Source organism: Lepidochelys olivacea, assembly GCF_965140295.1.
Source record: "Lepidochelys olivacea isolate rLepOli2 genome assembly, chromosome: 14".
In the NCBI taxonomy this organism is placed as follows: domain Eukaryota; kingdom Metazoa; phylum Chordata; order Testudines; family Cheloniidae; genus Lepidochelys; species Lepidochelys olivacea.
Genome location: NC_140424.1, coordinates 37,796,260 through 37,937,434, shown reverse-complemented (window position 1 = coordinate 37,937,434; position 141,175 = coordinate 37,796,260). Strand labels below are relative to the sequence as shown.

General features: G+C 49.4%; 4 protein-coding genes and 1 pseudogene across 6 annotated transcripts in view; 3 read left to right on the top strand and 2 right to left on the bottom strand.

The window, feature by feature from the left end:
- Positions 1-1,422, bottom strand: part of LOC311530805 (uncharacterized protein) — a 7,010-nt gene extending 5,588 nt beyond the window's left edge. Inside the window, exon 1 of one of the 2 annotated variants that reach the window (XM_084647736.1) lies at positions 1,291-1,422. In XM_084647736.1, the coding sequence (XP_084503862.1) occupies positions 1,291-1,300 (10 nt within the window). In that variant the 5' untranslated portion in view covers positions 1,301-1,422. The remainder of the gene's footprint in view (positions 1-1,290) is intronic. The other variant, XM_084647737.1, reaches the window with a different exon arrangement.
- A 4,298-nt stretch (positions 1,423-5,720) lies between these two features.
- LOC311530882 (E3 ubiquitin-protein ligase TRIM39-like) lies at positions 5,721-14,906 on the bottom strand. The gene is made up of 6 exons (XM_084647886.1): positions 14,423-14,906; positions 14,130-14,225; positions 10,945-11,175; positions 9,335-9,357; positions 8,512-8,624; positions 5,721-6,997 (listed from the first exon to the last, which is right to left on the bottom strand). The coding sequence occupies exons 1-6, from the start codon at positions 14,837-14,839 to the stop codon at positions 6,480-6,482; spliced, it is 1,398 nt and encodes a 465-aa protein (XP_084504012.1). The 5' UTR covers positions 14,840-14,906; the 3' UTR covers positions 5,721-6,479.
- Positions 14,907-26,795: 11,889 nt separating this feature from the next.
- LOC311530876 (zinc finger protein RFP-like) lies at positions 26,796-38,525 on the top strand (annotated as a pseudogene). The gene is made up of 7 exons (XR_014714576.1): positions 26,796-27,219; positions 31,060-31,155; positions 32,107-32,337; positions 34,241-34,263; positions 35,871-35,986; positions 36,543-36,575; positions 37,275-38,525. The product of XR_014714576.1 is annotated as a zinc finger protein RFP-like (transcript).
- Positions 38,526-41,423: 2,898 nt separating this feature from the next.
- On the top strand, positions 41,424-81,054 carry LOC311530978 (zinc finger protein RFP-like). The gene is made up of 15 exons (XM_084648050.1): positions 41,424-41,917; positions 43,734-43,829; positions 46,557-46,784; positions 50,284-50,306; positions 54,264-54,373; positions 55,820-55,894; positions 58,832-59,246; positions 71,784-72,282; positions 73,990-74,085; positions 76,078-76,308; positions 77,434-77,456; positions 78,120-78,235; positions 78,852-79,032; positions 79,985-80,168; positions 80,535-81,054. Exons 1-15 carry the CDS (start codon positions 41,510-41,512, stop codon positions 80,694-80,696), a joined length of 2,847 nt encoding a protein of 948 aa, XP_084504176.1. The 5' UTR covers positions 41,424-41,509; the 3' UTR covers positions 80,697-81,054.
- An 867-nt stretch (positions 81,055-81,921) lies between these two features.
- On the top strand, positions 81,922-135,005 carry LOC311530977 (uncharacterized protein). Its single transcript, XM_084648049.1, has 23 exons — positions 81,922-82,937; positions 83,919-84,014; positions 85,743-85,973; positions 87,130-87,152; positions 88,574-88,689; positions 89,288-89,317; positions 93,540-93,625; positions 96,283-96,386; positions 96,818-97,271; positions 98,438-98,533; positions 101,543-101,773; positions 103,796-103,818; positions 105,563-105,678; positions 110,337-110,411; positions 111,192-112,067; positions 115,187-115,560; positions 123,156-123,584; positions 126,715-126,810; positions 127,675-127,905; positions 128,279-128,301; positions 129,504-129,631; positions 131,473-131,505; positions 133,390-135,005. Exons 1-23 carry the CDS (start codon positions 82,521-82,523, stop codon positions 133,902-133,904), a joined length of 4,803 nt encoding a protein of 1,600 aa, XP_084504175.1. The 5' UTR covers positions 81,922-82,520; the 3' UTR covers positions 133,905-135,005.
- The last annotated feature ends 6,170 nt before the right edge of the window (positions 135,006-141,175 follow it).

The window sequence follows — 141,175 nt, the reverse complement described above, 5'->3', positions numbered from 1 at the left end:
AAAGAAGTAGGTAAATTCATGGGGGATAGGTCCATCAAATGCCTATTAGTCAGGATGAGCAGGGATGGTATCCCTAGCCTCTGTTTGCCAGAAGCTGGGAATGGGTGATAGGAATGGATCACTTGATGATTACCTGTTCTGTTCATTCCCTCTGAAGCACCTGGCATTGGCCACTGTCAGAAGGCAGGATACTGAGTTGGATGGAGCTTTGGTCTGTTCCAGTATGGCCCTTCTTATATTCTTATGTTCTAAAATGAGTTTCACTCCTATCCCCAAGCATAGTTCTGCCCCTGAGAAGGTGCCAGAGAGTCTACGGAGTCCACTAGAGACTTTTGCTCCTGCGTGGAATTTTAAGTGGAAGATGATCAGACACTACGGTGATGGGAGGCTGTAGAAAACTGATAGCTAAATTTGAAACAGGAAAGCAGCTCTCACAATGCCAGCTGAGGAGTGTGAGCTGTGGGGGAAGGTCTACTTTCTGGGCTCTTCCGCTCCCTCCCTTTCCCAGTTCTGGGTTTGGACTCGGAGTCTGTGGAACCAGATCCTGCTCCACTAACGTCAAAGGAGCTACAGGGCCAAGATTTTCCAAAGCAGCTGCTGAATTCTGGATGTTTAACCCAACACACCATAAAGAAGCCCTGATTTTTCGGAGGATAAGTTCTCAGCACTTTTTAAAAATCCGGCCCCGTTAAGATGGACACTGAAAATCATTAAGTCACTTTGCAAAATCTTGGCTCAGCTAAGAAGCTGGGCGACTGTTCCAGTGACGCCAACATCTGTTTTTTATCTCCAGTCTCATGATGTTTAGTGTTTTCCTCAAAGCCCCAGCACCCAGAGTCAGATGATTACGGAAGAATCTCAGCTTTAATTTTTTTCTTTTAAAAAAATACATTTCTAGCCCCCAAGGTTAAAGAGAAAAGCTTGAAAACTTGGTTCTAGAGTCTCAGAACCCAGAAGGCAAATAATAAACTGTAATAAAATAATAATTATTAATAATAAATAACAAAATTAATAATAATAATAATTCTGTGTTTATTATTTAAAGCCTCATTATTTGAAAGCAGTCTCGTGATTTTGGGGGGCTGACTGATTTTTGAATGATTTCAGCTGGCAAATACAGGGGTCCTGCGGTCCAGCACCAAACAGGGCATCTTGCTCTCTAAGCAGCTTCTTAGGGGTCAGGCTTCAAAATGCTCAGCTGCTGTATTGACCTACATCAAGGTTCCTTGGCTGCCTTCCCTGAGCTGTCTACTCATTGCACCTACCATCAATCCCCTTCCCAGCACTTACCTGGATTCATACTGGAGAGGGCCCTGTGCCCAAGCACCAAGGGGTAATTGGGGAGCAGCCCCAGCCAACCAGAGATGCTTCTCTGATGCACCGGGGTAGCAGAACCTGCATCTCAGTTGCCTTTTGTGTTTCCATCACAGATGCACTGTGGGAAATGTAGTCTCCACTGCAAGGCATAAAGAACACGCACTCTTTACTGCAGAGCAAACTCTGACGGGCAGTCTGTGTTGCAGAGAACTATGGGAAGTGTAGTCTCCTTTGCCATGCAACAGCGTTTTACATCGCAAGGCATTGTGGGAGGTGTAGTCTCTGGGCCTGATCAGAAATGCAGTGTTGGGGGTGGAGCATTATGGGGAAAGCAGTATGCCTGGCAGAGTGTTATGGGAAGTGTAGTTTGCATGGCAGGGCAGTATGGGAAATGAACTTCTGGGAGGCATGAGGACTGCTTGATTGTGATGTGCTGGAGAGGAGGATGTGGAGGGGCAGGAAGGCACCCCAGCTTTAAGAAAGAAAGCGAGCCCTGCAGGATAACAAAGGGAGGAATTCTTTGCCTGCAGTGAATTCACCATTAGTTAATTCATTTTAAACACCCAGTCCACGTGCCTGGACAAAATGTGTTAAGAGCAGGATGTGAACCCAACCTCCACCTACAGACCAGAATACCCAGCTCAAGAAAGGCATACAGAGCCTTAAGCATGGTTCCTTTGATCACTTAGCTAGCCTGATGCCAAGGAGAGGATCTCTATCTCTGGATTTCACTGAGCCTTGAGGAAATGTCACATTCCCAGCTAGGGCTGTGATGGAGGCTTCTTGTTTTCATGGTAGGCTCATTGCAGGCTGAAGAAGTCTCTGAAGATGAAGGTTGTGATGTGGAGCAACTGCACTGCTGGGCTGGTCTCCTTGTATTTAAATGTGGACCACAAATACATCCAATCCGCCCATCTCTCTCTCTCTCTTTCTGTCCTTGTTTGTCTTTTTCACTGTCTGACTTTTTCTCTCTTTGTGCATCTGTCTCTGTTTCCTTTATGTTGTAGACACGTTGGGGATATCAGAGAGATGAGGTGGGTGAGATAAGACCTTTGATTGGACCAACTTCTGTTGGTGAGAGAGAGAAGCTCTTGATCCACACAGAGCTCTTCTGCAGGGCTGGGATCCCGCCTGGTAAGCCTGAAAGCTTGTCTCTCTCACCAACAGAACTTGGTCTATTAAAAGGTATTACCTCACCCACCTTGTCTCTCTCTTTCCTTTGTCATTCTCTTTTAGTAAACTTGGTATAACACTTAGTTATATCAAAATAAAGGTGCTTATATCAACATAGCTTATTCCCCTAAATTTACAAGGGCTGGTGTACACTACAGGGCGGGTGTGTGTGTGTGTTTGATCTAAGTCACACAATTTCAGCTACGTGGAGTCCGGAGTTCATGCTAGAGAGACTGGCTGTCGATTTATTGAGTCTATACTAGAGATGATAAATTGATCCCCGCTGGATCGATTGCTGCCCGTCGATCCGGCCGGTAGTGTAGACAAGCCCTAAACTATGCTAGTATAGGCATCTTTATACTGGTATATCCATACTAAGGGGAGGTGTTCTGCTTTAACTATACCAGTTTCAAACCAATATAGTTAAAGCAGCGCAAACACTGTGTAGACAGGGATTGAGGACTCACAGCGAATATCATGATGCAGCATCACGGCTGCTGGGACTTTCCCTAGGGGGGAATGAAAATGGCCCCCGCAGTGATTTATCCAGCACTGGAAAACAGAGAGCACTCATAAATGAGAATGCATATGTTAGGGTAATTCTGTGTCACTGTAACTATTTGATGAACTATCTGATGAAGTGAGCTGTAGCTCACGAAAGCTCATGCTCAAATAAATTGGTTAGTCTCTAAGGTGCCACAAATCCTCCTTTTCTTTTTTGCGAATACAGACTAACACGGCTGTTACTCTGAAACCTGTAACTATTTGGTTAGTGTATGAACTTTATTTCCCTGTGCCCTTCCCCTTGAAGGTTTGGGTGTGTGATGAAGAGGTCAAAGAGACACAGCTAAGGCAGGCAGGGCTTCAAAAGTGTTTGGGGCTCCTGGATGCTTGTGGATTGCTAGAGGACATCATGGGCTCTTTTGTGATTCTTCCTTTCTTGCCTGTAAGGGCTTCTTTCTCTTCCCTTTGGCATAATTATTCTCATTTAAATTTTTGTTGTTGTTATCACATAGGAGCCGGTTGAAATATTTTGTCTGAATGTTTGTCCAGCTAATATACGTGGTTTCAACGCCAAAATATTTTGTGGCAACAGGTCAGTTTTGTTGAAACATTCTGATTTTGTGTAAAAAAAAAAAAAGTTAAACAAAACATTGGGCTTCGGACTGATATTTTGACATGTCAACATCACAAAATAAATTATTTCATGTCCAGTGAAACAAAACATTTCAACATTTCCAGATCCAACAGTTTTAGAACTTTTCCTTCTATATAATGTTTCTACATTTTGAGGGTTTCCACCCTCCATTAAAAGCTAGCATCACATATCATCATGTTTAGTGGGAAAGAAATTCCTCTTACTGAACAGCATTGTTAACTTTTATTTAACTTGGTGAATGTGTAATGTGGTGAATGCTTTCCCAAAGTGGGGATGTCTTCCTTGGTGCTCTGCTGACTTGCACCAACCGAGAATATGGCCATATGTGGATTAGTTTCCAGCTCTGCTAAATGAATATGGGTAAAACTGAGAGCAGAGACTGATCCCCCATGACACCAGTGAGTTACCGTAGAACCTCAGAGTTATGAACACCAGAGTTACGAACTGATGGGTTAATCACACACAACTCATTTGGAACCGGAAGTACGCAAGCAGGCAGCAGCAGACACAGAATAATACAAATACAGCACAGTACTGTGTTAAATGTTAATTACTAAAAAAATAAAGGGAAAGCAGCATTTTTCTTTTGCATAGTAGTTTCAAAGCTGCATTAAGTCAATGTTCAGTTGTAAACTTTTGAAAGAACCACCATAACGTTTTGTTCAGTTACGAACATTTCAGAGTAATGAACCTCCATTCCTGAGGGTTTGTAACTTGCAGGTTCTGCTGTGTTCCTGATTTATATTAACGTGAAAGGGGAACTGAGCTTCATATATTCCTCTCAAGCTGTGCTGTTTAAGTTGATGGGCCTTGTTTTGTGGGAAAGAAAGAAAGGATAGAAATAATTCTAATACCTATTACTTCCCCCTATTGTTGGGGATAAAGCTTTACTGCTTTAATGCAAGGGGAAGGGGTGGGTGATTAGGGGTTTGAAGTTCCAACTTTTGATCCCCTCTAACAGCTGTGATGTTATAGCTGCACACACAGGAGTTTCCCAGCCCCTCTCTACCTAGGTACGTGGGTGGCCCCCTGTCACCATAGTGTCTGGGCACTTGATGCACCCAGGCCTGAAAATCTGGCTTCAGCAGACATCAGGGGAAAGCAGGGTGTAGTGGGGCAACTGCCCCATTCCTGGAAAACAAGGGTTAAAAGCAGTTCTGGAGAAGGCTGTGACTGTGAAAGGCTAGGCTGAGGTACCTGAAGCAGAGCAGTGCTGGGGAAGGGCAAAGGCAAAGGGAGCTGGGGAGCTCTAGCCTGGTGAACCCCCAGGCTGCAGGCCTTAGTGAAGGCCTACAAAAGGTACTGGGGCTGCAGAGAGGTAGCCTGGGGATAGGCAAAGGCAGCAGGTCCTATCCCCTTGCCAGCGATGACTGGCCATTACAGATTGCAGCCTGCCCCAATGAGTGGGGGCGAGACGATGACTGGCAGTAGCCACTGAGGCAAGGTGGGTTTAGTGGATTGGGGGTTCCCCTGGGAGGGGAGAGTCAGATTGTGGGATACCGCTGGGGGTAGAAACCCAAGGGTAAGGGGCACTGGGGTCTGGGAGGCGAGACACTGGTCTGCAGAGGGTGCTCCATATGCTGGAAAAGAGCTAATTCCCAGAGGACCAGCAGGAGGCGCTGCACCAGGGAGTCTCGACCTAGCTACACAGGGATTGAGGGCAGGCACTGTCTTTGTGTTCTGTTTGCATGCTGTCTATGACTGAGGTCCTTCGCTGCTATGATAATATAAATAAAGATTTATACAGTAAAAGCTTTGTTATCCAGCATGTTGGGGGAATGGAGGTACCAGTTAGTCAAAAATTCCAATTAACTTAGTGTTATACTCTCCAATGAAATACCAATTTTCAAAGAATAAGAATACAATAAAATGAATTCGGTATAAAATAGTAGATGGGTACTCCCCAGTCCAGTCGTAGTACTGCACGGCAGAGTGGTTGGTTTCTTCAAGCACTTAGGTATATACAGGGAAAGCTTTTTCTATACAGTAGGTTATCTTATGACACTGCATTTCACTATGGGCAGAGCGTGGCGTACACCCAGATCACTAAAAATACCCTGAACACTAAAGCTTTACTTAACATAATTTAATCTTTTTTTGATTCAGAAGGCACTTCAGGATCTTGCAGTGCCTCACGGTCAGCATTATCAACACCAATTACCGTACAGTAGATGTAGAAGGTGTAGGAGATTGGGCTGGATCTATACCGACCCTACAACACACCCTGGAAGCGGCTTTTTTTTGACTAAATCCCTGATATCCCCTTGCTGCCTTGTCTTCTGCCTCTTTTGCATAAAAGCAAAGTGCAGAATGTGCAGTTGCATAACCTCCTGGGCAGTAAACTAGTCCCGGTTACTAGATTGAAGATTTCTATTGGGAGATACCAGAAATGCCGGCTCATAGAGCTTTCCAGTTCATAAAGTGCCGGATAACACAGCTCTTACTGTACTATTAATACTATGAATAATCTTTCCTCACGTAACCTGCCTTGAATCCAGTAGGCATGGCAGGAAAAGAAAGCACCACCCCAGTTTATAAAAGAGATCTGTGTTTATTTCCGTCGTTTTTGCCCAGTACAACAGAGAAGAGCTCCTTTTGTGATACACTAAATCGTACTTCAACTCCCCCCCCCCAACCCCCTTCTCGGCAGAAACGTACAGCCTTCTGGGATCACAGAGAACAGGGACCAACAGGCAGGTCAAAGTCATTCTCGCATCTAGTCAGTTCGCTCCTGTCTCGAGGTTGCTTTGGCAAGCCAGAAATACACTTCAGCCTCCAAATGCCTCAAGATGGGGGCTGGCAGAGGAGGAGGGCTGTCCCGCTCTGCCCCTCAGGGACACAGTCGGAGCAGCATGTCCTCCCCACAGAGACGGAACCAAGGGCGGACTCTCTCCCTGCCGAAGGAGGCCGGGGGGAAAGTGAAGATGGGTTTCTCGTTGTCCGCGTCGAAAAAAGACACCCGCCCTACTTCATAGTCCAGCAAAACCCCGATCCTCCTGGGGTCCCAGCTCAGATAGAGGGTGGTCAGAGGGGAGGTCTGAGCCCAGTATTCACCCACACAGTGGCACAAAATCCAGATCCCCTCCTCAGTGCTATGGCTGATCTCTTCCTTCCTCCTCACAGACTCTCTGGCTACCCCCACGGCCCAGCATCCCCCATCCCCCACTTCCACCTCCCAGTAGTGTCTCCCCGAGGTGAATCCCTCACAGCCCAGCACACAGGGCTGAGCGTAAAATCTCTTGGGATTGTCAGGCACTTGCCACGGCTTGTCTCCCCACCTCACACTTCTCCGATCCTCAGACACTGTGAGTTCGGGATGAGCTGTGCCTGGATCCAGAGTCACATTCACTGGGGGGAGAGAGAGTCGGAGTGTTAGAGGCAGAGCTCAGCCTTGGGGGACGCTGGGACCATTTCTCACACTTCCCAGCAGCCCCGTCCTCGCTGGGACCCTCCCTGAGTTCCTGCCTCGCTGTCCTGAGTCCCAGGCAGCTGCCTCTGTGCTGGGATTGAGCCGGGATTTCACTGCAGCCCCCTCCTGCCACAGTCTAGAAGGGTGCTGTTCTGGCTGCCCCTCTGCCTTCTCCCCCACTCCCATCATCAGGGACGGAGCAGGGGAGGATGCCCAGATGGAGGCATCAGCTTTAGTTGCAGTTTGGGAAATTCCCCCCCCCCGCCCCCCCCCAGCAAGGAAGGAGAAGGGGGCAGCACACTGACAAGAATCTGACAGCGGGAGGAGTCAGAGGCACCAGCTGGAGAGACCCCTCCCCACCCAGCCATGGGGAGAGGGGACAACCCCCACCACCTCCGGCCGATCCCTGGCGACATGCCCGGCTCCGAACCCAGCAGCGCCCTCTGCTTACAGGGCTCCGCAAGAGTCACTCCAACTACCTCGGCCTTATTTTTAATGGGGGAGCTGCTATTTCTCTTCATTCATAACTATTTCTTAAACCATCCCCCCCACAGACAATGCAAACAGATCTTCTGCCACCACATACATGTATTCCGCAATATGGACAATATGAACCTGTTCCCAGAGCAATCTATTCCCGGGCCTTAGAGAGGCAGCAACGAGGGACACAGGTGCCAACTTTATCATTTGCCAGGGGGTGCTCGACCCCTGCTCCGCCCCAGGCCCTGTCCTCACTCCTCTCCTTCCCCCAAGGCCCCACCCCCTCCCACTCCATTCCACCCCCTCCCGCAAGTGTCCCTGCCCTGGCTCCTCCTGCCCAGCACTTCCGGCATGTGATCCGATCGCAGTGGGTGGGAGGCACTGGGGGAAGCGGGAGGAGCTGATGGGGGGGTGGGGAGGCTGCTGGTGTATGCTGAGTATCCACTATTTTTTTCCTTGTGGGTGCTCCAGCCCTGTCGGCACCTATGCCTGAGGAGATTGCCCTCTCACCCCTAAGAAGAGGGCACAGAGACCTCTGAGTCCGGGGAAAAGAGAGAGGGGGAGAACTGTGGTTTAATTACAGGAAAGATGCAGAGGTACCCAGAGGGAGAGGAAAAACCCTTAGGTTGGTCACTCTGTTTGGGGTGAATTGCACCTAGAGAAAATTTCTACGAAAGCCAGATTGAAATTAAACAGAATCCAGAACACAACATGGGCCCTTGGCAACAACGATAGAGTTTAAGTCCTCCAAAAGACTTTGCATCCCTCAATAATTAGCATATGCAGGTTCTTGACCAAGGAATCACTTTTATGTCATTCCTGCTAAGTCAAAAGGATAATTCCCCAGAATCTTCACTTGATTCAGATATTGTACCAGCTGCCTGACCTCTTTGGGTGTTTCGTTTTACAGCTGATCAGGCAGAGCCGCCCCCTCTTGCATTCAGAGTTACAGCTCCATTTCCTGCCTCAGTACCTTTGGATTCCTTCAGCGTCTTCCTGACACTGTTCCCCTGAGAGAATTCATTGAGGAACTCCTCCAGCTCAAGAGGAATCTCCACTGGGTGCTGGGACTTCCCCTTCTTGCACCTAGAGAGACAGACTGTAGTCAACCTGTGGAACTCTTTGCCAGAGGATGTTGTGAAGGCCAAGACTATAACAGGGTTCAAAAAAGAACTAGATAAATGTATGGAACGGTCCATCAATGGCTAGTAGCCAGGATGGGCAGGGATGGTGTCCCTAGCCTCTGTTTGCCAGAAGCTGGGAATGGATCACTTGATGATCACCTGTTCTGTTCATTCCCTCTGAAGCACCTGGCATTGGCCACTGTCGGAAGACAGATACTGGGCTAGATGAACCTTTGGTCTGACCCAGTATGGCCATTCTTATGTTCTAATTCATTGTTCTATAACATATAATGTATCACATCACCTGTCAGTATGAATTTCAGATAGTGAAGACTGCTGGATTGAGAGGCCAGGTGACTGAATTGCTCTGTGGATCCCAGCCTCAGAACAGTGTCAGTCAAGGCACCAATTTCCCCCACAGGTCCAGTTAACATGCTTCAGTTGTGATGTGGAGAAAGACCAGCTCCAGGGAGGGGAAAGGAGTTATTTTCAGGTGAATAACCCAGCCTTTAGGATGATTAATCACGGGGCCTTAAATGAAGAGCACTATGCCCAGGATTTTGTTCAGCCGAGGAAGATTGGGGTCTGAATTTTAATCCTCCCCCATGCATTTGTCTAGAACCCTTCTCAGCACAGTGAAGCCCGAGTGAGGAGTGAGAAGGCAACACATACCTGCTCAAGGTGCTTCTGACATCCTGGAGGGGAGAGGGGAAGAGAGGGAGAAAGAGAGAGAAGTTCAGTCCCACAGTGCTAATAATGAAAACTAACACTACATAAATCTCTGTACCTGGTTACACTTTTTCATAGATTCCTAGGTCAGAAGGGACCATCGTGATCACCTTGTCTGACCTCCTGCATGTTGCAGGCCACAGACCCTCACCCACCCACTCCTGTAATAGACCCCTAACCTCCGGCTGAGGTACTGACATCCTCAAATCATGGTTTAAAGACTCCACGTTACAGAGAATCTACCACTGACACTAGTTTAAACCTGCAAGTGACCCTTTGCAGAGGAAGGCGAACCCCACCCCCGGGTCACTGCTAGTCTGACCCGGGGGAAAATTCCTTTCTGACCCCAAATCTGTTGATCAGTTAGACCCTGAGCATGTGGGCGAGACCCACCAGCCGGACACCTGGGAAAGAATTTGCTGTAGTAGCTGAGAGCCCTCCCCATCTACTGTCCCATCAATAGCGTATGTTAAATAGCATAGGGCCAGAACCGATCCTTGAGGGACCCCACTAGAAACACACGTGTTCAGTGATGATTCCCTGTCTACAATTACTCTGAAACCTGTCAGTTAGCCATCTTTAAGTCCATGTCATGTCTGCCTGGTTAATTTTATGTTGCTCTAGTTTTTTTAATCAGAAAGTGACTAATGAACAATGTAACCTCAGGTATATTTACTGCACCTTCATTCATTCTACCCCTTCTTGTCACTGTCCCTTTGAAGCACAAAGCAGTGAATGTAAACTAATAATGAATAAATATGCTCTGGACCATCAATCCCAGTGCAGACCTCTTGACGGGTTCTCAAACTTCAGCAACCCAAGGACCCGCATTTTGATTTAAAAATTTTTGTGGACCCCCAAGACTCTCCACCCCTGCTCAGTCCCAGGCCCTGCCCTACTCCACCCCTTCCCCCAAGGCCCACCTCACCCCTCCTCTTCCCTGCTTCTTTCCGCCCCCTCCCCTGAGCACGCCACATCCCCACTCCTCCCCCTCCCTGGGAGGGAGGGGAAGGAGTTGAGGAAAGGAGCAGGAGTTGATCAGTGGGGCCGGCGAACTGGGGGTCCGCAGACCCCAGTTTGAGAAACACTGGGTTAGCACAACTGCCTTGAAGCATTGACCCAAGACCCCTTCTTGGTCCACACAGAGCTGGAGAAAAAGGCTGGCCTTATGATGAAGGCACAGGAATGGGGTTCAAGAGACCCAGAGTCAGTTCTTGTCATTGTCAGAGACTTTGGGACCATGTCTTTAGGGAAATCGCTTAGTCTCTCTGGCCTCAGTTCCTCATCCATGAAATGGGGGTGATAGAACGTACCTACTATAGACACTGGTGAGGAGATCTTCATTAATATTTGTGAGGTGCCCAGACATTGGACCAAAAGAGGTCTGATCACAAACTTCATAGAGTTTATTTATTTTGATTTAAAAGATCCATAATTATCCGCTTCTCCTGCCACCCTGACAAATCACAGCACGAAAACGGACTACAATCAAGATTGATACAAAGCAATGGAAAACCCTATCTCCATTTCGCTGCAGAGATCGGAGTTCTCACCTGTGGGAATTCATTCGCTGCCTGCTGACACTTCTGCTCCATCTCACTGATCTGCTCACTGAGAAAGGAAATCTCCTCAGAGAGTTTGGTGACATTTTCATTCTGTATCCTCACAACCATCTTGTCCAGCTCTTTTAGCCGGACCAGCAGGAGTCGCTCTTTTTCCTCCAGCGTCTGGTGCAGTTGTTGAAATAGAGACACAATCTTCTGCCTCTCAGCTTGTGTCTGTTTCTGTAACAAACAGGTGAAAGGGAAGTTCAGGGACCCAGCGTGGATAAGAGTAATAATTAAAAAACCAAACTAAACCCAGATTGTATTGAAATTATTTGTTTTTTAATTTGGTGCTGCTAGATCTTTACTTTCTTCCCATTTTGCCCAGTTAAATTGCTCAAGTGGAGGTTTTGTTTAGTTTCCTAGTTGTGGAGCGAATTTCAGATTTTACAGAGATGTTTTCTTGGAAGAGGTTTTACAAGGAAAATGAAAAGGAGTACTTGTGGCACCTTAGAGACTAACCGATTTATTTGAGCATGAGCTTTCGTGAGCTACAGCTCACTTCATCGGATGCATACCGTGGAAACTGCAGCAGACTTTATATACACACAGAGAATATGAAACAATACCTCCTCCCACCCCACTGTCCTGCTGGTAATAGCTTATCTAAAGTGATCATCAAGTTGGGCCATTTCCAGCACAAATCCAGGTTTTCTCACCCTCCACCCCCCCACACAAATTCACTCTCCTGCTGGTGATAGCCCATCCAAAGTGACAACTCTTTACACAATGTGCATGATAATCAAGTTGGGCCATTTCCTGCACAAATCCAGGTTCTCTCACCTCCTCACCCCCCTCCCAAAAACCACACACACAAACTTTTTTTTTTGGGAGGGGGGTGAGGAAACCTGGATTTGTGCAGGAAATGGCCCAACTTGATTATCATGCACATTGTGTAGAGAGTTGTCACTTTGGATGGGCTATCACCAGCAGGAGAGTGAATTTGTGTGTGGGGGGGTGGAGGGTGAGAAAACCTGGATTTGTGCTGGAAATGGCCCAACTTGATGATCACTTTAGATAAGCTATTACCAGCAGGACAGTGGGGTGGGAGGAGGTATTGTTTCATATTCTCTGTGTGTATATAAAGTCTGCTGCAGTTTCCACGGTATGCATCCGATGAAGTGAGCTGTAGCTCACGAAAGCTCATGCTCAAATAAATCGGTTAGTCTCTAAGGTGCCACAAGTACTCCTTTTCTTTTTATGAATACAGACTAACACGGCTGTTGCTCTGAAACCTACAAGGAAAGCGTTTGTCTGGGCTCAAAAAGGCAAGCCCAGGGTCTTATTGCGGGGACGTGAGGACAGTCGGGCAACACTGGGAGCAGGGGGGAGACTTTCGACATCAATACATCGAAACATGCAGCACTTGAGATACTGAGAAATAGAAATATTCTGCCTGCTACTCTCCCCAGGGTTCCTAGAGCCTTGCAGTTGACCCTGGTGACTCTGACTGGTGCAGCCCCATATCTGACCCGATCCTTCTGTCCTGGGATAAAAGGGGGTCTGCACATCTGAGTCCTTTCCAGTGGCAGGAAGGGCAGGACTCACAGTGACCTTGGCAGAGGCTTAGTGAGAGGGCGGGGAGGGGGACAAAAGACTTTGGAAGTTCTGAGGAAAACCCTGATCTTCCAACACTCAAACACAGAGCCAGCCATGTGCAAATGGGGACACACGGACCCCCGACTGAGACAGGTCCCATCAGGGTGCCTAAGGGGCATGCGATGGAGGAGAAAAATGGGCCTCTCTCTTATGTGCGGGACAGGCCACATTTGCAGACCTGCCAGGACAGCTCCAGGCTGGTGGCCCTAGTGACAAGGGAAGAAGGAAGCAGGGCCAAGGCCCTATGCATGCACTGGCCACAGTGCTCATGGCCTCTCTCCTGGGCCTGCCCCAGCCCCAGTGCAGGGCAGGGAGTCACTGCCACAATCCAGCCCACAGAGAGAGACATGCAAAGACACAGGTGATGTGACTATATGGCTTGTTGGTCTAGGGGTATGATTCTCACTTTGGGTGTGAGAGGGCCTGGGTTCAAATCCTGGACAAGCCCTCTTTTATATTTTAAGTGGTTTCTGTATTTAGTGGTTATCACGTTCGCCTCACACATGAAAGGATCCCAGTTCGAAACCGGGCTGAAACAGAGTCTTGTTTGAGACTCTTAATCTCAGGGTTGTGGGGTTGAGCCCCATGTTGGGCGAAGCGAGTAAGTTTTTCACAAGTTAGTGGAAGTTTTGGAGGGAAGGATAGCTCAGTGGTTTGAGCATTAGCCTCCTAAACCCAGGGTTGTGAGTTCAATCTTTGAGGGGGCCATTTTGGGATCTGGGGCAAAAATTGGGGATTGGCCCTGCTTTGAGCAGGGGTTGGACTAGATGACTTCCTGAGGTCCCTTCTAACCCTGATATTCTATGACCCCCATTTTCTCTTCCTCCCACAGTACGGTCCCCATTCTCACCAAGCCAGAGGCCCTATTCCCCCCCCCCACACACACACAGCAGGGTCCCCCATTCTGGCCACCATGCCAGGGGCCTTCCACTCCCCTCACAGAGAAGGGTCCCCAGTTCACCATGCCAGGGCTCCTTTTTCCACCCAGCTGAATCCCCAATTCATCCCACCACACCAGGGGCCCTTTCCCCACACAGAACAGGGTCTCCAATTCACCCCATCATGCTAGGGACCCGATCCCCCACCCCACACCCATGCCAGAGGGGTCTTTTGTCTCTCTCCCCTTCCTCTGGCTTCCCCTGCAGGCTAAGTACCCGCCCCATGGCTCCCCCCACCAGGGACAGCAATTGTTCCTTTTGTAATTCAGGGTGTGAACACAGTTACCCTCTATTGGGAAGATGAGCAGAGTTATTGTTATACTGCAATGTGTTAACAAGGGCCATCCACAGATGAGGGTGGCTTCCATTTTGCCCCCTCTTTGAATGTCCCAGTTGTCCCCCAAATCTATAGGGCTCTGGCCTAGAGCATCCCCTGAAATTTTAGCATGGATCAGAAGCAGTGTTCAGAAGTTACCATCTTACACACAGGCAGCCAAGCTCCACCAACAATTACCTCCCCTGTTCACAGAGTGACAGTCCCCCAGACACAGAGCCCCCCAAATCCATGTCCCTGCTTGCGTAACAACAGGCACCTACCAGATGCTGCTGGCATCTCCCCTCTTCAGTCTCTTTAAATCCCAGAAGCTTTGCCCTCTCTTCCTTCAGGGTCTGCAGGCGGGTCTGGATTTGTTCCTGAACCAAGAGAAAAGGTTTGAGTGGGTTGAAGTATTTTGGCGTGTGAGATTTTCTTTGCCTTGGGAGGGTTTAGTCTCAAAGTCCTGTGTCTGAAGGACTATGTGACTCTTGCTTTTTATCCCCTGAAATAACAGTGCTATTCAAACAAATAAAACGAGGCACAAACTCTCTAGCCCTAGACAGAGCTTCCTTACCTTGTAATCCAAGCCAGCCTCCTCGATGGGAACCACCGGGTGAGCTCTGTGAGCCTGGGACTCTCTGCAAACCACGCAGATGGGGGTTTGATCCTCTTCACAGAAGAGTTTCAGAGCCTCCTGATGTTTCTCACACCTTCCCGAGCCTGTGGCTGCCTGGAAACTCAGCCCTTTGGCTATTTCGATAACTCTCGCCAGCTCCCTGTTGGGCCTGAAGTTTCTTTTCCGGGCAGTTTTTCTGCACTGGGGGCAGGAGAAGTTTCTAACCGATCCCTCCCAGCACTGGCTGATGCAGGCTCGGCAGAAATTGTGCCCGCATTGTATCGACACCGGGTCCTGAAAGTACTCCAGACAGATGGAGCAAGCCAGCTCTCTTTGCAGGGACTCCACTGCAGAGCCCTCTGTGGCCATGGCCATGGCCCGGGCTCCCTGCACCCCACCTGCAGCCAACCCGCCCCTTGCAAACTGCAGCCTCAGCAGCGATTTGAAATGTTCACGTGTTCAGTGTCTGTTACAGGAAAAGGGCGGTTCTGTGCCTGGGACAGCCCTGGCTGGGCTGCAACATGAGCCTGGGTTAAACAGAGCCCTTCCCCCACCCAGGGGGCTGGGCAGGAAAGTGCCCCTTTCTCTCTTTGCAGGTTTCAGACTAACCCAGGGACCTATCCTTGCAACAAAGCCCGTTGCCAACTCTGCCCACATATCTATTCAGGGGACAGCACCATAGGGCCTAAGCACATCAGCCACACTATCAGAGGCTCGTTCACCTGCACATCTACCAATGTGATATATGCCATCATGTGCCAGCAATGCCCCTCTGCCATGTACATTGGTCAAACTGGACAGTCTCTACGTAAAAGAATAAATGGACACAAATCAGACGTCAACACTCAAATACCAGTCAGAGGACACTTCAATCTCTTTGGTCACTCGATTACAGACCTAAAAGTGGCAATTCTTCAACAAAAAAACTTCAAAAGCAGACTCCAACGAGAGACTGCTGAATTGGAATTAATTTGCAAACTGGATACAATTAACTTAGGCTTGAATAAAGACTGGGAGTGGATGGGTCATTACACAAAGTAACGACAGGTTTCAGAGTAACAGCCGTGTTAGTCTGTATTCGCAAAAAGAAAAGGAGTACTTGTGGCACCTTAGAGACTAACCAATTTATTTGAGCATGAGCTTTCGTGAGCTACAGCTCACTTCATCAGATGCATGCCGTGGAAACTGCAGCAGACTTTATTTATACACAGAGATCATGAAACAATACCTCCTCCCACCCCACTGTCCTGCTGGTAATAGCTTATCTAAAGTGATCATCAGGTGGGCCATTTCCAGCACAAATCCAGGTTTTCTCACCCTCCACCCCCCCACACAAATTCACTCTCCTGCTGGTGATAGCCCATCCAAAGTGACAACTCTTTACACAATGTGCATGATAATAAAGTTGGGCCATTTCCTGCACAAATTCAGGTTCTCTCACCCCCTCCCAAAAACCACACACACAAACTCACTATCCTGCTGGTAATAGCTCATCCAAAGTGACCATTCTCCCTACAATGTGCATAATTAAGGTGGGCCATTTCCAGCACAAATCCAGGTTTTCTCACATCCCCCCCCACCCCGATACACACACAAACTCACTCTCCTGCTGGTAATAGCTCATCCAAACTGACCACTCTCCAAGTTTAAATCCAAGTTAAACCAGAACATCGGGGGCGGGGGGGTAGGAAAAAACAAGAGGAAATAGGCTACCTTGCATAAAGACTTAGCCACTCCCAGTTTCTATTTAAGCCTAAATTAATAGTATCCAATTTGCAAATGAATTCCAATTCAGCAGTTTCTCGCTGGAGTCTGGATTTGAAGTTTTTTTGTTTTAAGATAGCGACCTTCATGTCTGTGATTGCGTGACCAGTCGGAGAACACTTTCCTTAGTACATCTTTCTTTCTTTTCTTTTTTCCTTTCAGTTTAAAATTCTCTTTGAATTTCCTGGGTTTTTAAAACTTGATTCGGGGATAACTGGCTGAGTCTGTGAGGCCCTGCCACCCGGCCCTCAATTTGATGGCATTTCTCTGCCTGGCCTTTCCTCCCAGGAATATTCTAGGAGTCATTTGGTAGAACCCTGCTGAGTTTTGTGATAACTAGCAAGGGGAAATCCCTTCCCTCTACTCTCAACCTTAATTCCACACTAGTATACTTTGTGTCTGGGAATTTCCTCATTAAACAAAAATCATACACGAGCACTAAAGAAGACAAGAGATCAATGCAGAAACCTAGCATGCTTTAATACAATGATTCTGTGCCTCAGAAAAATGAACTAGGATCCAGATGAGCTGTAGAATTCTGAACCATAGTTCTGGAATGTGGAGATTAATATTCACAATCCCCTGCTAGATCCCCTACCCCCACTGTCTCAACCCAAAGGTTTTCCTCTCCAGTCCTCGCCTTCTTCTGCCCGTCACCAGGCCTCCCCATCTCAGTCTCTGATTCAGGACAATGCTGGAGTCCTCCAGGAACACAAAGAACAGTCACCATACAGGCAGATCAACGCCTTTCTAGCCTCCTTTCCCCCCTAGTCACACTTTAGCCTTCTGGCTCATAAAGACTGGGGTGTAGGAGCTGAGAGGAGCCAATTCCGTGGGGTCCTAATGGGATATTTCTTCCCTGTCTCAGTGACACACTCTCCCCAGCAAGAAAAGCTGGCAGGAAAGTGAAGATCAGGGCGTCAGTATCAGCATCTAAAAATGACACCCACCTCCCTTCATAGTCTGGACAAACCCAGATCTTCCTGGGGAACCAGCTCATGGGAAGTGGGTCATAGGACAGGTTAAGGCATCATACTGAGAGTCAGCCAGCTACAGACAGACCTCACATGACCCCTTCAGGGCTATGGCTGATCTCCTTCCCTTCCTCCACACAGACTCTCTGGCCACCCCCAAAGCCCAGTATCACCCAGCCCCCACCTCCACCTCCCAGTAATGTCTCCCCCGAGGTGAATCCCTCACAGCCCAGCACACAGCACTTAGTGTCAAATCTCTTGGGATTGTCCAGCAGATCCTGCTCTGTGCCTCCCCTTCTCACACATTTCTGATCTGCAGACAGGATGAGTCAGGGATGAGCCGTGTCTGGATCCAGAGTCAGTGGGGAGAGAGAATCAGAGTGTTAGGGGCAGAGCTTGGCCCTGGGGGAGGCTAGGACCATTTCTCACACTCCCCAGCAGCTCTGTTGTGGGTGGGACCCTCTCTGATTTTCTGCTTCCCTCTCCGGGGGCCCCAGGGATGGGAGCTGCCTCTGTGCTGGGGTTGAGCAGGGATTTCACCATGGCTCCTTCCTCCTAGGCCCTAGAGGTGCTGTTACAGTGGCAAATGCTGCCTCTCTGCTTCCTCTCATGTTGGGGTTGCCCCACTCCCAGCAGCAGAGAGAGAGCAGGGGGGCAGCTGAGCCTGGGTAGTGGGTAGGAGCCACCAGTTTCAGCAAGCTGTTGAGAGGAGAATACTGCACGGAGACTGGGTGGGCAGGAGGCTTGATGGGCAGGCAAGCGGAGATGGGGTGCAGACACAGGTGTTGTGCTGAGTGATCACAGCGCCTGGAGGGGTTTGCTGCCGGTCACTAGCAGGGCATTGTGAGAGACAGCCCAGGCTGGAGAGAGTTAAGAAGGCACAGTGGTCCCACAGTCCCAGGCTGCACCCTGGGGATCCTGTCACAATAACTGTGACAAAATCGGGACTGGGGAGGGGAGTATCAAGCACCCACAGTGGCTGACAGCTCCGGGGTCGCCCTGGCACCCGCACTGGCTGGGAGTTCGGGGGTCCCTCAACTGCCTGTGGCAGTGATCCAGGAACAAGGAGATGACGGCCGGAGGAGCACCTCTACCCAAAACAGTTTCAGAACCTTTAGCCCAGTTCTGGGGTACTCATCTGGAATGTGGCAGAACCCCCCCCCCGACCCCTGAAGTTCAATTCACCCTTCTACCTCATGGGGAGAAAGGGTCTGAACAGGGATCTGCCACCTTTCAGGCCAATGAGCAACAGAGTGATCATTCCTTCCCTTTCTGGCCCAGCTGATGATTCATTATTCAGTTAGAATGGAACCACCTCGCTGGGTGAGATGGAGAAAGACCCACATCCGACTATCCCACTGTCCGGTGGGTCTTTAAGAACTACTGGCCTGCAATCCAGCCATTGGTCACCAGGTGCAGGTGCCCCCCCCAAAAATCCCTTTCTTCCCCACACCCTTCTCAGCGCTCCTCGCTTGCAGTCCCACTGGCCCATCTCAGTACTGCCCTTCCATCCCCTGGGGTTATGTTCGTTCACCAGGGCAGGCTGATCTGCTGGGGCTCTCCTTCCTCCCCTGAAGAGCTGGTTTCCTAGCTTGACTTGTGCCATGACAGAGAAAAGACCAAGGAGGTTTGGAATGCAGACATGAGGGCATGTGATGGTCACGCTGGGACCAACACACAATGTAATCGCAGATCATTTGTTTAGTGCAGAGCGGGCCCGTCTCCGTGTGGGGGGAAAGACTGGTGAGGGATGGATGAGTGGTAATGAAATGGATATTGTCCCTTCTTTGGCATCATGGATCTTATCTGTATCCCCTTTCCCCTGGAGCCTTCCCCCACCACAGGGCAGATACAGCCGAAGGGTTTTCCGGCACTGCAGATCTCTGGGAATCCGACTGCCTGGGGCCCACTTGAAATCAGAGCTGGGCCAGCCACACAGGGTCTCCATACGTCTGGCTTTGGCCTCTTGCAGATCCAGGGGGATCTTCCAGCTTTTGGTGGCAGCTTTTGCACAGGAAGGGCACCTTCTGTTCCTGCAAGAAGTCCCCACCCATGGCTTTTCACACAGGAGGTGATCATGTGGCTCAGAGTTATTAGAGCGTCCTTGGCTTTGAGTTCACACCCTGTAATCTGTGCCTGTTTCTTAAGTGAAATGTGAAGTTTGCAATCGCCAGGATGTAAGGTAATTAAGTTAATTCACTGACTATTTACGGGTTTCAGAGTAGCAGCCCTGTTAGTCTGTATTCGCAAAAAGAAAAGGAGGACTTGTGGCACCTTAGAGACTAACCAATTTATTTGACCATAAGCTTTCGTGAGCTACAGCTCACTCACGAAAGCTTATGCTCAAATAAATTGGTTAGTCTCTAAGGTGCCACAAGTACTCCTTTTCTTTTGACTATTTATTATTTTTAGAAATGTGCAGGTCAGGCTAAATCAGTGGTTTTCAAACTTTTTGTACTGGGGACCCCTTTCACACAGCAAGTCTTTGAGTGTGGCTTATTCATTAAAAAAGGGGGTGGGGTTGTTATACAAATAACATAAAAAACAGCAGGATCTTATTAAAGGGGAAAAGGCAAAATACCACATTTACTGTGAATACAGAAAGAATCATAGTAAGCAGTTAGTTATAGCTATAACATTCCATTCAGTCTCATATTTATTCAGACATTCATTCATACAAACACACACACACAGAGGTTCTGCAAGGTTGTTATCATAGTTACCAGCCTTAGAGTTGCTCATGCCAAGCCACTGGCCTGGTGGCCTGGACATGAGGAGGGAGCAGGATCTCGTCAGATGCACATCTGATACTCCTGGAAGTTGGTTTGCAGAATCAGATCCCAAAGTTCTCTCTTTCTAGAGTCCATTTTTATAGGAATTTCTTCCTATGCTAGTCTATGGGAATTGCTTCATCATGCTGTTGCTGAATCAATCAGCAGATGGCACATTCCTGACGGCTCCGTGCTGCCAGATGTTATCTTGTTCTTTGGTTCTCCCATCCTTGAGGCTGTTGGGTGGATTCCAGTCTGCCCTCCGGGGGTCCTCTGGTTATTTCCACTTGACGCCTTCTTCAGCCGATGGACACTGGATTCTTAGGCTGGCACCTCCCTGATCATTCAGTTATTATTCACACCAAGCATCCATCCACATACATCCTATATCTCTATTTTAATCACAATTGTTAACAAAGCGAGATGAATACAACAAAAGGGCGGGGAGTCTCTGTGTGCTGTTTCTGTTGTTACAGAGTATTGCTTTGAGTCTCTCTCTGTGTGAGTAGTTGTTGTTACAAAGAATTGCTTTGAGAACAGACTCTGTCATAGAATGTACTAACACAATCAGCAGCTTGCAAGTTTCACACATAGAGGGAGAGAAACAGTACCAAAAACCAAGAGACCTCTTAATTAGTAATACCCTGGAATTTAAACTATGGGGAATCAAACTCATTTGTGATTTTAATACAGAACTTCTTTAATATGATCCAACATAATCCCCCTTTTGACACTAAGATTTATAATCATCAGTGTCACTTTCTATGTAGCCTATTCAAGAGAAGGTACTGTGAGGCAATTTGAGTTTGTGATTCCAATTCATCCCACATACATGATCCTAGTGATGTATCTTTACTACAAGGTTCTGGGGCAACAGGCAAGGTGAGGCACACCCACTTTTGAGGAGTCCATTCGGTACAAGCTCTTGTGTCCAATAGCTTCCCTCCCTCCCCAGCCCACTGGCTCGAGGTCCAGGGTAGCCAGAAGGATCCCATGTGTAATAAATATGGGGAGTGGGTTAACCTTCAATACCTTTGCCTCCAGGGACTGTTGGTGTGCAATTTTGACAACAATTTCTCCCATTAACAAGTCTGGTTTTACAATACTGGAAACATATTGCATCCATTCATATTGATAAGTGTGAAACAATGATCTTTTTCTTTGTTTTAACAAATGCATCAAACCCTTAATATTTCCCAATATGACACAGAACATTTTGTGTTCCAAAGTAGCTAGGGCAAGTATCTGCATTTCAGTGCATCCCATAGCCATGGCTGTGTAGTTTCCTATTTCTAATTTTATTTTTCTTATGCATAAGCCATGTGGTAGTATTAAGCCATTGCCAAAGATTCCATTGGGCTTTTAGGTTACCCAGACCAATTTGGACCAAGTCTACATTGGCATGTGCTTGTTTTTGTATCAGGCTGTCCTGTAGCTGGGACAGAGAGCTTAATTTATTTTTAAGTACCTGCAGGTCTTCAGTATTTTTTTTTTTAAAACACACAACAGTGCTAGCAACAAGACAAAACACAAGACAAAACATAGAACACAAAACACAGTTTCTATTGTGACAGTAGATTCATGGTATTGGGTTGCTCTTCAGCTGGCATCAGCTTTTCCTGATTTTCTGAAAGACAAAAAAAACATGTTTCTACCCCTTTTTGGGCTGGCAAATTATTGGTTAAAATATTTCTTTTACAAATACCCTTGCTGATTGCAGGCAAAACAGAGGAATTACCCCCATATTTTCCTGTTTTTTTGTTCTATAGGCAGGCCAGGTTTCAATGGCATCTATCTTTTAAGGGTTATGGGGAAATTATCCCACTGTTAGTCATGAAATCCCTGAGGTGGGGTACCTCAGTTTTCCTTCTTATACAGCAGACCAAGTTTATAATGTTTTTCCTGCTGTGTTAAGCTTTAAGTTTATTTACAGGAAATAGCTGAGAAGCATCATTACCATATGACCTTAAAGATTTTTCCAAAAATCATACACACTATACATTGTTACAGGGGTACTTATTATAATTACATTTATTAAAATTATCTTGTGATCCCATGCCTTTTATTTAGACAATTTGTTTGCTGACCAGGTGCGTCCTTTATCTGCAGCTCCTTTGTGCTGCTAATTCTTTCCTTCCTTTATCATTTAGGTCATTTGCATTTTCACAGACGCTTCCTGCTTTTGGATTTAAAGCCCTCAGCAGCTCAGAGACTCTATCTTAAAAGGGACACAATCAACTTTCACCAGAGTTTTGATCACTTTTAACTTCTGCTTCCAAAACACACAGCAATCTGAAAAAGAAAACCCAACCTATTGTGGCTCCCTTTGGAGCCCGAATAGCATTTTAATTAAGTAGCATGGTATGTTTGCATTTCTTTTGTCCCTTCTACAATATGCCCTGCACATGTTCTGGGGCAAATGCACATTCCTTCCATAAAAAGAAAAGGAGGACTTGTGGCACCTTAGAGACTAACCAATTTATTAGAGCATAAGCTTTCGTGAGCTACAGCTCACTTCCTCAGATGCATATCGTGGAAACTGCAGCAGGCTTTATATATACACAGAGAATATGAAACAATACCTATTCCCACCCCACTGTCCTGCTGGTAATAGCTATAGGTATTGTTTCATATTCTCTGTGTATATATAAAGCCTGCTGCAGTTTCCACGATATGCATCTGAGGAAGTGAGCTGTAGCTCACGAAAGCTTATGCTCTAATAAATTGGTTAGTCTCTAAGGTGCCACAAGTCCTCCTTTTCTTTTTGCGAATACAGACTAACACGGCTGCTACTCTGAAACCATTCCTTCCATAGTTTAACTTCTATAACATTATCCAGATCCATTTTTACATAAGGTGTAACTATTTCTTGTGGTTTTTTTTTTTTTTTTTGCTTACAGAGTTTTCATGTACATTTATCAAAGTGACAGTCTGATTACTCAAAGCCATTTTAAGGCTCAGTGTTTCTAACATTGCTTCTTTTTGTTTTGTGCACCTCACCCCTGCTGTTGCTTCAGAGGAGCACTGTCTTTTTTAATTTTTTTTTTTACTGCAGCTCTCATCTGCTACTTTGTTACAAAAACAAACAAACAAACAAACAAAAACCAACCAACCAAACAAAAAGAATCCAGAATTTTTTTTTCTTCTATTCTCCTGATTTTGACTGTCCTGCTGCAGCCACAACTTGAAAACATTTTAAATTTTGTAAAGCATTGAGTTACCTTTTAAGGGTTAAATGCCAAATCCCAAAGCCAAACAATGCTAATTACCTGAGTCTAGCAAAAAGGTCTGTCAGTTTTGCAACTTTGAATTAAAGAGTCAAATGGATTTTTAGTGGCATTATTTAAAACAAAAACAAAACCAATTGGTCCTTAGAACTTTACATATTTACACACACACAGACAGATACATACACATTTTCTTTTCCTTAACATCCCATCCACACTGCTCTGTTTTTTACATCTTACATTCCCTTTATACATTTGAGGCAGTTAAGTTCCAGTAGAACCCCCTTATGTTCTTTTACCAAATTTGACTAAATTGTCCAGTCAAATGATTTTAATCAGATAGTTTATTTTTGCCTGGCTAATTTACAGACATTCCTTTGGAAAAGGGCCCATTTTCCCTTCAGAATGGCTGCAAAGAAATCAAGAATGCTCTTTCTCTAACAGGTTTCAGAGTAACAGCCCTGTTAGTCTGTATTCGCAATAAGAAAAGGAGGATTTGTGGCACCTTAGAGACTAACTAATTTATTTGAGCATAAGCTTTCGTGAGCATCTGATGAAGTGAGCTGTAGCTCACGAAAGCTCATGCTCAAATAAATTGGTTAGTCTCTAAGGTGCCACAAGTCCTCCTTTTCTTTCTCTAACACTTTTCCTTTTTAACATTTTCGCAAAGTTTAGCTGCTTAATTCCCTCCAGCCTCTGCAGAGTTAACCTTTTTTACTCTAAAAGAAAAGGAGGACTTGTGGCACCTTAGAGACTAACCAATTTATTTGAGCATGAGCTTTCGTGAGCTACAGCTCAGAAGTTGCGAAAGGGGAAATACTGGTAAAAAACCTCAGTTATTGTAAATATTGGTGTGCACACCGCCAGCTCTATTGAGCTAGGCATTTCTATTAGGTTAACCAGAACTGCTGGCCTCAAGGAAGGTAGCAGGAAAAAACAGGTTAACCAGACCTGCTGGCCTCCGGGAAGGTAGCAGGGAAAAGTGTATAAATCAAGCTAAGGTTACTAAAAAAAGAACAGGTTAACCAGACCTGCTGGCCTCCGAGAAGGTAGCAGGGAGAAACAGGTTAACCGGACCTGCTGGCCTCCGAGAAGGTAGCAGGGGACCTGCTGGCCTCTGGGAAGGTAGCAGGGGAAAAACGCATAGATTAAGCTACGATTACTAAACCTAAGTCGTATTGCTCACTGAGGTATCAGGGCAGCAAGAAGGCCTAGGGGCCAGGCTAAGCTACTCGCTGGAATAAGGAGTAGCAGGTTCAGAGAATCTAGGCTTGTCACTCGCTGACCTGTGCCAGGTGTGACGAGGAAATTTGATAAGCTATGATTTCAGAACCTAGGCTGTGTCATTTGCTAAGTAATACCAGGAGTGACAAAGAGATTGAAATTTCCATGTTAAGATGTTTAAAAGAAAACAGGGTAAGCCAGTACCAGAGGGAGGAATGGAGTCAGAAGGAACTCCAACCTCACCTTTTGTTAAAGAAATTACATCTTTTAAACATCCTTCAAAAATCTGGGCACAACCCTTGGACTAAACAAGCCCTAGCTGATGTCTGCACTATTACGGACCTAGAGGATAGATGGGCTCGGTATATCCTCATAGACAAACCTTCTAGTGCTGCCAAAAGAGATGCAGCAGCAATTTGGTTGTTGTGGGAGGCATGTAAGGATTCTTACCTCTGCTTGTCTTCATGTAAAGAGGAAAAGGCACAAATGGAAAAGGGAGCAGACAATTGGAAGGTGCTGGCTACAAATACCCAAAGCCAGCTGAAAGTAGTGAAAGAGGCACTCCAGGAATACAAAAAGAGTGAAAAAGTTAACTCTGCAGATGCTGGAGGGACGCAGGTAAAGGGGGAGAAGGTCCTATGTACGGCACCCCCAGGCATAATTACAAAGAGAAAAGAGAGTAAAAAAGGTTTCAGAGTAACAGCCGTGTTAATCTGTATTCACAAAAAGAAAAGGAGTACTTGTGGCACCTTAGAGACTAACCAATTTATTTGAGCATGAGCTTTTGTGAGCTCACTTCATCGGATGCATACCGTGGAAACTGTAGAAGACATTATATACACACAGAGACCATGAAACAATACCTCCCCCCACCCCACTGTCCTGCTGGTAATAGCTTATCTAAAGTGATCATCAAGTTGGGTCATTTCCAGCACAAATCCAGGTTTTCTCACCCTCCGACACACAAACTCACTCTCCTGCTGGTAATAGCCCATCCAAAGTGACCACTCTCTTCACAATGTGTATGATAATCAAGATGGGCCATTTACTACACAAATCCAGGTTCTCTCACCCCCTCACCCCCCTCCAAAAACCACACACACAAACTCACTCTCCTGCTGGTAATAGCTTATCCAAAGTGACCACTCTCCCTACAATGTGCATGATAATCAAGGTTTCAGAGTAACAGCCGTGTTAGTCTGTATTCGCAAAAAGAAAAGGAGTACTTGTGGCACCTTAGAGACTAACCAATTTATTAGAGCATAAGCTTTCGTGAGCTACAGCTCACTTCATCAGATGCATATCGTGGAAACTGCAGCAGGCTTTATATATACACAGAGAATATGAAACAATACCTCCTCCCACCCTACTGTCCTGCTGGTAATAGTGAGTTTGTGTGTGTATGGGGGTGGGGGGGATGTGAGAAAACCTGGATTTATGCAGCAAATAGCCCAACTTGATTGTCATGCACATTGTGTAAAGAGTTGTCACTTTGGATGGGCTATCACCAGCAGGAGAGTGAATTTGTGTGGGGGGTGGAGGGTGAGAAAACCTGGATTTGTGCTGGAAATGGCCCACCTGATGATCACTTTAGATAAGCTATTACCAGCAGGACAGTGGGGTGGGAGGAGGTATTGTTTCATATTCTCTGTGTATATATAAAGTCTGCTGCAGTTTCCACGATATGCATCTGAGGAAGTGAGCTGTAGCTCACGAAAGCTTATGCTCTAATAAATTGGTTAGTCTCTAAGGTGCCACAAGTCCTCCTTTTCTTTTTATGATAATCAAGGTGGGCCATTTGTGCTGGAATGCACAAATTTGTGCAGGCTGGAGGGTCCACGGCTGCCTATAGCTGCCGGCGCAGTTCTTACCATGGCCTGGCTGTGGCTCCAAGGCCCTGCTTTAGACACAAGATTCTGGCTGATGCATCTTTACCAATGGCCCACTAGACCCTTCCTTGCTGCTTTCAGAATTATAGGGGTAATTTCATACATTAATACATGTAATCCATGCTACATTATTAACATGCTTTTATTTTTTATTCTAAATTATACAAAATACAAACAAAATCCTGCTACTACACTGCAGCGGCACAGCCCTCAGCTGCCAGAACAGAATTTGACCAAGCTTCTGAGTGTTGTGTGTAGACCAGCCTCAGTCCTATTGACGCAGCTTGCGACATGGCAATTTCATACTGTGTCCTGCCGGGGCGGGGTGGTGGGGGGATTTCCCCTCCCCAGGGACTGCAACTCCTCAAAGCTCAGAAAATGAAGGAGCTTCAGAAAGGGAACCGCCCAGTTGCTGACCAAGGCTGAAGAGACTGTAAAGTGAAACTAACCTTTTCATTCCCCCCCCCCCCCCCCGCCCTGCAGTCGGTCATGGCAGCTCCTGATCCTGTGGAGTGTTTGCAAAAAGAAGTTTCTTGTTCCATCTGTCTGGATTATTTTACTGACCCGGTGTCTATCGATTGCGGGCACAACTTCTGCCGTGACTGTATCCGGCAGTGCTCGAAGAAATCGGAGGCCAAACTGTCCTGCCCTCAGTGCAGAGGCACGGCCCTGAAGAGAAAATTCAGGCCCAGCCGGGAGTTAGCAAATGTGGCTGAAATAGTCAAACGGCTGAGTTGCCAGGCTGCCCAAGGGGCAGGAAGGGAGAAGACATGTAACACCCACCAGGAGGTTCTGAAACTGTTCTGTGAGGAGGATCAAAGCCCCATCTGTCTGATCTGCAGAGAGTCCCGTGCTCACAGATTTCACACTGTGGCTCCCATAGAAGAAGCTATCCAGGATTACAAGGTAGGAAACCACTGTTGAGCGCCATTTTTGTACTAGCTTTTTTTTTTTCAATCCTTATTCTTTTCTCTATTTCAAACGACACAGAGCAGGAGTCAGATAATCTCTCACATACATGAATCTGTAGAGGGAAAGTGACCACACCTCCCTTAGATTAATAGAGGATATTGTGAAGGCCAAGACTATAACAGGATTCAAAAAAGAACTAGGTATGATCATGGAGGATAGGTCCATCAATGGCTATTAGTCAGGATGAGCAGGGATGGTGTCCCTAGCCTCTTTTTGCCAGAAGCTGGGAATGAGTGACAGGGGATGGATCACTTGACGATTACCTGTTCTGTTCATTCCCTCTGAAGTACCTGGCATTGGCCACTGTCGACCAAGACAGGATACTGGGCTCGATGGACCTTTGGTCTGACCCAGTATGGCGGTTCTTGTACAGCCAGAAGGGACCAGTATGATCTTTTTGTCTGCCTTCCCATATAAAACAGCCATAGAACTTTGCCCAGTTACCCCTGTATCGAGCCGAGCAACCTGCGATTAGCTAAAGCACAACTTCCAGAATGGCATGCAGTTTTGATCAGAAAACTTCAGGAGTTGGAGAAACTCTGCCATTTCCCTGGCTACTCACTCTCACTGTTAACATTTTGTGCCTTATTTCTCATTTGAAATGATCTGGCTTTAATTTCTAGCCATTTGTTCTTATTGCATTATCACCCAATCCACTAGATTAAAGAGTCCTTTAGTACCTGGCATTTTTTCCCCCCTTTGAAAGTATTTATGCACTAATCAAGTCACCTCTCAATAGTCATGATAAAATAATCAGATGGAAATCCTTAAATCGCTCACTGTAATGGCTGGTCTACACTGAACACTTACACTGACATAGCTACATCTCTCAGGGATGTGAAAAATCCACCTAGCCCTAGTGTAGACAGTGCTACCCCACTTCTTTGCTCAACCTAGTTACCGCCTCTTGGAGCAGTGATTAACTACAACGGCCAGAGAACCTCTCCCATGGCTGAAGTGATTGGCTATAATGAAGCACTACAGCTGCCAATGTAGTGGTTCAAGTGTAGACATAGCCCTAAGTTGTTATTTTCAGCCCTTCAGTCATTTTTGTGGCTCTTTACTGCACCCTCTCCAATTTTTCATCATTCTTTTAAAAATGTGGCCACCGGAACGGGAGGCAATATCCAGGATCAGCCTCACCATGAACATATACACAGGTCAAAAAATATACAAATTAGTCACGACTCCGTTTATATGTCCATGGATCATATCAGCCTCCGCATCGCAGTGAGAACGCATGTCGAACTCTTTGTCTACACTGACCTCTAAATACATTACAGCAGCAGTCCCCAAACTTTTGAGGGACATGCCCCCCCTTACCCCTGTCTGTGCCCCCTTGCCTCCCTCCCGCAACCGGGACCAGGAGCAGGGCCATGGCTCCAGGCCGGGGAGGGAGGGTGGACAGAGGTAAGGGGACTGAGGCTGGGGCTGCAGCTGGGGGTGGGTCAGGGCCGGGCCAAGGCTGGGGCCAAGTGCGGGAGCAGACCCGCAGCCGAGCTGAGGTGGGGTCCAGCAGCCGGGCCTGCGGCCAGGTGTGGCTCCGCTCCCGGCCTTGCCCCCAGCCTCAGCAGAAGCGGAGCTGCACCGAGGCTGGGGATGGGACTAGGCGTGGGCGGGACCGAAGGGCGGGACTGGAGCAGAGCTGGAGGCAGGGAGGGGCTGGGTGGTGCTCCCTTCCTGCCCTCTGTGGGGGTTGGCCTGGGTCCCGTTGCACCCCCTCCCCGGACGTTCCTTCACAGCCCCCTAGGGGGGCATGCCCCACAGTTTGGGGACCTCTGCATTATAGGGTTACAGCTTTCCAGGATACAGTCTCCCCTTCTGTAGGTCTGGCCTGCAGTCCTCGTTCTTAGATGTATAACTTTGAATTTGATTGTAAAATACATTTAACTTATCGAATGACCCATGTATCAGTGGTACCCAAATTTTAACAATCTGTGAACCCATTTCACTAAAATGTCAAGTCTCGCGAACCCCCTCCTAAAAATGAGTATTTCCAGGGATTTTCTTCTTTACCTGAGTATAAATTATAAAAGCAGTGATCTTGGAAATATAAAATTTGTTTTTATGACATGCTTGTTACACACTATTTATTATTATTATTTATCATTACAGTATTTTTATTACATTATGAAAACGGCAACACTCTTCCAAGATCTCACTTTCGTAGCTTGTATCACTTTGATTAAGCCTGTTATAAGACAAGGCTCCTATGTTTCATCAAGGAGTATTAGATGTGAAGCAGCATGAAGGGATTTAAGAAGCCAACTCAAAGAGTTCCTCTTACACAAGCATTCAGGTCTTGAGCAGTCCAGGCAAACAACGCATGTTACAACAAAGCTTAAACTTGTTCTTCATAATAATTTTAAAAACAATACTAGTTGCCTATTTAATTTGAAAAACAGCAAAAAATAACCACCTCCCTTTCCATTTCTTATAAGGAGTCTCAAAGTTTAAACCTCCTCAGTGTGATAGATATGCTTGCTTTGATTTGCATAGCTCTTGGAAGTCCTGGGGCTCCGGGCTGCTGGCCCCGTACTCTCCAGGGTCCCTAGGGACAGCTCTGTCCACCATTAGGGAATTTTTTCCCACTAACCCCCAGGGGTTCACAGACCCCAGTTTGGGAACCACTGCTCTATATGACTGACCTATCTTCCTCATGATCTACCACTCCACCAATCTTCACATCATCCCCACATGTTGTCAGCATTGATTTTATATTCACTTCCTGATCATTGATAAAAATGTTGAATAGTTTTAGGTCTTGCACCGATCCCTGCAGAATGCCCCAATTCAGTGGTGGTTCCCTATTGAAAACTATTTTTTGAGACAGGTCAGGCAGTCCTTAATCCCTGTAACATGGGCTTTGTTGACACTGTATAGTGCTAATTGCATTATTACCCAACATTCTGATTAAAAGTCAAATGCCTTCCAGAAGTGTAAGTACAGTACATCTGTACAGTCAACAATTAAACTTGTAATCTTATTTAAAAAAGAAATGGAATCAGGTTTGACAACCTGTTTTCTGTAAAACCATGTTGACTGGCATTAATTGTATTCACATTGAATCCCATATCAGTTTTTCCAGCATTGTGCCCAGAATTGATAGGCTAACCAGCCTAAAATTACCCAGATCATCTGATTGCCCTTTTTGATTACTCGCATAACATTAGAACACTTCCAGTCTTCTGGAATTTCCCTATTGTTCCAAGAGTTATTAAAAATTAACACCAGCCAGCTGGAGATCTCCTCAGCTAATTCCTTTGGAGTTAGTTATCTGGGAATGCTGATTTAAAAATGTTTATCCCTCCTAGACGTTTTCTAACATCCCCCTTGGTTGCGAATGGGCTGGGAAATACTCCATCATCCTCACATGTGGAATGGAGCATCCTGCTTCTTCCCAAGCTCAGACCAGAAATATTTATGGAACACGTCTGCCTTTTCTGCATTGTTCGTAGCAAGTTTATCACGATCATGATGTAGTGATGTGCCTATGCCATTGTTAGGGGGTTTGTTTGTTATTTCTGATATGCTTAAAAAACTCCTCCTTGTTGTCCTTAGCCTCGCCAGTTGTGATTTTTTCCCTCTGATGACTTTGGCCTCCCTTATCAATTTTTCACATTTCATTACTTTAAATTCATATTGATTACTGTCTACTTCCCCTTTCCCCCTTTTGTTATGTATTGTTCTAAGAAAATCAATAACAGAAGAAAATAGCCCCCCCCCCCCCCAACCCTCAGTGAAATCTCATTCAGAGCACTTTTCCCCGCCAAGGAACAAATCCAGATGCAATTGCAGACTCTGAAAGAAGAGAGAAGAAAGCTCCTGGGGTTTAAAGTAACTGGGGAGAAGAGACGCCAGGAATATCTGGTAGGTGCCCATTGTTATTACCCTGCAGGGACATGGGTGTGGGTCTCTCTCTCCCTGGGTCAGCCTCACTCTTTGACCAGTGAAAAATAAGAATCAAAAGATACTCACGTTGATAGATCAGCCCCTAAAGCAAAACACACAGGGTCACTGGGAAGAAGAAATCAAACAGCAAGAAGTTAGGCTGCTCCCGATCTTTTGCACGGAGCTATCACCCTGGCAGTTACTTCACCATAATGGCACTGTGCGAAAATAAAGCAGACTTGCTCCAAACGCAAAATCGGTGGCCACAAACTAGGGGTGGGAAGCGGGAGGTGCAAAGCACAGTCTAAAGCAGCATTTCTCAAACTGGGGCTCCCGACCCAAAAGGGGGTTGCAAGACTATTGTGGGGGAGTCGCGAGGCCGGCGGCGGCTGGCCAGGTGTCCAGCTCTGAAGGCAGCTCTGCCACCACCGGCTGCGCAGAAGTAAGGATGGCCTGGTGTGCCGGGGCTGAAATATTTTCAAAGGGGGTCCCAGCAAACAAAAGTTTGAGAACGCCTGGTCTAAACCCAGAGAGGATGGGCTGAGCAGGCAATGGGACAGAGAGAGACACTTTCTACTCCAGCAGACTAAATACAAGGAAGTGAGAGACAGATATTGCCTCAAAAGTATGAGCAACCAGAGAAGGCTTCTCAGCCAAACATGATGAGGATAAATTGTGTGTGACCCTGGGAGGAAGGGAAGAGACATCAGCGATAGCAACTGGCCACCGGGTCACGAGCTTCCTAACTCTGAAGAACATTAAACGCTGGGAGAGGTTAACTGGGGTGGTTGTAGAATCCTTGACCTTGGAGGTTTTTAAGGACAATTAAAGTCACCCTCCTGTACATTCAGGGCCCAGGTATGTGTCCCCTCAATCACTATGTTCTTGACCTGCCTTTCCTTTCCCTTTGTTTTAATCTGTTCATTACAGGAACAGACGAAAACCCAGAGGTGCAAGATCCTGTCTGAATTTGATCAGCTGCGCCATCTACTGGAGGAACAAGAGCGGCTCCTGCTGGCCCGGCTGGGAGAGCTGGAGAAGGAGATTGTGAACCGGCAGAATGGAAGTGTTGCTAAACTCTCAGAGGAGATTTCCCGTCTCAGTGAGCTGATCAGTGAGTTAGAGAAGAAGTATCAGCAGCCAGCGAGTGAATTCCTGCAGGTGAGAGCTCCATTCTAGGCAAGAACTGGAGCCTAAGAAACTCAGTGTCTGTAACTTTCGCTGTATATTATCTTTGTTTTCCAATCGTTTTTCATTGGGATTTATGGTACTTCATTCAAATATGTTGATTTTTTTACTTCACATTTTGTCATGGTGCTGAGATCCTGGGCGAACATGGGCGGCGGGGATAATAGGCCAGAGAAGGCTCTTTCTCCCCTGGCGCGGCCAGGGTTGTGGGGTTTGGCGGAAAGTTTTTGCTTTATTATGCCCCATGCAGGTTCCAGGGCAGCTAAGGAGGTGGTATGTGCTATTCAGCTTCCTGGGTTCCTCAGTAATCTCCCTGGACTCCAAAGGGTTTGTCACGCTGGCCTGGATTCACTCAGCGTTGCAACACTTGGCTTTTCAGCCCCTTGAAAATCACTGGCGTCCACAAAGCCCGGGTTAGCTGCGGTGGCTCCCTATGTAATGCACGCTCGGCGGGGAGCTGCCTTAGCAAGCCGATGGGAGATGCTGATGAGAGGGAAGTGTGCTAAGCCTGGAGTTAGAAGCCTAAACCTGGGATGTAGGGAGCCTCCTAGCTCTGCTTGGGAGCCACAAACGGGACCTGCTCTCCTCACTTAGGCATTTCTTGTGAGAAGGGCTTAGGCCAGGGGTTCTCAAACTTCATTGCACTGCAACCTCCTGCTGACAACAAAAATTACTGCATGACCCCAGGAGGCAGGACCAAAGCCCAAGCCCTGCTGTCCTGGGCGGGGGGCCTGTAACCTGAGCCCCACCGCCCAGGGCTGAAGCTGAAACCTGAGACCTACCACCCAGGGCTGAAGCCCTTGGGCTTTGGCCCTGAGCAGTGGGGCTCAGGCTTTGGCTTTGGCCCCGGGCCCCAGCAAGTCTAATGCCAGCCCTGGTGACCCCATTAAAATGGGGTTGCGACCCACAGTTTGAGAATTGCTGGCGTAGGCACCTGCTTAACGCCAGACAAAATGGCTGGGTGAGGGGATGAAGCAGGCTCTGCCCTCAGAAACCTGTAGCCTAGTGGTTAGCATACTTGCTTAGGCTGTGGGTTAGTTCATCTCCCGCCCTGATGAGCAGGGCACCTGCTACCTCTTAGGCAAGTGCCTGCCCTAGGGGATGGACTGTGGTGGGTCTTGCTGGTTGAAGCCATTGTGCTTTTATTTACATATTAATTAGGCCAGAGACAGAATGAGAATCACTCTCCAGTGCAGTGAGGCCTCTTCCCCTTCCTCCCACCCCATCTCCAAGCTCTTGTGCTTACCTGATCCGGCCATATGGGAAAGCTAGGAACGGGAGCTGCTCTGTTCCCCTGGTTCATTGATCTCACTGGGGCTTGGACGTGACGTAGGTGCCTGGACACCGGATGCTGTCTGCCAGAAGCTTGGGGGACTTTTACAGTAAAAATGTAGGTGCAGTCTGAGTTTAGAGGCTGGCATCCTCATTTCACACACGAGGCACGGCAAGATGAAGTAAAGCTTGCCAAGGCCACTGAGGAAGGAGCTGGGCCAGCAACTGAACCTGGATCTAAGTCCTGCCCCAGGCCGTGAAGCACAAGGGTAGTCAATCTGTGCTGGCCAATAAAGGTCTATCGGTTAGACAGCATGTACCAGCCGGGCACACCAGCGGCGCTGCTCCGTTCAGATCCTCATGTGGCCAGATCCCGACCCCTAGGGGCCTGCTCCAGTCTGGAACTGATTGATTATAATAACTGATTTGTTCTTAAAAGGGGCAGTGTCAAGAAGGTGCAAAATTAACAAAGCACTGGTGCTCACCAAATAGAGCAGAGGGTCATAGGGATAAAATGCATGGAGAGGTGCAAAGACCCTTCGTTGTTCATTCTGATTGTTATCGCTGTGGGACTGAGCTCTCTGTATCTCTCTCTCCCCTGTAGGACATCAGAAGCACCTTGAACAGGTACATGGCTCCTTCTCCCTCCCACTTGACTGTGTGGGAAGCTCGCCCCACAACTCAGCAGCAAAGCACATGGTCCAGGGCACAGTTCAGCTTCTCTTCTCTAGCTGGGGATGACTGACTGATTCTGATCCCCAAGGGAAGCACGATTCAATTTGACTGTATAAACTAAGGGTCCATACTGCAGTCTTGGGGTATAGTTTTCACTCCTAGCCGGCCTACAGCTCATGTACTGAGAGCAACCAACCTTCAGTGGCATGTGCTTTTGCACAGTCTGTATAAACCCGCCCAGAACCTTGGGTCGTTACTCACCTATGCTGAAGCATGTTCTGCCACGGCTTTACTGTCCAGTACCTGAGCTTGCTCAATGAAAGCTACCTCGGGTACGTTAACTGGCATTGCAATCACATCCCAGGATTGCAGTATAAGCCATTCCCTGAATAAATAAAGCCCCGTCTCCCTAGCTCAGCCTATGGGGCACAGTCACCTTTGGTATAGAAATCTCCCACTGCTGAACAAACCCCCAGGGTAGATTCCACTTCTACTAGACTATGGAATTAGCCATCCTAGGGAAGGGACTCGTCCGTCATCTGAATGTGTGTATTGAGTAACTTGGATACCTGAGGGACTGACACATCTGGCAGTGGGCTTTGGGTTTTTTCACCTCTCTGTCATGGATTAGGACCCTGGCCAGATCAGCCATGATCAAAAATCTTCCCCACCCGATTAGTCTTTGGGGAGTTGGGTTGGGATTTTCAGTCCAGTTCTTGCTGGACACATTTGGTGGCAATGATATCCAAAAGGCTGAGATGACTAAATGCCTTTCTATTTCCTTTGGGAGGATGGGAGCCACCGAGAAATTAGTTGTCCAGGCTTGTGACAGAGGTACCTTCCCAGCATGCCCCTCTGCCCCCGGTGCGGAGTGGTGATGCCTCAGTTTCTCCACATGATCTTCAGCTCACTTCCCCTGTAGAGGTGGCTTAGTCCTCCAGCCAAGACAGTTGTTCAGCTCCTTCCAGGGTAATAGAGTCCTCTGGTCAAAATCCAACAGAAATGCCAGACAAAAGAATCATCAGCCCAGCTGGGGTCTACTTCCCACCTCCTTCCTAGCAGGCAGGCTTCTATCTGCAAGGGCCTGTCTCAACACCCAGCACCATGTGCCTAGGCTTCTGTCAGACTAACAATCCAGTACAGGCCTGCCCTCCTGCTGTGGGCTCCGGCAGCTGCCATCCCCAGACAGCTCCTAGCCCGGTCAAGCTTCATGCTCCACACAGAAGCAGCCTGTCTGTTTTCCTTCCCCATCAGTCCCGCAACTGCTGGGCTTCCCGTTTTTTAAGTCCACCTTCCAGTCTTAAACCCAAGGTTAATGAAGCCCCTGGCTGGGCTTTAACCTCTTCCTGTATGATCTGGGGGTTGTACACCCCCATCACAGGAATCAAGCTCATCAAAAGTATTTAGGTACCTAATTATGCATTGATTTCAACTGGAGTTATGCACCTATCCCTAATCCTAACCCTGGCTGCTTAGTCCAGCAGCATTCACTGGCGTGAAAGTCATGTTACGAGCTGATAAAATAAAGAATGATCAATAAAAAGTCTGTCTCCCTCCAGGTGCAAGGTGGGGGACTTCCAGCAGCCACTGGAGATTTTTCCTGACGTGGAAAAGAGACTCAGCAATTTCTCTCAAAAAAATATTGTTCTGAAGGAGGCACTGAGGAAATTCAAAGGTACCAAGGGGGTGGAAATCCAGATGTGTGTCTGTGACGGGGAGGATTTAGGCACTAGGCAATTGGCTGCCAAGGGAAAGCCCAGCTAAATAACTGTAAAGGAATATATCATCATCCCTGAATTAGGGGTAGGGTTTGGAGAGGTGTATATCATTGTGTTCTCATAGATGGATTTACTCATCTATCCTAATTACTGAGGAGTGCGATATACTGGGGATGACACCATTGGTACGGTAACACAAAGGGATCAAATCATATTCTTGATTCTCTTTTATTTCAAACTGCCTAGGAATCGCAGGAGGTGAAATTCACCCCTCTGCTGAGAGACAATGGCCCATCGTATTATGGAGATTCAAGAGGTGCATAGATGTTGGCCTGGCCCTCCTGTATGTAGGGGGATGAATTCATGCTTTGTCCATCTTAATTTCTCTCTGTCTGGATAGCTCTGTCCCATCCCCTCCATTTGTTTCCCATCTTTAAGGTCCTGTTAGACTGGTGAATTGCAGAAATCTTCTCCTAACGATAACACCATGACATGCCTCTCTTCTCTCTCTAGAGTCTCTACCGTCTGAATTGGAGGTGGAATGGGGTGAGTGTCTGGAAAACAGCTGGAAAAGTGACTTGTATCAGGGATATTTCCCTATTGAGAAGAACATGAGAGTTGTGGCTTGGGCTTTGCTTGCAGAAGAAGTTTCTGAGGTCGGACAAAGTAGCCTCCTGGCAACGAAGGAGGAGCTTTACAGGAAAGGGGGAAGGCCTTTAGCACCCCAGTATTAGTAACCCTTTAACTGCTGTTATCCCATGGGAGTGAGAAGGAGCTGCCGGGCTATATGGAGACTGATCAGCTCCCATCACCACTGAAAAATGGCAAAACAGCTTTGCTAAAAATTGGAAAATTTGGAAGTTGTTTCGATTTCTCGTGTATCAAAATTCCACCCCGCCCGTGGTTTGGGAAGAGGAGTCTTGAGTTGGTGCCTTTTCCATTCCCCGTGGGCAGGAGTGACCACCTAAACTCTTTGATACAAACAAGAGGCCGCTGCTCTCATTCGGGGGCACTGATTCCAACCCTCCAGGATCATTCCATGTACACTGGGGTTTGCGTTCTCCCTTCGGCTGCCTTCCAGCTGGGTACAGGATGTCTCTGCAGCAGGCAGCATGATTCTCCTGTCTCTCTCTACTGCTGGGAGTGTCCCAGCCAGGATGGGGCTGCTGGGGAGTGTGTGAAATGGTCCCAGCCTCCCCAAGGGCTGAGCTCTGCCCCTAACATTCTGATTCTCTCTCTCCCCAGCGAATGTGACTCTGGATCCAGACAAGGCGAATCCCCACCTCGTCCTGGCCGAGGATCGGAAAAGTGTGTGGTGGGAGGACACGCCTCAGGATCTGCCCGACAATCCCAAAAGATTTGATACGTACTGCTGCGTGCTGGGCGGGATTCACCTCAGGGAGGAACGACTGGGAAGTGCACCTGGGGCAGCAGGGATTCTGGACTGTCGGGATCGCCCGAGAATCTGTGTGGAGAAAGGGATGGCTTAGTCTGGACCCCTCCCAGGGGATCTGGGCTGTGGGCCTCTGTGGGGGACAGTACCAGGCTTACACCTCCCCCGACACCCTGCTTCCTCTGAGTAGGAGGCCTGGGAGGATCCGAGTTTCTCTGGACTACGAAAGGGGGCAGGTGGCTTTTTTTGATGTTGATAACGAGGCCCCAATCTTCACTTTCCATCCTGCCTCTTTCAATGGGGAAAGAATCCTCCCTTTCTTCTGGGTCTGGGAATCCCAGCTCACGCTGTGTCCCTGAGCTATGGGCTAGTCTATCCCCATGAACCGGGCTCCTCTGGCCTCTGACAAGTCCAGCTTTATGATCCTGGAAGCTGACGTGTATTTCTGAGGTGTCAAAACAAGGAAGAAAGTGAAGCAGTCGGGCTAGAGAAGCAAACCTCATGAGCCAGCCTGTGTGTCTTCATCCTCTGTTCTTGGGGAGGATTGTAGGTGTCGGAAGGGTGAACGAATTAGAAATTCTGTAGCAAGTTGTCTGGATTCTATAGCCTCTGGGCGAAATTTCGTGGGAGCTCCAGCTAATTGTTTCCTATGGAGTATTTGACTTGAAGTGAAATGGGGTATTTATTTTGGCACTGAATTGGGTTTATTTTACTCTGTTCCCACACGGTCAGTTTCCAGGCTCCCATTCATGTGTTTATTGACATTGTTGGGAGAAGGAGAATTTGAAGGCTCTGACTGCTGGCTAGTGGGGCTTTAAGGATGTTTGGGACTGTGGATGTTTCTGCTAAAAGCGATGGGCAGTCAAAGGGTTAACAAGGTCGACGAATGAAATCGCCCTCTTTCGGTTTCAGAGTTAAAACCGATTGACTTCAGTGGTTCACTTCACATTTCTCAAGGCTGTGTGGTGAGGACGGGCAGGGGACAAGAAGATGGGTCCTGAAGGAGGTGGAGAAAATGTTATGGATTTTTACAGTGTTATTGTTTTAGCAAGTGGATTCTATGTCTTTATGATCCACCAGATGACTGTATTAAAGAGTCTTGATCGCTCCAATGGGCTCCCTTGTCTTTTCTGTTTAGTATACAATATAGTAGCACCTCAGAGGCACGAACACCAGAGTTACGAAGTGACCGGTCAACCACACACCTCATTTGGTGCTGGAAGTACGCAGCCAAGCAGCAGCAAAGCCAAAAAAAAAAAAAAAAAAGCAACTACAATACAGTGCTGTGTTAAACGTAAACTAGTAAAAAAAATAAAGAGAAAGCAGCATTTTTCTTCTGCTTAGTAAAGTTTCAAAGCTGTGTGAAGTCAATGTTCAGTTGTAAACTTTTGAAAGAACAACCGTATCGTTTTGTTTGGTGTTACGAACATTTCAGAGTGACGAACAACCTCCATTCCCGAGGGGTTCGGCACTGTGAGGTTCTACTGGAGAGAAATAAGCCAAGGAGCCCTCAGAACTGTCTGACGGGTGCGGTGGTTGCTCTTTACTGACATGCCCTTTGCCACGAGAGTGGGTCACTCCAGTGGAAGGCAATGTCAATGAAAAGAACTTTCTCACCTCTTTAGAAATGCCCACGCCTCTACTGGGCAGTATTCAGGTGTCTTCATGTGGTTCCTTCGGGATCTAAATGTCCGGTGATGGAGGCATGTCCGTCACTACATCTGGCTGGGGAGCTCAGCTCCGTGCACAGACACTTCTTGAAATGCCTCCTGGGCTTAAACAAGGTTCAGGGGCAGAGGTGCCGACTTTCTGAGTTCCCAGGGGGTGCTCAACCCCCACTCTTCCCCAGGCCCTGCCCCCATTCTACCCATTTCCCCAAGCCCCCACCTGCCCTGCCTCTTCCGGCCCCCACTCCTCCCTCTCCCCGCCCCCACGCCTCCTGCATGCCATTGAACAGCTGATCACTGGCGGAAAGGAGGTGCTCGGGGGAGGAGCTGATTGGCATTGCTACCAGTGGGTGCTGAGCACCCCTTTTTTTTCCCCATGAGTGCTCCAGCCCCGGAGCATGCATGGAGTCGGTGCCTATGTTCAGGGGCCTAGAGGGAAGCTCTCAGTCTGGCCTTCAGAGGTGGCGCTTCCTGTGGTGTTTATCTCGCGATGGCGTCTGTGACGACCCAGAGAGCCCTACCATGGCTGCCAGCCTGTGTCAGCCGTTCCACCGACCTGGGTTCTAGATCTGTCATAGAGTCATAGATACTAAGGCCAGAAGGGACCATTATGATCATCTAGTCCGACCTCCTGCCCAAGGCGGGCCACAGAATCTCACCCACTCACTCCTGCGAAAAACCTCTCACCTGTGTCTGAGCTACTGAAGTCCTCAAATCGCGGTTTAAAGACTTCATGGTTTAAAGTCCCTGCAGAACCCCAGAGTTAGCTTCTTTGCTTTAATTATCCATGAATGAAAAGCCCTTGGCTGACACAAGCCCTGGAGTCACACAAAGCATGCATATTATCTTATTCTGGGAGAAGGGGCGGGGTGGGGGTGGAGCCTTGGGGGTGGATGGGGTGGGGGCAGGGCCCCAGGGGGGTGGGGCGGCACAGGGGCCGGGGCCATGGTTTGGGCACTGGTTGCTTCCCCCCCCCTCACTTTTAGGGAGCTTAAGCCGCTCCTGTCCCCCACTGGAAAGGTCCATAGACAGATAGACAAAACAATCACAACAACCTGCTGACAAACAGACTAAATGTCAGGGCACCCACTTCCTGCTCTGCTTTGTCTCCTGTATCCCCTTCCCCCACCCATCGTCTGACTGGTCAACCTAAACCAAAGGGTCTTCAGGGCAGGGAAGGTTTTAAACCTCCGACCATCCCCGTCTCCTCCCACTGAGGGCAGGTCTACGCTTAAAACGGTGAAGTGGTGCCGCTGTAGCACGTCAGTGAAGACGCTACCGACGCTGGCGGGAAGACTTCTCCCGTTGTTGGCGTAGGTCCTCCACCTGCCCGAGAGATGGGAGCTATGGCGTTCTCCCAGCCACACAGTGCTCTCCACCCTGGGGGCTGGGTTGTGGTCTAGGCTGCACTAGGCTGTGTCACTCACGGGGGTGGATTTTTCACATCCCCTGAGCGATGTCGTTATACGGCCTGAATGCCCTAGTGCAGACCAGGTCTCAGTTTCTGAGTTTTGTTTTTTGTTGCTTGTTTGCCTTGCCTTTAATGGTCTGCCATGGCTGATGTACAGCCCTGTCTGCAGCATCCACTCCTTTCCCTGCTCCAGGAAATCGTGGGAATGTTAATGAATACGGAGGAAGGATTTTTCCTTTGATCCAGGTCCTGGAATGTATTTAGTCTCCTAACTTCCATTGGAGGCTAAATACCTGAGGATCTGGGCGTTTATTACAAGTCTGTCTGGCTTGCAGCACATTGAGCCTGACTGGGGCAGGTCTAGGAGCTACAGGAATATCAATAAACATAAACACAACTTGGGTGGTGCAAAGGTGGCAGATCAGCAGGGGATAAAGAAGGACAGGGACAGAGATACGCTTAGCTTGGAGCGCTTCCCTACTTGGTAATCATAGAATCATAGAACTGGAAGGGACCTTGAGAGGTCATCTAGGCCAGTCCCCTGCCCTCATGGCAGGACTAAGTATTATCTGATCATCCCTGACAGGTGTTTGTCTAACCTGCTCTTAAAAGTCTCCCGTGATGGATAATCTTTATCTGTTAGGTGAAATCTGACTCCTAACCGCCAATAACTTTTCTTACTGTGTCTGGATTTAAATAAATGATTACATTACATTCATTTATTGACATTTGGGGGCAGGATTTCACCTTTCTGCCCTTCAATAGCAGAGAGATGCATTCTCTTAATTGCGGTTTCAAAGAGTTTTTTTTTAACCTGGGAATTAAGTAGCACTGTTCCCTGCATGGGGAGGGTCACATTGCTCTCCAGTGCCTCAGGGGCTGAAACTAGATGGGGCTCATTCCAGCCCAGCAAATGAGCCGGCTCCAGAAGAAGAAATGCTGTCAGGCTGCACTCAAAGGGAAGTGATGTGAATTTAACCTGCTGTCACACTTGTCCTCATGGAGAGCCATGGCTACTGTGGAAAAACTCCAAGAGGAAGCTGCTTGTTCCATCTGCTTGGAGTATTTCCGAGACCCGGTGTCTATCCACTGCGGGCACAACTTCTGCCGGGCCTGCATCACTCAGTGCTGGGGGGAGTCGGAGCCCAACTTCTCCTGCCCCCAGTGCAGAGAAACCGCCCAGCAGAGAAACTTCAGGCCCAGCAGGGAGCTGGCGAACATGGCGGTGCTGGTGAAACAGTTGAAGTTACCAGCAGGGAAAGAGCCAGAGGGGGAGCGCATGTGTGAGAAACACGGGGAGCCTCTGAAACTCTTCTGTGTGGAGGAACAGCAATTAATATGTTTGGTCTGCAGAGAGTCCTGGGCGCATGGAGCTCACGTTGCGGTTCCCATAGAGGAGGCTGCCCAGAAGTACAAGGTAGGAAATCTCTCTCTCCAGAGTCTCCATTGATGCCTCATTTATGTTTTTCATAGAATCATAGAATCATAGAATATCAGGGTTGGAAGGGACCCCAGAAGGTCATCTAGTCCAACCCCCTGCTCAAAGCAGGACCGATCCCCAATTAAATCATCCCAGCCAGGGCTTTGTCAAGCCTGACCTTAAAAACCTCTAAGGAAGGAGATTCCACCACCTCCCTAGGTAACGCATTCCAGTGTTTCACCACCCTCCTAGTGAAAAAGTTTTTCCTAATATCCAATCTAAACCTCCCCCACTGCAACTTGAGAAATGCTGGTTGGTTGGCTTTTCAAAATCAAAATGGCAGCAGTTCAGTAAATCCTAGTGTAATTTGGGCCCTTCGCTGGGCAATTTCTAGACTAAACGTTTGGGTTTCTTTCCAGTTTAACTTGAACTTCTCATTTCCTGCGTTATTGATGGTCTATTTATGCTCACAACAGAGTTCTTGCATGGAATTTTGGCCCAGAGCTTCAGAGGTATTTAGATTTCTGGATTCCATTGAAATCACTGGAAATTGAGAGCCTAGGTATCTTTGAGGAGCAAGGCCTTAGCCACTAATTTTTTTATCTTTGCTCCTGATAACTGTTTTTTTTTTCTAGTGGAACCTGAACACCTAACGTCTCATTCATCCATTTTGCTAACAAGCGTTCCTGCAAGGGGTTGTGTTCTTAAGTTACTGATCTGTGCACCTAACATTAAAGAAAATGTTACATAATCTGGGAATTAGACCTAAATGAGTGTGCCCTTTTGCATCGAAGGTCACAGTCTTCCAAACACTACTTAGGGCTTGTCCATCACATGGAGAAATTCCTGATCAACTCCGTGTGTGGACGCTCTTATTTTGGAGCAAGGGTGCTCTTGCTCCTGTAAAGTGGATTAAGCTGAATAGGAATACATCACTGTTGTCTTGGAGTAAAACTGTCCACACATGTACTGTGCTTTAAATTCACACCTGTAATGACTGGCAAGTCTAGATAAATACTTATGCACATGCTTAAATTTATATTACCATGTCAATGAGGCTACTTAGATTAGTAAATTAAGCATGTGTGTGCCCCAGGATCAGGGCTATTTCACCCTGAAATAACATTCCTCAGTCACTGAACCTGTTGTGAATAAAATTGACTGGAGTAATATATTACTCCTTGCTCTACGCCACTAATTTCACTCCCAAGAAGGTAATGCCTTTCTCCAATTCTTGTACACTGGGTATCCAGTTTAACACTGACTCCTAATTCCCTGGCTTTTTAATGGATGTATTTTGCTAACAACTGCATTGGTACAGCTGTGCTGCTGTGGCGATTCTAGCATAGACGAGCCCTTTAGATGTTGCAAGTTCCTTTCTGAAGCTGGTCTATTTGAAATAAAGTTGACTAAGGTCATTTTTGTCTTCTTTTGTGTCATTAATTTCATACCCAACAAAGCAATAACCCACTCCTTGCTCCCCAGACTGCCTGACTGCTAAGCAGAGCCCTTGGTTTGTTATACAGGCCAGCATTACTGACTGGGGGGGGAAACCCAGTGAATTATGCAAAAAGAAAAGGAGTACTTGTGGCACCTTAGAGACTAACCAATTTATTTGAGCATGAGCCCAGTGAATTATGGGAGGCAAACTTGGCCCCAGCCAGTCAGGGAATTTACATGCAAGTGGCATTAAGAAAGTTCTCCCCGTGAGTTAGAGTAGCTGGTAAAGAGTTTATTTAAGTGAAGTCTGAATTGGATCCACTCCTCCCCCACCCAAAAAGGAAATCCCACCAAAATCTTTTTCTCTTCTCAGGAGCGAGTCAAGGCTCGACTGCAGGCTCTGAGGGAAGAGAGAGAAAAACTCCTGGAATTTAAACTGACTGGCGAGAGGAGGAGCTGGGAGTATCTGGTAGGTGCCCAAAGCAGAGAGGGGATCTCTATCTGTGAGTGAGTATTGCTGGCTTTGTCTAGACTAGGATTTAGATATGGACTATTAGATCTTGGGGCTTGTCTACACTGAAAACACCACCACTGCACAGCTGTAGACACAAGTGTGGACACAACTTACGCTGACAGGAGGGGCTCTCCCATCAGCGTAGGTAATCCACCTCCCCGAGAGGTCGACGGAAGAATTCTTCCTAGCGCTGTGACCCCTGACTGCTGTGATTATGCTGATATAACTTTTAAGTTTCAGAGTAGCAGCCGTGTTAGTCTGTATTCGCAAAAAGAACAGGAGGACTTGTGGCACCTTAGAGACTAACCAATTTATCTGAGCATGAGCTTTCGTGAGTTATAGCTCACTTCATCGGATGCAGCTCATGAAAGCTTATGCTCAAATAAATTGGTTCGTCTCTAGGGTGCCACAAGTACTCCTTTTCTTTTTGCTATAACTTTTAAGTGGAGCTCAAGCTTAAGAGCCTGGGATGTGAATGCTTGTGTCTCTCTGAGACAATAAATAAGTATGTGTCAATGTGTCTCTCACTCTATGACTTCCATGTGGGGATGGTATTTCTGTTCTTCTGTGACCACATGCTCCTGAGTGTGATGCGTGTGTGATTGCATTTCCACATGCAGAGGCAACACATAGGGGGATCATGTGCCCCCCCAGATTTGCTGCATGGTTTGTACTGAGCATGCGCCCACGGACTGAGCATGCTCAGTTACACTGCTGAAGCCAGCTGTCCTCACTTTCCCCTCCCGCCCCCGCCACTAGTAGCAGGCGTGGGTCGTCTCTGTCCACGGGAGTGCCTATAGGAAATTTCTGGGTGTCTCTCTCTTGTGTGTTAATGAGCATTTGTCTCTGTGGTTTGTATTTGTTTTTTAAATGACTGATATGCTGATATCATGATTTTTCTCATTGGATTTTTTTGTTGGTGTCATGCTTTTAATTTCCCGCACCTCCCTTTGCCCAGAAGTCTCTGCCAGTGCAGGGTGTGTGTGTGTGCGTGAGATAGAGAGATGGGCCAGGTCTACACTAACATGTTAGTTTGACCTAGCTATGTCATTCAGGGATGTGAAAAATCCACCCCCCCCCGAAAGACATAGTTACGCTGACCTATGCTGGTGTAGACAGTGCTGAGTCGATAGAAGAATTCTTCCATCAACCTAGTGACTGCTTCTTGGGGAGGTGGATTTAGCACAGCAATGGGAGAACCAGTGCCAAATTACCGCATGGGCCAACAGCCTGGAAAAATCTCCCCCCGCCACGGCCCCAGGGTGGGAGGAGCTCTCACCACAACCTCGGTGCACAGCTTCTCCAGTCTTGGTGCCACAGTGGGGGGAAGGAGCAAGCGGGGAAGGGGGTGCAATAGGGCTGTGGGGGAAGGAGTGGAACGGGGGCAGGACTGGATGGAACAGGGGCAGGACCATGGGGGAAGAGGCGGAACAAGAGTGGGGCCGTGGGTAGAACAAGGGGAGGGCCACGGGGGGGGAGGGGCGGAACAAGGGTGGGCCATGTACGGGGTTGCAGGTGGAAGGGGCGGAACGGGGGTGGGGCTGCAGGCGGAAGGAGTGGGGTAGGGCCACCGTTTTGGCATCGGGGCCCCCTCACTTGCTGCGGCCCAGGACCCCAGGAGAACTTGATCTGCCTCTGGGGTGACCTCCTCCTGTTGCTGCAGTGAGTGTCTACACTGACGCCCTCAGTTGTAGCGGTTTCAGTGTAGACACAGCCAGAGAGAGAGAGAGAATGTTAACCTGAGACCTGCCTCCTGCTGCCCTTTCTGTTGCTAGATGAATCTGGAGTTCACTAGGCCAGTGATATGAGAACATCCTCATCATGCAGCACGGAAGCCAAACTGTGATCCTTGGATGCGTAACCATGGGACTTTCGAGTAGGGGTAGAGACGTTATTTTACCTCTGTATTTGGTCCTGGTGAAACTGCTGTTGGAATCCTGTGTCCAGTTCTGGTGTCCTCAATTCAGAAAGGATGCTGATAAACTGGAGAGGGTTCAGAGAAGAGCTACGAGACTGATCAATAGAATAGAAAACGTGCCTTCTAGTCATAGATGCAAGGAGCTCCATCTATTCAACTTAACATAAATAAGGCTTCAGAAGTGACTGGATCGCGGTGTGTAAATACCTACATGGGAAACAAATGTTTGATAATGAGCTCTTTGAAACTAGAGGACAAAAATATACCACAGTTGTCTGGCTGGAAGTTGAAGCTAGACAAATTCAGACTGTAAATAAGGTGTATATTTTTAACAGTGAGGATAATTAACCACTGGAATATTACCAAGGGTCATGGCAGATTCTCAATCACTGTCAATTTTTAAATCAAGATTGTTTTTTTTTAAAAAAAGATATGCTCTAATTAAAGAAAAAATGTTTTGGAAAATCCTATGGCCTGTGTTACACAGGTCAGACTTAGATGATCACAATGGTTTCTTCTGGCCTTGGAATCTATGAATCTATGCTAAAGATCACACACTATTAACATAAATTGGGACTGACTAAGGAAGCTTTAGGAAGATCTCTCTCTCATCCATAGGGAGTTTGTCTCAAAAAAAAGTCTTGAAATGACTTTTTGGGGTAGTGAGAAATTTCCCTTTGGCAGACACATGGCTGTATGAAATACCCTGATCTCTCTGCAGGGTCTTTACCTGCCCATTCCCCATTTCTATCTGTTTGTTACAGGAAAAGATCAAAAAGGAGAGGCAGAGAATTGGGTTTGAATTTCAGCAGCTCCGCCAGTTTCTGGAGGAACAAGAGCGGCTCCTGCTGGCCCGGCTGGAAGAGTTGGACAGGATTACAAAGTGGCAAAAGGAAACGGTCACCAGATTTCCCATGGAGATTTCCCACCTTAATAGCCTGATCAGTGAGCTGGAGGGGAAGTGCCAGCAGCCAGCGAGTGATTTCCTGCAGGTGAATTTCCTTGCTGTGGGGATAGGCTCCAGCAGTGGGCAGGAGCCTTTCCCCATTGCCAGAGCCTTTCCCCACTTCTGTTAGAGACACCCAGTTGCCTCTGCACGGTATCCTGAACTATCTTCACAGGGGATGATGCACAAAATTGGGATGATGCACAGGGGATGATGCCAAAATTACCCCCAAAATTCTCTCTGATGTGGAATTGGAATTCATTTGCAAATTGGATACAATTAACTTAGGCTTGAATAGAGACTGGGAGTGGCTAAGTCATTATGCAAGGTAACCTATTTCCCCTTTGCATAATGACAGGTTTCAGAGTAACAGCCGTGTTAGTCTGTATTCACAAAAAGAAAAGGAGGACTTGTGGCACCTTAGAGACTAACCAATTTATTTGAGCATGAGCTTTCGTGAGCTACAGCTCAAAGTGAGCTGTAGCTTATGCTCAAATAAATTGGTTAGTCTCTAAGGTGCCACAAGTACTCCTTTTCTTTTTGCGAATACAGACTAACACGGCTGTTACTCTGAAACCTCTCCTTACAATGTGTATGATAATCAAGTTGGGCCATTTCCAGCACAAATCCAGGTTTTCTCACCCCCCCCCCCACCCACCCACACACAAACTCACTCTCTTGCTGGTAATAGCTTATCTAAAGTGATCACTCTCCTTACAATGTGTATGATAATCAAGGTGGGCCATTTCCAGCACAATTCCAGTGTTTAACAAGAACGTCTGAGGGGTGGGAGGGGTTAGGAAAAAACAAGGGGAAATAGGTTACCTTGCATAATGACTTAGCCACTCCCAGTCTCTATTCAAGCCTAAATTAATTGTATCCAATTTGCAAATGAATTCCAATTCAACAGTTTCTCGCTGGAGTCTTGATTTGAAGTTTTTTTGTTGAAGAATTGCAATTTTCATGTCTGTAATCGCGTGACCAGAGAGATTGAAGTGTTCTCCGACTGGTTTATGAATGTTATAATTCTTGACATCTGATTTGTGTCCATTTATTCTTTTACGTAGAGACTGTCCAGTTTGACCAGTGTACATGGCAGAGGGGCATTGCTGGCACATGATGGCATATATCACATTGGTGGATGTGCAGGTGAACGAGCCTCTGATAGTGTGGCTGATGTGATTAGGCCCTGTGATGGTGTCCCCTGAATAGATATGTGGGCACAGTTGGCAACGGGCTTTGTTGCAAGGATAGGTTCCTGGGTTAGTGGTTCTGTTGTGTGGCATGTGGTTGCTGGTGAGTATTTGCTTCAGGTTGCGGGGCTGTCTGTAGGCAAGGACTGGCCTATCTCCCAAGATTTGTGAGAGTGTTGGGCCATCCTTCAGGATAGGTTGTAGATCCTTAATAATGCGTTGGAGGGGTTTTAGTTGGGGGCTGCAGGTGACGGCTAGTGGCGTTCTGTTATTTTCTTTGTTAGGCCTGTCCTGTAGTAGGTGACTTCTGGGAACTCTTCTGGCTCTATCAATCTGTTTCTTCACTTCCGCAGGTGGGTATTGTAGTTGTAAGAATGCTTGATAGAGATCTTGTAGGTGTTTGTCTCTGTCTGAGGGGTTGGAGCAAATGCGGTTGTATCGCAGAGCTTGGCTGTAGACGATGGATCGTGTGGTGTGGTCAGGGTGAAAGCTGGAGGCATGTAGGTAGGAATAGCGGTCAGTAGGTTTCCGCTATAGGGTGGTGTTTATGTGACCATTGTTTATTAGCACTGTAGTGTCCAGGAAGTGGATCTCTTGTGTGGACTGGACCAGGCTGAGGTGGGATGGAAATTGTTGAAATCATGGTGGAATTCCTCAAGGGCTTCTTTTCCATGGGTCCAGATGATGAAGATGTCATCAATATAGCGCAAGTAGAGTAGGGGCGTTAGGGGACGAGAGCTGAGGAAGCGTTGTTCTAAGTCAGCCATAAAAATGTTGGCATACTGTGGGGCCATGCGGGTACCCATAACAGTGCCGCTGATCTGAAGGTATACATTGTCCCCAGATGTAAAATAGTTATGGGTAAGGACAAAGTCACAAATCAGATGTCAAGAATTATAACATTCATAAAGACAGGTTTCAGAGTAGCAGCCGTGTTAGTCTGTATTCGCAAAAAGAAAAGGAGGACTTGTGGCACCTTAGAGACTAACCAATTTATTTGAGCATAAGCTTTTGTGAGCTTGTAGCTCCTTCTTTTCTTATTGTAAGGAGAGTGGTCACTTTAGATAAGCTATTACCAGCAGGAGAGTGGGTTTGTGTGTGTGTGTGGGTGGGAGGGATGAGAAAACCTGGATTTGTGCTGGAAATGGCCCAACTTGATTATCATACACATTGTAAGGAGAGTGATCACTTTAGATAAGCTATTGCCAGCAGGAGAGTGGGGTGGGGGGAGGTATTTTTTCATGCTTTGTGTGTATAAAAGATCTTCTACACTTTCCACAGTATGCATCCGATGAAGTGAGCTGTAGCTCACAAAAGCTCATGCTCAAATAAATTGGTTAGTCTCTAAGGTGCCACAAGGACTCCTTTTCTTTTTGCTATTTCCCCTTGTTTTTTCCTAACCTCCCCTCCCCCCCGCTGCCGCCCCATTTGTGCTGGAAATGGCCCACCTTGATTATCATACACATTGTAAGGAGAGTGATCACTTTACATAAGCTATTACCAGCAGGAGAGTGGTGTGGGGGGAGAGAAAACCTTTTGAAGTGAAAAACACCCATTTTTTCATGGTCTGTGTGTATAAAAACATCCTCACTGCATTTTCCACTTTTATGCATCGGATGAAGTGAGGTGTAGCTCACAAAAGCTCATGCTCAAATAAATTGGTTAGTCTCTAAGGTGCCACAAGTACTCCTTTTCTTTTTGTGAATACAGACTAACACAGCTGCTACTCTGAAATCTGATGTGGAATATTCCTGGTATGTAGCCTGCTCTCCCAGTTCTTTGTGAGACGCTGCCTATGGCTACCTTGTGCATGCAGAATGCTAGAGCCCTGTGGCAACTTTGCTTGCCAGAGTTCTGCACTCAGCTAGTGCCTTAGGGAAGATCAAATCCAAATAAGCCCATAAATATTTAACTTATTTGTTTGTATTGCAATAGCCTCCAGAGGCCCCAATGTGCCAGGCACAGAGAGACCCTGCAGCAGAGCCAGCAAATGAACCCCATAACCGAGCGTCCAAAGTAGGAGTCTAAACATTTTGCTAAGGCAACATAACATGTGCCAAACCCAGGAATCTGCTGTGGAGATGGAGGTGGAGATTGGGGTGGGAAATGTTAATTTTCCTGATTAGCATTTGCCTTTTGAAAACACCCTGGATTGTTTCTCTGTGCCCAACAGAACGTGCCGTCTAACCCCAGGGGAAGATTTAGTAGCTGTTTTGGAAAATCCGACTCTGTGATCCAGATGCTTTAATAAATATGTAGAAGTAGGTTGTGACTTTAACCTATGGAACTTGATGGGTGTTTGGTATTTCACATGTGCAATCAACTCCCTCTCTCTCTTTCTCTCCCTTCTAGGACATCAGGATCACCTTGAGCAGGTACATGGCTCCTTCTCACTCCCCCTCGCCTTTCATTCTCTTGTCATGTTAAAACCCCAGGGCACAGCAGCAAGGTGTTAAAACCCCAGGGCACAGCAGCAATAGGGGCACAGTCACAACTCTCCTGTGTTAAGTTTAATTAAGTGGTTTTAAATGTCTTCCACCCAGTGATTACTTTGTAATGAAAGAAGTGCCCAGGCTCAGGCAATTAGGAGCCATATTTTTTTACTTTCATAACTGATGCATCAAGCCCAGAGGTGCTGGGGCTGTGAACTGCCAGGCCCAGAGGTGTTGGCACTGAGCCCTGGCATGGCCTGGCACAAATTAAGCACTGCTTCCACCTCTAAGGGACTGGCTGTCTCAGGATGCTGGGGATGGATTAAGAGGCCTTTCATCTCTAGGGCCCTGGTTACAATCCAGCACTGCTGACTCTTTGGCTACGTCTACAGTACACACCACTGGTGGTGGCATATAGGGTGTGTGTAGCTACACGACCGCAATGAGAAACAGGCTCTGTCCACACTGTGCTGTGTAACTACATGCGGTGAAAGGCTCCGGCAGGGGGGAGGCAATAAGGAAAGGCCACTTTTCCCTGCGGCCTTCCCCTGCTGGAGACTTTCCCTTGCTGTGGGGACAGGTTCCTGTAGTGGGAAGCTGCAGGAGCCTTTCCCCGCTGTCTCTCCCATTGCCAGAGCCTTTCCCCACTTCTGGAGTCTTTTCTCCTGCAGCGGGGAGGGGCTCCAGCTGCAGGGAGTCAGCGGGACGCTACCCCACTGAAAACAGCACTGAGTAGATGGGGAGGCATGACTTGGGTGAGCAGAGAGCATGTGGGGTATGTTCTCGTCTACATACCCTCACCCTTCAGGAGTGTCTTTACTCACCTAAGCCATGCCTCATGGCCTGCACTGCTATTTACACCCATGCGAAGGGGGCCTCCCCGTGTACGCACTCTATACCGCGCTGAAAGAAGAGTGCAGATGTACCCTTTGTGTGGAGTGAGCTGTGTCTGGTGAGGGACTGGTCTGACTCCAGTTGCTGTTGGGCTCGAGGTCTACAATACAAAGACCGCTAGCAATGTGGGAACATCCTGGCCATCAGAGCATGAAGGACATGAACCAAAGTGGCCAGGATGCAGCTTCCTTCCTACCCATACACATAGGCCCGTATCTTCTAAGGCATTGCAACGATGAGATTTGACCATAGGTTTTCCACCTCTCAGGTGAGTGCCCTCTGGGACTGGCAAGGCATTCTCTGTCTGGCCCAAGTCATATTTAATTATGTATAAAAAGGTTGAACCACCTCAACAGGAGAGACTGAGAGACCCACTGCAGAACATCCCATACCCCAGGGGTTACCCATTTTGTGTGCCGTTAGGCATGTCTCAGCACATCTACAGGCAAGATAGGTGGGGGGGCACCTCCCCGGTTTGAGGACTGCACTGCAGCATAGGCAGGAGACGCCTATGGGGAGGCAGCAGTGCCTGTGCCCAGAGGCAGAAACGTAGGTACCTAGGGCATTTTTAGAACTTAAGAGCGGCCACACGGGGTCAGACCAATGGCCCATCTAGCCCACTATCCTGTCTCCCGACAGTGTCCAATGCCAGGTGCCCCAGAGGGAATGAACAGAACAGGCAATCACCAAGTGATCCATCCCCTGTCGCCCATTCCCAGCTTCTGGCAAACAGAGGCTCAGGACACCATCCCTGCCAGCCTGGCTAATAGCCATTGATGGACCTGTCCTCCATGAATGTATCTAGTTCTTTTTCAAACCCTGTTCTAGTCTTGGCCTTCACAACATCCTCCGGCAAAGAGTTCCACAGGTTGACTGTGCGTTGTGGCTGAAAGGTAGGTGTTGAGTGTGCTTAGGCATTGTTAGGATGTAGATATTCAGGTCTGTCTGCAAAGGCCTATACTTTAAGAATTTAGGTGTATTCTTATCACTTAGCTAGTTATAGAGGTATAAAAGAAAGAATCAAAATCACTGTCTGTGGGTGTAAGGGCCTTCTCTTACTGTGACAGCCTGAGGCCCTGTTCTTAGGCTAAGGCCTCTGGCTAAGCAGCAGAGGCAGCCATAAGCTGGGAAGCGACTGGTCACCTCCTCACATTCCAACCTAGTCACATTGAAATAAGGTGCTATTGGGCTGTTAGGAATACAATCCTCTCCTGATAGTGCCTATCGCCTCCAGAAAAAGGGAAGTGCCTAGAAGATGTAAAAGAAAACTCAGTTTGACAGCATCCTGTCTGGCAAGAACCCACTTATCAATAGCTGGGATGTGAAATCCTCATTTCTTTGTTGTTCTATCACTGTAGACCCCATTTCCCTATTGTTTGTCTGTATAATCTCTGTCTGGTTCTGTGATTGTTTCTGTCCGCTGTATAATTAATTTTGCTGGGTGTAAACTAATTAAGGTGTTGGGATATAATTGGTTAGTTAATCATGTTACAATATGTTAGGATTAGTTAGTTAAATTTCAGTAAAATGATTGGTTTCAGAGTAACAGCCGTGTTAGTCTGTATTCGCAAAAAGAAAAGGAGTACTTGTGGCACCTTAGAGACTAACCAATTTATTTGAGCATAAGCTTTCGTGAGCTACAGCTCACTTCATCGGATGCATACCGTGGAAACTGCAGCAGACTTTATATACACACAGAGAATATGAAACAATACCTCCTCCCACCCCACTGTCCTGCTGGTAATAGCTTATCTAAAGTGATCATCAGGTTGGGCCATTTCCAGCACAAATCCAGGTTTTCTCACCCTCCACCCCCCCCCACAAATTCACTCTCCTGCTGGTAATAGCCCATCCAAAGTGACAACTCTCTACACAATGTGCATGATAATCAAGTTGGGCCATTTCCTGCACAAATCCAGGTTCTCTCACCCCCTCACCCCCCTCCCAAAAACCACACACACAAACTCACTATCCTGCTGGTAATAGCTCATCCAAAGTGACCACTCTCCCTACAATGTGCATGATAATCAAGGTGGGCCATTTTCAGCGCAAATCCAGGTTTTCTCACCCCCCCACCCCCATACACACACAAACTCACTCTCCTGCTGGTAATAGCTCATCCAAACTGACCACTCTCCAAGTTTAAATCCAAGTTAAACCAGAACATCTGGGGGGGGGGGTAGGAAAAAACAAGGGGAAATAGGCTACCTTGCATAATGACTTAGCCACTCCCAGTCTCTATTTATGCCTAAATTAATAGTATCCAATTTGCAAATGAATTCCAATTCAGCAGTTTCTCGCTGGAGTCTGGATTTGAAGTTTTTTTGTTGTAAGATAGCGACCTTCAAGTCTGTGATTGCGTGACCAGAGAGATTGAAGTGTTCTCCGACTGGTTTATGAATGTTATAATTCTTGACATCTGATTTGTGTCCATTTATTCTTTTACGTAGAGACTGTCCAGTTTGACCAATGTAAATGGCAGAGGGGCATTGCTGGCACATGATGGCATATATCATATGTGAGCTGGGAAGGGGGACACTAAGGAAGGAAATTGGAATCATTGCTTGCTGGAAGTTCACCCCAATAAACATCGAATTGTTTGCACCTTTGGACTTTGGGTATTGTTGCTCTCTGTTCATGCGAGAAGGACCAGGGAAGTGAGCGGGTGAAGGAATAAGCCCCCTAACAGGCATCTACAGGGTTAGGTGGCAGATGAAGGGGGTTTCAATGCCACCTAAATCTGGGACTTAGATGCCTAAATCCCTTTGTGGATCTGGGCCTAATAGTCTCTGTAGCCTAAGGATGGATCATGACTGTGGGGGAAGCATGCACAGCCAGTGCCTTGGTGTCACCTTCTGTGAGGGTAGGACACACGGAGGAATCCATTCTCTGTGGCCCCAGAGCAGGCTGGCATGAGCTTCATATTAAAAGGCAATTAAGTAATGCATAATAAGGAGTAATTAATGTAATGAATACAATTTACTTCAGAGAGTTTTCTCTCTCCAGGTGCAAAATGTTCCAGCAGCCCATGGGGATTTCTCCTGAGCTGGAAAAGAGGCTTAGTGATTTCTCTCAACAAACTATTGCTTTAAAGGAGACCCTGAGGAAATTCAAAGGTACCAAGGCGGGAGGCAGGCGGAGGATCGAGTTGCGTCTCTGTGACTGTGAGAGGAGATGGGCTCTGGCCACTTAGCAGCCAATGTACAACCCAGCAAAAGAACAGTATAGGACCATTGGACGGGGCCGTGGGACTGGGAACTGTCCAGGCCAAAAGAAGTTTCGAATGAGGATTCAGAAATGAAATAACATGAATGTGGTTCAATGTTTTATTCACTTGTTTCTCCTACATCATGAGAAATTTGGGATCCAGGTGAAGGGAGCAGTGCCAGATCCAAAAGGGTCTGAATCCTGCTTATGAATAGGGCCCTACCAAATTCACAGCCATGAAAAATGCGTCACAGACTGTGAAATCTGGTCTCCCCCTGTGAAATCTGATCTCCCGGCCAGCAGCCGCCGCTCTGCAGCTGCCCAGCTCTGAAGGCAGGCACTGCCCCCAGCAACACAGAAGTGAGGGTAGCAGTACCACAACCCCCCCCCCCCATAATAACCTTGCGACTCCCCCACAACTCCTTTTTGGGTCAGGACCCCTACAATTACAACACCATGAAATTTCAGATTTAAATAGCTAAAATCATGAAATGTATTATTTTTAAAATCCCATGACTGTGAAATTGACCAAACTGGGCCATGAATTTGGCAGGGCCCCTACTCATGAATGAACGGAGAAAGAGATCCAGTAAACAATGGTTTAATAATAGAGAAAAAGGAACAGATCCAGGAGATAGAGCTGGGGGCTGGGAGTCAGGAGACTTGGGTTTTGTTCTAGCTCTTCCACCGATTCGGTGAGTGACCCTGGAAAAATCAATTCAGTGCTATGTGCCTCAGTTTCCCCATCTTCAAAATCACGATGTTCTATTCCTCCAGCACAGCCAGCCCCTTGCATTTCATGCACAGGAAGTCCCTTCTGGCTTCCGGCAGAAAAGAAAACATGGCACATCCCTGGTAGATCACCGCTGCTGTTCTAGCACTGGCCATCTTGAAATCCGCACAGAGAAGGAAAGCCTCTTGTGTGCCCTCTCTCGGCTCCCTCCCAAGCTCTCCTGTTAGTTCTCCTAGCAAGTGACGATTTACACCAAGTCTCCCAGCTTAGCTCAGCCCAGCCCCTCACCACTAGGGAGCAACCAGTGGGGCTGATCAAAGCTCAATGGGTCAGGCCAACAGACGAGAAATGCAGTCTGCGCTGGGCTCTCTGATGTTCAATCTAGGAATGTATTGGTGTTCTGAGATCCTTCGAGAAAGCAAGTGATATAGTCACATAAAAATGCTCCTGGGATATTCTTGATTCCGTTTAAGTTACATCAGGCTTGACTAAACAAGTTTTTTCTCTCCATATCTCTGCCCCTTTCCCTATGTCTGTTTCCTTACCCTCATTAAGCGGACTTGTTTAATTCAGAGTGGAAAGCTGGGCATAAAGCTGACTCCATGACATCTCTCCTCTCTAGACACTCTGGCTCTGGGGCTAGAGACCAGTGCAGGGAGGTCTCTAGCGTGGGGCGTGGACACCACGGGAAGAAAGGGTGAGTTTTTACAGAGATATTTCCTGGTTTGCATTTGTAGCTCCAGCTTGAATGGCAGAAGACCCTCCGAGATCAAACAAAACAGCCTCCTGCCAACAGAGAGAGAGAGGGCGACAGGAAAAGGGATGGGGACTTAAACATCCTACCATATTGACCCCTTAACTGCTGTTCCCACATGACAAGCGCGGCATGGGAGTGAGATGGGGGGTGGCAGTGCAATCCACTGACTGACTGGGACTCAGTGCTGTTGGCTTGATCCTCCCCCAGTGTCCCCCCGGGGCACTTGCTTCTCTCCCTCAGTCACCTGGATCTCCCATTTTCTCTTCCCACTGGGCTGCGGGGTGTCCATTTATGATCCTCCCTTCACCCTGGCTCTTTAGGACCTCTCCACTATTGCCTGACCCTTTGGAAGGTTAATCATGTTTGGATTGGTGTGTGGTAAGGTTCTTCCCCCAGAATCAGACCTAACACGATGGTGGTTGAATTCTTGTGGGGAGGCTCAGGTTGGATGACAAGGACACATACCCTGAGGGCAAAGTAAAACCTTGGATACCTTTATGAAAATAATGAAGAAAGCTAGAAAAGACCCAAGCCACATAACAAGGTAGAGATCATACAGTACCAGGGTTATCCTAGAATTGCATACTCACAGCCTTGGTTGAGGACCTGGTGGTAAGAGACAACAGGACCAGCCCCGTCTCTGGCATCTATAGGTTAACACAGTGGTTCTCAAACTTTAGCAACCTGAGGACCCCCATTTTGATTTAAATTTTTTCACGGACCCCCCCAATCCCGCTGCTCAGCCCCAGGCCCCGCCCCACTCCACCCTTCCCCAATGCCCCACCCCTGCCCCATCTCTTCCCACCCCTGCTCCACCCCTGCCCCTCCTTTTCCCCGCCTTCTTCCCCGAGCACGCCACGTCCCTGCTCCTCCCCCTCCCTCCCAGGGCCTCCTGCACGCCGCTGAACAGCTGTTCCCCGGTGTGCAGGAGGCTCTGAGAGGGAGGGGGAGACGTTGAGGGAGGGAGGGGGAGGAGTTGATCAGTGGGGCCGGCAGACCCCCTGGAATACCCTCGCGGAACCCCCGTTTGAGAAATGCTGGGTTAACATGTAACAGCCATTTCAGCCTATGATCATACCATCGCCCCTTGCTCCAGCGGATTTGTGATTATTCCTTCTGATGTTCCTTGCAGTAGTACTGACTGGAACATTGTAATTCGTACCACTGAGCAAGCTCTCCTTATTTCCCAATATCAAAATGTAACCGTTAGGCCATTTATCTATTCAAGGGTTACCACCTGCTTAACCACACTTATGCTAATTTATACTTCAGCTAATCCTGCAGTGGTTCTCAAACTGGGGGTCGTGACCTCAAAGTGTATCGTCATGACCCCGTTTTAATGGGATCACCAGGGCTGGCGTCAGACTTGCTGGGGCCCAGAGCCAAAGCCGAAGCTCCAGCCCCACTGCCCGGGGCTGAAGCCAAAGCCTGAGGGCTTCAGCCCTGGGTGATGGGGCTCAGGGTTACAGGCCCCTCACCTGGGCTGAAGCCCTTAGGCTTTGGCCCCCCTGACTGGGGCAGGAGGGCTCAGGCTTCGGTCCCCCCCTCCTGGTGTCATATAGTAATTTTTGTTGTCGGAACAGGGTCGTGGTACAATGAAGTTTGAGAACCCCTGATTTACGGTACACATGTCTGTAGGTTTCTTGCATTACAGCTAAATATAATGAAGGCAAGACAGTGAATACAGGCAAGCTTGCCCTATGGCAGAGGTGAGCAAACTACGGCCCGCAGGCCACATCTGGCCTGCTGGCCCCTCCTGCCTGGCCCCTGAACTCCTGCCCCGGGAGGCTCGCCCCCCAGCCCCTCCCGTGCTGTTCCCCCGCAGCCTCAGCTCACTGCACCGCGGGCGCAATGCTCGGGGCGGTGGGGCTGCGAGCCCCTGGGGCCTGTGCTGCGCGGTGTGTGGCTGGCTCCAGCCGGGCGGCACGGCTGCAGAGCTGCCAGCCACTGGTGCTCCAGGCAGCGCAGTAAGGGGGCAGGGGGGGTTGGATAGAGGGCAGGGGAGTTCAAGGGGGTGGTGTGGAGGCGGTGGTGTGGATGGGGGTGGGGCGGTCAGAGGGCAGGGAACAGAGGGGGTTGAATGGGGGCAGGGGTCCCGGGGGGGCAGTCAGGAATGAGAGGAGGGGTTGGATGGGGCACTCAGAGGCCGGGGGGGGAACAGGGGGTGGTGGATGAGGTAGGAGACCCGGGGGGGCCATCAGGGCACAGGGAACAGGGGCGGTTGGATGGGGGGCAATCAGAGGGCAAGAAGCAGGGGGGCTCGGATAGGGGGCAGGCACAGCCTCCCCTAACCGGCCCTCCATACAATTTTGGAAACCCGATGTGGCCCTCAGGCCAAAAAGTTGCCCGCCCCTGCCCTGTGGGCTACACCACTGGGTGCCTCCTCTTCCCCTCTGCCCCGTGGGCTGAGAGACAGCTCTCCATTGTTTGGCATCCCCTATTTCTCTTCCATTCCACAGTGGGCTGGGTGCTCTTCCTCAGGGTTGTGCCCCCCCCCCCCCCCGGCCACACAGGAGTCTGGGCTGTGGTCTGGGCTGCCTCCTCCTTCCTCCTTGCTAGCTGGGGCTGGGGTGTCTCTCCTTAACGGGCACAACTGGTGACTCCCAGGTTCTGCTGCCTCCCCTGCTCTGTCCCTGCTGCTGGCAGTGGGGCAGCCCCCAAAGGGAGACGCAGCAGGGGAGGAGGCAGAGAGAAGCAGTCACAGCAGCAGACATTGCAGCACCCGTAGAACCTGGGAGAGGACAGAGAGCCGGGACAGAGAGGCAGAAAATCAGGGAGTGACCCAGATGGGACCGGGCTGCTGGGGAGTGCGAGAAAAGGTCCCCTCCTTCGCCAGGGCTGAGCTCTGCCCCTAATGCTCTGATTCTCTCTCCCCAGCAAATGTGACTCTGGATCCAGATACGGCTCATCCCCAGCTCGTCCTGTCTGCGGACGGGAAAGGCGTGAGACGGGGACACGAGCAGCGGGATCTGCCCGACAATCCCGAGCGATTCGATTCCGTTCTCTCCGTGCTGGGCCGTGAGGGGTTCGCCTCGGGCAGATGCTACTGGGAGGTGGAGGTGGGCGTTGGAGGAATCTGGTCAGTGGGGGTGGCCAGGGAGTCTGTAAGGAGGAAGGGACGGATGAGCAATTACCCTGAGCAGGAGATCTGGGCTGTGGGTCACTGGGGCAGTCAGTACCGGGCTTACACCTCCTGTGAGACCATTCTACCCCTGCCTACGATCCCCAGGAGAATCCGGGTGGCTCTGGACTATGAAGGGGGGCGGGTGGCATTTTTTGATGTTGACAACAAGTTCCTGATCTTCATTTTCCCACCAGCCTCTTTCACTGGGGAGAGACTCTTCCCTTTCTTTTTGGCGGGATCCCCACTCCGGCTGTGTCCCTGAGATGGGGCGAAGGGGAATGGTCCCATGGGATTGTAGGTGCTAACTCCTGGTGTGTTCTAGGGATGGACCACCCCTGGGAAAAAAATAGTGGGAGCTCAGCACCCACCAGCCATAGCTGTTCAGCGGTGTGGCCAATCAGCTGTTTGGCAATGCCCCGATCAGCTAATTGGGGGGCACCGCTAAACAGCTGATGGTGGCATCAACAAACAGCTGTTTGGTGGCTCAGGGCGGGGTTTGGAGGAGGGCAGAGAACAGTGAGTGGTGGGCAGGCAGGGGCTTCCGGGAGTGGGCGGAGTGGGGGTGGGAAGAGGCAGAGCAAGGGTGGGGCTTTGGGGGAAGGGGCAGAATGGGGGCAGGGCCTCGGGGTGGAGTGGAGGTGGAACACCCCCAGGGAAAAATAAAAGTCAGAGCCTATTCATGTGACTACCATAAAATAGGTTTCTCTAACATCTGACTCCACGACTCTGAGGCTAGAGCGTATTTCTGGCCAGTCAAAAGGGCATAGAGATGGACGTGAAGGCGAAGCAAATGGCATTTGTCTGTCAATTCTTTATGATTCCGGAGGCCCAGGGATTTTGCAAGGTCAGGGAATAAGAAATGCTGCCCGTAGCCACCTGTGATTCTGCAGCCTCTAGGGGAGATTTTGCAGCAACGTCAGAGACAATTTTAAAGGGCATTTTAAAATAGATTTAAATGGTGCAATTAGTGCAGCAAGATATTTGATTGCATTTATTTTGCACTATTCCCAGGTGATCAGTTTCCAATATCCCAACATCTTTGTGCTGAGCATGCGTAGCTGCGGGAGAGATTCTTTTAAAGGGGAGCTGGAGGTTTTAGTTCCTCGATGGGGGACATTTGGGGATTTTGGCACAGGACCTTAAAGGTATATACGAGAGTATTTCAATGGGAATTAGACACCGAAATACCTTTGAGGATCTGGGCTGTTGGCACCTGGGGTGGGATGAGAGGCTGTTTGGTTATTGAGGGATTGGCATGTGTCTGGAGGTTTCGGTGAAAAAGATCAGCAGTGAAAGAATTGACAATGCCCAATGTAGTAGGAAGAGAGCCTAAGATATAAGCCCTTGTATCAGAGGCCTCGTATGAGGCTTGAGCTAAAGTAGTGGACAAGCTTTGCTGACATAAAGCAAAGTTAGCAAACGCCAGGCCCCGCCTGCTTGCAAGCTCACACCATCTGGCAAGAACAGGGCTGATATTGCAGAAGCACAGATTCCTAAGAAGTGCGAGAGGTGCAGAGCACTCATCCAAACACATTCCAAAAGGGTGGTACCAGAACACCCCAATATCAAGGATGGTACAAAAGCATTCCCCAGCGATAATAGGAACACACTGACCCCTCCTAAAAGACAAGGTCAGGATGACAGTGTAATAAATAAAGATGTTTTTAATCAAACCAATATGTACAAGGAATTAGGTAATAACTAGCTAAGTCAGAGGGCAGTAACTAACTATGTCAGAGGGACAATACGTAATTTGTTTGTTATAAAGATGTATCTCTGAGAGACTGTCTTGGTCCTGCCGAGGGGGGAATGGAAAGTCCTGCCATTCACTGAACTGCGTCCATTTTCATGGGCATACATGTCTTCGTATCCTCGTAAAGTCTGCCAGGTGCTATAACTGTGCTGATGACAATAAACCTGACCTTGTGCCTTCGTACCTTAATGGATCTTGTGGTCATTCGCTCAAGGTCTGCTTGGCTGGCTATTTGCACAGAGCTGGGGCAGCATGCAGGGAGAACACACACATGCAGCTGAACATCTAACCACACCCATCTTTAAGTTTGAATTAAAAACCCATTGAACTCCATGGGGGAGTCCATATTTCTCAGAGCAATTGGAGGTGGGGGAAGGGAGGGGAGAAGACCAAAGCAGGGGGAACCTGAAGAGAAAGGAGAAAACAAATCATTTCCAAGTTTGAAGTTTTACAGTTTTTTTAAGGAAATAGGTTTGACCTTTTCAAGATTCACAAAATTGATTGTGTTAAAATATCTTGATAGCTCAAAAAGGCTCTTTTGGGGTTTGGGGGGGTTTATTGATTTGTTTGTCATTTTTCTCTTGGTTGAAAGAATTTATGGTGCCATCATTAGGTTTCAGAGTACCCCTTTGACATCAGTGGTACAAGCCACATTTCTCCGAGCTATGGGATTGTGGTTGGGGACCCCATGGAAAGGGAAAGGAGGGGAGATAGTGGGACTGGAGTGGCAACCTGAAGATGGTGGAGAAAATTATTAATCTCCCTATCTGAAGAGTATTTCACAAGGTTCTATATAGAGAGACAAGGCAGGGGAGGGGATATCTTTCATTGGACTAACTTCTGTCGGTGAGAGAGACAAGCTTTGGAGCTTGCACAGAGCTCTTCTTCAGGTCATTTTATTTCAGGATTTCATTTCTTTATTAAGGAAATGGATTTGACATATTTATGATTGACCCCGACCCCAGGAATGGCTTTGTGTGTGTGTGATGTACAGGAGCTCTCAAATCCCTTTTATAAATTGTGAATGCTTTTTTTGCCAGCGTGTTCATTGCCACTGAGATGAGTTACAATGAATGGGAAGTTTCAGAGTAGCAGCCATGTTAGTCCGTATCTGCAAAAAGAAAAGGAGGACTTGTGGCACCTTAGAGACTAACAAATTTATTTGAGCATAAGCTTTCGTGAGCTACAGCTGACTTCATCGGATGCATGCAGTGGAAAATACAGTGGGGAGATTTATATACACAGAACATGAAACAATGGGTGTTCCCATACACACTGTAATGAGAGTGATCAGGTGAGCTATTACCTAACAGGAGAGCAGGGGGGTGGGGGGGCTATTGTAGTGATAATCAAGGTGGGCCATTTCCAGCAGTTGACAAGAACGTCTGAGGAACAGCGGGGGGGGGGGGGGATAGTTTTACTTTGTGTAATGATCCATCCACTCCCAGTCTCTATTCAAGCCTAAATTAATTGTATCCAGTTTGCAAATTAATTCCAATTCAGCAGTCTCTCGCTGGAGTCTGTTTTTGAAGTTTTTTTGTTGAAGAATTGCAACTTTTAGGTCTGTAATCGAGTGACCAGAGAGATTGAAGTGTTCTCCAACTGGTTTATGAATGTTATTATTCTTGACATCTGATTTGTGTCCATTTATTCTTTTACGTAGAGACTGTCCAGTTTGACCAATGTACATGGCAGAGGGGCATTGCTGGCACATGATGGCACATATCACATTGGTAGATGCGCAGGTGAACGAGCCTCTGATAGTGTGGCTGATGTGATTGGGCCCTATGATGGTGTCCCCTGAATAGATATGTGGACAGAGTTGGCAACGGGCTTTGTTGCAAGTATAGGTTCCTGGGTTAGTGTTTTTGTTGTGTGGTATGTGGTTGCTGGTGAGTATTTGTTTCAGGTTGGGGGGCTGTTTGTAAGCAAGGACTGGTCTGTCTCCCAAGATCTGTGAGAGTGATGGGTCGTCCTTCAGGATAGATTGTAGATCCTTGATGATGCGTTGGAGAAGTTTTTGTTGGGGGCTGAAGGTGATGGCTAGTGGCCTTCTGTTATTTTCTTTGTTGGGCCTGTCCTGTAGTAGGTAACTTCTGGGTACTCTTCTGGTTCTGTCAATCTGTTTCTTCACTTCAGCAGGTGGGTATTGTAGTTGTAAGAACGCTTGATAGAGATCTTGTAGGTGTTTGTCTGAGGGGTTGGAGCAAATGCGGTTGTATCGCAGAGCTTGGCTGTAGACAATGGACCGTGTGGTGTAGTCTGGATGAAAGCTGGAGGCATGTAGGTAGGAATAGCGGTCAGTAGGTTTCTGATATAGGGTGGTGTTTATGTGACCATCGCTTATTAGCACCGTAGTTTCCAGGAAGTGGATCTCTTGTGTGGACTGGTCCAGGCTGAGGTTGATGGTGGGTGGAAATTGTTGAAATCCTGGTGGAATTCCTCAAGGGCCTCCTTCCCATGGGTCCAGATGATGAAGATGTCCTCAATGTAGCACAAGCGGAGTAGGGGCGTAATACAGCTACCACTCTGAAACCTTTAAAAATGCTGTTTCTTTCGAGGTGCAAGAATGGGGACGTTACAGGGGGACAAATTTTCTCCTGAAGAGTCTCAAGTCTTCTCTCTGACATACATCTTTCTGAAAGAGACTCTGAGATCTGACAAGGGATCTAGGAGGGGAAAGTAAGCAGCAGGGAGGAGGGGAAGGTAAGCAGCAGAATACGGACCCTGGACTTCAGAAAAGCAGACTTTGACTCCCTCAGGGAACTGATGGGCAAGATTCCCTGGGAGAATAACATGAGGGGGAAAGGAGTCCAGGAGAGCTGGCTGTATTTTAAAGAATCCTTATTGAGGTTACAGGGACAAACCATCCTGATGTGTAGAAAGAATAGTAAATATGGCAGGTGACCAGCCTGGCTTAACAGTGAAATCCTTGCTGATCTTAAACACAAAAAAGAAGCTTACAAGAAGTGGAAGATTGGACAAATGACCAGGGATGAGTATATAAATATTGCTCGGGCATGTAGGAATGAAATCAGGAAGGCTAAAACACACCTGGAGTTGCGGCTAGCGAGGGATGTTAAGAGTAACAAGAAGGGTTTCTTCAGGTATGTTAGCAATAAGAAGAAAGCCAAGGAAAGTGTGGGCCCCTTACTAAATGAGGGAGGCAACCTAATGACAGAGGATGTGGAAAAAGCTAATGTACTCAATGCTTTTTTTGCCTCTGTCTTCACAAACAAGGTCAGCTCCCAGACTACTGCACTGGGCAGCACAGCATGGGGAGGAGGTGATCAGCCCCCTGTGGAGAAAGAAGTGGTTCGGGACTATTTAGAAAAACTGGATGTGCACAAGTCCATGGGGCTGGATGCGTTGCATCCGAGATGGCTAAAGGAATTGGCAGATGTGATTGCAGAGCCATTGGCCATTATCTTTGAAAACTCATGGCGATTGGGGGAAGTCCCAGAAGATTGGAAAAAGGCTAATGTAGTGCCCATCTTTAAAAAAGGGAAGATGGATGATCCTGGGAACTACAGGCTGGTCAGCCTCACCTCAGTCCCCAGAAAAATCATAGAGCATGTCCTCAAGGAATCAATTCTGAAGCACTTAGACGAAAGGAAAGTGATCAGGAACAGTCAGCATGGATTCACCAAGGGAAAGTCATGCCTGACTAATCTAATTGCCCTCTATGATGAGATAACTGGTTCTGTGGATGAAGGGAAAGCAGTGGACATGTTATTCCTCGATTTTAGCAAAGCTTTTGACATGGTCTCCCACAGTATTCTTGTCAGCAAGTTAAAGAAGTATGGGCTGGATGAATGCACTACAAGGTGGGTAGAAAGTTGGGCTCAGCGGGTAGTGATCAATGGCTCCATGTCTAGTTGGCAGCCGGTATCTAGCGGAGTGCCCCAAGGGTCGGTCCTGGGGCCGGTTTTGTTCAATATCTTCATTAATGATCTGGAGGATGGTGTGGATTGCACCCTCAGCAAGTTTGCAGATGACACTAAACTGGGAGGAGTGGTAGATATGCTGGAGGGTAGGGATAGGATACAGAGGGACCTAGACAAATTGGAGGATTGGGCCAAAAGAAATCTGATGAGATTCAACAAGGACAAGTGCAGAGTCCTGCACTTAGGATGGAAAAATCCCATGTACCACTACAGACTAGGGACCGAATGGCTAGGCAGCAGTTCTGCAGAGAAGGACCTAGGGGTGACAGTGGACGAGAAGCTGGATATGAGTCAACAGTGTGCCCTTGTTGCCAAGAAGGCCAATGGCATTTTGGGATGTATAAGTAGGGGCATTGCCAGCAGATCGAGGGACGTGATCGTTCCCCTCTATTCGACATTGATGAGGCCTCATCTGGAGTACTGTGTCCAGTTTTGGGCCCCACACTACAAGAAGGATGTGGAGAAATTGGAGAGAGTTCAGCGAAGGGCAACAAAAATGATTAGGGGACTGGAACACATGAGTTATGAGGAGAGGCTGAGGGAACTGGGATTGTTTAGTCTACGGAAGAGAGGAATGAGGGGGGATTTGATAGCTGCTTTTAACTACCTGAAAGGTGTATCCAAAGAGGATGGATCTAGGCTATTCTCAGTGCTAGCAGATGACAGGACAAGGAGTAATGGTCTCAAGTTGCAGTGGGGCAGGTTTAGGTTGGATATTAGGAAAAACTTTTTCACTAGGAGGGTGGTGAAACAGTGGAATGCATTACCTAGGGAGGTGGTGGAATCTTCTTCCTTCGAAGTTCTTAAGGTCAGGCTTGACAAAGCCCTGGCTGGGATGATTTAGTTGGGATTGGTCCTGCTCTGGGCAGGGGGTTGGACTAGATGGCCTCCAGAGGTCCCTTCCAACTCTGTTATTCTATGATTCTAAGTGAGTTGTGTTTCTGTGTGGGTCTGTTTTGACTGTAATCCTGGGTTGTGAACGCATTATGTGTAGACATATCTGAGCTAGCTTTAATTTAGCCAGCTTGGGTCCTGGAGCAGTCACGCCGTAGCAGCCCGAGGGCTACAAGCGCACTCCAAACCCTGGATAACTAGTTGCAGGAATAGCCCATGCTGAAGAGTGTGCTACTGCAGTGTCATAATGCTTTGAGATACCTGAGATAGCTAGCTAAGGGCACGTCTACACTTAAAAAGTTACAGCGCGCTCAGAGAGCGCAGAAGGAAAACCGCTGTTGTGTGTTCACACTGACAGCTGCCTGCACAATAGCGTGTTCACACTTGCGGTGCTTGCAGCGCTATTCGGAGTGGTGCACTCTGGGCAGTTATCCCACAGAGCACCTCTTTCTCTTTTGCCACTAAGACTTGTGGGAAGGCAGAGGGGGTCGCGGGGCATCCTGGGTCCAGGCCCAATGCCCCGTGATGCATTGCTTCGCATCCCAGCAATCCCTGTGCTTCCGTCCACATTTGGCACCATCTTTCAATGGTTTGTGTACTGCCCTGCCTCTTTCAAGCTGCAGGAATGGATCCCGAACTGCTGACCAGTATGCTGCTCGCTCTGACCAACACATCACGAGTGGCAGTGGAGTTATTCCTTAAACTACAAGGAGAAGAGGAGTGCAACACTGATCTCGCCACTCGTAATAGCTACGACTCGAGATTGCTTGTGGCATTCATGGAGGTGCTGACCATCGTGGAACACTGCTTTTGGCTCAGGAAACAAGCAGTGAGTGGTGAGATCACATTGTGATGCACGTCTGGGATGACGAGCAGTGGCTGCAGAACTTTCGCAAGAGGAAAGCTGTAGAACTGATCAATGAAATTGTTTTTAATTGTTCATTTTATTAATATAACTTCATAAGCAAAGTTTTATGAATGAAACAACATTCATTCATAAAACCAGCTACCCCAATAACTGGCTAATTGAGTTTCACTTTCAATCCAATTGCTGCTTAAATCACTGAAACTTACACTGTTTCAACATTGACAGGTTTCAGAGTAGCAGCCGTGTTAATCTGTATTCGCAAAAAGAAAAGGAGGACTTGTGGCACCTTAGAGACTAACCAATTTATTTGAGCATAAGCTTTCGTGAGCTACAGCTCACTTCATCAGGTGCATTCAGTGGAAAATACAGTGAGGAGATTTATATACACACAGAACATGAAAAAATGGGTGTTATCTTACACACTGTAAGGAGAGTGATCACTTAAGATGAGCTACTACCAGCAGGAGAGCGGGGTGGGGAGGAGGGGGAAAAGAAAACCTTTTGTAGTGATAATCAAGGTCGGCCATTTGCAGCAGTTAACAAGAACGTCTGAGGAACAGTGGGGGGGGGGGGGGGAATAGTTTTACTTTGTGTAATGACTCATTCATTCCCAGTCTCTATTCAAGCCTAAATTAATTGTATCCAGTTTGCAAATTAATTCCAATTCAGCAGTCTCTCGTTGGAGTCTGTTTTTGAAGTCTTTTTGTTGTAATATAGCGACTTTTAGGTCAGAGATTGAGTGACCAGAGAGATTGAAGTGTTTTCCGACTGGTTTATGAATGCTATAATTCTTGACATCTGATTTGTGTCCATTTATTCTTTTATGTAGAGACTGTCCAGTTTGACCAGTGTACGTGGCAGAGGGGCATTGCTGGCACATGATGGCATATATCATATGAATCTTGCCCATATGCTCAGGGTTTAGCTGATCGCCATATTTGGGGTCGGGAAGGAATTTTCCTCCAGGGCAGATTGGAAGAGGCCCTGGAGGTTTTTCGCCTTCCTCTGTAGCATGGGGCACGGGTCACTTGCTGGAGGATTCTCTGCTCCTTTAAGTCTTTAAACTACGATTTGAGGACTTCAATAGCACAGATATAGGTGTGAGGGTTTTTTTTTGTAGGAGTGGTGGGAGAAATTCTGTGGCCTGCGTTGTGTAGGAGGAGGTCAGACTAGATGATCATAATGGTCCCTTCTGACCTAAATATCTATGAATCTATGAATCACATTGGTAGATGTGCAGGTGAACGAGCCTCTGATAGTGTGGCTGATGTAAGCAATATAAAAAACTTTCCCTCCAAACTGCCACATGAGGCTGAGCCAAAACCTTTCTGCCCTCAGGAGCCTGAAAGTCAGCCAGAGGAGCAGCAGGGCGCAAGGAGAGCTGAGCTCCACCACACAGGCACCGCTGCTCCTGTGATCCTGCTGTGGTTATGTCTGGGTGGGGCTGCTTAGCACAGTGGGGGCAGGGGAGTGGCCCTCTCAGTGACAAGGCTGTGAGAATGCAATCTCTCATTATGTAGCCCATGCTGCGTTAACCAGTTGGGACCCCTGACAGCTTCTCATGAACTCTTCCCTTACCCCTCACATGTGCCCTACTGGGAAGGCCAGATACAGATGAACAAGGAGAGTGTGGCTTTTTTGCGAAGCAAATGCCTCACATCCAGAGGCTGCGATTATTTTCTAACCTCCAGGGTTTACCCACTTGCCCAGGGACAGCAGGTCTGACCAGCGCTAATGGGTCTCTCAAAATTGCTGAGGATGTTTTTGGTGGAAGCTCTTCAGTTTTGAAGAGTCTGGCTGCTGTAGGTAGCCCCTGCTCAGTCAGGAGCAATCAGCAGCCCAGCCATTGGCTTGGGCATTGGAGCCCATGGGCACCAGCATCCCTTTCCTCAGACCCCATCTCAGGCTTTGCTCTCTATCCTCAAATTCCCAGTTATCTGCAGGGTTCCTCTGGCTCAGAGCCACACTCCAGGCCAGTGGAGTCCAGGGCTCCATGGCTCACCCTCAGTGACATTTCCTCTCAAGCAGCCCAGAACCACACCAGCATTGAAACAGACTCCAACGAGAGACTGCTGAATTGGAATTAATTTGCAAACTGGATACAATTAATTTAGGCTTGAATAGAGACTGGGAGTGGACGGGTCATTACACAAAGTAAAACTATTTCCCCATGTTTATCCCCCTCCCCCCCACTGTTCCTCAGACGTTCCTGTCAACTGCTGGAAGTGGCCCACCTTTATTATCACTACAAAAGGTTTTCTCCCCCCCCCCCCACCTCCTGCTGGTAATAGCTCATCTTAAGTGAGTGTGTATGATAACACCCATTTTTTCATGTTCTGTGTGTATATAAATCTCCTCACTGTATTTTCCACTGAATGCATCCGATGAAGTGAGCTGTAGCTCACGAAAGCTTATGCTCAAATAAATTGGTTAGTCTCTAAGGTGCCACAAGTCCTCCTTTTCTTGTTTCAACATTGTAACTTCTGCTCACTGTTTGTCATTCATTATACTTGTCTATATTGTAACTTCTGTTCACTGTTTGACATTCCTTACATTTGTCCATATTGTAACTCAAACTCCATTTTAACTTGTCCCAAACTCCATTTTAAAATGCTCACTCCATTTTGTAAAAGCTTGCTGCAACCTTCATTTTTGCAAAACCCTGCTGTAATCTTATTAGTTTAGTTTAGATGTATGAATGAGGTATGTATAGGTGATGGAATCAACTTCCAGCCCCAGCCTGCCCTGATGAAATAAAGTGAAAACACCAAGGGCCGAAGATGCAGACAACAGCCCCGACAAAGCAAGAAGAGTCCACCCTAAAAAGAAAAGAACAAAAGTACAATTGAAGAAACATCAAAGCCAGGTCCTAGGCTGAAAGTCTGCAATTGACGGATGATCAATCACACGGAACCCAGAGGCAGCGTGACACAGCAAGACCTATAGACTCTGGATTCAAACTAAAGCCTACAAAAAGGATGGATGAGATGGAAGACTTTGGAGGGTAACATTCTGCTGCCAACATGGAAGGGCATCAGTGCATCCCCAACAGAGACCCAGCCCTTCCTTGTGCCCGGCTTTCTTGGCCAGTTAGCCTCCACAAGCTACGAACCCAAGCCACAAACTCAAGTTACATTCAGGACTGGTAACGATACATCAGCTGCAGAACATTTGTGTGTGTGTGTGTGTGTACATAGGTATCAGATATTAGTTATTGGTCATAAATCAAATTGTGTTATAATAAACGTCACATCTTGTCTTGTCCCCTGAAACGATCCTGTGTAGTTTTGTCTGCATAACAAAGCCACATTCATGGGACTGTGTGATGAGCTCGCCCCAGCCCTGTGGCCAGCGGCGTTTTAATGCCTAGGCCTAGAGTGGCAAATTTGCAGGGGCGGCAAATTTATAATAGCAGCAAGAGGCTGCTTCCCCCGCAGCCCACCCCGGTGCTGGTTCGCACCCTCCACCCCTGGCACCGCCCCAACTCCACCCCTTCCCGCACCATTCCCCGCCCTCATTGGTCCCCTTCCCCAAATCCCTACCCCGGCCCCACCTCCTCTCCTGAGCGCGCCGCTTTCCCCCCCTTTCCCCCTCCTTTGCGAAGCTGTTTCGTGCACAAGCACTGGCAGGGAGCGGGGAGAAGCAGGACCCGGCAGCGCGCTCAGGGGAGAAGACGGAGGCGGAGCGGAGGTGAGCTGGGGTGGGGAGCTGCTGGGGGGGGGGAATTATTTCTTGGCCTAGGGGCGGCAAAATCATTAATCCATCGCTGCGTCCGGCGCAAGGACATGAGAATGAGAGCTGCCCTGTCACTGGAGAAGCGCGTGGCAATTGCACTGTGGAAGCTGGCTACTCCAGACTGCTACTGATCAGTTGCTAACCAGTTCGGAGTGGGAAAGTCGACTGTTGGACTCGTGTTGATGGAAGTGTGCAGGGCCATTAATCGCATTCTGCTCCAAAAGACCTGGCTTTTGTCTCCTGTTCAGTGCTTCGAGTGTAAGCTCTTTGGGGAAAGGCACTGCCTTCTGTTTGTTCTGTATACTGATCCATGACATGGGTGCTTTGGTACAATGGTATTACAAATAATCAATCGTTATGATCTGACCTGTAAACAATCCAACATCTCACTGGCCTTAGAAACAGTGCCCACCCCGAACAGCACAAGGCTGCCCAAGACAGCGAGGGCAGGAGATGCTGATTTGTAATAGTGCATCCCAGTCTGTTTCCAACGTATTCACACTGAAGGGATGTACCATTCCATCCAGGTGCAGAGCAGCCAGTGCAACTGGCTGCATCTGCAGAAGCATCTCCAGCCAGCACTGCCTTCCCCCTGCAGCTGAATTCCCTTTCCTGGCCCCTGTTTAAACACCACACCCACTCTCCAGTCTGGCACCAAATCTCTCTCTCAGGGGGGAGGGATAGCTCAGTGGTTTGAGCATTGGCCTGCTAAACCCAGGAACATGAGTTCAATCCTTGAGGGGGCCATTTAGCAATCTGGGGCAAAAATTGGGGATTGGTCCTGCTTTGAGCAGGGGGTTGGACTAGATGACCTCCTGAGGTCCCTTCCCACCCTGAGATTCTATGATTCCTGGAGTCTGCTCTGAGTACCCAGACTCAGAGACTCAAAGTTTCAATGTCTCTGCTGCGCAAAAGGAACAAAATTCTGGGGTACCTCTGAGTCTCCCGCAAATAGTTCCCCCACTCTCTGCAATAAGAAACCCAGTGTAGTCTCAGACACGGTCCACGGCAGGAAGCCCTGCACTGGATTGGACATTTGCTAGACGCGGCCCTTGGAATTAAGGTTCTAAATCAGCATCCTCAGACTGAAGCAAGCTGCCAAGCCGCTGCATTTAAAATAAACCCCGGCAGTAAACCCGTAAGGGAATCAGAGGCGTGTACTCTAGTCTGCACAATGCTCCGCTGCAGCCCATGGTCGATCCAGCTGCTGCCCGGTCTGTCTGGGCCTCCAACAGAAGGGCACAGCCCTGCCTGGGAGAGCAACCCAACACTGAGAAATCAGATCTGCTGCAGTGAACAAAGCCCTGTCCAACCAGGGGGTGTGTGGATTTGGGAGTCAAATAATAGAATTCAAGTCAACTCTTCACTTTTTCGAAAAGAGTGACATTCTCCCTAACCTGACCCTGTGCACTCTTCCCAGCAGAGAGAGGGTCACGTTTCTCATCAGAGCCCCCAGGGATGGGGAGAACTCACAGCCCCAGCTGATTCTAGCTCCACCAATGAGACAGAGCCAGGAAGGGAAACACCCAATTCCTGTCCCAGACGCTGGAAATTCAAACGAGCTTTGTGTTCCCCTTCCCGCCGGGAGCCATGGCTGGAGAGAGCAAGGCAGAAAGTCTCTGGGATGAACTTTCTTGTCCCATCTGCCTGGAGTATTTCCAAGAGCCGGTGTCTATCCACTGCGGGCACAACTTCTGCAGAGACTGCATCAGCCAGTGCTGGGGGGAGTCGGAGCCCAACTTCTCCTGCCCCCAGTGCAGAGAAACCGCCCAGCAGAGAAACTTCAGGCCCAGCAGGGAACTGGCGAGAGTTATCGAAATAGCCAGAGGGCTGAGTTTCCAGGCAGCCAAAGGCTCAGGAGGTGAGCGAGTGTGTGAGAGGCACCAGGAGGCCCTGAAACTGTTCTGCGAGGAGGATGAAACCCCCATCTGCCTGGTGTGTGATAAATCCAAGGCTCACAGATCTCACGCGGTGGTTCCCATAGAGGAGGCTGTCCAGGAGTACAAGGTAGGAAATCTCCGCCCGGCGTCAGTGTTTGTACCTATGGGGTTTTTTCAGATATATTTCCAGGCCCAGAGTAGAGCTGCTCATGCAGAGGTCACGTAGCCTGTGGCCATAACTGGGGGTCCCCAGGCTTTCCAATGTTTGGGTTTCCTTCTAGTGTCACCTGAACTCTAGTGTCATTTCCTGCTGTCACAAAGGATGTTTTTTTGCTAACTACAGTGTTGTGATAAAGATTTTGAACCTTACACATGGATCTCTGCTCTGACTTGAGGACCAATTTCCAGGAGTGGGTGGGGAAAAATATTCATTATCTTGTGATGCCCTTTTCCTCGGTGAATATTTCTGTTCCAACACACGTTCCTGCTGAGCGGGACACACCGGAACCAGCACTGCCAGCCCCCACCGTTCTTAAATCCTGCGATCTTTGGAAAGATTCAGTCAGACTGCGGGAATTTATTCTCCCACGCTCTGCTTCATTCATTTCAAACCAACAGAGAAATAACTTGCTTCTTGGTCCCCAAAAGATGCTGGTGGAGGCGAGGTGAGGCAGGGGTGCAGTCAGAGCTCCTGACTGGAGGACAGATGAGGAATTTTTGGAGCAAACCTGGCACCATCTGTTTTACTAGGATCAGCAATCTGAGAACAGAGTTGTAGGAAAGAGATCTTCACTGAACACACCGAGAGGCCAGTGCTACAGGGGCCGGCAAACTTTTTGGCCTGAGGGCCACATCAGGTTTCCAAAATTGTATGGTTGGCTGGTTAGGGGAGGCTGTGCTTCCCCAAAGAGCCAGGCATGGCCTGGCCCTTGCCCCCTGATGAACCCCCCCGAGACCTCTGCCCCGTCTATCCCTCCCAGTCCCCTGACTGCCACCGGACTCCCCACCCCTGAGTGCCCCCCGCTGCCCCATCGAACCCTCCCTCTCTTTCCTGACTGCCTTCCACGGGGATCCCTGCCCCCATTCAACCCCCCCTATTCCCCGCCCTCTGACCGCCCTGACCCCTATCCACATCCCCGTCCCCTGACCACCACCTCGAACTCCCCTGCCCTCTAGCCCACCCCCCTTCCCCCTTACCGCGCTGCCTGGAGCCCCGGTGGCTGGCAACGCAACAGCCGCACCGCCGAGAGCACCAAGACAGGCAGCCGGGGCGCCCGGCTGGAGCCAGCCACGCCACCGCGCAACACAGAGCCCCGGGTCAGGCCGTGGCCCTGCAGCTGCGCTGCCCGGCAAGAGCGCGCAGCCCCACCGCCCAGAGCCTTGCGCTGGCTGCGCAGTGAGCTGAGGCTGCGGGGGAGGGGCCGGGGACTAGCCTCCTGGGCCAGGAGCTCAAGGGCCGGGCAGGAGGGTCCTGTGGGCCAGATGTGGCCTGCAGGCTGTAGTTGGCCCACCTCTGCACTAGAGTTTGTGCACTGGCTGCCTGGATCCAGTTTGTGCTCCTAGCCCCCAGGTGTCAGAGTGAACTAGTTCTCCTCTGCTGCTTGCTGCTTGCCCCCAGTTCCTGCAGCGTCCCTAGCCTGGCCTGTGCATTGCCCTGTGGGTGCCCTCCCGGTCTGCTGCTGGGTTAAGTAAACTGGAAAGCTACATCCATGCACTGGTGTTATTGCCGGGGGATACGGGGTGGGGGGAAGTGAAATTTCAAAAGAAAATTGCTCCTCAAGTTCCAAAAGAAAAAAAATGACTCCCTCTGCCCCCTGCATTTCTCTTTGCCCAGGAACAGTTCCAGACCCGACTGCAGGCTCTGAAGGAAGAGAGAGAAAAGCTCCTGGGATGGAAATTGACTGGAGAGAAGAGAAGCTCTGAGTACCTGGTAGGTGCCCAGTGGTGTTACCCAGCAGGGCCCTGGGGATGAAGGGCAGTGTGGGACATTTGTGTGTCTCTCTGGGTCCCTGTGCTGCTGGTTTGGGATTCTGCATGTCTGTCTCTGGGTCCGTCTTCACTACCCTCTGGATTCGCTACTCCCTAGTCTAGACGCGATAAATTGACCCCCCAGCGCTCTCCTGTACTCCAGCGCCAGGAGAGGCGCCGGCGGAGTCGATGGGGGAGCGGCAGCAGACGACTCACCGCGGTGAAGTCGATCTAAGTACGTCAACTTCAGCTACATTATTCACGTAGCTGAAGTTGTGTAACTTAGATCGATACCCCCGCCCCCCTCAATGTAGACCAGGGCTCTGTTCCCCTCTGTGGGCTGGGGTGGGACTGGGACTCCTTGCCTGGCTCTGGGGCAGATTTTCCAGGAGCAATGGGCAGCCCTGGGGCAGGACAGACGCTGATCGAATCCAGCAGCAGGTGCAGCCTGTGCTCCCCTCTGCCCGGGATGGACGGGATGTGGGGTCATGGCCCGACCTCCTCCCTTCAGTTCTGGTAGTGCCAAGGCTGTGTTAATGGTCCATCCCCGGATGTCAGAGAGGCCTGCTGGGCTCGGCTTCAGGCTTGATCTGTGTCTGCAAAACACTGTCTTTTTCACCCTGTGCAGTGCAGTTGTAGCCATGTTGGTCCCGGGATATTGGAGAGACAAGAGGGGGAGGTTAGATCTTTGCACCAACTTCTGTTGGTGAGAGAGACAAGCTTGTACGCTACCCAAAGCTGTTCTTGAGGTCTGGGCTGGAGAGCTCTGGGTGGCTCGAAAGCTTCTCTCTCTCTCTCTCTCTGACGGAAGATGCTCCAATCAAAGAGATCACCTCAACCCCTCGTCTCTCTCTTATAGATGAGCACTAGAGAGTCAATAGCTGAGCGACAGCCAAGCTCTCATGCTAAGCGCTGATGTTTTCACAGTGCTCTAAAACCCACCTGCATCCTGACCTTGTCTTGGAAAATCACGGTGCCCCATCCAGGCCTGAGACAGAGTTATTGGACTGAATCAGGAGTCAAGTGGCCAAGGGGCTGCAGAGGTGAAGGGCTCAGACAAAAATAACCTGACATTCAATTTGTTTCCCATTCTCATAACTTTTCTGTGCCCACCTATGGCTCAGATCATAGCACCGATCAGCCCCAAACTGAGCTGGGTCTGAATGGATTTCACCTTGGCTGGCGACCGGCTCCAGGGCCACACCAGGGAAGCAGCATCTTAGAAGTTATAAGAGGTTCTTTCAGGCTCTGTAAATACTCATACATCTTGGATATACACATGGGAAAGTGATGTGAGCATGCTCCAGGAGACAGGTGCACCTCAAGCCAGGGTGTGGAGTGGTAGCCAGCAGCTGCAGAAATGGGACAGAGTTAAGGTTGGGTGGCAGTGTGCATGGGAGGCGTGACCTTAACTCTGCATTCCCTTGATTTCAGAGCTGTGTTTGTCTTTGCTTCACTCTTGATTTCATGGTATAAATTTATGGACTGGGGCTGCACTAGAGATCCTGATTTCTGCACTAACACAGTTAGTCTCTTCAGAGGTGTGGCTGAGCATCCTCCAGGGCATGTGAATATCTGGAGCTTCCTCAGTGAAACTTGGGAGTATTAGTTTGTTTTCTTATTTTGTGTTTTCTTTACCCCGTTCAGTCTCTCTCAGGAAGTCTCTGCTCACGTACCTCTGAATCCTGCCCGTTCTCCTGCTCGAAGGACTGAGATTGTCATAGGTCACTGGTCACAAGAGAAACAAGCCATGTGAGATGGGAAGGGAATTTAGGGCGAGGTGGGACTTTCTAGGAAAATGTCTCTGGTCACATGGGGAAAGTTTCTGTCTGCTTTTGAGGTGCTGAATATTTAGAAATTCCCCCTCCTGCTGACACAGGGCTCAGTGAAATCTCCCCTGCCTCTCCGTGTGTCCTTGATGTGCCTTTTCCCTGTTTGTGCCTCTTCTTTACAGGGAAAGACAGATGCTGAGAGAGAGAAAATTGTGTCTCAATTTAAGCAGCTGCACCAGTTTCTGGAGGAAGAAGAGCGACTCTTGCTGGCCCGGCTGGGAGAGCTGGAGAAGGAGATTGTGAAGCTGCAGGATGAAAATATCACCAAACTCTCCGCGGAGATTTCCCATCTCAGTGAGCTGATCAGCGAGATGGAGGGGAAGTGCCAACAGCCAGCGAGTGAATTCCTGCAGGTGAGACCTCAGAGCCTTGGGGATATTTGGGAAATGGATGAACGGGGAGACCCATGTGGCTTGGAGTGCAGGATCCTAACACTACAGTGGAACTCACTATTTCTAGTTTTTTCATAGGAATCCTCTCTCTCGCTCTCTCTTTAATGGTACCTCATTTAATTGTTAGGAACTACTGTTAAAATGTGAATTCGCTGGTTTACAATCACTTCCACTTGCTTCTGTTTTATTATTCTCTTTTATATTATTAGTAATTTGATGAGGGGTCTGGAACAGCTTCCATCTGAGCAGAGATTAAAAAGACTGGAACTGTTCAGCTTAGAAAAGAGGTGACTAAGAGGGGATATGGTGGAGGTCTATAAACTTATTCCGGTGCGGAGAAAGTGAACGGGGTCACCCAATGAAATTTAATAGGCAGCAGGTTCAAAACACACATAAGGAAGTGCTTCTTCATAGACCTCACAGTCAACCTGTGGACCTCGTTGTCCTGGGATGGTGTGAAGGCCAAAAGTATAAGTGGAGTAAAAAAAGAATTAGATCAGTTCATGGAAGACAGGTCCATAAATGGCTGTTAGCCAAGATGGTCAGGGACACAACCCCATGCTCTGGGTGGCCCTAAAGCTCTAACTCCCAGATGCTGGGACTGGGGATGGATCACTTGAGTTTGCTCTTTTTTGTTCATTCCCTCTGAAGCATCTGTCAGAAAACAGGACACGGGGCAGATGGGCCATCAGTCTTGTGTTGTTAGGATTGAGGGATCCCGGGAGAGGGGCCCCTTTGTAGGGTTTAGATTTTAATGGTCTTTTTTTATAGTGTTCTGGGTCCACTTAAGGCCCACATCACTGGGGGAGCGGAGCCCGTTAATAACACACATGACTTCATCTACCGCTCATGAGGCAAGGAAATATTATTTAAATAATGTGATCCCCATTTCACGGAGAGAAAGGGGGACTTTGTTTTGGAAATCATCCCAGGCCAGCTGCCGCTCTCCCCATGACACCACCAAGACCCCTGAACCAGGATCACAGTGTGGCCCACTCCACCCTCTTTTCCATTGGCTGACGTCCTTCTCTTGGTTATCACTCGTAACTGAGCTCTTTGTTCTCTCTCTCCCCCCTCCCCCTCCAGGACATCAGAAGCACCTTGAGCAGGTACGTGGCTCTGTCTCACTCTCAGGGACACATCACTGAGCGTGGCAGGGGCTTGAGCGCCATGCGACGCCCTCATCTCCTCAGGGCACCATGGCCAGCTGTGCGGGGCAGGGTCACCCCTCAGATCCAAATCTCCCCTCTGCTGACATTACTCCTGGGATTGATGCTCTTTATCTGAGATGCTGAGATGATGAAGCATGAGGGCAAGTTAATAGACCCGAATAGATTCATGAAATCTCTTGTGTCCCAGGGAACGGGAATATGGACCCTTCCAGAGCAGCGGTGTTCTAATATGTTCAGCTTATGTCCGTTTGGCGCCCTGCATGAGGTGATTTGGGCTTAGTGGTCTCCATCCATTTCTGACTGAGCAGGTGTCCACACCACAAAGCTTAGCAGAGTCAATGCAGCTTGTTGGCCCATCTCCCTGCTCCACTTCCCCTCGATGTTGTCCCTCTGGGTCATGCTAGAAACAAACTGGGCCGCTGTGGGTGAAGCTTGTGCTGCCATTGCCTGAGCGGTACCTGCTCTCAGGCCGGGATACATAGAACAGTCCAGCCTCCAGGCCCTGCAGTACAGCAGCTTTCGCTGGCATGAAATTCATCTGAGATGCGTATAAAATCGTGATTTACAATCAGTTAATTAGAGAATTCTGTTTCTCTCCAGGTGCGAGCAGGGGAAGTTCCAGCAGCCGGTGGAGATGTCTCCTGATCTGGCAAAGAGACTTGGTGATTTTACCCAAGAAAACATTGTGGTAAAGGAGACTCTGAAGAAATTCCAAGGTAGTGAGCAGGGATTGAAAAAGGAAAATGGAGACTGGTCTCTGTGAAGGTTGGAGGAAACGGGCTGTGTCCAATTAGCTGTGAATGTAAAATTCAATTTAAGAACATGGAAGAAATATAAACAAAGTTTTGAATTTATTAAGACATTTTTTCCCTAGATATACGATATTTATGGAGGAACAACAGTAGTCTGAATGTGATTCGTTGTCACTTTGTTTGCCCTAATTCTTGAGGACTGCAAAATACTTGGTTGAGTGAAACTCTGTGCTAATACAAAGGGCTCCATCTTCTCTTCCTAAGTCTGTTTCATTCCAGTCTGAGCTGTCTATGAATTTTCTCTTGTAGAAAGACGAGATACACTAAATGCCACATAAGCCATGTTTATAACCATGTTATTAGTGCAGAAAGGGGTCCATAAGCTTGAGAGTGGCCCGTGTCCATATGGGCGAATTTTACACTATGTCTCTCTCTTTATCTCTCTCTCTGGGTCTCCCTGCCTTTTCCCTTCTGTTCGTGGCTCAGAACTAAAGCACAGTTATTCTGATTAATTGTAGAAATCCTGCATGAAACATAATTTTGATACCATGAAATCTCTTTCTCTCCCTCTCCTCCCAAGATGCTCTGGTGTTTAAACTGCAGACAGCAAGTAAGTGGATCTCTGGCAACAGTGGGGGTAGTGTTATGAGTCGGGTTTTAGATGGATTGAGAGAAAAAGACAGTTTGTGTTTGTGGCACTGGATTCATTTGAGGAACAAGCTTCTGAGATCGAACAAAAGAGAGTCCCCCATCCATAGAGAGTGAGCATTGCAGGGGAGGGGGCTGGCCTTGAGCACTCCAATATATTATTAACCCCTTAATTGTTGTGAAGTGTACTGACTGAATGAGGGCACTGTCTCCTCTGTTATGCTGAGTGGGGGTGGGTGCCTGGTCTGACCCTCTCTCGGAGTGTCCATAGGACATTGCCCCCTTCTCTGTCTCTCCCTGTGGGTCCCACCTCTCTCTTCCCCCCTGGACTCTTGGGTTGCCAACTAGGCCTCTCCATCCTCTCTGTCTTTGTGTGGTCTTCTGTTCACAATGCCTCTTCCTCTTCCCTTCCCCATGGGCTGGGGGCCCTGCCCTGGCATACCCACCAACTCCCTCCCGCCTCCTTCCACCCAGGGCTACTGCCTCCTTCCCTTGTCCCAGCTGCACTGGGGTTTGCACTCCCCTCTCTGCTGGCTCCTTGATTCCCTCTGACTGGGGGTGTCTCCCCAAGAGGCGGCTGAGGCTAATGCCTCTTCGGTCTCACCCCAGGCTCTGCTGCCTGCCCTGCCCAGTCCCTGCGGCTGGGAGTGGGGAGCCACAGCATGGGGAGCAGGGTAGAAGATTGAGATCATAGAATATCAGGGTTGGAAGGGACCTCAGGAGGTCATCTAGTCTAACCCCCTGCAGGGCCAATCCCCAATTTCTGCCCTAGATCCCTAAATAGCTCCCTTAAGGATTGAACTCACAACCCTGGGTTTAGCAGGCCAATGCTCAAACCACTGAGCTATCCCTCCCCCAGGTCTGCAGCTATAACTGGCCCTGGGAGGTGGGAGCCACGGTGAAATCCCTGCTCAGCCCCAGCACAGAGGCAGCTCCCTGAGACCCGGGACAGAGAGGCAGGAAATCAGGGAGGGTCCCAGCCAGGACGGGGCTGCTGGGGAGTGTGAGAAATGGTCCCATCCTCCCCCAGGGTTGAGCTCTGCCCCTCACGCTCTGATTCTCTCTCCCCCCAGTGACTCTGGATCCAGACACGGCTCATCCCCAACTTGTCCTGTCCACAGATCGGAAAAGTGTGAGATGCGGGGAGACACGGCAGCGACTCCCCGACAACCCTGAGAGATTTGACTGGAATCGCTGCGTGCTGGCCTGTGAGGGGTTCACCTCGGGGAGACATTGCTGGGAGGTGGAGGTGGGGGATGGGCGATGCTGGGCTGTGGGGGTGGCCAGAGAGTCTGTGAGGAGGAAGGGGTGGTTCAGTTTTAACCCTGAGGAGGGGGTCTGGGCTGTGCAGTGGCTGCAGGGGGATCAATACAAGGCTCGCACCTCCCCTGAGACCACAGTGTCCCTGGGTCAGGTCCCCAGCAGGATCCGGGTTTGTCTGGACTGTGACGAGGGGCAGGTGGCATTTTTCAGTGCTGACGACAAGGTCCTGATCTTCACTTTCCCACCAGCGTCTTTCAATGGGGAGAGAATCTGCCCTTGGTTCTGTTTCTGGGACAGCAAAACCCAGTTGAGACTCTGTTCCTGATACACAAGATTATCTATCCCCCTGCAGGCCATGAAATGGGCTTCTCTCACCTCTGACACCCTCATTTCTACACTCTGGAATCTAAAGTGGGCTGGTGACCTGTTCTCCCCGCTCCAAAAAAAACCAACGAAACAAAACCACTCAACCATCAGGGACATTGTCCAGCCTGTTTGTCGCTGTTCTCTATGATCGCAGAGGACTCTAGCAACCTGGTCAGAGAGCAAGAGGAGGAGTCCTGGGTGAGGGAGAACAGTACAGGTGGCAAATCTTTGGGGCAGGGGAGTGGCAAGAGAAAATGGTTAATCATCACTTTTGATGAGGGTTTTCTAGAATTTAACAAAGCTATTTTTATATCAAGCCCATGGAGGTTGTGTTTTATGGTTCCCATAAATCATTGACTGCTGCCGGCTTTTTTGTTTTTTCACCAAGTGGATTCTGTATCTTCATAGCTGTAAAGATGCTGAAATTTTTGTGTCTCACAATGATTTCTCTTGTCTCCTGCGGGGGAAAATATAGCAATAAACCAGGAGCCATCAGAACTACTTGATTTACCAGTGCTGGGTTTGTTTGCTTTTTACTGACATGCACGGTGGGGTCGAGGTGGGTTACAGGCCATTAGAATTGCAACAAAAGCAACCCTTCTGGAATTGCAACAATAGTAATGATCATGTCTCTGCTAGGCCACATTCAGGTGCTTTCATCCATTGTCTGTTGGATCCGAATTTCCCAGCCCAGGTGCATCAAGCATTCAGACAGTACAGTGACATGTAGCCAGTTACTGGTCCAAACTTCTCATAGACCAGGGTCACATGCGTAGTTGTTCGGTACCTCTACTGGCCACATTCAGAAACAAAAGAGCATCATCGTCTGTTTGATGAGACCTTGCACATATGGTGTGTGCTCTATAAAATGGCCTCCTGACACACACATGTCACAGTTACCAGTGGGGATCTAAAGCGTGAATTTCAGCCCTGAAATCACAAGCCCAGACCCCTTGCCTTAAAGCAGTAACTCGTTTGAGCTGCGAGCCATGAGTTGGTTGTTCGTGACTGGGGCTGGCCACTAGAGGGACAAGATCTCTTGCACTAAGCCAACGTATGAAATAACCACATAAAGCCAACGAGAGGGGGTGTGTCCTAACACTGCCCTTGTCTCCTCCAGCTTTGCTTTTCCGTGTTGTTGCCCTGAGGTTTCTCCTCTGCAATTCTTTCAATAGGATTCATAGAGAGCCAGCTTGCTGCAGGTTTGTGAGCTAGTGGCCATGGGGCGAGCCCCTAGGATGAGCAGGCAGGAGATGGGGAAGGTGAGGCTGGAGGAGAGAGAAGTCCTATCAGACTCCAGTCTCCTGCTGTTCAGATCAATCAGCAAATGGCTATGAAAGCCTGTGGGATTTGGGCAAAGACAGGTGGTGGAATGAAAAAAACAACACACAAACTAGGGGCAAGCGATCATGTCTCAGACATTCTGAATGAAGCCAAGACATATGGGCCAGCCTGTCCACGGGTAGCTGTAGCCATTTCTGTTTAAGGGCAATGGACCAAATTCATCCCTGCCACTAAGTGTGTACTCATCTCATTCAATGAAGAGGGCCAGATCTCCCTCTGGTGCACATCGGTGTTGCTCCATTGGAGTGAATGGGCAAGAGCTCCAGGGGGAGTAAATCAGTGTAGCTTCATTGACTTAAATGGACCTCTGTCAGTGTACAGTCGTGGTCACGAGTTAATCACTTGCTTTCTTGCTTGCTTGCTTGCTTGCTTGCTTGTAGATGCTCTTAAATTAAAAGAAGAGAAAAGGAAGGCAGGTTTTTAACTCAGCTTATTTTTGAGATGAGCACTCTTCCCAGCAGAGAGAGGGTCACGTTTCTCATCAGAGCCCCCAGGGATGGGGAGAACTCACAGCCCCAGCTGATTCTAGCTCCACCAATGAGACAGAGCCAGAAAGGGAAACACCCAATTCCTGTCCCAGACGCTGGAAATTCAAACGAGCTTTGTGTTCCCCTTCCCGCCGGGAGCCATGGCTGGAGAGAGCAAGGCAGAAAGTCTCCGGGATGAACTTTCTTGTCCCATCTGCCTGGAGTATTTCCAAGAGCCGGTGTCTATCCACTGCGGGCACAACTTCTGCAGAGACTGCATCAGCCAGTGCTGGGGGGAGTCGGAGCCCAACTTCTCCTGCCCCCAGTGCAGAGAAACCGCCCAGCAGAGAAACTTCAGGCCCAGCAGGGAACTGGCGAGAGTTATCGAAATAGCCAGAGGGCTGAGTTTCCAGGCAGCCAAAGGCTCAGGAGGTGAGCGAGTGTGTGAGAGGCACCAGGAGGCCCTGAAACTGTTCTGCGAGGAGGATGAAACCCCCATCTGCCTGGTGTGTGATAAATCCAAGGCTCACAGATCTCACGCGGTGGTTCCCATAGAGGAGGCTGCCCAGGAGTACAAGGTAGGAAATCTCCGCCCGGCGTCAGTGTTTGTACCTATGGGTTTTTTCAGATATATTTCCAGGCCCAGAGTAGAGCTGCTCATGCAGAGGTCACGTAGCCTGCGGCCATAACTGGGGGTCCCCAGGCTTTCCAATGTTTGGGTTTCCTTCTAGTGTCACCTGAACTCTAGTGTCATTTCCTGCTGTCACAAAGGATGTTTTTTTGCTAACTACAGTGTTGTGATAAAGATTTTGAACCTTACACATGGATCTCTGCTCTGACTTGAGGACCAATTTCCAGGAGTGGGTGGGGAAAAATATTCATTATCTTGTGATGCCCTTTTCCTCGGCGAATATTTCTGTTCCAACACACGTTCCTGCTGAGCGGGACACACCGGAACCAGCACTGCCAGCCCCCACCATTTTAAATACTGCGATCTTTGGAAAGATTCAATCAGACTGCGGGAATTTATCCTCCCACGCTCTGCTTCATTCATTTCAAACCAACAGAGAAATAACTTGCTTCTTGGTCCCCAAAAGATGCTGGTGGAGGCGAGGTGAGGCAGGGGTGCAGTCAGAGCTCCTGACTGGAGGACAGATGAGGAATTTTTGGAGCAAACCTGGCACCATCTGTTTTACTAGGATCAGCAATCTGAGAGCAGAGTTGTAGGAAAGAAATCTTGCTGAGAGGCCAGTGCTAGCTGCGGAGGCACTAGGGTTTGTGCATTGGCTGCGTGGACCCAGTTTGTGCTCCTAGCCCCCAGGTGTCAGAATGAATTAGTTCTCCTCTGCTGCCTGCTGCTTTTCACCAGTTCCTGCAGTGTCCCTGGCCTGGCCTGTGAGTTGCCCTGTGGGTGCTCTCCCGGCCTGCTGCTGGGTTAAATAAGCTGGAAAGCTAAATCTGTGCAGCAGCGTTATTGCAGGGGGAGGGTGGGATTCGTTGCTCCTCAAGCTTCAAAAGAAAAAAAAATTACCGCCCCACCCCCAATTGTCTTTGCCCAGGAACAATTCCAGACCCGACTGCAGGCTCTGAAGGAAGAGAGAGAAAAGCTCCTGGGATGGAAATTGACTGGAGAGAAGAGAAGCTCAGAGTACCTGGTAGGTGCCCAGTGCTGTTACCCAGCAGGGCTGTGGGGATGAAGGGCAGTGAGGGAGGTTTCTGTGTCTCTCTGGGGCTGTGTGCTGCTGGTTGGGGATCGTGTGTCTCTGTTCCTCTCTGTGGGCTGGGGTGGGACTGGGACTCCTTGCCTGGCTCTGGGGCAGATTCCCCAGGAGCAATGGGCAGCCCTGGGGCAGGACAGACGCTGATCGAATCCAGCAGTAGGTGCAGCCTGTGCTCCCCTCTGCCCGGGATGGACGGGATGTGGGGTCATGGCCCGACCTCCTCCCTTCAGCTCTGGCAGTGCCAAGGCTGTGTTAATGGTCCATCCCCAGCTGTCAGAGAGGCCTGCTGGGCTCGGCTTCAGGCTTGATCTTTGTCTGTGTCTGCACACGCTCTCTGTTTCACTCTATGCAGTGCAGTTGTAGCCATGTCAGTCCCGGGATATTGGAGAGACAAGAGGGGGAGATTAGATCTTTGCACCAACTTCTGTTGGTGAGAGAGACAAGCTTGCACACTATCCAAAGCTGTTCTTGAGGTCTGGGCTGGAGAGCTCTGGGTGGCTCGAAAGCTTCTCTCTCTCTCTCTGACGGAAGATGCTCCAATCAAAGAGATCACCTCAACCCCTCGTCTCTCTCTTATAGATGAGCACTAGAGAGTCAATAGCTGAGCGACAGCCAAGCTCTCATGCTAAGCGCTGATGGCTTCACAGTGCTCTAAAACCCACCTGACGTTGTCTTGGAAAATCACTGTGCCCCATCCAGGCCTGAGACAGAGTTATTGGACTGAATCAGGAGTCAAGTGGCCAATGGGCTACAGAGGTGAAGGGCTCAGACAAAAATAACCTGATATTCAATTCGTCTCCCATTCTCATAACTTTTCTGTGCCTACCTATGGCTCAGATCATAGCACCGATCAGCCCCAAACTGAGCTGGGTCTGATTGGATTTCACCTTGGCTATCATCCGGCACCCAGGGCCACACCAGGGTAACAGCACCGTAGAAGTTATAAGATGGTCTTTCAGGCTCTGTAAATGTGCATACATCTTGGATACGCACATGGGAAAGTGATGTGAGCACGTTCGAGGAGACAGGTGTTCCTCAAGCCAGAGTGGAAAGGGGGCAGAGTTAAGGTTGGGTGGCAGCGTGCGTGGGAGACGCAACCTTAACTCTACATTCCCTTGTCTTCAAAGCTGTGCTTGTCTTTGCTTCATTCTTGATTTCATGGTATAAGTTTATGGCCTGAGGCTGCACTAGAGATCTCTGCACTAACACACTTAGCTTTTAGGCACTGAATTCTCATGGCTCTCCACAGGTGTGGCTGGGCATCCTCCAGGGCATGTGAATATCTGGAGCTTCCTCAGTGAAACTTGGGAGTATTAGTTTGTTTTCTTATTTTGTGTTTTCTTTACCCCGTTCAGTCTCTCTCAGGAAGTCTCTGCTCACGTACCTCTGAATCCTGCCCATTCTCCTGCTCGAAGGACTGAGATTGTCATAGGTCACTGGTCACAAGAGAAACAAGCCATGTGAGATGGGAAGGGAATTTAGGGCGAGGTGGGACTTTCTAGGAAAATGTCTCTGGTCACATGGGGAAAGTTTCTGTCTGCTTTTGAGGTGCTGAATATTTAGAAATTCCCCCTCCTGCTGACACAGGGCTCAGTGAAATCTCCCCTGCCTCTCGGTGTGTCCTTGACGTGCCCTTTCCCTGTTTGTGCCTCTTCTTTACAGGGAAAGACAGATGCTGAGAGAGAGAAAATTGTGTCTCAATTTAAGCAGCTGCATCAGTTTCTGGAGGAAGAAGAGCGACTCTTGCTGGCCCGGCTGGGAGAGCTGGAGAAGGAGATTGTGAAGCTGCAGGATGAAAACATCACCAAACTCTCCACGGAGATTTCCCATCTCAGCAAGCTGATCAGCGAGATGGAGGGGAAGTGCCAGCAGCCAGCGAGTGAATTCCTGCAGGTGAGACCTCAGAGCCTTGGAGATATTTGGGAAATGGATGAACGGGGAGACCCATGTGGCTTGGAGTGCAGGATCCTAACACTACAGTGGAACTCACTATTTCTAGTTTTTTCATAGGAATCCTCTCTCTCGCTCTCTCTTTAATGGTACCTCATTTAATTGTTAGGAACTACTGTTAAAATGTGAATTCGCTGGTTTACAATCACTTCCACTTGCTTCTGTTTTATTATTCTCTTTTGTATTATTAGTAAGTTGATGAGGGGTCTGGAACAGCTTCCATCTGAGCAGAGATTAAAAAGACTGGAACTGTTCAGCTTAGAAAAGAGGTGACTAAGAGGGGATATGGTGGAGGTCTATAAACTCATTCCGATGCAGAGAAAGTGAACGGGAATGTTTTTTACCTCTTCCGATTACACAAGAACCAGGGGTCACCCAATGAAATTTAATAGACAACAGGTTCAAAACACACATAAGGAAGTGCTTCTTCATAGACCTCACAGTCAACCTGTGGACCTCGGTGTCCTGGGATGGTGTGAAGGCCAAAAGTATAAGTGGAGTAAAAAAAGAATTAGATCAGTTCATGGAAGACAGGTCCATAAATGGCTGTTAGCCAAGATGGTCAGGGACACAACCCCATGCTCTGGGTGGCCCTAAAGCTCTAACTCCCAGAAGCTGGGACTGGGGATGGATCACTTGAGTTTGCTCTTTTTTGTTCATTCCCTCTGAAGCATCTGTCAGAAAACAGGACACTGGGCAGATGGGCCATCAGTCTTGTGTTGTTAGGATTGTGGGATCCCAGGAGAGGGGCCCCTTTGTAGGGTTTAGATTTTAATGGTCTTTTTTACAGTGTTCTGGGTCCACTTAAGGCCCACATCACTGGGGGAGCGGAGCCCGTTAATAACACACATGACTTCATCCACCGCTCCTGAGGCAGGGAAATATTATTTAAATAATGTGATCCCCATTTCACGGAGAGAGAGGGGGACTCTGTTTTGGAAATCATCTGAGGCCAGCTACTGCTCTCCTCATGACACCACCAACCACCCCTGAACCAGGATCACAGTGTCGCCCACCCCACTCTTTTTTCCACCAGCCGAAGTCCTTCTCCTAGTTATCACTTGTAACTGAGCTCTTTGTTCTCTGTCTCCCCCCCCAGGACATCAGAAGCACCCTGAGCAGGTATGTGGCTTCGTCTCACTCTCAGGGACACGTCACTGAGCGTGGCAGGGGCTTGAGCGCCATGTGAGGCCCACATCTCCTCAGGGCACCATGGCCAACTGTGCGGGGCAGGGTCACCCCTCAGATCCAAATCTCCCCTATGCTGACATTACTCCTGGGATTGATGCTCTTTATTCGAGACACTGAGCTCTGGTCTACACTAGGACTTTAGGTCGAATTTAGCAGCGTTAAATTGATGTAAACCTGCACCCGTCCACACGATGAAGCCCTTTTTTTTTTTTGACTTAAAGGGCTCTTAAAATCGATTTCCTTACTCCACCACTGACAAGTGGATTAGCGCTTAAATCTGCCTTGCTGGGTCGAATTTGGGGTACTGTGGACACAATTCAACGGTATTGGTCTCCGGGAGCTATCCCAGAGTGCTCCATTGTGACCGCTCTGGACAGCACTCTCAACTCAGATGCACTGGCCAGGTAGACAGGAAAAGAACCGCGAACTTTTGAATCTCATTTCCGGAGACTGCGGGAACTGTGGGATAGCTATCCACAATGCAACACTCCGGAAGTCGACGCTTGCCTCGGTACTGTGGAAGCACTCCGCCGAGTTAAGGCACTTAATGCACTTAGAGCATTTTCTGTGGGGACACACATACTCGAATATATAAAACCGATTTCTAAAAAACCGACTTCTATAAATTCGACCTAGTTTCGTAGTGTAGACATACCCTTAGATGATGAAGCATGAGGGCAGGTTAATAAACCCGAATAGATTCATTAAATCTCTTGTGTCCCGGGAAACAGGAATATGGACCCTTCCAGAGAAGCAGTGTTCAAATATGTTCAGCTTGTGTCCATTTGGCGCCCTGCGTGAGGTGATCTGGGGTTAGTGCAGTAGTTGTCAAACTTTTCTACTGGTGACCCCTTTCACATAGCAAGCCTCTGAGTGCGACCCACCCTTATAAATTAAAAACATTTAGCACCATTATAAATGTGGATGCAAAGTGGGGTTTGGGGTAGAGTCTGACAGCTCGCGACCCCCCATATAATAACCTCGTAACCCCCTGAGAGTCTCGACCCCAGTTTGAGAACCCCTAGGTTAGTGGTCTCCATCCATTTCTGACTGGGCAGGTGTCCACACCACAAAGCTTAGCAGAGTCAATGCAGCTTGTTGGCCCATCTCCCTGCTCCACTTCCCCTCGATGTCGTTTCTCTCTGGGTCATGCTGGAAACAAACTGGGCCGCTGTGGGTGAAGCTTGTGCTGCCATTGCCTGAGGGGTACCTGCTCTGAGGCCGGGATACATAGAACAGTCCAGCCTCCAAGCCCTGCAGTCCAGCAGCTTTCGCTGGCATGAAATTCATCTGAGATGCAGATAAAATCGTGATTTACAATCAGTTAATTAGAGAATTCTGTTTCTCTTCAGGTGTGAGCAGGGGAAGTTCCAGCAGCCGGTGGAGATGTCTCCTGATCTGGCAAAGAGACTTGGTGATTTTACCCAGAAAAACATTGTGCTAAAGGAGATTCTGAAGGAATTCCAAGGTAGTGAGCAGGGATTGAAAAAGGAAAATGGAGACTGGTCTCTGGAAGGTTGGAGGAAACGGGCTGTGTCCAATTAGCTGTGAATGTAAAATTCAATTTAATAACATGGAAGAAATATAAACAAAGTTTTGAATTTATTAAGACATTTTTTCCCTAGATATACGATATTTATGGAGGAACAACAGTAGTCTGAATGTGATTCGTTGTCACTTTGTTTGCCCTAATTCTTGAGGACTGCAAAATACTTGGTTGAGTGAAACTGTGTGCTAATGCAGAGGGCTCCGTCTACTCTTCCTGAGTCTGTTTCGCTCCAGTCTGAGCTGTCTAGGAATTTTCTCTTGTAGAAATGCCACTTAAGCCATGTTTATAACCATGTTATTAGTGCAGAAAGGGGTCCATAAGCCTGATAGTGGCCCATCTCCACATGGGCGAATTTTGCACTGTGTCTCTCTTTATTTGTCTTTCTGGGTCTCCCTGCCTTTTCCCCTCTGTTCGTGGCCCAGAACTAAAGCACAGTTATTCTGATTATTTGTAGGAAATCCTGTGTGAAACATAATTTTGATACCATGAAATCTCTTTCTCTCTCTCTCCTCCCTAGATGCTCTGGTGTTTGAACTGCAGACAGCAAGTAAGTGGATCTCTGGCAAAAGGGGGTAGTGTTATGGGTCGGGTTTTAGATGGATTGAGAGAAAAGAACAGTTTGTGGCACTGGATTCATCTGAGGAACAAGCTTCTGAGATCGAACAAAAGAGAGTCCCCCATCCATAGAGAGTGAGCATTGCAGGGGAGGGGGCTGGCCTTGAGCACTCCAATATATTATTAACCCCTTAATTATTGTGCAGTGTACTGACTGAATGAGGGCTCTGTCTCCTCTGTTATGCTGAGTGGGGGTGGGGGCCTGGTCTGACCCTCTCTCGGAGTGTCCATAGGACATCGCCCCCTTCTCTGTCTCTCCCTGTGGGTCCCACCTCTCTCTTCCCCCCTGGACTCTTGGGTTGCCAACTAGGCCTCTCCATCCTCTCTGTCTTTGTGTGGTCTTCTGTTCACAATGCCTCTTCCTCTTCCCTTCCCCATGGGCTGGGGGCCCTGCCCTGGCATACCCACCAACTCCCTCCCGCCTCCTTCCACCCAGGGCTACTGCCTCCTTCCCTTGTCCCAGCTGCACTGGGGTTTGCACTCCCCTCTCTGCTGCCTCCTTGATTCCCTCTGACTGGGGGTGTCTCCCCAAGAGGCGGCTGAGGCTGATGCCCCTTCGGTCCCACCCCATGCTCTGCTGCCTGCCCTGCGCAGTCCCTGCGGCTGGCAGTGGGGAGCCACAGCATGGGGAGCAGGGAGATGCAGCAGGGGAGGAGATGGAGATGCAGAATCTGAAGCTATAACAGCCCCTCTAGGCCCTGGGAGGTGGGAGCTGCGGTGAAATCCCTGCTCAGCCCCAGCACAGAGGCAGCTCCCTGAGACTCAGGATGGAGAGGCAGGAACTCAGGGAGGGTCCCAGCCCGGATGGGACTGCTGAGGAGTATGAGAAATGGTCCCATCCTGCCCCAGGGCCGAGCTCTGCCCCTCACGCTCCGATTCTCTCTCCCCCCAGCGAATGTGACTCTGGATCCAGATACGGCTCATCCCTGATGTAACGGGCCTGCTGATTGGCTACATGTGAAACGGAGAAAGACACGGAAGCAAGTGCCCAACAACCCTGGAAGTGATTTCCCAACGTTTCTGGGAGGTGGGGATGGGTGATGCTGGGCTGTGGGGGTGGCCAGAGAGTCTGTGACCAGGAATGCGGGATTCAGTTTTAACCCTGAGGAGGGGCTCTGGGCTGTGCAGTGGCTTCAGCGGGATCAATATAAGGCTCGCACCTCCCCTGAGACCACAGTGTCACTGGGCCAGATCCCCACCAGGATTCGGGTTTGTCTGGACTATGACGAGGTGCAGCTGGCATTTTTCAGTGCGGACAGCATGGCCCCGATCTTCACTTTCCCACCATCATCTTTCAATGGGGAGAGAGTCCACTCTTGGTTCTGTTTCTGGGACAGCGAAACCCAGTTTAGGCTCTGTCCCTGATCCACAGGGTAAAATATCCTACTGCAGGCCATGAAATAGGCTTCTCTAGCAGCTGACATCCTCATTTCTACAACCCTGGAAGCTAAAGCGGGCGGTGACCAGTGTTCCCTCTCCCGTGTGCGCAAAAAATTTTCCTCTGTGCAAATTGTTGTGCTTCTGTACAAATTTTTGTGTGTGCGGTGTTTTGCCGTGTGCACAGGGTTTAGGATCTGTGTGCGCCCGCACACGCGCACAGCTTAGAGGGAACACTGCTGGTGACCTGTTTTCCACCCAAAAACCAACCAACTGAACTCTCAGGGACACTGATGAGCCTGGTTTTCACTGTTTTCTATGATCCCGGAGGACTCTAACAGTCTGCGTAGTCAGAGACTAAGAGGAAGGTCCCGAGTGAGGGAGGCGAGTCCACAGGTGGGGAACCTTTGGGACAAGGGGAGGGGCAGAAGACAATTGATAATCTTCACTTTTGATGAGTGTTGTCTAGAATTTAACAAAGGTACTTTTATATCAAGCCCATGGAGGTTTGTTTTATGGTTCCCACAATCCTTGGCTGCTGCAGGCGTTTTTGTTTTTTCATCGAGTGGATTGTGCCTTCACAGCTGTAAAGATGCTGAAATTTTTATTGCCTCACAATAATTTCTCTTGTCTCCTGCTGGGTAAAATATAGCAATAAACCAAGGAGCCATCAGAACTACTTGATTCACCAGTGTAGGGTTTGTTTGCATTTTACTGACATGCTCAGTGGGCTCGAGGTGGGTTACAGGCCATTGGAATTGCAAGTGTAGTAATGATCATGTCTCTGCTAGGCCATATGCAGATGCTTTCACCCAGTGTTTGTTGGATCCAAATTTCCCAGCCTAGGCGCATCGAGCATTCAGACAAACAGACATGCAGCTAGTTATTGGTCCAAACTTTTCATAGACCAGGGTTGTTGTGTAAAGCCTCCGCCCACTCCAGTAGAATGTGATTGTCATATTTGTAACTTTTCAGTCATTGCTAGTATGATCATTGAGTTCTGTAACCTTTTGCAAAACTTTGTTACTTTTAGTCATTGTTAGCATGACCTTTTAAATTTTGTAACTTTTGCAAGCTTTGTAGTCCTTTCACTTACCACTTGTATAACTTCCAAGCTTTGCAATATTCCATCACACCATCACGGAGAATGTGAACAAGGGAGTGTATGTGGGACTGGGCGGAGAGGAACTGCAAGGAGAAAAGAGCCCGGAGACAGGTGTGTCTGATGTAATCTGCCCGGAGAAGGCAATCATAGGGTGCTGTAAAGAAAAGAAGAACCTGGTATGAGTGAAAGGAACATGGTCTGGGAATGTTTCTCTGTGACGGACACAGAAGGAAAATTCAGTGTATGTGACAGGAACTGCCCAGTTCCAATAAAAGGAAGAAAGCATGCTCACAAGCCCTTCTTCTTTTTGACCTGCTTGCTGGCCTGGATCCGTGACCGCAGGCGGACACACCAGATCTACTATGCTTTGGCTTCTTGGCTTCCTATGCTGTCTCCGGTAACTCTCCGCCTGCATGAGCGTGTGGGTACATGAGGGTATGAATGCGGTGAATGTGTGCGTGCATGAATAAGCGCCATCCCTTTTCTGTTTGATCCAATAGCGGCATTTAATAAAACCAATATAAGTGTAACCCTTGGTTGGTTTCTAGTGAAATTGAGGTAACGTTAGAGGTGGAGAATGCAGGCAACCACCAATAGGGTACACTAGTGGAAAGGGGTGACATGGAGTAGAGAGTGCATATGGGTAGCCTAGGAGCCGCGGTGCACCTGCTCCCCCTTCCTGATTTTGGGCACGATGCCACTGTTTAGAAAGGGGAAAAGCCCCCCCGAATCCACAATGGAGGGGAAGGGGGCAAAATTTCCTTATCTCTTCCTCTGGGCCCACTCCAAGGGTGTTGACCGCTGGGTCCCAGGGACAGTTTCGTCAGGGGACACCATGGTGGATGTAGAAACTACATACCAGAAATATTGTGAGTTTTATCATCCGGATTCAAAGACTAAGGATAGGGTTGTTGTGGCAAACTTGTTGTGCTTGGCAAACTGCTAAAGGTGATTATAATTCTGAAACTGTGCAAGTGAAGCAGGAGTTGGAACGAGTAAGGGCGGGAAGGGATATGTGGAAGGCACAAGCGGCAGGGGCAAGTTGTCAGCAGCTAGCAATCTCCGCCATCAGGGTGACGGAGAGAGCTGAACAGGCCGAGGAAGAGAGGGAACAATCTAAGGAGCTGGAGGTCCAGGTGGAGTGTTTGCGGGGATTGGTGTGAGAGCAGGGGACCTGTCCAGGCGGGAGAGCAGCAGGACCCCTGGGATCGGGGACAAAGGCGCTTCTCCTATATGACCCCAGAGACTGGAACGGGGACATATGGTATGACCCTGACCCGGGATGGCTGCCAGATGGGCCAGGAGCTCGGCTAGCCCCGGGGGCAGCTGTGCAATGGTTAACTTTCCAGCATGCCCCCCCCACAGCCCAGGGAGGGAGCCTGAGACCTGTAACTGGGGTAACTATGCAGGAAATAGCCTTGACCCCTGCGGAGATAACTTCTCTGGCTCAGGGGTTAGGGCCAGCCAAGACAAGCACATTGTCGGAATGGGCGTGTCAGTTTCTAGGGGGTTAAACCCAGAGGAGGTTAGGAAGGGGTTAAAGCCAGGGGAGGTTAGGAAGCTGTGGAGGACGGCATCCACCATACCGGCATGCGATATGGGTATCGCACTGTGGACGCAGGCAGCTGGACAGTGGCAGTCCCTGTTCGTGCTTTTCGCAACTTGGCTCAAGGAGAGGCACTGCAGGAGGTCAGCCCCCAGTATGCAGCAGGCTCCCCGGCTCTGGGGGAGGCCCCTGACGTCTTTGTGGAGAGAATGGTATTAGCGGGATTGTTAACTGGGCGGTGTCCGGCCCGTGCCCTGGGGAGAGCGATCCCCAGGACCCTGTCCGAGATTGTGGTTCCAATGGCCGAATTAAGGCTTAGTGCAGCAATGTTGCCTGAAGATGTTCAGATGGCTATGGGAGTGTGGAGGCAGGGAGAGCCCCTAGACATATCACACCTTAAGGAAGCGGCGCGCCAGGCCACCAGAGCAGTTGGTCAGCTGGGAGCTGGGATTCCTGCTCCCATTGCTGCGGCTGTACCCCCAGCGCCTCAACACAGGCGCCCCCCATGGGACACCAGTCAGCTCCGCATACAGTTGTGGATGGCCTTAAAGGACCAGGGGGAACCCATGGGCCAATGGGATGGGAAACCCACGGCGTCCCTAGGACTCCACTGTATTCAGCTGGAGTTGAAGCTCCCAGAGCCAGGAGGCGATATTTGGGCCAAAAAAGCAACCTCAAATTAGGGGAGCCCCGACTCTCTGAGCTCCCAATAACTGGGAGAGGAAAGCACCCAGGGATGGACCTGGGTGGGACCTCTCCAGGTGGACTCGGCAGGAAAGTTGCAGTCGCACCTTTGGGTGGGGGCGCCATATGAGCACCCTGAGACATCTGAACTAGATTTTCTGGCGCTGGTGGACACCGGCATGGCTGTCTCACTGCTTCCCTGCCCTGTGCCGGGAGTGCCAATCCAGGGAACCATTGAGATCCAGGGATTTGATGTCCCTGCACCAAGGTGCCAAGTGTTGGGATGACTGGTCATCCGGGTGGGGAATCATACCCGAAGATGGCCCTGGATTTATAGCCCCGCAACTACAGAACCAGTTTTGGGCATAGATTGCTTGCGGGAGGGAGGAATAGTGGTTGATTGTGCTAACAAAGGTTTATAGAGGACCCCAAAGAAAGACTGGACCCCTGAAGTAGGGAAGGGAGATACCGGATTGTTGACGGTAGTATGTTGGGAGTGGCGGCAGTGACCGGGGATAGCAAGGAGGAATGGAGGAAGCATTTTCCCCAGGCATGGGTGGCTCACAAGCTGGACTGTGGTAAATGGACTGGGGAACCAGTGAAAATAGAAGGACCAGCGGTCCCCCCACAGAAACAATGTCCTATCCCCACTGTGGCACGCCAGGCAGTAGCAGAGATAGTTAGAGAGCTGGAAGGGCAGGGAGTAGTGAAAAGAATGACTTTCCCCTTTAACTTCCCCATATGGCCTGTGAGGAAAGCTGATGATGTCTCACGGAGACTGACTGTCAACTATCGGAGAGTCAATGCAGTGACCCCCCAGTGGGCACCAGTAGTCGCAGACATGACCCAGGTGTTGCAAGACATACCAAGGGAAGTGATAGTGTTCCAAATTGACCAAAGCCCCCATAGGAAGTGGGTCCATTGGGGACAGCTCAAGCATGAAGGGGGAACCACCCTGACTCCATGTTCCTCTCTACGGTTTACAATGTTTAAGTCTTTTTCGCAGCTTCTGTTTTTCAGAGCACCGGAGAGAGCTGGTACCAGCTGAAGGACAATTGGAACATACCATGGTGCATTGTGGCGACAAACTTCTATGTTGTCTTATGTTCTGTGTTTCGTGTTTCGTGTTTCATATCTCATGTTTGTCTTGTAGCGCTTGTCTCATTGCTAGCATTACGGTGTATGGTGTTTGGGGAAAGGGGGGATATTGCATTAGGCAACAAACCATACGCACAGCCCTTTGTAACTCTAATCAGACCCCTCCCTCTCCCTACCCCTCCGCCTCCTGCCAAATTGTCAATCACACACCTATCCCCCTGGTGGCCACCTCTGTCCAAAAGCCTGTGATACATCAAGATTATTACTGCCTCTTTACCGATTGTTCACCTCCCCACCGAATGCTCTTATTTTCATCTCAATGTAGTACATGAGAATGGCTGTTTGACACTCATTACATCCGCCGGTCAATATTTTGATATGTATTTTTGTTACTGTGGACATGCTACGTGTAATGAAAATCTGGAATTGCTCCGGCAATCAAAGCACTGGCATGGATGAGCGGCGGCACGCCATCCCCCTTTGGATGATCACCACAGTTTGGGTGACCAAGGGGTGGGAAATGTTTTGTGTAAAGCCTCCGCTCAATCCAGTAGAATGTGATTGTCAGATCTGTAACTTTTCAGTCATTGCTAGTATGATCATTGAGCTCTGTAACCTTTTGCAAACTTTGTAACTTTAGTTATTGTTAGCATAGCCCTTTAAGTTTTGTAACTTGTGCAAGCTTTGTAACCTTTTCAGTTACCACTTTGTATAACCTCCAAGCTTTGCAATGTTCCATCAGGCGATCAGAGAGAGTGTGAACAAGGGAGTATGTGTGGGAGATAAGGGAGTGTGAACCAGGGAGTGTATGTGGGACTGAGTGGAGAGGAACTGCAAGGAGAAAAGAGCCAGGAGCCAGGTTTGTCTGATGTAATCTGCCCTGAGAAGGTGATCACGGAGTCCTGTAAAGAAAAGAAGAACCTGGTATGCATGAAAGGAACAAGGTCTGGGAATGCTTCTCTGTGATGGACACAGAAGGAAAAACTCAGTGTATGTGACAGGAGCCACCCAGTTCCAGCAAAAGGAAGGCACGCACACAAGCCTCCTGCTTCTTGACTTGCTCACTGGCCCGGATCCGTGACCGCAGGCGGACACACCAGATCTACTATGCTTCGGCTTCTCGGGTTCCTCTGCCGTCTCCGGTAACTCTCCACCTGTGGGGGTGCATGAGGGTATGAATGCGGGGAATGTGTGCGTGCATGAATAATCTCCATCCCTTTTCTGTTTGATCCAATAGTGGCATTTAATAAAACCAATATAAGTGTAATCCTGGGTTGGTTTCTAGGGAAACTGAGGTAACAAACAAGTCACTGTATGAAATTTTAGTTTGCACTGACTTCGCTAGTGCTTTTTATGTAACCTGTTGTAAACCGAGGCAAATATCTAGAGGAGTTGGTGTGCCCCCTGGAAGACCTGAGTTCCCCCAGGGGTACACGTACCCCTGATTGAGAACCCCTGGGCTGAAGGACCAGAGAGCTGTATTCTCCTCTCTAGGACTCAACGGGGTTGTCCACCAGCACAATCACACAGCTCCCAGCACAGCCAGGGTCAATGAGAGGGATCCAGGAGCTCAGCCAATGAGAGGGATCCAGGAAATGAAACCTGCAGCTGGGCTGTACCAGAGAAGTGAAACTAACTTGGTCCCCCACATCTGCAGTGCAGGGAGCCATGGCTGCTGTGCAAAAACTCCAGGATGAAGCCACTTGTTCCATCTGTCTGGAGTATTTCCAAGCCCCGGTGTCTATCCACTGCGGGCACAACTTCTGCCGGGCCTGCATCAGCCAGTGCTGGGGGGAGTCGGAGCCCAACTTCTCCTGCCCCCAGTGCAGAGAAACCGCCCAGCAGAGAAACTTCAGGCCCAACAGGGAGCTGGCGAACATGGCGGTGCTGGTGAAACAGTTGAAGTTACAAGCAGGGAAAGAGCCAGAGGGGGAGCGCGTGTGTGGGAAACACGGGGAGCCTCTGAAACTCTTCTGTGTGGAGGATCAAAGCCCCATCTGCGTGGTGTGTGACAGATCCAAGGCTCATAGAGACCACCCTGTGATACCAATCGAAGAGGCTGCCCAGGAGTACAAGGTAGGAAAACACCATCAATGATTCGAAACCCAGCTGGCAGGAATTGGATAAAGTCTGACCTTGGAATTACTAATCTGTGTTCTTTACTTTAAAGGATTTGGGGGTCTGTTAGGGTGATCAGATGTCAAGTGTGAAAAATCAGGGTGGGAGTTAATAGAGTCCTATGTAAGACAAAGCCCCTGATATCAGGACAGTCCCTATAAAATGGGGACATCTGGTCACCCTAGGGTCTGTGAATTAGACCTAAGTCATGCTGCCTTTTGCCTGTTTAACAACTCTCTTTGTAACCAGGTTCTGTAGGAGCAGGACAGATTAAAAAATGTATTAAAGCTAAGGTTAAAAAAATTACATAGTACACAGGTTAAGAAAAGAGTGTCTGTACATCTGGGTATAGTGCTTAGATTATCCACAAATACAGGGTTTGTTTTAAAAGTCATAAGATACATAGCACATAATCAGCAATAAACCAAATTTAGGTGAATACATTTAACAATACAGTTTAGATATTAGCATCCAAGTTTTTGGGTACATCACTCATGAAAAGATATACAGAGAGTGGGTTGTGGAAAGCAAATATATCAATGAGTGAAGACTGTCCCTCAATAATTGAAAATTTGGGGTAGGTTGTCCATTAGAAAATACAACCATCAGGGTAGTATTTCAGTCACACCCAAGGAAATGAAGAATGAATCTCTCATCTGCTATAGCGGCTCAGCTGCGGGTAGCCTCTCACTGGAAAAAGAAAAACAGCCCAACCAGAGAGAAATTTATTCTGCCTCTGTCTGTGCCAGTCATTTCAGTCTCCTAAGAGTAACAATTCAATTCTTCCTTCCAAAACATCCTGGCCAGTCATAAACCAGCACAGTGGACTATTCAGAGCCTCTGGGTTACATGGATTATCCAGACCAGGGTTATAATATTGCTAACCAATAAAACAATCCAGTAAATTGTGAGATGCAAATCTGGTTACATTCAAAAGCTCTAGGAAGTGAGTTTTCCTACAAACAGCACCAGCAACTCCTGTAAAGTTGAATACATTGTGTAAATTCTTTCTAAAGTCTGAATCGGATCCATAGGTTTTGTTTATTTAAATTGTTTTCTGTGAAGAAGACAGCCAGGATGCCCCTCCCAGCAGAACAGATCACATGCCGTGTTTCTTTGCTCAGGAACGAATCTGGACACAACTGCAGACCCTGAAGGAAGAGAGAGAAAAACTCCTCAAATACAGACAGGCCAAGGAGGGGAAAAGCCAGGAATACCTGGTAGGTTCCTGTTATGAATCTGTAGGTTGGTGGGGGGGGGGAATAACACGACTACTGCTTACTGACTAAGGGTGTCTCTGAAGGCCGACCCCCCCCCCCTCCATTTTTCCCTCTCTTCAGGATCCTTTAAGAACTCTCAGAGGCTTTCTCTGGTAAACGGTACCCGTTCTGGTTCATACCAGAACCAGTTTACAACAAGCCAAAGTCCATTCCAAGAACACAAAGAAAAAGTCCATATTTAGCTCTAGAGAGAGAGAGAGAGAGAGAGAGAGAGAGAGAAGGTGGGTGAGGTAATATCTTTTATTGGACCAACTTCTGTTGGTGCAACGTACAAGCTTTTGAGATGCTGGTCCGCTAAAAGATGTCACCTCACCTACCGTGTCTGTCTAATATCCTGACCAGCTATGGAAGATATTTAGCTCGGGCACTTTCTCTCTCCCTCCCCTGCCCCCCCGGGCTCTTCTTCCATTCTGGTTTGATCTCCCAAATGTTCCCCCTCACTGGAGCTCCGACACCCACTCCCAAACACAGTCAGGGTTTCCCAGCGCCCGGAGCCTCCTGCTCACTGGGCTTTACCCTCCTAGCTTCCTGGTGTCATGGTCCTGCCGGAGCCTTCCTCTGCAGCTTCGTATACACTGCTGCCTAGGTCAGCAAAACTTCTGTCGCTCAGGGGGGGTGAATATTCCCCCCGCCCCCCGAGCGACGTCAGTTACACCGACGTGTTCACAGTGCTTCTCCCACCGACATAAGTCATGCTGCTCCCGGGTGATTTTTTTTATGGCAATCGGAGAACATAGAGCGTTGTACGTGTAGACATTGCCTTCCTCTTTGCACTAGCCATCCCCTGAGGACAGCCACCTCTATCTGCTCTTTGCCGGCAATTGCCTGATTCCCCTCAGCTGGGGCTTTGTCCAAAATCTGGATTGGTTTCACCCAGTGGTCCCAAAACGTTTGAAGGTCGCACCCCCCTCCATCCCTGTCCAAGCCTGCTCCTGCTGGGAGTGGGGCCATGGCTCCGGATGGGGGGAGAGGCTGGGGCCACAGCCAGGGCCTGGGGGGCAGGGCTGGAAGCAGAGCTGCGCCGAGGGGCCAGGTGCGGGGCTGGGAGCTGAGGCTGCGGCTGCAGGTGGGACTGGAGCAGAGCTGGGGACGGGGAGGGGCTGGGCGGCGCTCCCTCCCTGCCCCCTGTGGGGGCTGGCTCAGGCCCCGCTGCACCCCCTGAAGGGGGGAGCGCCCCACAGTTTGGGGACCTCTGGCTTAGCCCCACACTCTTCAGCTCCTGGGGCAAGGGGCCCTGTTCCAGGGTGTGTCTTGGGTTTGCACAGCTCCTCTGTTCCTCTCGCTCTTTGCATGCATGTTTGCAGCCGTGTGTGCATCACAGTTGCCCACTTTCACGCAGTAAATAAGCACCCTGACTTTCACAATAAGCCAAAAATCTAGCTAATCCCATTTCAAAACAAGGCCAAAACAAGCCAATCCCTAAGAACGCCAACACTCTGTGAGACTAGATCCCCCTGGAGTGCAGTCTGGGACTGTGGTGGGCCCACTGTGCACCCCTGACTCTCTCCTCCCCTTGCCCTGTGTGCTCCCCCTTGCCCCTGCTTGCTGGGAGCCAATCAAAAAAAAGAAGCAACAAGCCCAACAAGCCACAAGCCCCAAACTAGCCAATAAGCAACACATAAGCCAATTAAGCCAAAACCAAGTCCAATGTCTGCATTTTTTTCCTCGGGTTTGGCATGTCTGGTGTGTGTCTTTCTTTTGTCTCTGCATGAGCATCGTGATTCTCCTAAATTGTTTGTTTTGATCTATACTGATTTTCACCCCTTCCTTCGGCTTCTGTCCCAATAAACCGCTGCCCTTGTCGCTCTGAAACCTGCTCTTGGAAGAATCTGGTTTGTTGGAGCCCATTGATCAGATGATACATGAAGAGGCAGCAGAAAGACAAATTAGGGCCAACACAGCATTAAGAGACATTATGACCAAAGTGGGAAGCTTTAGGGGAAAACACTGATCTACTGGCGTGGGGGGAGTTTCTATCAAAAGGCCCTGTTGACATTTCACAAGTGGCAATGAAATTCTCTTGAATGTGCACACCTGGCCATGGGGGGGGGGGGGTCAATGAAAATATGTTACTTTTAGGGCTGTCAATTAATTGCACTTAACTCAAGTGATTAATTTGTTTTTAGTTACCTCAATTAAAAAAAATTAATCACGATTAATTGCAGTTTTAATCTCACTGTTAAACAATAATACCAATTTAAATGTATTATAAATATTTTTGGATGTTTCCTACATTTTCAAATATATTGATTTCAATTACAACACAGAATACAAAGTGTACAGTGCTCACTTTATATTATAATTTTTGATTACAAATATTTGCACTGTAAAAAGGATAAAGAAATCGTATTTCAATTTACTTTATACAAGTACTGTAGTGCAATCTCTTTAACATGAAAGTGCAACTTACAAATGTAGAATTGTTTTTTACATATCTGCACTCAAGTATAAAACAATGTAAAACTTTAGAGCCTACAAGTCCACTCAGTCCTACTTCTTGTTCAGCCAATCACTAAGACAAATTTGTTTATCTTTTTGGGAGATAATGCTGCTTGCTTCTTATTTTGTAGCCAGCGTTGCAAGGTATTTACGTGTCAGATAGGCTAAACATTTGTATGCCCCTTCATGCTTTGACTTCTAGATTGCATCTTTTGTTTATCTTTTTTTACAGTGCAAATATTTGTAATAAAAAAAAAACAATGTAAAGTGAGCCCTGTACACTTTGTATTCTGTGTTGTAATTGAAATCAACATCCAAAAATATTTATAATAAATTTAAATTGGTATTCTATTATTGTTTAACAGTGTGATCTAAACTGATTATTATTTTTAATCTTGCAGTTGATTTTTTGAATCGTTTGACAGCCCTAGTTAATTTACATCTGGTGCAAGGTATGCCACGACATGTCCCCTGCCCTACCTTTTCCTTATTTGTGTCTGCCCGTTACAGGAGAAGACGGATGATGAGAGACGGAAAATCATGTCTGACATTCTGCAATTGCGCCAGCTGTTGGAGGAACAAGAGCGACTCCTGCTGGCCCAATTGGGAGGCCTGGAAAAGGAGATTGGGAAGATGCAGAATGAAAATGTCACCAAACTCTCAGCGGAGATTTCCCGTCTCAGTGAGTTGATCAGTGAGATGGAGGGGAAGTGCCAGCAGCCCGCGAGTGAATTCCTGCAGGTGAGACCCCTGATTCTTGCAAGGCATTTGGGGAAGGGGGAGAGGATAAAACTCACGAGTCATGGAGTGCAAAATTCAGACCTCAGTATAGAGCTCACAGTGTGTAGTTTTTAAACAAATTATGTTGCTATTAATGAATTTTCCTCCTCCCTGTGAGTAGGAAACTGAGACCCAGCGAGATTAAGGGAACGTCTCCGCTGCAAGCAGGAGTGTGACTGCAGCTCATGTAGACATGCCTGAGTCAGCGTTGATCTAGCTCGCTCCAATAACAATTGCTGGGAAGCCAGGGCAGTGCAGGTGGCACCATGGACTCACTGCTCAAGTACATACCCAGGGTCCCAGCTGGGGTGTATAATCCATGCTGCTGCAGCAGCTTCACTGCTATTTTGATTGGAGCTAGCTCACGTACGTCCCCACATGCTGCACGTGCAGTCATGCCTCGGATGGCAGTGTAGCCGTGCCTTAAGTGAGTGCCACTCTGTCTCTGCCCAAGAGCTGAATGGAGTTTTCCTGCACCTCAATCAAGTGCTTGGCCACAAAGCCAAACGTCCTCTCCTACAGATATCATTGCCCTCTGCTGGCTGGGTAAAGAACCCAGGAGAAGGGCTTAGAAGGCAGATATGCTAACCACTTAAACACCAACTCAGCAGCATTGGGATGGTGTGTAGCCAAATACCGAGGCCCATGTGGCTACTTCATTCAAACACAGATCTGGAAATGAGGATGATAATTATTAATTACTGTTACACTTATTTGTGGTCCAAAGTGATTGTGACAGGGAAGTACAGTTAACTAAGCAGTTAGGTACAGAGGATATCCCTGAGATTACACTGTTAAAGAGAATCATAGAAAGTAGGACCGGAGGGGATCTCGAGAGGTCATGTAGTCCTGTCCCCTGCATGGAGGCAGGGTCTCTAGGCCATCCCTGACAGGTGTTTGTCTAAACTGTCCTTAAAAACCTCCAGTGACTGAGATTCCACAACCTTCCTATGTAATTTGTTCCAGAGCTTAACCACCCTGCCAGTTAGGAAGCTTTTCCTAATGTCCAACCGAAACCTCCCTTGCTGCAATGTAAGCCCATTGCTTCCTGTCCTGTCCTCGGTGGTTAAGAACAATTTATCACCCTTCTCTTCATAACAACCTTTTACATACTTAAAGATGGTTATCATGTCCCCCTTCAGTCTTCTCTTTTCCAGACTAAACAACCCCAATTTTTTTCAATCTTCCCTCATAGGTCATGTTTTCTAGACCTTTACTCATTCTTGTTGCTCTTCTCTGGACTTTCTCCAATTTGTCCACCTCTTTCCTGAAGTGTGGTGTCCAGAACTGGACACAATACTCCAGTTGGGGCCTAATCAGCACAGAGTAGAGTGGAAGAATAACTTCTTGTGTCTTGCTTACAACACTCCTGCTAATTCATCCCAGAATGATGTTTGCTTTTTTTGCAACAGTGGTTACACTGTTGACTCATAATTAGCTTGTGGTCCACTATGACCCCCAGATCCCTTTCCGCAGTACTCCTTCCTAGGCAGTCATTTCCCATTTTGTATGTGTGCAACAGATTGTTCCTTCCTAAATGGAGCACTTTGCATTTGTCCTTTTTGAATTTCATCCTATTTAATTCAGACCATTTCTCCAGTTTGTCCAGATCATTTTGAATTCTAATCCTGTTCTCCAAAGTACTTGCAGCCCCTCCCAGCTTGCTTTCGTCCACAAACTTTATAAGTGTACTCTTTCTGCCATTGTCCAAATAATTTATGAAGATATTGACTAGAACTGGATTCAGGAGAGATCCCTGTGGGTCCCCATTTGATATGCCCTTCCAGCTCGATTATGAACTATTGATAACGCTTCTCTGAGTACGGTTTTTCAAACCTTAGAGCAGGTATGTCGAGGCTTCTATTGCTCTAGTTTACATGTGAGATAAATAAAAAAATTAAAGGGCACCAAGATAATTTGTCAGCTCTGATTCATGTCCCTGTGATACGGAGCTCCTTTTCTCTCTCTCTCTCCCTCCTCTAGGATATCAGAAGCATCTTGAGCAGGTACGTGGCTCCTCACTTCCTCTGATCCCTCACGGTGCTGGGAAAGGGCTTGCATATGCATCTTCCCAGCCACTAATCTTCCCTGCTTAAAGACATGCTGGGTAGAGTTGATTGGGAGACAGGGGATGAGTCACTGGATGGTCCCCTGTTCTGTTTGGTCCCTCTGGGGCACCTGGCCTTGGCCACTGTCGGCAGACAGGACACTGGGCTAGATGGACCTTTGGTCTGACCCTGTCTGGCCGTTCTTATGCTTTTATGATTAACCCCCCCTCCCCCCCCCAAAAAAAAAAACCCCACGGGGAAAGAAATACAAACACGGCAAAGTCATTTTTATTCCACAAGCTTCAAAAAGCAGCGTTTCTTTTTCCTTAATGTACCTATTTTCATTTATTTACTTGGGTTTTAAGAAAGTATTTTCTTTTTTTTCCAATTTAAAAAAAAACCCACTGAAAACAAAAGATTGATAACACAGTTTTCAAAAGTGCCTGAGTGACTTAAGAGCCTGAACAGCACCAGACTTAGACTCCTGGGGCCCGGAACCTCAAAGGTATTTAGGCCCTTCACTCCCATTGATTTCAGTGGAAGATAGGCACCTAAATATGTCTGGCAGTCTGGGCCTAACCCTTCCCCCCCCTCAGTTGGAGGGAGTACTTGAACTGGGGGTTTCCAATGTCCACGGTGACTACTGGAATCCCTGGGCTAGAAGTTCTGAAGGAGTCTCTTCTCCCCCCAGCCATTTTGTGTAAGTTCTCCAGTAAGCATGGGTGGCGCGTATAAAAGGCCAGGGAAGGCTGAGCCTCCTGAAAAGGCCGGCCATGCAGGGGGGAAATGCCGCAGATACAGCACGGGTCACCTGTCTGGAGGCGTGCTGGCCAGCCACTGCCTTTGGAGAACCAGAAGCAAAGCTCCATGGAAGTGGGAAGGTCCCCCACTGGTGCCTGGACCATGGCCTTGCCTTCGCTCCGCCCTACCCCCACTCGACCTCTTCCCCCATGGCCCTGCCTGCCTCTTTCCACCCATGCTGTGTTTCTCTTCCCCCGAGGCCACTCCCTGCCCACCCCTTGCTCCTCTCCATCCCTCCCCGCCGCCCCCGGGTTGCTTGCATAAGGCAGGAAAAAGTGATGGGGCCAGGGCTGGGCCTCCAGGGGAAGAGGCCAAATAGGGGCGGGGTCTCAGGGGCATGGTCTCTAGGGTGGGGCCATGGTCCAGCCACCAGTGGCCCCCGCCTCACTTCTAGGGAGCTTCCAGCGTGTGAATCTCCCCAAATGGAAGACTCATGTGCCACCTATGCCAATAGGGACCCAATCCAGCAGAGGTGATGTCTGAGCATGGTTACCAAATTGGGCTGCACGGGAGGCTTAGGCAGAGGAATGCCTCTCTTCCCCCAGTTAGTGGATTGTTCTGGGGCTTGGGCATCCGGACATCTGGTGAGAAGCAAGAACGTAGGCACCTAGGGCACTTGCACTGTGAAAATGTCAATGCTGAGCAAATTTAGGTGCCTTTAGGGTTTGGCAGCAGCTGGAGCACATGGATTGTGGCACCTAAAATCGGGACATTGGCACCCAAATCTGAGGTTTTGTTGCCCAAGTAACTTTGTGGAGCTGGGCCTACCTGCCCCGAGTAGAGCAAGTTATCCAGCAGGCTGCTCCACTTCACAGCTTTCACTTCCAAGATGATCAGAACATAATGAATGCATAATTACACAGCAAACTGCGATTCCTTAGCAAAGCCTGTTTCTCTCTAGGTGTGAGAAAGGGAAGGCCCAGGTGGCGGTGGAAAGTCCTTCTGAGCTGGAAAAGAGAATCTGTGATTTCTCCCAGAAAAGGATCATTCTGGAGAAGTTTCTGAGGGAATTCAAAGGTATCAAGAAGTGCAAATCAAAATGTCACTGTGGGAAGACATGGGCTCTGGATAAACAGTGTTGATGTCAAGCCCAACTCAATAATAGTAAAAAAATAGGTTATACATTCCCGGGAAGGGCCAAGGGAAGAGAAAATGTTATATCATAAAAATAAGACCAATAGGATCTTGTAAAGGGGATAAGGCAAAATGCCCCATTTATTGTAAATATAATACAAAGATAAAAACACACAATTCTATGTTAGGTTTCAGAGTAACAGCCCTGTTAGTCTGTATTCGCAAAAAGAAAAGGAGGACTTGTGGCACCTTAGAGACTAACCAATTTATTAGAGCATAAGCTTTCGTGAGCTACAGCTCACTTCATCAGATGCATATCGTGGAAACTGCAGCAGACTTTATATATACACAGAGAATATGAAACAATACCTCCTCCCACCCCACTGTCCTGCTGGTAATAGCTTATCTAAAGTGATCATCAGGTGGGCCATTTCCAGCACAAATCCAGGTTTTCTCACCCTCCACCCCCCCACACAAATTCACTCTCCTGCTGGTGATAGCCCATCCAAAGTGACAACTCTTTACACAATGTGCATGACAATCAAGTTGGGCTATTCCCTGCACAAATCCAGGTTTTCTCACATCCCCCCCACCCCCATACACACACACAAACTCACTCTCCTGCTGGTAATAGCTCATCCAAACTGACCACTCTTCAAGTTTAAATCCAAGTTAAACCAGAACATCTGGGGGGGGGGGGGTAGGAAAAAACAAGAGTACCAATGTACATGGCAGAGGGGCACACTATGCTTCTCTACAAAAGAAAAAGGACACTAAACTTTCTAAACTACTACATGCTACAAGGGGCCACAGCAATGGTTCCCTCAACCCACCTAGCAATATTGTTAACCTATCCAACTATACTCTCAGCCCAGCAGAAGCAGCTGTTCTATCTCGGGGCCTCTCCTTCTGCCCCTCCACCCCCACGAACATGACACAGTTCTGTGGTGACCTAGAATCCTATTTTCGACGTCTCCGACTCAAGGAATATTTCCAAAATACCTCTGAACAGCATACTAATCCACAGAGGTCTCCCTACCAACACTACAGAAAGAGGGATTCTAGGTGGACTCCTCCTGAAGGTCGAAACAGCAGACTGGACTTCTACATAGAGTGCTTCCGCTGACGTGCACGGGCTGAAATTGTGGAAAAGCAGCATCACTTGCCCCATAACCTCAGCCATGCGGAACGCAATGCCATCCACAGCCTCAGAAACAACTCTGACATCATAATCAAAAAGGCTGACAAATGAGGTGCTGTTGTCATCATGAATAGGTCGGAATATGAACAAGAGGCTGCTCGGCAGCTCTCCAACACGAGTTTCTACAAGCCATTACCCTCTGATCCCACTGAGAGTTACCAAAAGCAACTACAGCATTTGCTCAAGAAACTTCCTGAAAAAGCACAAGATCAAATCCGCACAGACACACCCCTGGAACCCCGACCTGGGATATTCTATCTACTACCCAAGATCCATAAACCTGGAAATCCTGGGCGCCCCATCATCTCAGGCGTTGGCACCCTGACAGCAGGATTGTCTGGCTATGTAGACTCCCTCCTCAGGCCCTACGCTACCAGCACTCCCAGCTACCTTCGAGACACCACTGACTTCCTGAGGAAACTTCAATCCATCGGTGATCTTCCTGATAACACCATCCTGGCCACTATGGATGTAGAAGCCCTCTACACCAACATTCCACACAAAGATGGACTACAAGCCGTCAAGAACACTATCCCCGATAATGTCACGGCTAACCTGGTGGCTGAACTTTGTGACTTTGTCCTTACCCATAACTACTTCACATTTGGGGACAATGTATACCTTCAGATCAGCGGCACTGCTATGGGTACCCGCATGGCCCCACAGTATGCCAACATTTTTATGGCTGATTTAGAACAACGCTTCCTCAGCTCTCGTCACCTAAAGCCCCTACTCTACTTGCGCTATATTGATGACATCTTCATCATCTGGACCCATGGAAAAGAAGCCCTTGAGGAATTCCACCATGATTTCAACAATTTCCATCCCACCACCAACCTCAGCCTGGTCCAGTCCACACAAGAGATCCACTTCCTGGACACTACAGTGCTAATAAACAATGGTCACATAAACACCACCCTATACCGGAAACCTACTGACCGCTATTCCTACCTGCATGCCTCCAGCTTTCACCCTGACCACACCACACGATCCATCGTCTACAGCCAAGCTCTGCGATACAACCGCATTTGCTCCAACCCCTCAGACAGAGACAAACACCTACAAGATCTCTATCAAGCATTCTTACAACTACAATACCCACCTGCAGAAGTGAAGAAACAGATTGATAGAGCCAGAAGAGTTCCCAGAAGTCACCTACTACAGGACAGGCCTAACAAAGAAAATAACAGAACGCCACTAGCTATCACCTTCAGCCCCCAACTAAAACCCCTCCAACGCATTATTAAGGATCTACAACCTATCCTAAAGGATGACCCAACACTCTCACAAATCTTGGGAGACAGGCCAGTCCTTGCCTACAGACAGCCCCACAACCTGAAGCAAATACTCACCAACAACCACATACCACACAACAGAACCACTAACCCAGGAACTTATCCTTGCAACAAAGCCCGTTGCCAATTGTGCCCACATATCTATTCAGGGGACACCATCACAGGGCCTAATAACATCAGCCACACTATCAGAGGCTCGTTCACCTGCACATCCACCAATGTGATCCATCATGTGCCAGCAATGCCCCTCTGCCATGCACATTGGTCAAACTGGACAGTCTCTACGTAAAAGAATAAATGGACACAAATCAGATGTCAAGAATTATAACATTCATAAACCAGTCGGAGAACACTTCAATCTCTCTGGTCACGCAATCACAGACATGAAGGTCGCTATCTTAAAACAAAAAAACTTCAAATCCAGACTCCAGCGAGAAACTGCTGAATTGGAATTCATTTGCAAATTGGATACTATTAATTTAGGCTTAAATAGAGACTGGGAGTGGCTAAGTCATTATGCAAGGTAGCCTGTTTCCTCTTGTTTTTTCCTACCCCCCCCCCCAGATGTTCTGGTTTAACTTGGATTTAAACTTGAAGAGTGGTCAGTTTGGATGAGCTATTACCAGCAGGAGAGTGAGTTTGTGTGTGTATGGGGGTGGGGGGAATGTGAGAAAACCTGGATTTGTGCAGGAAATAGCCCAACTTGATTGTCATGCACATTGTGTAAAGAGTTGTCACTTTGGATGGGCTATCACCAGCAGGAGAGTGAATTTGTGTGGGGGGGTGGAGGGTGAGAAAACCTGGATTTGTGCTGGAAATGGCCCACCTGATGATCACTTTAGATAAGCTATTACCAGCAGGACAGTGGGGTGGGAGGAGGTATTGGTTCATATTCTCTGTGTATATATAAAGTCTGCTGCAGTTTCCACGATATGCATCTGATGAAGTGAGCTGTAGCTCACGAAAGCTTATGCTCTAATAAATTGGTTAGTCTCTAAGGTGCCACAAGTACTCCTTTTCTTTTTACACAATTCTATGTCACTACAATTCCTTACTTATACCTTATTTATACACACATCCATTCATACATTCATTCTGCTTAGTTGTTATAGTTAACCAGCCTAGAAGTTGCCCGTGACAGAGTACTGGCCAGGTAGCCTGTTCACAAGAGTGGAGTCAAGTCCGTGTCAGATGCACATCCGATGCTCCTGGAGGGTGGCAGCAGAACCAGACTCAAAGTTCTCACTTTCTAGAGTCCATTTTTATAGGAATTTATTCCTATGCCAGTCCATGGGAATTGCTTCATCATGTTGTTGCTGAATCAATCAGCAGATGGCACATTCCTGACGGCTCTGTGCTGCCAGATGTTATCTTGTTCTTCGGTTCTTCCATCCTTGAGGCTGTTGGGTGGATTCCAGTCTGCCCTCTGGGGTCATCTGATTGTCTCCACTCTGCACATTCTTCGGCCCATCGATACTGAATTCCTAGGCTGGCACCTTCTGAACCATTCATTCATTACCATTATTCATCTGAACCAATCATTCATTCACATACGTTCTTTATCTTAATCACAGTTATTCTACTGTCTTTTTAACTTTTGGGGTGTTGCTAATTCATTTGAAACTCCCTGTCTTTTAATATGTAAAGTGAGATAAAACTACAGAGGGTGGGAGTGTCTGTGTCATTTCTAAGAACAGTTGTTGTCACAAAATGTCAACATCAATTACAAAGTATCACTTAGAGCAATTGAGTGGTTTACAAGCTTTAGGCAGACACCATCAGCAGCTTGCAAGTGAACAAGAGACCCGAAAGATCTTTTAATTGGTAGTGCCCTGTACTTTAAATTGTGGGGGACTAATCATGGAGAATCACAAATATAATTATGGGGAATCACAAAATATGCCTACAAAAATACAATAGAGAACCAACAACAACAAGAGTGAATTTTATTATTTATGCTCTCTTCCTTTGTTTCTCTCTCTGGGTATCTGAGCTCCCTTCCCCTGAGTTTGTGTCACAGAAATAAAGCATGTCAGTTGTAGGAAACCTTATCATAAATATGAGTGTATGAAAATGCGTCTCTTCTCCCCCTGTCTTCTCTCTAGACATCCTGGTATTTGAGCTGGAGGTGGAAGGGAGTCAATTTTTGGCAAAGGAGATGGAAAACGTAGGTGAAAAGGGTAAGTTTTCCCCGGGGATATTGTAACAATGAGAAGAACCGAAGAGGAGACGGGTTTGCGGATCTGGATTCACTTGCAGAAGAAAAGTCTGGGATCAAACAGAGCCAGTTTCCTACCTCATGGTAGTTTCCCGCCTCCGGAGACTTGTAGGAAAAGGGCTTGGTGGAGAGGCCATTACTGCTCTAAGCATACGACTGAGAAGAGGTGATATACAGATGGGCTGGGAGTCAGTGGTGTGATGTCTCCATCCCCCAGTGTCTCCTTGGAGCATGACTCCCATCATTCTCTCTCCTCCAGCCCCATTGCTTTCTTGTCTTTTCCTCCTGGACTCTGATGCCATATTCCCACACTTCCTGCCCTTCCATGGGTTGGGTGCCCTTCCACAGGGTTCCCACTGTCTTCCTTCCCCATAGGTAGTGGGTCTCTCCTTCCACCCAGTGTCACTTCCATTTCCCCATGCTGTCCCCTCCTCTCCCCTTCTCTCTGGGCTAGCCAGAGGGTTTCCCCAGTGGACAGCTGAAAATGCTCCCTCTTTCACTCAACTTTGCCCCCACTCCCACCCTAGCTGTGGGGGTACAGCAGCCCCGGTAGGAGCAGATGCAGAGTCAGTTCTTACAGTGCCTCCTAGTGCCTGGCAGAAGGGAGCTGACGTGAAATGGCTGCTCAGCCCCCTGCAGGGGCAGCTCCCTGGGACCTGAGACAGGCAGGAAATCAGGGAGGGTCCCAGCCTCTCCCAGGGCTGAGCTCTGCCCCTAACACTCAGATTCTCTCTCTCCCCAGTGAATGTGACTCTGGATCCAGACACGGCTCATCCCAAACTCATCCTGTCTGAGGATCGGCAACATGTGAAATATGGAGATGCCTGGCAGGATCTGCCCCACAATGCCAAGAGATTTGATTCTTCTCTCTGTGTGCTGGGCTGTGAGGGATTCACCTCAGGGAGACATTACTGGGAGCTGGAGGTGGGCGAAGGGGGAGGCTGGGCCGTGGGGGTAGCCAGAGAGTCGGTGAAGAGGAAGGGACCGGTCAAATATAGCCCTGAGGGAGGGATCTTCTCTGTAGCTCTGCGCAGAGGTGAGTACTGGGCACTCACCTCATCTGAAGAAATCCCCCTGTCTCTGAGCTGGGTCCCCCAGAGGATCCGGGTTTCTTTGGACTATGAAGGGGGGCAGGTGGCACTTTTCGATGCTGATCGCAAGTCCCTCATCTTCTGCTACCTGAGGGCCTCTTTCACTGGGGAGAGAGTCCTCCCTTTCTTCTGGGTGGTGGGAAAGGTGTCCTGGCTCAGACTGGCTCCTTCAGAAATGAGGTTTCAAATCCACATCTCCAACAGTCATTTTCCCCAAAAAGGTCACCATCGTGTCTGCTTCGCACCCCCAGGCTTTCTCCAATATCCAGAAAGAATGAGCAGCACTGAATTAAACCTAGCCACTGCCTCAGCAGAGCACGCAACCCCTGTCTCACACAACTCTCGGCTCAGTACCTTCCAACAAGGGAAACTGAGGCCAAACACTTGTCACCCCCGCAGGCCGATCCACCGCTATCCAGCCCATGCCACCTACCCTATAAGGGGAACAGAGCCCCATTCAGCCCAGGCAGCCACCCCCCAGCCCACAAAAAGGAAAAGTTTTTATTCCCTGTCCGACTTTCTGAAAAGTAAATAGTTTCCAGCTGCCTTGCTCCTCACTGCCCCTGTGCCCCCAGGTAACAATCTCCAGTCCACGGCCGCTCTGCTCCCCTTCACCCGCTAGAAACTGTTTCCCAGTGAGAGAGCCCAGAATGAGCCACTTTCTCTCTCCCTGGAGAGAAGCTGGGAGCTGCGGAGGGATCTAGGCCCCTGTGGGCCCTGATGGCTGGGGATGGCCAGCCAGGGAGGAGCTGGAATTCTGTTCCTCACCTTCCAGCTAAAGAACTAGCCTCTCCCCTGCTGCCCTAGTCACTCCTTGGGTTACGGAGGTGGTCAATAGCGCTGGGCAGGCTGGGAAGTTGTTTGACTGGAGGGGAGCAGAGAGGGCAGAGCCCCTTGGAGAGGGAGGCTTTGGAGTATCAGTCACTTTGTGAACGGGGCTGAGGTTTCTGTACTGTACTGATTAATCTGCTTATTTTAGGAGCAAGGGGCCAGGTTGCGGCTGTGCAATGGCTGCTTATTGCGATTCCTGTGCCAGGCTGATTCCTGAGTCCGTCCTCCTTTGTTTGTGTCCGCCTGCTTTCTCTCCTCATCTACACAGATTGTGAACTCTTAAGGGCAGGGGATGTCTTGAAATACAGCACCATTGGCCCCAGAGCCCAGACGTGTACCGGCACATGCTAACAGAGTTCCAGTACTACCCAATAACATCAGTGAACGACTTGCCCCTGGAAGCATGTCCCTTTCTTTACAGCACCGCTTTGTATTTTTACAGGATAATTGGAAATTAAGATTCCCCAGCTGCAAAGAGGGTTTGGTGGACATTAGGCAGTGTTATTTGAGCAAATTCTCTCTTTTTTTAAATGATTCACATAATCTGGGCCCAAAGTGTTTTTAGAACAGGGTCTCTAGAGGATGCTAAAGGGTCCTCTTGTCTGGGCCATTTGGCATTAAATACAGAAATAAACTCGGAAGTGATCAGAAAAAGGGTTGCTGTTTCTTTGTTTGCCCCCCCCCCCCCTTGAAATGTTCTGTGCCCTCAAGATGGGTTACAGGGAATGGTAGCCGCAGCCAGATGAACAGCGCCCCCCCCTTTGTCAGTTTAGAAATGGGGCAGATGTGGACAAACCCTCTTTAAGTGGAAAATGCGGCAAACACCTGTATGTGACTGGTCACCAGGCCCAAATGATAGAGCACGTCATATCTGAATGTCCCCTTTGTTCTTTTGCCGGGGACCTGAAGGACGTTCATCAGCTCACTGCTGCGGCAATGTGCTGGCTATTAAACTTAGATTTACCTTTGTAGGTGTTGCTATCTACCCAAGCCATAAGAAAGAAGAAGTAGTAGTTTAGGAAGTATCCTGCCCCATTGCACTCTGTTTAGCCTGCTGGATCCAAATCTTGACGCCTCGATGGAGCTTACATAGTCAAGGCCCCGTGTACAGGCCTCGGGACAGACATCACAGTTATTAATAGGGATCCAAACTAGGACCTTCAGCCCCCAAATGACTTGCTCCTACCCTTGGGGATAAAGGAGTTAGGCTCAGATCCTCAAAGGTGCCTAAATCCCTTTGGTTTCAATGGGAGTTAGGTGCTTGAATACCTTGTGGGCCTTACTCCTTTATGGGTATGTTTGTGTCTCCCTTACCCTAAATCTGAGCAGGTGGAGGAGAGAGGAAGATGTGTCGAGATTCTCCCTTCAGGGATAGAGAGGAGAGGGGCTGGGGTCTCTCCCACAGGATACCTTCATCCTCTACAGCTCTCCCATCTCCTCCACTGTGACCACAGGACTAGCTGGGAGCTTGCTGCAATCACTCAGGTTGTCTCACAGCTCCAGCTCCAGCATCCTCAAAGATGCTTAGGTGCCTAAATCACATATGAGTTAGGCACCTAAATATCTTGGGCCCTGTAGTCTTTCTATAGGCCTCAGCTGGCTGTGGCTCAGATCCCCAGACTGCCCAGGAGTGGGGAAGGTGACTGTCTTGAAGTGAAAAATCTTATTTGAATGTCAGAGATTAGGAGATATCTTATCGCACTCTGATTTGCCTTCAGCAGATCTTGCTTCTGGTGTTTTTTACTGTCAAGATACTTTGCTTTAACCATATTGATCCAAAGCGCTGGTTGAGCAGAGGTCCCACTTCCACAGTGGATTACAAGTTCCCTCATCAGTTGGGGAAGTGACCGTGTGTTGTGCAGAGCCAAGGATATGCTCCAAGCTCAAGGAGAAATAACAATGAATCATCAGGGCATTTCCCAGGTTGTATTTTCAGCTACAGATTAACAGGATGTTGCCCGATTTTATGGGTGATTAATAGATAATATGGGTTATAGGCTCGCCAGTTCATCTGATCAGAAGATAATAAGGTTCTTAGCCCAGAATCAGGCTACATAGAATTTGCAAGGACCTTCTATAATAAACCTATTGTAATAACAAAGAACATACTTTTAATGTAACAAATGATCAAACTTGTAAGAAAAGATATATGGGCAAGCAATCAGAATAGCCCTATAGGCCACAAGCCTGAACGGGATTAATTATATAACTCAGTAAAGCATTCCTGAACGGGAAATGTGCTAGAAATGAAGACACTTTGGTTTATTTTTGAGGGAAATCTCCAAGATTTCCTAGGATTGGGTAGCAGTACCAGGAAATGCTGCTAAAGACTGACCATCCCAGAGGGGGATTTAGTCCTGTAGGGACCAGATCCTCAAAGGTACCTAAATCCCTTGATCTGGGCCTAAAGGGAATGCTTAGATCCTGTCTTTCCCATAAGCTGACTCCACCCTCACCAGCCAGGCCCATTCTATTCTATTTATTTAATTTGGTTGAGTGAATTTCCTGGTAGCGAAAGGCTGTCAGACTCTGGGAACCACAATCCTTATTGGTCTATACCACAGACCCAACACAGGCAGCTCTATACTCAGCACCTCTTTCAAACTGCGGGCTTTTTGTTGTAGTGTAGACGTAACCTCAGAGTTTTGCAGCTAAATACAAGGTGGAACAGATAAGGAGTTAACACATGTTGCAAGGTGAAGTGAGCAGTTAACCCCTCTCCGGCTCAGGACAGAGAAGGTTAGTGGGTTACAGATTGGTGTAATGAGCCATAAATCCAGTGTTTTTTATTAAGCCCATCATTTTTGGTATCTAGCAGAAGGCAGAGAGAACAGAAACCCAGAGATCCAAGGAGACATGACCTCAGTGACTCCTGCACAGGAAATCCAAGAGGAAACCAAATGCTCCATCTGCCTGGATTATATGAAAGAGCTGGTGAACGCAGAGTATGGCCACAACTTCTGCTGGGTCTACATCACTAACTACTGCGAGGCTGGGGGAAAGGGGGATTTCGAACCTTTGTGCTGCCCAAACTGCCGAGCTCGGATCCAGAAAAGGACTCTCCAGCCCAACTGGGAACTGGTGAATAGCACTGAAACCATCAAACTCCTGGAAAGGAAGGGACAGGAGAAGCTGTGCGTAAGACACCAGGAGAAACTCAACCTGTTCTGTGAAGAGGACGGGGAAGTCGTGTGTGTGGCACGTTGGGAATCGGCAGAGCACAGATCTCACAAAGTGCTTTTCGCTGAGGAGGCTGCCCAGAAATACTAGGTAAAGTAGGAAACACTCTGCATCCCGGCCAATTCAATCCTTCCCTTTTCAGACTAATATATGCATGAACGGTGGGTATAATAGGCCAGGGGAGGCTAAGCCTCCCCTAACCCAGGCTGTGGCCCCACCCATGCTCCGCCCTTGCTTCCCCTCTCCCCCGAAGCTGGCGGGGGCTCAGCACTGCTGCTTTCCCCGAAGCCCCACCCCTGTGCTGCCCCTTCCCCCTGAGCCCCTTCCCCCAAGGCCCTGCCCCTTCCCCCCCCCACAAGGCCCTGCCTTGGAACCGCTTCTTCCTCCCAAGGCCCTGCCCCCACCCTGCCCCTTCATGCCGCTCCTTCCCCCAAGGCCCTGCTGCTGCGCCATCTCTTCCCCCGAGTCTCTGCTTTGGTGCCACCCCTTCCTCCTAAGGCCCTTCCCCCACCCTGCCCCTTTCCCCCCCGAGGTCCCACCCTCATGCCACGCCCCTTCTCCCCAAGCCCTGCCCTCATGCTGTCCCTTCTCCCAGAGCCCCCCAAGCCCCTACCCTCGCACTGCCCCTTCCCCCCGAGGCCCTACCCCTGCGCCGCCCCTTCCCCCTGAGCTCCTGCCCTCACGCCACCCCTTCTCCTGAGGTTGCCTCTTCCCCCTAAGACTCCGCCCTCTGCTCACTCTTCTCCCTCCACCCCTCATTTGCCCTTACAGCCAGTAAAATGTGGGAGGGCTATGGCCCCCTGGACCCCCCCGTTCCAGCACCCCTGCTTCACAGTCACGATGAACACAGCAACCCTATCTATCCTTCAGGGAGCATTTACAGGGCTGGATTAAGGCACGGGATCTATGGACCCCTGCCTACGGCCCCCTGCTCTTGGAGTCTCCTTCTTGCATCCGATGAAGTGAGCTGTAGCTCACGAAAGCTCATGCTCAAATAAATTGGTTAGTCTCTAAGGTGCCACAAGTCCTCTTCTTCTTGCATTGGAACCCCAATTCTGCCACCCCTCCTTTTTGTAAAGTACACTTTTAGCCTTCCTGTCTGCAGAGAAAAGCTTGAAAATGAAAATCAAGCATAGGTGACCCAGTGACATCAGCCTGAGTTTGCAAAGAGCCTGAGAAAGTAGCTGGAATCCCCAGCACAGGCCTAAGGGCACGTCTACACTTAACACGCCTACGCTACTATGCCAACGCAGCTGTGCCACTATAGTGCTTTGGTGAAGATGCTCTATGCTGACGGGAGAGAGCTCTCCCACTGGCGTAGTTAATCCACCTCCCTGAGAGGCGATGCCTATGTTGGTGGGAGAAGTTCTCCTGTCAACATAGCACTGTCTACACAGGGGGTTAGGTTGGTATAACTACGTCGCTCAGGGCCCAGGGTGTGGATTTTTCACACCTCTGAGTGATGCACTTGTTTCACTATAGGTCTGTAGTGTAGACCAGACCTAAGTGAGGCAGGAGGGGAAGTGTGCATTGTGATCAACCAGGACTCCCAAGTGGACACACCATAGTCGTGAACTAATTAATGGGGGGGCCCTACTGCCTCCCCATCTCCTCCTGAGTATAGGGGTCCCCTGGTAGCTAATCCTGGTGGGGAAGGATGGACCCTGCCACCAGCATCCCCAGTGGTGGGTGGGAGGAATGGGGCCATGAGGGCGGAGTCACGGGAGTGGGAGGGTGGGCATACCTTGGTGTGTCCAGAACTCCAGATTGATTTAATCTGGCTGGCCCTGGGAAAGGTTCCCAGCTCATTCATTAGGGTTATTACACATTGCGTTGTTACCCACATTTCATTATTCACGTACAGAGCAGCCAAATGGGTGCTGGTGTCGGACATGTAAACAGGTCCCTGACCCCAAGGGCTTGCAGTCTATAAAGATGGATGCAAACCAAAGAGGAGGTAGGAAGCCAGCCGGGAGTGGCACGTCCCACCCACTCTCTCTGGAACATGCTCTGCCCGGATCCACACACACTGTGCGTTAAAAAGACCAGAGTCATTTACTCTCCCTCCCGGCCGAGTGGAGCTCAGTGCAGGATCAGAGAGGGAGGGCAGAGGTGGCTGTATGACAACTTTCCACCTCGTTATAGTATCCGCTTCTCAGGGGGGCCGCCTGGACCCCCAGCCCCAGGGACTGCTCTAGCTTACAGTCTGCTGCCATGGCCTGCAAACAGCCAGAGTGCAGTGCGGTCCGGTCACCCCAACAGCTGGCCCCTATGAAGGAGGTTGGGAAGAGGATGGCAAATGGTCATACTGCTGGTCCCGTGTGGCCAGGGATTCCCTCTTATGCCAGGGAATTCCCTCATGGGCAGGTCCAACATGTTTCTACCTCTTTTATACCACACAGAGGCTGGGATTGAACCCAGAACTGGCCGCTTTTGTCAGTGTTACTCACTTCCACCCCAACAAGTGTAAACTCATTTCTGGGGATCAAACTATCCAGATCGCTCAGAGCCAGGGCAGCGCTGGGTGCAGGGCCCCTTGCTGCTGTGCACTGGGCAGCCCGAAACGATGGCTGTCAATATTACTGCCTGGTGAGAGGATCTAGGGGAATCGCTGGAGAGAAACCTCCCACCCAGCACCTCCGGCCAGTGGGTTTTCAGACAACTGGCATCACTTCCTCCTGCCAATGCAGATGCTATAAAAAGAGTTTAATCGAAGGCTAGATTATCTCCATGCCTCCTGGCCCCACTGTTCCAGCGCCCCTGCCCAGGTGGCAGGGTTCGGGTTCAGCCCCAGGTGGCAGGGTTCGGGTTCAGCCCCAGGTGGCAGGGCTCTGGCTTAATTTCTGTGATTTATTGCTTGTTGCTCGTGTCCTGTCCGTGACTTTTAATAAAAATACCCTTGCCAAAATTGTACCCTTACCCATAACTCTTCGTGAGTTTGTGCCTTCTCTGTCTCTCTGTGCACTTTATCTGTTTGTGGGCCAGGAACTGTTGTCAGAATAGCATGATTTTCAGTGCTGCATCCTGCCTCCTGCTGCCCTTTCTGCTGTTAGCCCTGGATAGCCACAGGCCAGTGATAACAGATTATCCTAATGCCAGAGATCCCACGTTATACACAGAATGTTGGGCCTCCAAGAGAGCATTAGAAAAATCTGCTCTCTATCATCCATTGTGAATATTCCTTACTAAACATTTTACGGTTGCCCCTTTGGCCCAGGAGGTTAGCCAGAACGGGGCCCTGCACAGGGAGAAATCAGTGATAACAGTCAGCTGTATTCTTTAGTGTAATCTTGTTCATTTGGGGTGGGAAAATGCATCAAGTCCTGTTTCCCTGAACACAGTACAAACAAACAGCAGCAGGCGCTTTTCTCACTCAGAATTCCCCTCGTCTGCCACTCCAGTGAGCTCTGTGCCCAAAAAACTGTCTCAACTTTCTCGCAGGTTCATATACATGATGTCTGTTTGCCTCTAACACGCAAAAACTGGAAAACATGGGTGGGGGGTATCATAGACCAGAGGAGGCTAAGCCTCCCCTAACCCAGGCCTGTGGCCCCCACCCACGTTCCCTCTCTCCCCTAAAGCTGGCAGGGGCTCTGCTCCAGCTGGTGGTTAGGGGCTGGGCGGCTCGGGCTCAGCATGAAATGTCCCCATTGACTTCATTTACTCACAGGAGTAAAGTTAAACCCCTGTGAGCAAGCGTCTGCAGGATTGGGCCCTTAGAGAGCTGCTGGCAAGGGGCAGTAAGGCCCAGAGCCCCAACAGTATTTAGGCACCTAACCCATGGGAGTTAGGTGCCTAAATACTTAGGCGAATCTGGGGCCGAAGTGCACTCCTTCCTCTCCCCTCCCCATTACACAATACCAGAGGGGAGCAGGGCAGGAATTGTCTCTCTCAGAGGGCCTGTCCCCACAATCACACCCCCCTCCCAGACCTGCTCCAGATGTGGGCCAGATCACGCGCCAACTGACGCTTAGGTGGGAGAGACACAGCGATGCGGAATTGGGGTTCCCGCCTCGGAGATACAACCCAACCCCCACCCCGGGGTATCGAGGATGCTCCTGAGCCCATAACACTGGACAGCTGGCAGCATACAATGGGCAGCCTTACGGAGTGCTCAGGGCAGCGCCCTCAAAAGAGGGACGACCCCGGGAAAGCCTGGAGAACTGGCAACCCCGTTCAGAGCAGTCACAGGCACAACGAGCGAGGACCTGGCAGCGCCTGTCCCTCTGCGGCTGCTGCAGCTGGCATCAGTCACTGGCACAGCTACTCCTCCACTGTCTCCCCAGCACTGAGATCCAGTGCACTTCTCCTTGGAGCTCGGCCTGGGGGGGACCCAGGGGCGGCGCTCGGCTCCTGGCTTCCGCCAGCCGCCAGTGAGTGCCCTGGGCCTGGCACAGCTGTGGTCAGGCTCCAGCCATGCCCGCCTGTTTGGGGGTTGTTGCAGGAGGAGGCCCACAGGGATGTCTGTCTGCCTAAGTTGGCCTAGCGCAGGGGTCGGCAACCTTTCAGAGGTGGTGGGCCGAGTCTTCATTTATTCACTTTAATTTAAGGTTTCGCATGCCAGTAATGCATTTTAACGTTTTCAGAAGGTCTCTCGCTATGTCTATATATTATATAACTAAACTATTGTCGTGTGTACAGTAAGCAAGGTTTTCAAAATGTTTAAGAAGCTTCATTTAAAATTAAATTAAAATGCTGATCTTATGCTGCCGGCCCGCTCAGCCCGTTGCCGGCCTGGGGTTCCGTTCACCGAGGCCGGCAGCGGGCTGAATGGGGCCTGTGGCCGGGACCCCGGGTGGCAAGGGGCCAGCAGCCAGAACCCCAGACCAGCAGGGGGATAAGCGGGGCCGGCAGCCGGGACCCCAGACCAGCCATGGGCTGAGTGGCTCAGCCTGCTGCCGGTTTGGGGTTCCGTCCACCGGCTCCTGTCAGCCAGGATCCCGGCTGCCAGCCCCGCTCAGCCCGCTGCTGGTCTGGGGTCCCGGCCCTGTCCACATAGAGTAGGTACCTACCTTCTCCCCGGTTCTAGCCAGTCTCTTTCTCTCTCTGCACTGAGAGGAGGGTGGGAGTGTGCTGAGAACAGGGCTGGGGGTGAAGGAGCAGGCTGGCGGTTGGGGCAGGAGGTTTGGGTGTGGAGTGCTTACCTGGGCAGCTCCCATTTGGTGCGAGGGGTGCAGGTGGGAATGTGGGCATGTGTGTGTGTGCAGGAGCTCCTCTTTGGTGCTCAGGGGGCGGGTGGGAATGTGGGGGGTTCAAGAGTCAGGGCATGGGGTGTGGGGAGCTGGGTATGTGAGGAGGGTGCAGGAGTCAGGGCAGGGGGCTGGGGGTGTGGGCTGGGGTCGTGGGAGTGCTCCCAGCCCCCTGCCCTGAGCGGCTCATGGCAGGGGGCTGGAGGGGATATGCCCTGATTCCACTCTGCTTTTCCCTCTCCCCCTCCGTAGCAAGGGCCTATCGGCAGCAGGGAGGGAGAGAAGGAGGGGCAGGAACCCAGCACGCTGGGGGAAGAGGCGGGTGGAGAGGGAAGCTTGCCTGCCCTGCAAGGAGAGAGCGGGGGGCCGGGGGCGGAAAAGAGCAGGCCGGGCAGGATTTTTAATGGCACGCTGCTGTCTGCCGGGGTCCGGCAGACAGCAGCGTGCCATTAAAAATTGGCTTGCATGCCATCTTTGGCACATGTTCCATAGGTTGCCGATCCCTGCCCTAACGCCTGCATGGGGCTCACTCCCAGCTTCAGCTGCACTTTGACCTGGATCAGAATGTTGGGAACCATTAGGAAAGGGATAGATAAGAAAATATCATATTGCCGCTATATAAATCTATCACACACCCATGTCTTGAATTAGGAGGTTGGACTAGAGGTCTCTTCCAACCCTGATATTCTGTGATACTGCGTGCAGATGTAGTCACCCCATCTCAGAAGACAGGTTTCAGAGCAACAGCCGTGTTAGTCTGTATTCGCAAAAAGAAAAGGAGGACTTGTGGCACCTTAGAGACTCACCAATTTATTAGAGCATGAGCTTTCGTGAGCTACAGCTCGCTTCCTCAGATGCATATCGTGGAAACTGCAGCAGGCTTTATATATACACAGAGAATATGAACCAATACCTCCTCCCACCCCACTGTCCTGCTGGTAATAGCTTATCTAAAGTGATCATCAGGTGGGCCATTTCCAGCACAAATCCAGGTTTTCTCACCCTCCACCCCCCCACACAAATTCACTCTCCTGCTGGTGATAGCCCATCCAAAGTGACAACTCTTTACACAATGTGCATGACAATCAAGTTGGGCTATTTCCTGCACAAATCCAGGTTTTCTCACATCCCCCCCACCCCCATACACACACAAACTCACTCTCCTGCTGGTAATAGCTCATCCAAACTGACCACTCTTCAAGTTTAAATCCAAGTTAAACCAGAACATCTGGGGGGGGGCGGGGGATTGTCATGCACATTGTGTAAAGAGTTGTCACTTTGGATCGGCTATCACCAGCAGGAGAGTGAATTTGTGTGGGGGGGTGGAGGGTGAGAAAACCTGGATTTGTGCTGGAAATGGCCCACCTGATGATCACTTTAGATAAGCTATTACCAGCAGGACAGTGGGGTGGGAGGAGGTATTGGTTCATATTCTCTGTGTATATATAAAGTCTGCTGCAGTTTCCACGATATGCATCTGATGAAGTGAGCTGTAGCTCACGAAAGCTTATGCTCTAATAAATTGGTTAGTCTCTAAGGTGCCACAAGTACTCCTTTTCTTTTTGCATCTCAGAAGAGTTATATTAGAATTGGAAAAAGGTTCAGAAAAGGGCAACAAAAATTAGTAGGGGGGAACAGCTTCCATATGAGGAGAGATTAATGAGACTGGGACTTTTCAGCTTGGAAAAGAGATGACTAAGTGGGGGATATGATAGAGGTCTATAAAATCATGACTGTGTGGAGAAAGTAAATAAGGAAGTGTTATTTATTCCTTCTCATAACACAAGAACTAGGAGTCATCAAATGAAATTAACAGGCAGTAGGTTTAAAACAAACAAAAAGAAGTATTTTTTCACACAATGCACAGTCAACCTGTGGAACTCTTTGCCGGAGGATGTTGTGAAGGCCAAGACTATAACACGGTTCACAAAAGAACTAGATAAGTTCATGGAGCATAGGTCCATCAGTGGCTATTAGCCAGGATGGGCAGGGATCGTGCCCGTAGCCTCTGTTTGCCAGAAGCTGGGAATGGGCGACAGGGGATGGATCACTTGACGATTGCCTGTCTTGTTCATTCCCTCTGGGACACCTGGCATCGGCCACTGTCGGAAGACAGGATACTGGGCTAGATGCACCATTCGTGTGACTCAATATTGATGTTCTTATTAAACTCCCCCTCTCTGCCCCCCTAAAACACCAGACAGAGATTGATTTGTTTCCCTGAGCACCAACGCTGGGAATTTGACGTGGCTCCCTGCCCACAGAGAGAGTCACATTTCTCCCCAGTCTGGAGCCCTTCCTAGACTGAAACTGTCAGCCACAGCTCACAGGAACAGCAGCAAATCAGCCAGATCTAAGGGGAACGCCCCATAGGCTGAGCAGAGGCTGAACACAGGGAAATGAAACTAACCCTGTCACGCTGCCATGGCCGCAGACAGCCCTGTACTAAGTCTCCAGGATGAACTCTCTTGTTCCATCTGCCTGGAGTATTTCAAAGAGCCGGTGTCTATCCACTGCGGGCACAACTACTGCAGGGCCTGCATCAGCCAGTTCTGGGGGGAGACGGATACAAACTTCTCCTGCCCCCAGTGCAGAGAAACCGCCCAGCAGAAGCTTTTCAGGCCCAACAGGGAGCTGGGGAAAGTTGTAGAAATAGCCAGGCAGCTGAGTTTCCAGGTCACAGTGACCGCCCCCGGAGGGGAGCAAGGGTGTGAGACACACCGGGAGGCCCTGAAACTCTTTTGTGACACGGATCACCAACTAATCTGTGTGATCTGCAGAGAGTCGCAGGTTCACAGAGCTCACACGGTGTTCCCAGTGGAGGAGGCGGCCCAGGAGTACAAGGTAAGGCCTGGGTGTCTTGTGTTTCAGAGTAGCAGCCGTGTTAGTTTGTATCCGCAAAAAGAACAGGCGTACGTGTGGCACCTTAGAGACTAACAAATTTATTTGAGCATAAGCTTTCGTGAGCTACAGCTCACTTCGTCGGATGCATAGAATGAAAAATACAGTGGGGAGATTTTATATACAGAGAGAACATGAAACAATGGGTGTTACCATACACACTGTAACGAGAGTGATCAGGAAAGGTGAGCTATTACCAGTTTTGTTTTGTTTTGATGATAGTTATTTTCTATATTTTGGCTGGCGTAATGCCCCAGTGAAAGTCCCCAGAGCAGGGGGCAGCTGGCCCGCACCGGACGCTTGGAGAGAAGTGAAAAAACCAGTGGTATAGTGACTGAACCGTGACAGCATCACTTTGGCTGAAGACAGGTTCTAGGTAATGCATAGTCATGGATCCCGAGGACAGCTATCAGACTAGCATTGGTGGCGTAGCAGTTAGCATGGCTGCTTTCCAAGCAGTCTGTCTGGGTTCAGTGCCAAACAAGCACGATGTTTTCCTCAGCTCTTCCCCTGCTTTTACCCCAGCAAAGCAGTGTTGCCAAGCAGAGAGAGGAGAGGCGCTCCCTTGCCATACCGAGGGCTCTGTGTGGCACAATGGATAGCGTGTTGGACTGCTAGGGAGCAGTGCCTGGCCTGCCTGCATGACGACAGTCATTCAAAGGCTGTGTGTTCAGATCCCACCGGAGTCACTTTAGCTGCTTTCCTGGCTACCATTGTGGCTTGTACGCAATAGGTAGGGCCCTACCAAATTCACGGGCCATCTTGGTCAATTTCACAGTCATAGGATTTTAAAAATCGTAAGTGTCATGATTTCAGCTATTTAAATCAGGAATTTCACGGTGTTGTAACTGTAGGGGTCCTGACCCAAAAAGGAGTTGGTGGAGGGGGTTGGAGTGCTCTTGTTGCTGGCGGCGGTGCTGCCTTCAGAGCTGGGCCGCTGGAGAGTGCTGGCCGCGGGCCAGGAGCCCAGCTCTGAAGGCAGAGCCGCCGCCCGCAGCGGCGCAGAAGTAAGGATGGCCTGGTGTGGGATGGCCACCCTTACTTCTGCGCTGCTGCCTGCAGAGCTGGGCCCTCAGTCAGCAGCTGCCGCTCTCCGGCCGCCCAGCTCTGAACTCAGTGCAGGAGTAAGGGTGGCAATACTGGTACCCCCTTAAATAACCTTGCAACCCCCCTGCCACACCATTTTGGGTCAGGACCCCCAATTTGAGAAATGCTGGTCTCCCCCTGTGAAATCTGTATAGTATAGGGCAAAAGCTCACGAAAGACCAGATTTCACAGGGGAAGACCAGATTTCACCGTCTGTGATGCGTTTTAGTGGCCGTGAATTTGGTAGGGTCCTAGCAATAGTCAGCCACTTGAGTGCAGCCAAATGGGGCCAAGACAAGGGCCGAAAGGCGCGCCTGGCTACCAGTAGGTAGAAGCCTCTACCTGTGTCTCCGCTCAGCAGGGAGACGTATTTAACCCCCTAGAGAATTAAGGAAAAAATGGGAAGGAGAAAAAGAAACCAAAGCCTCTTCCAATGGCTGAGGCCTGGTACAAGCCTTCTGCGGCTGCTCCTTTCAGGCCTATCTGGGTGCCCCCTTCTGGCCGTACCAGGGTTGGGGCACTGCCACTGAGCAGTGGGCAGCTGGGGTCCAGCAATCCCTGGCCTCACACTGAAGAGCCCAACTTTTAAGCCTCTCCACTAACTTAGGTGTCGACTCTTAAGCCACCCCACCTTGTGCTGCAGTATTTAGCCTTCTTGTGTGGGTTCTCTTGCCGGGGAGAACGGGCCCTGCTGGGCTCCATTGGAGGAGGAAACCTGGGCTGGAAAGGATTGTGGTCAGCTGGTCAAGCTCGTGCCCCAGCAGCTCAGGCCAGTGCTCTGACGAGTGTGGGAGGCAGCTGAGGAGGGTGGCAGGCCCGTGGCCTTGGGCCCCAGAGAGGGGAAGAGAGGAGGTGGCCAGACACTTGTCCTGGCAGGCTCGCCCTGCTCTCCTTCTCCTCTCAGATGTGCCTTCCTCCCCTCAGAGTGGCCATTCCCGCCTCTGGCACCTGGATTCTCCCCACATCCCGAGCAGGGAAGCCCCCTGCGCCAGGTGTTGCGGGGCCCTTTCCCAATTTGCTGGAGGGCTCCGCCCTGGAGTGTAGGTCTTGGGGGAAAAGGCAAAGGCTTGTCTCAAAGGCTGATTTTCCAGAGATGGCAGCCAGGGAGCTGCTCTGCTTTGCACCTAGGCTCTGCTTTCACCCTCTCTACTGAGAGTGAAGATGAAGATTAAACCACCTTTAGCCCTTCAGCTCCACGGAAGGTTTCTGTCCACCCTGAGCTGGCTGTAAGACACCTGGGCTAGGATGTGGCCGGTGTAGCACCCCGTGAATGTCCCCACCAGAGACTGTCCCTGGAGCAGGTGGCAGCTGGTCTGTGCCAGACTTTGGGAGCCAGCCACCAGAACCCCTCAGGGCTCAGGAGGGAAGTGAAGAAAACAGCAGTATAGATAATTGAACTCCGCCAGTGTCACTTTGGCTGCAGTCTGGCTGAAAACAGGTTCTAGGTAATGCATAGTCATGGATCTTGACAGCTCCCAGTAAGGCAGCATTGGTTGTGTAGTGGTTGGCATGGCTGCTTTCCAAGCAATTCGTTCGGGTTCAATTCCCAGCCAGCTCAGTGTTTTCCTCACATCTTCACCTGCTTTTACCACAGCAATTGCAGTGTTGCAAAGTAGAGAGAAGAGATGAGGTGCCCAACCCATCCATCGCGCAATGGAAAGTGTTTTGGACTTCTAAGGAACAGCACCTAGTATGGTTTGGTTTGACAGTCATTCAAAGGTTGTGGGTTCAAATCCTCCCAGAGTCACTGTAGCTGTCTGCCATTCTGGCTGTTACAGAATAGACAGCCACTTGAGGACAGAAAGGCGCACCGGGCTACTTGGCCACGCTGAGGGGAGGAGGGTCCAGGCCAGCCGGTGCCAGAGGGAGGCCCTCTCTTGTGCACAGGGCTTGGTAGGGAGGACAGACTCCCTGATTCCTGCTGAGGAAACTGTCCACAAACACACACAAAAAGTTAGTTCCAGCCATGTTATTTTTCTTCGCTCAGAAACAAATCCAGACCCGGCTGCAGACTCTGAAGGAAGAGAGAGAAAAACTCCTAGGGTTGAAAGTGTCAGCAGAAGGGAGAAGCCGGGAGTATCTGGTATGTGTGTCCAGTGTTATCACTCAGCAGAAACATGGTGTGGGAGTCTGTCTCCCTGGATGAGTGTGGGGATGGGGGTGTGTGTGTCTCTGACCACGTCTGGTGGGATCACGGGGAACCAATATTCCAGTCAGTTCCTGCCTGGGGATGGTCTCACATGGCTTAAACTGACCTTTGCCCTCCCTGAATTCTGGGCCCTCCAGGCAAGTTAGAGCAGCCTCGGGGTTGCACAAGCTGACTTTGGCTCCCCAAGGGACCCGAGTAGCAGAGACCAGCTGGGATACAGTGGGCTTTTTCCACGCTGCTGTTGTACCTCTTATTCCATAGGCTGGGAGCAGGACTACTGTCGAACATAAATGCCATTCTACCCTGGTCGGGGCAACCCGCAGCACAGGGTTATTCTCAGTGCAATTTAAAAAGGCCTGAAAATTGGGCTTCCCGTGTCTGTGCATGTTGCCCTTTGGGCATATCCCTGTCTCTCCATGGGCTGGATTGTGCCAGCGATTTCTACCCTTCAGTGAGGCTGGACCAGATCCCGAGGATCTCAGAACAGCCCTGAGGGAGCTCAGCAGCTGCTACAGCCATGGTAGGGATGCAATTGCTACTCTGGCCAGTGCAGGCTGTGGGGCCATGGCCCTGCCTCCTCCCTTCCCAGACATCAGAGAAAGTAGGACCAAGATGGATGTTCTTGGCAAAATCTTCTCTCTGACAGCTCGGAGAAAGTTCCTCTCTAAATGGCAAGTTCTGAAGTTTGGATCTGCAATGAAATTTGCCCCATTGCACAGTCAGGGCCCAGGGAAATATCCCCTGACCCTCTCCACATCCCTGACCTGCCTTTTCCCTCTTTCTGTCTGTTCATGGCAGGAGGAGACAGACGCCCAGAGGCAGAAGATCATGTCTGAATTTGAGCGGCTGCGGCAGTTCCTGGAGGAACAAGAGCGACTCCTGCTGGCCCGGCTGGCAGAGCTAGAGAAGGGAATGACAAAAATGAGGGATGAAAATGTCACCAAACTCTGCAAGGAGATTTCCCATCTCAACGAGCTGATCCATGAGATGGAGGGGAAGTGCCGGCAGCCAGCAAGTGAATTCCTACAGGTGAGATCTTGGCTCCTAGTATAGACTTGGCAAGCTGGGAAATATTATGTGAATCACACTATTGCACCCATTATAAAGCTGGAGGAACGGTGGCACAGCCAGATGATGTAACTTACCCAAGTCCAGGGCAGTTCAAGGAACAGAGCCCAGATCTCCTGCGTCCAAGGTCAGTGCTTTAACCACAAGGCTGCCGGCTGGAACAGGAGCCTGGGCTCTGTCTTTGCAATGCGACGGTGCTAACCGTGACGCTGCCGAACGCACCTCCCTGGGAATGAGGCGTGTGCCCCCTTCATCCGTGGGACATAGAAATAGGTTCAGTGACCACGCGTTCTTTGTTATCACTGTGAGACTGAGCTTCCTTTCTTCTCTCTAGGACGTCAGAAGCACCCTGAGCAGGTACGTGGCATCTTCTCAGTCCCCTCTCTCGCTTCACTGTGCTTGGGCCCGTGTCCAATCCTCATCTCCTTCACAGACAACAGCAAAGCATGCAGGGCAGGGTATTCAGGCATTTGCCCCCCTCTGGTGAAGCAAAACTTGGGCTGGATGCTCTTTAATTATTAACCTGAATATAGGAACTTGCTATAAAAACTCCATGGCCCACCTGTGCCTCAACAACTGGCACTGTCTACACCAGGGGTTAGGTCAGTAAAACTGTATTGCTCAGGGGTGTGGATTTTTCACACCCCTGAGTGACAGCGTTATACCGATGTAAGTTTGTAGTGTAGACCTGGAATTAATCCAAAGAGTGACAGAGCTGTAGTGATCTGCCAGTTCAAAGTGTCTGTCAGGGTGGACCCAAAGTGTGTTTCAGGATTCTGGCCCTGTCAGATATCAAGCAGCAAAGAGATGGAAAATTTTCCTGTGACTTTGCTTTATTTCCATCATTCAGCTTCCAAGCTCACAGGAATGAGCTTTCTTGCAGGTAGCATTTCCAAGGTGCAATAGGGCCATTAACCAATCCTTTGTATTGTGATGTTTCTTGATGGCCCATCTGATTTTGACAGTCCTTTTGGGTGGGCTGGGGGGACAGTTCCCATGCGTGGGTTCCCAAATTCACAGCAAACATTCTCAAAGTTATAGAGCGTACATATACATATTTTTATAGCATGGAATATCGGCATTACAAGTGAGATTAGTGCGGGCAGCAATTTACAAGCATTTCACAGGTTTCAGAGTAACAGCCCTGTTAGTCTGTATTCGCAAAAAGAAAAGGAGTACTTGTGGCACCTTAGAGCATTTCACAGAATCTCAATACTAAATACATTCTTATAAGACTAATAGCTATTCTGAGCAAAACTAACACACAAGTGAACCGGTCTGGTCTCAAGCTATGAGTTTTCCAGTTCTTCGCTAATGCCTGCAGCCCAGGCAAGAGCTGGCATCTGGCCTGCCAGCGTCACAGGGGTCACTATAAGAGAGACTTGCTCCGCCATTGGTTGGGCTGGACCTGTTCTGAGGCTGGGTTACACAGGGAAATGTGCTCAACTTAACAGCTTTCACAGCCCATCTGCTTCCACTGACATGTGACTGATATTAAATGATGAATGCCAAAATAATGGAGAATAACGATGAAGTAATCAAATGATGAATCAGAACAGCCTGTCTCCTAGGTGCGAGAAGGGGCAATTCCAGCAGCCAGTGGAGATTTCTCCTGAGCTGGAGAAGAGACTCAGCGATTTCTCTCCGAAAATCCTTGTTCTAAAGGAGACTCTGAAGAAATTGAAAGGTACAACCAGGAAGGGATCTAGAAAGGGAAATAAAAAGTTGTCTCCAGAATTGTGGGATTTGCTGACCAATCAACTGCTAATTTAAAACTAACGGAAAAGAGATAGATCAATATTCTTGAATGAGGGGACTGGGCTGGTGAATTTTCTAGGGCAAATGAAATTTTGATTTCGAAACAACTATGATATGAATGTGAATCATTGTCACCTTAATTTGTTTGCCTGAATTATAGAGGAATGTAATCTCTTTGGAGGAAGCAAGCGTTACGGCCATACAGAGTGCTCTGATCTTATTTCTGCCTGGGTTGAATTTCAGTCTGGCCTCAGTAGAAATTCCCTGGGCATAAATAAAGTTCATGACTGATCAGAGAGGACAACACAAGTCTGATGCATGAAGTCCTCCTTACACCATATTAAGTGGACTTAAGTCATGCACAGGTTGATCATTCTACATGGGGGAGGGGAGACATTTCACATTCACTCTTAGGCCTTGTCTACACGGCCGCTTTACAGCGCTGCAACTTTCTTGCTCAGGGGCGTTAACCTCCCCCCCACCCCCAAGTGCTGCAAGTTTCAGCGCTGTAAAGTGGCAGTGTAGACAGTGCACCAGCGCTGGGAGCTACTCCCCTTGTGGAGGTGGGTTTTTACAGCTCTGGGAGAGCTCACTCCCAGTGCTGGCATGCCCTTAGGGCTTGTCTACACTTCCATTTTAAAGCGCTCTAACTTGCTGGCTCGGGGGGGGGGGTGAGAAATCACCCCCCTGAGTGCAGCAAGTCTGGGCCGCGCTCCCAGCGCTCGGAGCTAACCCCCTCGTGGAGGTGGATTACCAGGAGCGCTGGGAGACCTCTCTCCCAGCGCCTGCGCGGGACCACACTCGCACTTCAAAGCGGTGCCGCGGGACAGTAGCGTAGCTAGGGGGGAAGCGGGGCAGCGGCTGCTCCCCCACCGAGCAGAAGTGACGCTTCTTTAATTACTTGACGCCTTTACAAATTTTACTCGCCCGGCGGCGCTCCGGGTCTTCGGCGGCGGGTTCGGGGGGGACCAGAGATGAAAAAAGGCACCACTCCCTGGTACTCACCCGGCGGCTCCCCGGGTCTTCAGCAGCACTTCGGCGTCGGGTCCTTCACTCGCTCCGGTCTTTGGTGGCATTGGCCTTCAGTGCCGAAGACCAGAGCGAGTGAAGGACCCGATGCCGAAGTGCTGCTGAAGACCTAGAGCGCTGCCGGGTGAGTACAAGCGGGTGGCCTTTCTTAATCTCCCCTCCCCCTGTTTTTTCCACCTGGCTATGCCACTGCCACGGGAGCGCTCCCGCGGCAGAGCTTTGAAGTTTCCAGTGTAGCCATGCCCTTAATTTCTCTTTCTGTCTGGGTATCTCTGACCCTTTCCTTCTGCGTTTGGCCCAGCCGGCAAGCACATGTATCCTGATTATTTGTAAAACTGGGCCTTCAGTATTAAAGCTGGTCAAAACGTTTCATTCAAAAAAAGTTTGGTAGAAATTCCCATCCCCCCTGAAAAAAACACTTCCAAAACCACAAAGAAAACAAACAGAAACAAACAAACAAACCCCCCCTGATTTTGTTTTTATTTTTTTCCCCAAAAAATTCTCTAAATTTTGATTTTCCAGGTCGTCATCCCCCTCCCCATTCTTTTTTGGCACCGAATACAAGTGGGGTATTTTTGTTTTGTTTTTTCACTTTTACATTTTTCTTTCTCTTTTGCCACCGTGTAATATTTAAACACTTCTTCTTGCTATGTCCCCAAATTCATCCCAGCTCTGGTTATGGACGGCAGAAATCCCACCATAACGTGACAGCATGACATCTTATCTTTCTCCTCTCTCTAGACACCCTGCCCTCCGAACTGGAGAGAGAATGGGGTGAGTACCTCTGGGAAAGGTGGGGCCGGGGAAGAAGGCTGCAAATGGGAAGAGATCATAACAGTTTGTGTTGGTGACCCTGGATTCACTTGCTGAAGAAGCTTCTGAGATCAACAAAACCAAAGCTGCTATGACTAGAGAATGGGCATTCCAGAGAGGGGGATGGCTTTAAACACTCCAGCATATTAACCCCTTAACTGGTTGGACCGAGCCTCTTGCTGTCTCCGGTCATCCTCTTCGATCTCTCTCTCTTGCTGGGTTGGGAGGTCTCCCTTCACCCTGTCCTTGGGGACTCTCTCCTGGGTGCTCCATCTTGTCCACCCAGGTGGGGAGGAGACCCTCTCCTGCTGGTGCCTCCTTCTCTTCCTCCCCTTGTGGGCTGGGGGCCCTTTCTTGTCCTTGCCATCCATCCCCCGTTTGCCGGGGCAGGGGAATGTCTCATCACCCCTCCTCCACCTTCCACGTGCTGCTGACCCATCCCTCTGCCCCACACCCAGTGTCAATCCCCAGCCCCTTCCTTCTGAAGTGGGGTTTGCACAATGTCCCTCCTGTGTACGGTCCTACCAATTTCACGGCTTTGAAAAACGCGTCACAGACTGTGAAATCTGATCTCCCCTGTGAAATTGACGGGGGAGGGACATGGCTGGGGGTGCCCCAGCCTTGGGCTCCCACTGTGGGCTGGGCTCCAGCTGCTAGTCCCAGTCCAGGCTAGGGAGGGACAGGACTTCCTCTTCTCCTGCAGGGGCTGCTCTGAGAGGCAGGTCAGACTCACCTCCCCCTAGGCGCAGGAAGCTCTGCAGATGCTGGCTGGGACAGCTCCTGATCCCCCCATACCCTGCGACCCTCACTTCTGCACTGCTGCTGCTGCAGGCCTCAGAGCCTGGCGCCCAGCCAGCAGCCGCTGCTCTCCGGCTGCCCAGCTCTGAAGGCAGAGCCCCCACCACCAGCAGCGCAGAAGTAAGGGTGGCAATCCCACAACCCCCCTACAATAGCCTTGTGACCCCCCCCCCCCCGTGGCCTCCTTTTGGGTTGGGACCCCCACGGTTACAACACTGTCAAATTTCAGATGTAAACACCTGAGACCGTGAAAATCTCATGACTGTGACACTGACCAGAGTAGGTCCCTACCAAATTTATGGTCCATTTATTTGCCATCTCCTGCTTCCTCCCTCCTGGCTGGCAGGGCTGGGGAGGCATCTCCCCAGCAGCCCTCCCTATAGGCGCCGACTCCGTGGGTGCTCGGGGGCTGGAGCACCCACAGGGAAAAAATGGTGGGAGCTGAGAACCCACCGGCAGCCCCCCATCAGTTCCCCCTCTGCCCCCAGTGTTTGCTGTCCGCTGGCAGGCCCCACTCATCAGCACCTCCCCCACCCTCCTGCAGCCTCCTGCCCACTGGGAGGGGGAGGAGCGAGGGCACACGTGCTGGGGGGAGGGGGTGGAACTGAGCGGAAAGAGGCGGGGTGGGGTGGAGTGGGGGCAGGGAGAGGAGGGATGGGGTGGGGCCTTGGAGGAAAGGGTGGAGTAGGGGCGGGGCCTGGGGGCAGAGCACCCCCCCCCGCACATTAGAAAGTTGGTGCCTGTGGCCTCCCTCCCCTGCTCTCTCCCTGCTGCCGGGAGCAGGGCAGCCCCTGCAGGGGGACCAGGGAGATGCCACTGGGGAGGAGGCAGAATCTGCAGCCAAAAACGTCAGCTATAACAGCACCTCTAGGGCCTGGGAGGAAGGCCACCGAGAAATCCCTGCTCAGCCCCAGCACAGAGGCAGCTCCCTGCTGGGGCAAGGCAGGAAATTGGGAAGGGTCCCAGCCGGCTGGGGAGTGTGAGAAATGGTCCCAGCCTCCCCCAGGGCCGAGCTCTGCCCCTAACGCTCGGATTCTCTCCCCCCAGCGAGTGTGACTCTGGATCTAGACACGGCTCATCCCGAACTCGTCCTGTCTGAGGATCGGAAAGGCGTGAGGAGGGGACACAAGCGGCAGCTTCTTCCTGACAATCCGGAGAGATTTGACGCTGAGCTCTGCGTGCTGGGCTGTGAGGGGTTCACCTCTGGGCGACATTTTTGGGAGGTGGAGGTGGGGGATGGAGGAGGCTGGGCCGTGGGAGTGGCCAGAGAGTCTGTGAGGAGGAAGGGAGAGTTTATTTTTCGACCTGAGAAGGGGATCTGGGCTGTGGGACTGTGGAAGGGTCGGTACTTGGTTATCACCTCTCCTGCGACCCCTCTGTCTCTGAGCTGGGTGCCCAGGAAGATCCGGGTGTCTCTGGACTATACACAGGGGCAGGTGGCATTTTTTGATGCGGATAGTGAAGCCCCGATCTTCACTTTCCCACCGGCCTCATTCATGGGGGAGCGAGTCCACCCCTGGCTCTGGGTGGAGATGGGATGCCAGCTCAGGCTGTGCCCCTGAGACGTGGGGTGAAATTCACCGCTGCACCTTTCCTCCAGGCAGAGGCTCCCCCGGCACCTGGACTCCCCGTTTCTGGGACTCTGGCCAAGTGCAGGAAGCCTCTGAACTGACACAACCTCAGGTTGCTGGATGTGATTAGGGCAGAGAGCCCAATCCCATTGCCCAGTCTAGCCCTAGCCACTCTGATTCTGGAGCGCTCTGGCAGTCTGCAGGTCCGATGGAGGGAGAGGGAGCCACAGGGTAGGGACAAAGGTGGGGACTGGAGAGCAGTTTTACTCCAGTGACTTCACTCCTGATTTACACCAGGGTAGGTGAGAGGGGAATCAGACCCAGTGACTCCCAAGGGGTCACTCCTGATTCACACTGGAGTGAGTGAGGCCAGGAGGAAGTCACCTCCAATGGGAGTGACTCCTGATTGACACTGGTGTGCATGAGAGGGGAATTAGCTCCAATTATTCCAATGGGAGACATGGCTAGAAAGGGTTAAACATCCTGCAAAATAAATAACCCTCAAAAGACATGTAGGGAGATAATGTTTGTGTTTTTGTGTATTTACATATGTATGAGTAGGGTCTACAATGTAATCAACAGTCCCTGTCTATGCTGTATTCTGATAATTCAGAGGTCAAAAGAAGAGCCTATCATTTAAATGAATTCTAAACATGGGATATCTCGGTATTCATCTCTCTTTGAAATGTACTTTGAATGGTGGAGGAACAAGCAAATGGCCTTATGTTAATTCGTATAGCTAAGTATTGGTGATGTACCTCCTTCAAAGTCACCTAATTACCTTTTGTTCCCTGAGTAACTCCAACTTGTCAAAAGACATGAAATTGTATAAAAGATCCTTGGATCCTGATTCTGTCATCTTAGATTTGCTTAAGCGTCATCAGGGAAAGTTTGAGTCGCAAGACTGAGGTCCCACTTATGCTGGTACTCACTGAAGGTGATATTGGACATTGGACTATAATCTAGGAAGACAGGTTTCAGAGTAGCAGCCGTGTTAGTCTGTATTCGCAAAAAGAAAAGGAGGACTTGTGGCACCTTAGAGACTAACCAATTTATTTGAGCACAAGCTTTCGTGAGCTACAGCTCACTTCACTGGATGCAAGTGAGCTGTAGCTCACAGAAGTTTATGCTCAACTAAATTGGTTAGTCTCTAAGGTGCCACAAGTCCTCCTTTTCTTTTTATAATCTATGAAGTATTTCTGAAAGAACTCTTTGCAACCACAAAGCTCAGCATCTGTGCTATGAATCTGCACCTCAATAAATTGAACTCATGTCTGTATGTATATTGATCTTTTAACCATACTCTCTGTCTTTTGTTTTTAAATAAATTTTAATTTAGTTAATAAGAATTGGCTGTAGTGTGTATTTGGGTAAGATCTGGAATATTATTAGCCTGGGAGGTAATGTGTCCAATCTTTTGGGATTGGTAGAACCTTTTGTTTTATATGATGAAGTAAGATTTACAGAAATTTTCAACATATTTGATGTGGGTACCTGGATGGAGGCCGGAGGCTGGATCACTTCAAGGGAACTGTGTTGTTTGGACTTCTGAGTAACCAGTGAGGTAATAAAGAATCTGTTTTATGCTGGCGTGGTAAATCTAAGTATTGGAATATCCACCAGCTTTATGGGGATTGTCTGCCCCATTCTTTGCAGTTCACCCTGATTGAGTGACCATAGCTGGCCCGCACTAGGACCCCGGTCACAGTACTCCTGATTGACACTGGTGTGAATGAGAGAGGAATCAGCGCCAGTGACTCCAATGGGAGTGACTCCTGATTGACACTGGTGTGAGTGAGAGTGGAATCAGGCCATGTATCTTGTATCCCAAATAAGTTACTGGGCATCACTTCGTGCAAAGTCAATAAATAGATGCTAGCACCTGTGAGTTCAATGGCAGATGCACTCATTGTATGCCAGAGCTGCTCCTGGTCCTAGGCAAGGGTGACTACAGCTGTGGAGTGGGAGAGAGTGGCCCAGGTTGTCTTGGCCGGGTTGGTGCGATCCAAGTCGAGGGCACTGAACAGGATTCCCCTTTCTGTGCCTGTGTGTTTCTGTGGTGCCGGCTGCCTCTGTCCCAAACCCACACGGGCTGTAGCCGCTTTGAACCCTGCAACAGCTGCCATGATGATCTTTATTTGGTCATGTCTGCGCAAGGGCTGAGGCTGGCTCCAGCTCTGCAGGTGGCCTGACTCCAACGTGACCCCACAGGGGTGCGCACTGTGAGACGTCTACAGTGAATGAAGGCATCCCAGCTCAGGGCAGGCTCCCGCAGTGAGCGGGCTTCCAATCAGGGGCACTGGAACAGGGGCGCCAGGGGCCATGGCCCCATCACTTTTAAAAGTGGAGGGGGTCTGTGGGGACTAGAACCACGAGTGCCGGAAGCTCCCTAGAAGTGGGATGACCATCGATGCCCGGACTGCCCCTCCCCCTCCCCCTGTGGCCCCGCCCTCGGTCCTCCCCCATTCTGCCGCAAGTCCTCGCCCCACCTCTTCCCCCAAGGCCCCGCCCTTGCTCCGCCTCCTCCTGCCCCTGTTCCGCCTCTTCCGCTGAGGTCCTGCCCTCGTTCTGCCTCTTCCTGCTCCTGTTCCCCCGAGGCCCCGCCCACCAGCCCACCACTCACTCCTCTCCGCCTCCTCCCTCCGTCACCCGGGTCTGTGGGCTGGCCGGCCTCTCTGCACCTCTACGATAGGGCTGTGTGCGTGATCCCATGAACCCTGTGGAGAGAAACACCACAGAACGTACCACCTGGGAAAGTCAGACTGACAGCTTCCCTTGTGGCCCCGGTGACCTATGTAAGCCCAGGAGGAGTTCCAGGAACTGGCAGCACAACAAGCAGGACTTCCCTGCCAGCCGTAGTGATGGACCTGCCTCTTGGCCTGCTCTTGGACGCCTGTCCTTGGCTCTGACGCCTGGTCCCTGACTTTGGCTCTGACCCTTTGCTCTGCCTCTGGCTCTGACCTTTGGTGCCGTTCTTGGCCTCTGACCGCCACTGCTGTCACTGCTAGGTCTGACTGCCACTGCTCTGACCATTAGGCTATGAGCCCCCAAGCCCTGGTCATGAGACTAGCTCCTGCCTCTCGGAGAGGTGCCTAACCTACAGTGACAGAAAACTCCCTTCCATCGCTGTAGGAATCATCTGCATGACAACACTACAGGGGCCCAGCTATGGCCCTGTAGCTGCACCACTGTGGTACCAGCAGTGTAGACGTGGCCAGTCTCCTGGGGGATAGACCACTAGCAGCTACAGCAGTAAAACCCAGAGCAACTCAGTCAGATTGTTTCTGGAGGTGGGGCAGAGGGGTGACACTGAGGTCCAGCAGCATTTAGTGGGTCTGCGGCCTGCCCACAACTAAGCTCCACCCCAGAGAACGAGGCCGTACTTTTCTACCTTCTCCTGTTCGCCCCTCCCCTCCCCCTACCTTTGTGGTCATTTGTCTAGCTTTGTGCGATGAGTGAGAGAAAAAGGGATGAAGCAGCGGGGAAAGATGAGAGTTTCTTTGATTTTCCTCTTAGTTGGAAATGTCTGCTTGATGAACATGCCAGGCAGGTGGGCCTTTGGTTTGCACAAGCAGAGGCCACATCTACACTACAAAATTAAGTTGATCTAATTCATGTTGGCGTACAGCCCCCACACAGCAATTACACTGCACTTTGCTCCTTGAGTCAGCACTGCATGGCCTCACCGGGAGCAGTTGTACCGATTGTACTGTCAGCACAGGGCATTGTGGGATAGCTCCTGGAGGCCGGTAGCAGTTGACGGAAGCAATGCTGGGTCTACACTGACACTGCATTGAGTTAACTACATCGGCCAGGACTCTACGCTGCCCATGGAGATGGAGTTATTAAGTTGCCGTAGCAGGGCAGTTTCATCAGTGGGAGTGAAATTTTAGTGTAGACACTGCCATGGTTAGCCTTACATAAACTGCCTAACTCTGTAGTGTAGACCAGACCAGAGAGTGCATACTGCCAGCATCCAGGTACCATGCTGGGGGTTGAAAGCAAAGAAACAACCATCTCCTTTTGTTTCTGGTTCCTCCTGTGTTGAGAGAAAAAGGACTTTGTACGCCCCTTGTCAATAAACAAAAATACATCAGCGAAAATACCGGACTCCATTGTTAATGTGTACTCCCATCTGGAACCTCCAGAGGCCCTAAACTTCGACTGTGGCCGGTTACCAGCTGTGTCCACCCAGACCCACAGGGCCCCAATCTGACCCTGATCTGTTCACATATTGCAAACCTTCCCCACTCTGGCCTAGGGTTACCACCTTTGAAATGGAAAAAACCCAGCACCCGTCCCCACACAAGGCAAACCCATGGCAACCTCAACCCCTAACCACAAGGAAACCTCGCACCCCCCCTTCAACAGCCACTTATAGTATCTAGAGAGAGAACACATATAGATAAGATTGGTAACATCACTGATAACAAACAGGCCTTTGTTTTATCAGCACATTTTGCCAGCCAGTCTTTGTAGTCTGTTTCGTTTAGGCAGTTGTCATTGAATGTGCTGTTTCTGATGCCAGCTTTTTCTTTTTGCCTGGCTCCTTGCTCTCGCGTGACACAAACCCCTGTGTTGGTGGGCAGACAGCTGCTGTGTTGATCCATTGTCTCTTAAATTATGGCAGTGGGAACACTGCAGCATCTTTAGCTGGGCATGGAACTTTTAACATTAGACATCTGATGAAGTGAACTGTAGCTCACGAAAGCTTATGCTCAAATAAATTGGTTAGTCTCTAAGGTGCCACAAGTACTCATTAGACAGCCAGTGTATTGTGAGAATAATGCAAAGCTTTAGACGCACGTAAAAGAAACCCAGCAGATTAGATTATTTTTTCTGGCAACCAGCAAATGCATAAAAAAAATGCCCAGGCCGGCATAGGCACAGGAACTAGAGGTGCGGGGGGGGGGGCTGCAGCACCCCCAGGTTTTACGTGGGGCTTGGCTGCCGGCCCTGCACCTAGGCTCCGTACCTGGCCCCGCAAACATGGTCCTGGCCCCGCACCGGACGCTCCACTTCTGGCCCCCCACGTGGGGTCCCGGCTCCTGGCCCCACTCCTGGGGCTCTGCTGCCAACCCCGCGCCCAGGGTCTCGGCCCTGCGCCCGAGGGTCTTGGCTGCCGCGCCGGCCCTGCTCTAGGGGTCCCAGCTGCCAGTCTCCGCTCCCTTACCCCTGTCCGGGTGCCCCGCTCCTGAAGACAGGGCCCAGCTCTCGGCCCAAGCTCGGGGGCGGGGTGCGTGTGTGTGCAGACGGGGTAAGGGAGCTGGCTTTCAGCACCCCACTATTAAACATGTTCCAGCGCCATTGCAGGCCGGTCAAATACAGGCCAAGTGGTAACCCCACTCTGCCCCCTGCCCCCCGACAAAACACCAGATTTATTCTCTTCCTCCCACAGTCACCCCCAGGGATTTAAGATGATAAGGTTCCCAGCATAGAGAGGGGTCACATGTCTTTCCACCGCCCCTGGGGCTGGAACTGCTATTCAGGACCCATTACAGCCCAGCCAGCCAGGGCTGGCCCAGGCATGGAAACACCCCTTTCCTGCAACAGGCAGAACACATGAAAATTTCACCAACAATTCCCCCTGCTAGCTAGATTTGCTGCTTCCTGGAGGAGCCCTCAGCCATGGCCACTGTAGAGCATCTCCAAAGAGAGCTGACTTGTTCCATCTGTCTGGATTATTCCATATACTGAGGGCACAATTTCTGCTGAGCCTGCATCAGCCTGTGCTGGGAGGGATCAGGTAGAAACTTCTTCTGCCCACAGTGCAGAAAAACAGCCCAGAGAAGAAACTTCAGGCGCACCAGGGAGCTAGGGAATGTTGTCAAAATAGCCAAAGGGCTGAGTTTCCAGACAGCCAGAAGCAGAGGGAGGATGTGAGCAACACCAGGAGGCCCTGAAACTCTTCTGTGAGGAGGATCAAACTCCCAGCTGTCTGGTTTGCAGAGCATCCTGGGCTCACAGAGCCCATGTGGTGGCTCCCACGGAGGAGGCCATCCGGGGTTAAAAGGTAAGAACTTAAGAACGGCCGGACTGGGTCAAACCAAAGGTTCATCTAGCCCAGTATCCTGTCTTCCAACAGTGGCCAATGTCAGGTGCCCCAGAGAGAATGAACAGAACAGGTGATCATAGAACACCAGAGTTGGAAGGAACCTGAAGAGGTCATCTAGTCCAACTCCCTGCTGAAAGCAGGACCAACCCCTAATTTTTGCCCTAGATCCCAAATGGCCCCCTCAAGGATTGAACTCACAACCCTGGGTTTAGGAGGCCAATGCTCAAACCACTGAGCTATCCCTCCAACCCAGATCATCAAGTGAGCCATCCCCTGTCACCCATTCCTGTACCCAGAAAAGGTAAGACCCTTTTCTGCAGCTACAGAACTTGTACCACTGCCAGTTTAGGTTTGATCAGTATTGCGTTCTCTAGTATTTCAGAGAGCAGGAGTCATCCCTGATGCACAGGACTCACAAGAGAAAGAGACCAACTTCCTCCGCCCCATGAAAAAATCTCCAAACTAAACTTGAGTGCATGTCGCACATCCATCAACTGAACCCCGCCGCCCCCAAATCACTTTCTCTTTGCTCAGGGCGAAATCAAGGCCCTTTTGGAGGCTCTGAAGGAAGAGAGGGATGAGCTGGAGGAATGTAAAGATATGGAAGAGGGTAGAAGCGAGGAATACCTGGTAGGTGCCCATTGTTGTGAGCCAACAGGGACATGGGTGCTGGGGGCTCTCCCCCTGTGTGAGTGTCACCCTCAGACTGTCAGGGGATTGTGTGTGTGTCTCTGTGAGCACGTGTCACCTGTTGGGATTGTGCATATGGGAGTATGGCCCTCTGTAGGCTGTCCCTGCCCCTGCACTGGGGCTAGGTCCGATCTCCAGCAGCCATGGGCAGCTAGCTACAGCACCAAGGGGGGTGTGGTGAACTCCCCTCTGGGCAGTCCAGGGTGTAGGGCCTTTGTTTTGCCTCCCTCCCCATGGGCGGGGGGGGGGAGTATTAGTCTGGAGCAGTGGTTCTCAACCTTTCCAGACTACCGTACCCTTTTCAGGAGTCTGATTTGTCTTGCCCATCCCCAAGTTTCACCTCCCTGAAAAACAACTAGCTTACTAAATCAGACATAAAAATACAAAAGTGTCACAGCACGCTTGTACCGGAAAATTGCTTCCTTTCTCATATTTACTTATATAATTATAAAATAAATGGTGACCCCAGGTTAAGGAACACTGATGTAACATATAGAGCAGTATAAACAAGTCATTG

Excerpts from the sequence above, each read along its gene's own strand:
- LOC311530882 (XM_084647886.1), bottom strand. The coding sequence starts at position 14,839 with ATGGCCATGGCCACAGAGGGCTCTGCAGTGGAGTCCCTGCAAAGAGAG. Across the intron at positions 9,358-10,944 it reads CAGCGAATGAATTCCCACAG|GATGTCAGAAGCACCTTGAG; the intron begins GTGAGAACTCCG and ends TCTCCCCTCCAG. Across the intron at positions 6,998-8,511 it reads GACGCTGAAGGAATCCAAAG|TGAATGTGACTCTGGATCCA; the intron begins GTACTGAGGCAG and ends CTCTCCCCCCAG.
- LOC311530978 (XM_084648050.1), top strand. The coding sequence starts at position 41,510 with ATGGCTACTGTGGAAAAACTCCAAGAGGAAGCTGCTTGTTCCATCTGC. Across the intron at positions 72,283-73,989 it reads AGGCTGTCCAGGAGTACAAG|GAACAGTTCCAGACCCGACT; the intron begins GTAGGAAATCTC and ends CTCTTTGCCCAG. Across the intron at positions 74,086-76,077 it reads AGAGAAGCTCTGAGTACCTG|GGAAAGACAGATGCTGAGAG; the intron begins GTAGGTGCCCAG and ends TCTTCTTTACAG.
- LOC311530977 (XM_084648049.1), top strand. The coding sequence starts at position 82,521 with ATGGCTGGAGAGAGCAAGGCAGAAAGTCTCCGGGATGAACTTTCTTGT. Across the intron at positions 96,387-96,817 it reads GGTATGAATGCGGGGAATGT|AGAAGTGAAACTAACTTGGT; the intron begins GTGCGTGCATGA and ends GGGCTGTACCAG. Across the intron at positions 131,506-133,389 it reads CGAACTGGAGAGAGAATGGG|CGAGTGTGACTCTGGATCTA; the intron begins GTGAGTACCTCT and ends CTCTCCCCCCAG.